Source organism: Dipodomys spectabilis, unplaced genomic scaffold, assembly GCF_019054845.1.
Source record: "Dipodomys spectabilis isolate Male_0828 unplaced genomic scaffold, ASM1905484v1 ptg000106l, whole genome shotgun sequence".
Taxonomy (NCBI): Eukaryota; Metazoa; Chordata; class Mammalia; order Rodentia; family Heteromyidae; genus Dipodomys; species Dipodomys spectabilis.
This window is the reverse complement of record NW_024870783.1, coordinates 334,214-456,109: the sequence shown is the minus strand read 5'-3', so window position 1 is coordinate 456,109 and position 121,896 is coordinate 334,214. Positions and strand designations below refer to the sequence as shown.

Sequence of the window (121,896 nt, the reverse complement as noted above, 5' to 3'; positions counted from 1 at the left end):
GATGGTCAGGCAGGGTTTGATGAACACACAGAGCAGAAGCTAGAAAAGGCACAACTGGGCTTCCAGGTTCTGAACAGAAAGCATGGCAAAAGTTATAGGCTAGCGTGTGCTGAAAGGAAGTATTATACATTTCATCACAGAGGACATTTGGTTTTTACATTACTGGTTGGCTATAGTATTACTGAAGAGAAAATTGCATGTTTCAATAAATACCTAATGGTTTATCTGTTCTTTATATTCAGGTAATTATTCTCCTGGTTGTTATAGATTACATTTTGTTGTATTGTCATATACTCTTCATCTCTACTCAGAGTCACTCTTATATTGAACTCAACATCTTCCTAGGCAGGCTCACACAATCTGCTGGGCGGCTCCCCCGACCAGCCAGCCATGAGGGCAGCTCACCCAGCCAGATGGGAGGTTTTTGTTCAAGGCTGTATCACTGTGGGAGGAAGATGTGTCCCTTGTAAACAGTAATAAACTCCAACATCCTCAGCTTCCACGCTGCTGATGGTCAGTGTGAAATCTGTGCCTGATCCACTGCCACTGAATCTGTCTGGGACCCCAGATGCTAGTTTAGAAATCAAGTAGATCAGTTGATGTGGAGACTGGCCTGGCTTCTGCAAGTACCAGTGCAAATAGGTGTTTCCATTGCTATGCAGAAGGCTCTGACTAGACCTGCAGGAGATGGAGGCTGGCTCTCCCAGGGTGACAGGCAGGGACCTTGGAGTCTGGGTCATCACAACATCTCCACTGGATCCTGAAATTAGAATAAGACAGAGTGCAAGTTTATATATAAACATAGAGAGCCATGCATGCATTACTTTTATTTAGATATGTTTCCTCTTTTCATTTTCATGATTTGATTTTTAATTTAAAATACTAAGTATCAAAAGAGATATTCTTTTTTTTTTTTTAATTTCAAGTGATCTTTAATATGGTAAATTATAGATTATCTTTTTTTTTTTTTTTTTTTTTGTTTTCCCCCTACCATCCCCTCCCTCCCTCCCTTCCCCGAGGTTCTTTTTTTTTTTGATTGTGATTAAATGATTACATAATTTCAAAGTCACAAGTTCATTCTAACTTCCCTGGAGCAAATTGTCTACCACAGTCTGTAATATATAACAGTGTTCACATGTTATATACCATATTTGTGATCAGCAGCATGAGGATATTTAGTAGTGGTTCAACCAGATGAGCGGGAGTTCTTTGTTTCTTAAGTCCTGTTAGTTTTGTCGTATCACCTAACCTTTTGGATTTAGCATCCACTTATGAGGGAGACCATGTACCGTTTGTCTCTTCGTTCTTGGCTTACCTCGCTCAACATGATTCCTTCTAGCTCCATCCATTTCCCTGCAAATGCCATTATTTTGTCATTTCTAATGGCTGCATAATATTCCATTGTGTATAGATACCACAATTTTTGGATCCATTCATCTGTGGTGGGGCACCTAGGTTGTTTCCATATCCTAGCTATTGCGAACAGTGCTGCAATAAACATGGAGGTGCATGTGTCCTTGTATATTGGTTCCTGTTGTTCAGGGTAGATGCCTAGAAGTGGTATGACTGGGTCGTAAGGGAGGTCAATCTTTAGCTTTCTAAGGACCCTCCAGACTGCTTTCCAAAGTGGTTGTATAAGTGTACATTCCCACCAGCAGTGTAATAGGGTTCCTCTTTCTCCACATCCCCTCCAGCATTTGTCGTTGGCTGATTTGTGGATGTGGGACATTCTGACTGGGGTAAGGTGGTATCTCAGGGTTGTCTTTATTTGCATTTCCTTCACCACCAGGGATGATGAACATTTCCTCATGTGTTTCTTTGCCACTTTTATTTCTTCATTTGAGAAGTCCCTCTTTAGCTCCCTTGCCCATTTAGTAATTGGTTTGTTAGGTTTGGGAGGGATTAGTTTCTTGAGTTCCCTGTATATACAGGATGTTAACCCCTTGTCTGATATATTGCTGGTAAATATTTTTTCCCAATTAGTTGGTTGTCTTTCTAGCTTAGTTGCGATAGATTTAGCTGTCCAGAAGCTTTTTATTTTAAGGTAGTCCCATTTGTCGAGTCTCTCTCCAACTTGTTGTGACCCTGGGACTCTGTTCAGGAAGTTCCTTCCTGTGCCTATTAGTTCAAGTGTCTCTCCTACTCTGTCCTGCAGTAGTTTCAGAGATTCAGGTTTAATGTTAAGGTCTTTAATCCATTTTGAGTTGATGTTGGTGCATGGTGATAGGCTGGGGTCCACTTTTAGTTTTCTGCATGTGGCTGCCCAGTTTTCCCAGCACCAGCGGTTGAAGAGGCTGTGTTTCTTCCATTGTATGTCTTTGGCTCCTTTGTCGAATATCAGCTGGCTGTAGGCCTGTGGATTTATATCTGGATCTTCTATTCTGTTCCATTGGTCTTCGGGTCTGTTTTTGTGCCAGTACCATGCTGTCTTTTTGATTATAGCTCTGTAGTAGAGTTTGAAGTTCGGCATGGATAGCCCTCCCATATTGTCTTCATCCCCTAGAATTGTTTTGGCTATTCTAGGTCTTTTGTTGTTCCATATAAATTTTTGGACTGTTTTCTGTATTTCAGTGATGTACGTCATTGGGATTTTAATAGGAATTGCATTGAATTTGTATATTAGTTTTGGAAGTATCACCATCTTTACTATATTAAGTCGGCCTATCCAGGAGCATGGGAGGTCTTTCCATTTCCTAGTGTCTTCTGCAATTTCTTTCTTTAACTTTTTATAGTTCTCATTAAATAGTTCTTTTACATCTTTGGTTAGGTTAATTCCTAAATATTTTATTTTTTGGGAGGTTATTGTGAATGGGGTTGCTCCCTTTATTTCCCTCTCTTCCTGTGTGTTATCAGTGTATAGGAAGGCAACTGGTACTATGCAAATAGCCAGATGGGTGCAACAGTGTAAGAAAAGAAAAAGAACAGTGTCTATTGGCCATCCTTCTTTCCTCTTCAGAGAACTTTCTATTTTATGTCTTTAGCCCACTTATTTATTGGGAAGTTGTTTCTTTGAGGATTTATTATTGGGGCATTTCATTTTTTGAGTTCTAAGTATATTTTAGATATGAGACCCTTGTCCGTTGTATGGCTAGTGAAGATCTTCTCCCAATCCGTGGGCTTTCTATTGATCTTGGCTAGCTATGTCCTTTGCTATGCAGAAACTCTGCAATTTCGTGCAGTCTTATTTGTCCAAACTTTCTTTGATTTCTTGTGTTTCTGGGTCTTCTCTTTTAAGAAAATTTCAGCCTGTACCCAGGAGACCAAGAGTTTCTTCTATTCCATCCTGTAATGTCTTCAGAGTGTCTGCTTTGACTCCAAGGTCTTTGATCCAATTGGAGATACTTTGGTTCAGAGTGATATACAAGGATCTAGCTTTAGTTTTCTACAAGTGATTAACCAATTTTGTCAGCACCATTTACTGAAGAGGCAAGAACTCTAATAACAACAGATGCTGGAGGGATTGTGGACAGAAGGTAACCTTAATGCACTGTTGGTGGGAGTCTAAACTTGTTTAATCACTTTGGAAAGTATTATGGAGGTTTCTCAAAAGACTCCACATAGAGCTCCCCTATGACCCAGCAACTCCACTTTTAGGCATTTACCCGAATGCTCACAAGCAAGACCTTACTAAAGCTACCAGCACAACTATGTATAAGCAGCATTATTTATCATAACTAAGATATGGAACCTTCCCAGATGCCCCTCAAAAGATGAATGGATCAAGAAAACTTGGTTATATACACAATGGAATTCTATGCCTCCATCAGAAAGAATGACATTGCCCCATTTGTTAGGAAATGGAAAGACTTGGAAAAAATTATTTTAAGTGAAGTATGCCAGGCCCAATGAAACATAGGTCCCATGGATTCCCTTATTTGCAATATCTAGTATATGTCTGAGACAAGCAGAAACGGTCAGATAAGTTGATGTTAGGTGAAATGAACCCCAAGATAGGATTCAAATGTTTTTTTTCTTTCTTGTGATTGTTTCTAACATACTTATAAGATGATTTCTTTGTTGCTTTGTATGTCCCTCCCCCATGGCATAACCCCTATTTTCACTGTATTTATGTTGATATAATTTGTAGAGGGGAAGGGAAAAAAAACAAATTGTTTAAGTAAGGATACAGGTGGACCCATTGCAAAAATGAAATGTACAAGACGTTATGGCAAAAAAAGAATATTACAACTTTGGCCAGGGGGGTGTGGCTGGGGAACTTCGGGGGGATGGGGAGCGGTGTGGGTAGATGGGAAGGGACCAGAAGGTGAAACAAAGGAGGAGGCAACAATGCTTGATAAGAAATGTACTCATTACCTTGCCCATGTGATTGTAACCCTCTGTACAATATTTTCACAAAAAAAGGCTCAATGGATGTATACATAGCATCATTTAAAATTATGGTTTATTTCTTTTGTGTTTTGCTTTTTATTTTTATCTCCTTTCTGGCTGTTTTTGTTTTCTGTACCCTTGTCTTGTATATAAATTTTGTTTTGTTTTATTTTGAAGAGAGTAAGGGGTGACATAGGATTTGTGGGACAAATGGTCAACAAATGCAGCAGTTACGCTCACTAGACACTGTTGAAAATGAACTACACAACTTTTGGGGCAAGGATCAGGAGGAAGAAAAGGTAGAAAATGGGGGAAGGGGTGACACTGTTAAAAAATTAATGTACTTATTACCTGTCTTATGTAACTGTAATCACTTTGCACATCACCTTTAAAATAACAATAAGAAATGAAAAATAATAAGAGAGTAGTTTATTTTGAGAAGATGAAGCAAAAAAAATGTTAGATCCAAACCTTCCAAAATGGAGGTACAAAATTTTTATTATTTTGTCTTTATGTTTTTTAAGTTAATAACAAATTCATGATTCCATTCAACTTCCAAAAGTGGTCTGATAGTATCATTGAGGAATAATAATAATTAATGTGATATGCAGCATGAAAAAGAGATTAATTTTCTGATAGTTAGATTGTAATGTTGGATGTATTGTTGAGACATGAGTAAAAATAAGTTGTTATAAAGATCTAATTTCCTGAAGAAAAAAGTTCACTATACAAAAAAAATATTTAAGTGGTGAACTAACTTGTTAATTAACTCCTTTAGATCATTGCACAATGTGTACAAATACAAAAATTATATTGTACTTCAAATTAGATTATACTGTGGTAATCAGTAATTGTTTTAAAATTTTTAATGACTTTATCATATAATATTATTTTTCCAAAATCTTTTTCACAAGGTATTTTGTATTAGCCTTGCATCTTCTATATACTCTTCTGTAATTCGGGTAGGGGAAAAAAATATTCTTAAATAGAGATACAGGTTGACCCATTGTAACAGTGAGATATACAAGACACTATGTTAAAAACAAAATTTACAACTTTTGTGGGGGGGCGGGAGAGTAGTTGTGGAGGTGGGAGGGAAGGGATGGTAGGGGAAAAACAAAGGAGGAGGCAACAATGCGCCATAGGAAATGTACTCATTACCTTGGTCCTGTAACTGTAACCCCTCTGTAAAGTATTTTTGCAAAAGAAAGTAGAAAAAATGTTAACATGTCACTTGAAATAACATTTTTCTAAAAGGTTTGATTAACTGAACAAGAAATTCTTTGACTACAAGAAATCAATGTTTAATGTAATGAACGAATGTGTTAATTATGCTGTTTTAGTCATTGTAAAATATGTGAACATGCCTAAACATCATATTGTACTTCAGAGAAAATTATATTTTGGCAATAAAACTTATCTTAAAATTTTAATGACTATTTTTTTCTTTACAAAATCTTTCCAGAAATCTTCAAAAGCTATATTAACTTTCTTTTTTTTTTAATTTAATTTTATTTTATTTTTGTGAACATATTTTAAAGAGGGGTTACAATTACATGGGCGGATAATGCATACATTTCTTATCAAGCATTGCAAAAATCTGCTATGGGCCAGGTGTTGGAGGTGCCATTGGAGCCAGTTTGGCTTGTAAGCCAGGGTAAGCAGCAGGAGAGGGATACATTTCAAAATGTTTAATGGAAGATAAAATAAAATATATGCAATAAAGTAAAATGCTCTGAGTTTTATGGACTGTCCACTGGTCTTTGCATTGGTGCCCTGGGCACTGTTTATGAATGGCTGCCCTCCTTCTATTCTGAAGGCTCTTAAACTTAAGCATTGCCTCCTTCAAGGATAGTTCACATGAGACATTTCCTGTTAATACTTAGGAAAAGACATGTCTCCTCATCTAGTTTTGTGTGCATCATGCATTTCTGTGCCAGATATTTACTAAGCTTTTTAGGTTATGTGTGTGTTCTTTCTTAATTACTGGAAACACTTCCTTCTGAGAAGCTGGAGTGTCCTCTGAACCAACATCCATATCTTTTAGGTCCTAAGTAAAGCAGTATTTTGTGTGCTCTGCCTGGCGCTTGAAATCAGTCCCTAAGCTTTTGCTCTCAAGGAACAGAAGCCACAGCTTCAATTCCAGGTTTTTGGTGTTTACCTGGAGATAAGTTTATCACAAGAAATGTACTTCCTACTTTACATATATAATTGTAACCCCAGTGTTCCTCATCTTGACAGTAAAATTTTTTAAAAGAGTCTCATAGATTCTTTATGTTTTTTTTTTTATTGTGAAAATACTGTACAGAGGGGTTACAATTACATGGGCAAGATAATGAGTACATTTCTTATCAAGCATTGTAGCCTCCTCCTTTGTTTCCCCTTCCTATCGCATCCTCTCCCCTCCCCCCCTCCCAACCCTCCTCCCCCCTAACAAAGTTGTAAAGTTCATTTTGGACATAATGAATTGTACGTCTATTGTTGCAATGGGTCCACCTGTATCCCTATTTAAACGATTTGTTTTACCAATGTTGGCATCAAATAACAATCCTCAGATCTCAGCCTCTTGTGTAACTAGCATTATAGATATGAGCTACCAGTGACCAACAGGAAAGCAGTATTTACTGTGTTTAGTCTGTGTGATCCAGATACAGAATGGATACAATGCAACAAGGCCAAAGTTGGGGACAGGAAGTAGATCCATACAGTGTGGAGAGAACATCTTCAACACAGAGAATCAAGGACAAGTGACCACAGACAGTGAAGCTAGAGTGACATGAAGGTATTTTCCCCACATGGAGATTAGCATGTGGACTGACTTCATCCCATTGTGCAGAATATCAGAACTGGAAATGATGAGCAGAGTACTCCCATGGAACTTAACAAACCCAAGAGAGTGATGCATAAAGATAACACTGCTCTGCTGCGGTAGCCCATGGGCAAATCATTGGCCACTCAGAGGCCTCTGCAAAACCATTCATTACAAGAATGCCACGAGAGTAGTTATTTCATCACCTCCACCTTCTTAAACATTAGCGCTCACTGCACTACATGCTAGCATAACTGTTTCAAGAAATTTTCTACACTGCTCTTCTTTCCTCTTTTGAAAATGATGTAAGCCGGGCGCTGGTGGCTCACGCCTGTAATCCTAGCTACTCAGGAGGCTGAGATCTGAGGATCTCGGTTCAAAGCCAGCCAGGGCAGGAGAGACCGTGAGACTCCTCTCTCCAATGAACCACCAGAAAACCGGAAGTGGCACTGTAGCTCAAGTGGTAGAGCGCTCGCCTTGAGCTGAAGAGCTGAGGGACAGCGCCCAGGCCCAGAGTTCAAGTCCCACGACCGACAAAAATTAAAAAAGAAAATGATGTATAATCCTGTCTACAGGTTTACACAACCCTGCCACTCCTCTGAAATTTTACTTCGAATCATATCATATGGTCACTGTGTATCTCCTACTGCCTTTGTCAGGGAGATTTGCTCTCTCAACTATGCACTTTGGGACAAAGCTGATACTAAAGAAAACAAGGAGAAGGCAACTAGCTATTTTGCAGATGTGAAGACTACCTAGTACATTATAGGGGACATATTAACTGGATGAGGAAGAGAGATCCTGAGAGGCTCTACTCTTTTATGGTTAGAAGAAACCAGGCTCTGAGGATAGCACTTTAAATTCCCATGATCCATGCTCCAGGACTCACTTAAGCAAGTGTGGACATGTGGACATGTGGCTTGTGAACTTCAAGTCCACACAGACTTCAGGTACTGGAATATATGGAAGAGTTCGAATATTAGCCTCAAATCAGAGTTGTGGGCAGGTGTACATGGCCATGGGTTATGACAGATGGAGCTATCTGCCTGGGAGATGAGGCTGAAGACCACGCTGGAGGGGAAAACCAGCAGACATTTTCATGAATCTTTCTGGAAGAAGAAAATACATCCAGGAAAAGAAAGTGCTTATAGTCTGGGCCATGAACCTGAATGATGTCTGGGACTAAGGTGAAATTCTGAGAGACTCAGCCTTCAGAGCAGGGCTGACCCTGTGAAAGGATGGTCCAGGGCTTTTATCACTGATTCTAAGGGGCTGGAATAATGTGGAAAGTCAGCAGGGTCCTCAGGACAGAGCCTTAAATCCACTGGAGTCCCTTCTTAGCAGAACATAGAGGAGCACATCACAAATGAATGCAGAAGTTATACATGTATTATTTATATGTGGTAAATTACCTGTTAAATTAGTACATTAATAAACATAATTTTAATTGTGTAAGTCATCATTTTGAATTATGACACTGAGAAAATTCTCTAATGAACAATGTGCATGTCACCATGTAGCCCTTGCTCACTCTAAGCCTGAGCATCATGAAGCTCAGGACTAAATCTGTGTCTTTTAAGAGTGACCTGCTCATTGCAGAGGATTCTGGGGACCTGCTGGGGACAGCACTGATACTGCAGCTCCCTCTCACTTCCCATATGGTATATGCATATGATCCCTTCAGGGCTGCATATCTGCAGGGTCTCCCCTCCTTCCCTCACCTTTCTGACCTGCACTTAATGACTTTATTGTAAGAAACCTAGATCAAGTGTTATCAATGACAGGTATGATTACACTTTAAAAAGTAATATAGGAAATGGTCAAGAAGTGGCGCTGTGGCTCAAAGTGGTAGATCTCTAGCCTTGACCTGAAAATCTCAGGGACAGTGCCCACCAGGCACAGAGTTCAAGCTCGCAGACTGACAAAAAATAAAGAAAGAAAAGAAATGGTCAAAAACTTTCATATGGACAGACATGACCCCCTCTAATATCATGATCCTAGATTCTATGTATGCCACAAAAGCCTGGCAGAGATCCTAGGATTCAAGCTCCTGTTTACAAAGGGAAACAAACAGGCAGCATCCCCTCTCTCCCAGAATGAGAAAACTTGGTTTCTGTGTAGGATGCTGTTAATCATCTTGCTGATCACCCACATCCTGGGAAGCAGGGCAGAAAGCTGGATATAAGAACCACAAAACTTGTTCACTGATATCTAAGTGTGAGAACAAAAATCAATACTGGTCAAGCAGGCTATTTAGTGAATGTCATCCTGTTCAGATAACCAAACAGGAAAATATCTTCATTCACAAGGTTACAGTCATGCTCAATGTAGACACACTGCATCTGGAGCTTCAATAGTCCTTTCTTACCAAGGTCAAAACTTCAGGATGGAGAATCACAAAGTTAGGGACTCTGTGTCCCAAAGTCAACTCCTAAGGCTGATCCTGCTCAGGCAGTGCTGCTTTTTGGTATATTAGTTTGCCTTGTGTGCAATAAGGAGCCAAAATACCTGGAGAAAGGTTTATTAATCAACTCGGATTAATTTTCTAGAAGTTGGGTAAATCCAAGATTCCTGACTGTCCTGATGATTCACATTCTTGTCATGTCCTTACAGGCTGTTGCCTGTGAAGAAGGCTAGAGAAAGAGTGTCTTGGAATGTTTTCTTCTAATGACATTGGTGATAGGGAAGTCACTCTTCACTATACTTCCTCTCTTTTTAAAATTACCTCTAAGTAGTTGTACAAGTGAGTTGCCATTCAATAATGTAGTTTATGAACACAATGCATCTTATTCAATATCACCCTTTTCATCATTCTTTCCCATCTTTCCCAAACAACCTCTTTCCTCAATTGTCTTAAGTTTTAGGACATGCATTGGATGTTATGACTGCATTCTTAACATTCATTTCCTCCTTGCAGGTCAATCTCCATAAGGACACACACGGGGGACACAACTCCTTCCTTTAGAGACAGCTTTGGTGTCATACAGAATGCAGGGATAGAGGCAATGCCAGGCTTCCAGTCTCAGAATCAGCAAGGGCAGAGACTTTCACTCCCAAATCCATCCTGCTAGGAGAAGCTACTTAACTGCGAGTTTAGGTTTGGGGCTGTTGCTCTGTTCAGCGTTCCAGTGGATGTCACTAGTGACAGCAGACATAGTAATATTTCCACCCTAGTATTTCTTATAGGGGGCTTTGTGTGAGCAGTGTCAGATGTGCCCTCTAATGGTCATACTGTGAAATTGCATCTTGTAAGATTAGAGAAACTAGATTTTATGAATCCTCATTCCCTCTTCGTCTCCCATTTCCTCTCATCTCCCTCTTATCTTCCTTTCCAAAGGAGTTCATTTTTAAACCTCCATACATACATGCATACAATTTATTTGCTCATACTTACCACTGGATATTTTTTCTCTGCTATTTACTTCTGATGTTTTATACTGATGACGTTCATATACTGTATTTCAGTTACAGTACCACTATTGCCATCTCCTGTCCTCTCCCTTCCTTCTGGCTTCCATACCTAAACACACAGTCCCTCTTTACATTCATTTCAGTGTCTCTTTCCATCCTCACCTTTCCCCATTGCCCCATGTCTCCCTTCACACCCGTATGCACACAAAAGTGCACACACATACATGCACACATACTAAAAGTCTCCAGTGTTGTTACAAGGTATATCTACCCAGAGAGTTGGAAAGATATGAATCTTTATCGGGAACACTGAAAGATCAAATTAATATTTCTAGGGATAGTGGAATATTTGTTTCTGCCAGGAAAAAAATGCATATTTTATGCAATTACATAGATATATTTGCCTGTTTTCATTTTCTTTTTTTTAGTTTTAACTATTTTTTATTGTGAAAATACCATACAGAGGGGTTATAATTACATGGGCAAGGTTATGAGTATATCCCTCCCCTACAGTATAACCCCTGTTTTCACTATATTTGTTTGTTTTTTATTGTCTTTAAGTAGTTATACAAAGGACTTGATATTTAACAAGCAGTTAATGAATACACTATATCTTTTTATAATATTTTATTGATATTGTTAAGTTGATATATAGAGGGGTTACAGTTACTCGAATCAGATAATGAATAATGAGTACAATTCTCTGTGAACCATGTTTCCTTTTCTGTCACCCTTTCCCAGTCTTTCTCTCCCATCCCCACCCATAATTTATCCAGTTCATTTTCCATATAGTGTCACCTCTTTTAACATTTCCCATTATTCTTTGTTCATACAAAATTTTCAGTCCACCTATGGGCTGTGAGTAGTGAAAAGACCCTACCAGAAGCATACATGTGTCAATTGTCACATATTAAATTGTGTTCTACTCCTATCATCCCTTAGGTGGACATTCTGTACCTCTGTAAATTAGGCCAATATTTTCTAAAAAATGTTCTACAATGACAATGCCTATATCTGATCTGTCTAGTACAGCTGTCATTAGTTACATATGGCTATTAAGCAGTTGAACTGTATTGAATGCAACTGAAATGTATAATTTATAATTAGAATAAAATTTAAATTTAAACACACATGTGCTGCTGGTATTGGTTATGTGAGACAGCACATTTTAATAATAATATTCATTTATATTATTATGACAATCAGTAAGATAATTATTAGCATAGGCTGTCCCACAGTCCCTGGATTTCCAGGCTGCTGCTGCTAAGAATGACATCATTGTTTAACCACTGTCACTCAGTTGTGAGGGGATCTGGGTAAATACAGTGTTCAGGTTGTCCATTTTTCTCTTTGAATCTCTTTAGGTGGTTTTCCCAACCTTGTCACTTGTTTTAATTTTTGTGCCAGCACTGGTGCTATTCTTTAGCTTTGTCCCTCAAGGTTGAGCCAGATCTTCACTATCAGCTTTTTGATTGTTTGTTGGAGATAAGAGCCTTACATTCCAGTGGGTCACTTGTAATCCTAGCTATTCAGAAGACTGAGATTTGAGGATTGTGGTTTGAAATTAGCTTGATCAGTAAAGTTCATGGAACTCAGAAGTGGACATGGAGCTGTGGTTTAGGTGGTAGTGTTCTAGCCTTGAGCAAAAAAGCTCAGGGACAGCACCCAGGCCTTCAGTTTAGGCCTCAGGGCAACAACCCCTTTCCCCCACCCCCCAACCCCCCATAAAAAGATTCTCATGCATTTTTTTCTGCCTGAAGTTGGGGTTGGCTTCGAAATGCCATCCTCAGATCTCAGCATCCAGAGTAGTTTAGGATTACAGGTGTAAACCATTTGCTCCCAGCTAATTTTTGAAACTTTTGTAGATATTGTAGGTGTTAATGATTCTTTCAGCATGAAACAAATCTCAGCTATTACAAAGGTGAGTTTGTTAAAGGTAATTTTCCAAATATAAATTTACTTTGAGAATTCTGTTATTAAGTATGCAGTCATGGTTATAAATTTTTACTCTTACCATGTTTTTGAAACTCATATGTTTTAATATTTTATTTTAGCAGTTGCATTTTTTGACATGATATTTTAATATGCTTTGATTTCTTCTTAGACCAACTTTATAAATCAGATACACAGGCACTGTATGAAAAAATGTAGTCTTTACTTGGATTATGTAACTGTAACCCCTCTATAAATCATTTTTACAATAACAGTAAAAAAAAATAAATGTAATGCTTTCCCCCCATTATATTTGTAAAAATTTCAGGTTTCTTTTTTCTATTGATTTGTGCTTTCATCCTTTTTCATCAATGAAAACAATTTGAGTCTTTGTTTTTAAATTTATTAACAATTTTTAGTAAATACACATAATTATTAATAACAATGAATTTTGCATAAGAAAAAAATATGTTGTTGGTGGTGTAACATATTTTATATCTTGAAGATATGATGTTTTTGTATTTGTAAAAAAGTAAAGATTGAATCTTTTTCATTAGTGATCTTCTATGTATAGTCTGTGTTATTGAAAGTAGCATAGTAGAATATGCTATTATTTTTGTAAATCTATTTCTCCCATTCAGTCACTGCTTATTTCCAGTATTCTGAAGTTCTAATGTTTGGTTCATCTATGGTCACAATTGATCTCCTTGTAGGAGAGTGACAGATACCCAGAACAGGCATGAGTTAGTGCCCTTAATGGACCAAATAGCAGCAGTGATGTCAGGTCCCCTCCGGAGGTCATGACAGATCTTCCCTGTTAGCGATGTTAGCGATGACATTTAAAGAGAACTTACAGCCACTTCCTACTAAAATGTATTCAAAATAGGCTCTTAATATAGAGGGAAGAAGAGGCTACCAGGTTATTTTGGCCAAGTATTGGTTCCTGTGTTTGCATGAGGGCTGCCCAGTGCTTGTGACAGGCTTCCCATGACTCTTTCTCAAGACTCTGAAGCCATTTGCCCCTGAGCCAAGTCTGTTTCCCTGTAGTCCTCTGAGCTTTGCAGCTGCTGCTGCTACACTGAGAATATTAGGATATCTTGGGAGTTTTTGTTTGGGGCTGTCACATTGTGCAGGGTTCCAGTGAGTGTCCAGCTCAGAGCTGTGTACGCAGAGGCATCACTCTTCATAGCATGTTTGTAGAAATATATATTCTATGACTCTTCTATTGTACTTGTCATGTCTTACAGATTTAATTAAACAGGAAATCACATATTTTAAAAGAAAATGTTCTTATATTTTGCATGTAGAGAAAATAATGATCTCCTACTTATAAATAAACACTTGATTTATTGGAGGATCATTAAAGCTGTGATCTTTTAATGCAAACTAGGAAGTTTCTACCATCATTTTACGTATTGATTTGCCTAAAAGCTAAATTAGAGGGTTCTTCTTTTTAAATTCTTTTAACATAAATCAAAACCCAATTTGTGTATTGCTTAATGAATAAGACATTAAATATAAAAAACAAAATATATATTCTATAGAGTTGTGTTGCCAAATCCTTACTGTATGTTTTTCTTTGTGTTCATTTTGTAAACAGGTATACAATGATACTGAAAAATAGAATCTATTTCCTTGGCATTAAAAAATCTGACTAAACAGATTATTTCCCTGATTATTTAAATATTCTTTTACTGTGAATGGCATGATATGTAATTGCAATGAAACTAACTAGTTGTAGAAATTTTGATTATTGTTTTTATCAGAAACTAATACACAATCTAAAAGTGGTTCTTGGAAGAATATAGAAATAAGATTAAGTTTTGGTTAATGGCAGTATCATGTCATACTTTGGCAAAGTAGCAGGGTAAAATTAACCCTCAAAAATCAATGGCTTTTCTGTATGCCAACAATGAGAAGAGCTTGTCTGAAATCAGGAAAGCAACTCCTTTTGTAATTACCCTACAAAAATTAAAATATCTAGGAGTTAACTAAAGAAGTGAGGGACCTCTACAATGAAAACTTTAAAAACCTGAAAAAGGAAATTAAAGCAGAACTAAGGAAGAAGAAATACCTTCCATGCTCCTGGATTGGGAAGATTAATGAATATGGCAATACTGCCAAAGGCTATGTACAAATTCAATACGATACCTATCAATATTCCAACCTCATTCTTCAATGAAATAGAAGAAGCAAAATAATTCTTAGAAAAAAGAACAGAGCTGGAGGAATATCAAGTCCAAATTCCAACATTTTTTTTAAAAGGTTTCATTTGCTTAGGTAAAAAGCTCCTAAAGGTTGGATTGCAAAACATTCCCTGGATACTTTGTACCTTGTTAAAATGCAGACTGTCATTCCTCGGACTAAGAAGTATCAGCTATTTTGCATTTGTACAAAGTGCTCAGTGATGATGAGTATATTTCTGATTTTGGGGAAAAATCAGTAGCAATGGTTATATATATTTAGGTAAATGAACATTCCACCATTATATTCGCTGTGTGGGTTTATCTGGTTTATGTGTTTTTCAAGAAAGATTTTTCACCATTTACCAAATGTTGACTGGAAATATTTAATGTAATTTCTTATTTTTCCATTAGTTTATCATGATGAAATTTTGTTGACAATGTCTGGAAATACTTCCAAGTGGGCTCCAGGTCCATCACCAGGTGGCCAAATTCTGAGATGGAATGTAATGATGGCAGTAGACTTCCAATCCCCAGCATCAGCACCACATGGGAGGCACAGTGAACATTTACTATTGCTTTCCTGTTGACCCACATATTTGCACAATGTGAAGCCATGGCAAAATTAGACATCAGATCAGTGCCACTCTGAACCCTTGTAAAATGGCTGGACAGAGATGAGAATAGAATCAACTCTGAGGTGATTCTGATTAGTATTCTACAAAATGTTACAAGTATAGATAAATGTTGGGTTAACTATGCCTGTTAGAATTTCCATCCATCATTTAAAGATATTCCATTTGTTCATATACATTCCAGACCTATATTTCTCCTATTAAGATATCTCAGTGAGCTCACAGCTTTCCACCTTCATCCTTTGGTTTCTCAGATGGAATTGAGAGCCTCATAGTAAAAGACTTTATGCCATGGGAGATAAATGCACACTGGACACTGATGGACACTAGAGAATCTTCCAAGACCTACACTGTGCAATGTCATAGTTCTAGGCCTCAGAAAGGCTCATTACAACAAAACAACCAAGACTAGATACAAGATACACTTAAGCATTAATGATGTTCTCTTGTGATTATTTCTCAAATAAAGTTACAGAGGTTGATCAGGTAGGGCTGTGAATGTTGTTGCACTTGAAAAAGGGCTCAGTCTCAGACTTTTGGGACCGATGAACACTATTACACGGTTTCACCACACTCCACTGTCTTTTTTTAGTTCCCCATGCTGGTGGACAATGAGGTGGAAATTGTTAAAGCTCTGAATCACCCTCACAGGTTCAGGGGTATACCAAGTGATCCAGGGAGAAGAATATGTCTACCTGGTGATGGAGACGGCGACTAAAGGAAACCTCCAAATGTGGATTGAAGCATCTGGCTCCTTTTTTTAGAATGAAGCCAGAAGGTTTATAAAGCAGATAGTAAGTACTATGCAGTACTTTCATCTGAATCAGATTGCACACCTTGACCTAAAACTTCACAGCATCCTACTGTATGGAAATGCAATGCCAAGGTCGGGCATTGAATAAAGCACAAGGATTGCCCAGGTCAGTAGCTCACAGATATTCGTGGCGCCTATGTGTACCATGTCCCTGAAATATACCTGCAACAAAATATAATGGCTTTAAGGTAGCTGTCTGGTGCCTGGGCACTAGCTTGTTGTTTATGGTTAGAGAAAATTTCCCATTTAAAGGGAACGCTTCCAATCAGCTATGTGCAGAAATTGTAGAGGGCAAGTATCATGTGCCATCTCACCTGACTACCAAAGGACGTAACATCCTTTGGCAGCTCAGAACAGTAGACCCACAACAGAGGCTGGATATACATCAAATTATGGTACACCCCTGGTTTGATCAAGTTGAGGAAGGCTGTCTGTATCCAGATTATCCACTGCCAGACCAGTTGGACCCAACAATTGTCACTAGAATGTGTGGTATGGGATACAACAAATTGCAGATAAAAAAAATTGGTACTGCAGAGAGCCTTTGATGATGTGATGGCCACTTGATGATTAAAGGTGGCTTAAAGCCAGCGAGGGTCAGTCAGGCAAAGGCTAACTCAGTGCACTTGGGTTTTCGAATACACACAAGTGTCACAAAGATTTCTGCCTTCCCTCTTGAAGGGAGAGTAAGTTAACCTTCCCTAATTCATTCTTTGCCATTACCATTTCAGTTTCTGCTGACTGTGATGAGAAAGAGTGGATAGGCAGAAGTTCCTATCAACTGTCTTAACTAGGCCAGAGCCCCAGGACACAGAAGGCCAGAGACCAGAGTGCAGAGTCCAATGCTGTATCTTCTTCAGGGTGATCCAGCTAAGAGACAGTACCAAACACTACTAAGAGCATACAGGAAAGCATACAGGAAAGAAAGGTGTTAATGTCTGAGCCATGAACCTGAGTGAGGACTGGGTCCAGGCAATGTTTGACGAACAAACAATAGAAGCTAGAAACACAAATGGATTTTCAGCTTCTGAACAGAACTAACAGTATGCTCTATAGTTCCATCTTGATGGAACTATTTTAACTTTCATTACAAATGAAAAATAAATCACACACAACATTTGATAGCTATAAACTGGATAGCTCTAAACAGCTATAAATATAATAAATAAATATATAAAATATATAAATTTATATATTTATAATTTATATGTTTATATGTAATATGTTATAATTGTAACATTACATTATAATTATTATAATTTACATTTAAATGTAAATAAATATAAATAAATAGCTTATGAAATAAAGTTATTTCATTAAATACCTAATGGTTTACCTGAAGTCTCTTGATATTTGTTCTTCTATGATTGTTCTACTAGTCTTTGTAGATTGTATGTAGTATAATTATCAAATTGTCTTCTTCTGGACTCAGTCACTTTCATCATAACAACACAATTTTCTTTCTTGGTAGACTTACACAATCTGCTCTGCTGATTTCCCAGAACAGCAACACATGAGCACAGCTATCTCACTCAGAAGGAAGGTTTTAGTTCAGGGGTGTATCAGTGTGGGATGACCAAATGTATGTTGAAAACAGTAATAAACTCCAACAGCCTCAGCTCCACCCTGCTGATAGCCAGTGTGAAATTTGTGCTTGATCCACTGTCACTGAACCTGTCTGAGACCCCAGGATATTGGTTGGAAATCCTATAGATCAAGAGTTGTAGAGACTCGCCGGCTTCTGCAAGAACCAATCCAAATAGGTGTTTACATTGCTATGTAGAAGAATGACTAGAACTACAGGAGATGGAGGTTGGCTCTCCCAAGGTGAGGGTCAGAAAAACTGAATTCTGAATCATTATAGCATCCCCACTTGACCCTAAAATAATGAGTGAAGTGAACACAGTTAATTACAAGCATCATAGGATATTTTCATAAGCATCTTTTCTTATTTAATGCAATATTTTAAAATTTTCATTTTATGCATCAAAATGTTCATAAAATACACAATGAACACACACACACACACATACACACACACACACACACACACACAAACACACACACAGAATATGATGCTTCTAAATCGTGCCTGTAAGGGATTTCTAATTTGCCAGCACCATCCCACTATCTAGTTGTAACCAGAGCACAGGTCCTTGCTGCTTCGGGAATCTTCCTCAGTCTCACAGATACATATGTCATATTTCCATCCAGGAGGACAAATCTGCACATCTCACATGTAGATACAGCCAACATGGAGAGCAATGGCAACAGAGCTCAGCCCCTCCCCATCCCTTTTCTCAGCTCTAGTGTGTTCTTACATGGGATCCAGAGCATGAGTAGCTCCAGGAGCTGAGCAGGGCACCTTATTTTGAGAGTAAGGAGTCCTGGTCAGTTCAGGAATCTTAGAGCTGAGCTTTTATGTTGGACTTGCAGGGAAGCTTTTTCCTGGGGAGCAATATGCAAATGTCCTGGTGGGGGCAGTGGTGCGAGACAATCTGTCAGGTGAGAAGGAAACAGGCACTAGGAGGGTGGGCCCTCTCCTGTGAGCAAATGACATTAACTGTGATCAAGGAAAGGTCAAAAGCTATATACACATGACCAGATAAGATGAAGTTAAGCGAAATGAAGCCCAAGACAAAGACACAAGTGTTTTTTTTTTTTCTTTCTCACTATTGAAAACCAGAAGTGGCGCTGTGGCTCAAGAGGTAAAGCACTCGCCTTGAGCTGAAGAGCACAGGGACAGCGCCCAAACCCAGAGTTCAAGCCCCAAGACAGACCAAAAAATAAAAAAAGATGCAGTGCACCAACATCAGATACAGTGAAAACAGGAGTTATAGCATGGGTGAGGAAGATACAGAGAAACAAAAAAAATCACATGGTACATTATAAATATGTTAGAAACAATAGCAAGAAAGCAAAAAACCACTTGGGTCCCTATCTTGGAGTTCATTTCACTTACCATCATCTTATCTGGTCATATGTACATAGCTTTTGACCTTGTCTGCTTGTCCTTGACATATACTAGTTATGGGTTCATTCTATAACCAAATGGGTAGAGGCATCCTGGAGATTTATTTTCCCTGTAGTTTCAGCGTTAGAAGGATACACTATACACTAGAAGGATATACATTTTCAATCATCTTCCATGGCTGTCATTCTTTATCAAGACATAGCATCCTGGGGTGTTTTTCAGGAATAATCTATGGGTAAACGAGATAGTGAGATATAGTCTTCCATTAGATGGTAGTAGCCTCTGAATTCGAATTCTACCACTATGTCTGGCATTAAAAGGCCTGAAAATCCTCGGTGCCAATGCTCCCTAGGTCTCACTGGAAAGACTTCAGTGTCACTGGACTTACAGCCTTAGAGATTCAATTAGTCTTTCTTGTGTTATACTTTCTGTTTAGTCATTGTTAATGAGTTATAATAAAAGCAAAATTGTCCTACATTTTAAAAGACAGAGGAAGAAGAAGGGAAAGGTAAGGGAAGTTAATCAATTAAAAGCTACAAGTCCAAAGGCTGAAAGTTTGACAAAAACCTTCCTGAAAGCTTGTTGAAATATTAAAACCTGAGTGGCAACCAACACATTACTTAGGAATATTAGTAACAACTAATTTCTGGACTGTTAACCCCAATCAATCCATAAACGAGTACATTTTTACGGACAGCCATATTTTACCTCTGTATATGAAATCTAACCTGTTTTATTTCTACTTAATATGGAATCATTTCAGGGAATGTTTGTAAAGCCTTACTGAAATGTTCTAGGTGTTTATATCATGTGAAACATTTTCCTACTGCTATTCAGCCTTGCAACAGGTGGATACAGGAACTTATCCTAGGACCTGATGCTTTTCTTTTGTGTATGTGTCATGAGTCAATGAACTATTCAATTTCACAGAAACTAAAGTCTCAAGATCTTTTGAGCAAGTATTTATAAAGAGCTTTTTTCCTCAAAAAGATTTCTTTATTGAGATTAAGTAACTTACATAAATTTCACAGTACTGTGGCATAGTTACACTTATCTAAAATCATAAAACATTTTACCCTTCATAATGATTATCATCATCATTTTAATCTATGAAATTTATGAGCTCTACAAACATTAATATTAAACTATTTCTTCCAGATCAGGTGATATGATAAAGAGCTTTAACAAGTAGTATATCTTCCTGGTTATTATTGGGAGCTATTGAGCAGAAAGAAATAATGTTCAAAGAGGAAACATCTTCAAATTCTCAGTTCCAGTTGGATCTAAACTTCTCTCCATTGTGAATCTCCTAGGTTCTGGGCTACACCTGGTTGATGGTCATAGAGGAAGGGGTGCCCTCTGACCTTTCCTAAATCATAGATTTCCTAAATCCTAGATCTTAAGAGCTTATTTGAATAAAGAGGTAAACATTTTTTCTGTAATGGGATGGGTATTCTGTAGGAAAAGAAGTGTGATGCTTGACATACTATTTTGCTTCCTGATTCCAAAGAAAGCAAAAAGTCAACGTGATTTAGGAATTCTTGAATGTTCTTAGGATATACCATTTAATGGCTCAGCTCTTTTTCTTCTTTCTCAGTGATTTTTCTGGTCCCATAGGTCTGGAGTCTTGTGGATGAAAACTGAATGAATGTTGCTTCTTTTAATTTATAATTTTAATTCATTATTTGAGAAGTGTTTCCTACCTTCAATAAATCAAATTATATTCACCTGGACTTTCCAGGATTACATTTTTATATTATTTTTAACAAATTACCTACTGGCCCGGCTGTATGGTTAGCTGATCATTCAGGAGAGTGGCTTCTTATTCATAAAGATTCTCTCCAACTTTTGCATTTTCCTTTTCCTGTTACAGTATCATAATTTCATCTTCCTTTATCCTTCTCATCATCCATTTGCTTTGAATATTTATAAGGTAGATATTGTACCTCCAGTGAGAATCAACAAAAGAATACATAAAAGAAAAATAACATCCCTAATTCTGCTGTCACATTGCTGGACACAGGCTCCTGGGTATAACACTCACTCTGTGTGCTTTTATTTTAGTTGAGTTTATTTCTTTCATATTGTAATGTGAAATAGTTTTTTCTTCATCTTTATATGAAATATAACATATTACAAATAATTCTCCATTTTTTTCTTTTGGTCGGTTATGAGGCTTGAACTCTGAGCCTGGGAGCTGTCCCTCAACTCTTCAGAGCAAGGCTAGTGCTCTACCACTTGAGCCACAGCATCACTTATGTTTTTCTGGTGGTTTATTGGAAATAAGAGTCTTAAGGACTTTCCTGCCTGGTCCAGCTTTGAACCATGATGCTCAACTCTTGACCTCTTGAGTAGCTAGGATTATAGACGTGAGCCAACAGGGCCTACCTTAGTAACAAGGTTCTTAAAAGCATTTTCATTGAAGGGTTGGAAATGGTAATTTATGCCTGCAATCCCAGCTAACCTGAAGGCATAGATATTTAAGATTGTGCTTCATAGCTGTCCTGGAAAGCAGTGAGACTCAACCACAAAAACAAGTTGTAGCGTGTGGTATACATTTCTGCAGCTATGCAGGAGGTGAAATTAGAAGGATTGTAATAGAAGACCAAGCCAGGTAAAATAACAACAACTCATCTGAAAAATAAACTAAAGTAAAAACTGATGGTGAAATGACTTACGTTTTAGAGCAGAATAAGCAGGAAACCCCAAGTTCAAACACCAATAGAACCAAATATATTGCTTTATATTTACTATATAATATATCATTTACTACTGAGCATATAATATATTCACTACAAATCATGTATTCAATTTCTTCTAATTCCTGTAAATTCAATATTTTTTTATTTCAGTTCTAAGACAGGGTCTTGAACTCAAGGCCTCCTGCTCACTCTTGTTTGGATTTTTCTCTCAAGGTTGGTGTTCTACCACTTGAGCGACATCTCCATGTCTGGCTTCTTGCTTATCAATCACAGAAATAAGAGTCACAGGATTTATACAAAGATGGTGGATATATATTAAAATGCAGCTTTCCGATGGCTACCATGATAAATCTCCTTTTTCTGCCCTTCACTATGTCTGTATTTGGCATTTGGGAGTGAGGAGCCAGACATAATATGGGGTTCTGCATTTTAAAATGTTAAAAATCTGGTATCAGAATGATCTGTGTCCAGCATGGGAGATGTGCCTTTGATTCTGTTAGACTGCAAAACAGGGAGACGCATGCCTAGTCCATAGTTTGGATAACTTTGCATTCAATGATTTGATATTTCAAATTGATATGTCAACATACTGTAAATTATCCTGATGGTATTTGCATAGAATCTTTCTTGTGTATCATTACAGTTTTTATTCTCTTTATCTTACAGTTCTTTTTGAGTGTACTACAGTTAGAACTCAGGAACTTAAGATTGCTAGGCCAGTACTCTATCTACTAAGCCACCCTCCCAACTGTTTTTGCTTTAATTCATTGTTCTGATATCATCTGGAATGTATTAAAAATGCTTGAGCTGGTCCTGGGCTGAGATCTTTCTACCTCTTTGTCCTTTATATCTGAAAATACAAGGCATGCATCACCATGCCTGGACTTCTTATATTCTTCTTATTTGTTTTCTTGTCATCTCATGATGTGTATTTGACATGTACAATGTTAAAAGCATACACTTACATGTGTCTCACCCAAAGTTATTGGCAGTGTATTTTTCTTGAACCTAACAGTAGAAAAACTCTGAAGAATATTCCAGGAACCAAGGTGAAAATCTTATCCAAAAGTTACTGTAGAGAACCCTAAGAAACAGAGACACTAAAACTATGTAGCCAACAAAACAGTTGCCCATTATGCAGCAAATTTTTTGTTTGTTTGTTTGTTTTTTGGTCGGTTGTGGGTCTTGAACTCTGGGCTTGGGGACTCTCCCTCAGCTCTTCAGCTCAAGGAAAGCACTCTACTGCTTGAGCGACAGTGCCACTTCTGCAGCAATTGTTATGAGCAAAACAATCACAGTAATCTCAGGCTCTCTGCTACTTAGCAGTCTGAAAATCTGGTCTACCTAAAATCCACATTGGGTTTTTCCTGCTCCTTCAAGTTGTGCTCATTGGATGGCTGGTCTTCAACCTTGCATGTCTTGAAAGACAGTGTGATCAGCTCTTTATTTTGGCTTAAGTTCTCTGGCTCTGAATGTCCTCCCTGTCTGTCTTCTATTTCCCCAATAAAAATTAAACTCTCCTTTTCCATCTGCAACATGCGTCTCAAGAAAGCATTTTCATCTGTGCCACTCTATTCCATGTATGTCTCTACAGACTCAGGGTAAAATGTACATCCATAGACACAATCCAGCTGCTATCCTGTGAGCTTGAGGTCAAACAATGTGCCCTGGTGGCCCCGCCCTTCCATGCCTTATGGAGTGTGGCAGCTGTTAAATTCCTTAATTCTCTGCTTCAGCATCCTCGTTTGTGTAACTGTAACAGTAGTGTTGATTACTTTGCTGTATCTTTCTCTGGGGTTTTACCTTCTTCCATCCATGGACCAATGTTTTCCTTGGCTATTTTCACTCATAGGATCCAATATCTCATAATCCTAAGTATTTTCTTCAATACCAACAAACCCCTGAAATCTTTAATCACACCACATCTCCACCTCCTCCATCTATTTTCTCCTAAATCCACAGTTAGAACATTGCCTATAAAAGAGAGATGCCCTATGTTTTTCATTTTACTTGCTCTTAATTCACCTTTTTGTATACCTTTTCCCTAATACTTAACTCGTGATATTTAGTAGTGGAATCTTCAATACCCACCATAGAAACTCTTTCAGAGTGACTTTTTTCCTCAAGTTATATATTTCCAGGTAAAGTTATAATCAGTAGCACAATATTTTGTAAAATGGAAAAGTTCACCTATACATTGGATAAAAAATTTGGTAAGTCTTAAGAAGATACATAAATGACATAACATATAATAACAAAACAATGTGACAATAATACTTGTTAGACAGTATACTGGAAATGAACTTTACAGCTTGGGCTGGGGGAGTAGTTGGCAGGGTAGACATTGGAGATAATGAAGGAGAGGGTGACACTATTCAAAAAGAAACCTACTCATTACCTTACTTTTGTAACTGTAATCCCTCTATGTATCACCTTTACAAAAAACGTGAAAAGAATAGGAAAATCAGAAAAATCATAGACTAATACCTAATAATACATCATACATACAAAATAACCCATAATAAACTTTATATAATTCATATTTATTATTACATAATGTACCTTATACATTCAGCCCAGTGCCAGTATCGCACATCTATAATTACACTTACTCCAAAGATTGAGACACAGAGACTCGCTGGTCCAGGATATCCTGACAAAGATTCCTGTCCTATGATTCTAGGAGAGCTCTTGCAAGAGGAAGCATGAGGAAAGCATCTGGGACAGCCCAGGCTCACACTTCTGCTTCTTGGAGGTTTATGTTATGGCTTGTATCACTGTGGGTAGGTTATCATAATACTGTTGACAGTAATAAGTGGCAATGTCTTCAGGCTGCAGGCTACTGATGGTGAGAGTGAACTCTGTCCCAGATCCACTGCCACTAAATCTGGAGGGGATCCCAGATTGTAAATTGTTTGCAAGATAGATCAGGAGCTTTGGAGCTCCCCCTGGTTTCTGCTGGTACCAGTTTAACCCATAGTAAATGTTCTGTCTGGCCCGGCAAGTGATGGTGACTCTGTCTCCAGGAGATGCAGACAAAGTGGATGGAGACTGGGTCATCTGGATGTCACATCTGGTACCTGCCATTGGAAAAGTAAGAAGTATACATAGAATCAAGCATGTTATAAGAAAGCTTCATAAACAGCCAAGCATCACTGATGACAGCTGACAGAGGAGATCCTCACCGTAGTCCTTCCTTACCTGTAATCCAGAGCAGCAGGAGCCCCAGGAACTGAGCAGGGACCTTCATGTCCATGCTGTGCGCTGACTAGGACTGACTCCTGTCCAGGATGTGAGCAGCTTTCAAGAACTGCTCAGGGCACTGGGCTGTGCTCTGGGCACATGCAAATCAGTAGGGGTTGGAAGGGGCCAGCACAGGTGCACCAACATGCCAGATTTCAGTATCTCAGCCCAGACATGATGACCCAGATACAAAAAAAATCATACCAGGGTAGCACTGTTGTGCCTGAAGATAATGTGTTTCTCTCTGGGGTTCAGGGGACAGAATGATTCTCTGGTTAAATACAATGAATTTTAATTTATACATGGGTCATGACATTCTTTTCATGATAGCATTTTACTTAAGTCATTTTTTCAAGAAAAAATGGTCCCAAAATGTAGAATTAATGATTGAGATTAGATTTTCTAAGTTTTCTAAGTCTTTGGTTTCCTTGAACCCATTTGTTAATCATAGACACAATCATTCAATTAGTCAACCTACATGGGTATGTAGGTTGATAGAGAGAGTGATAGTTAAATAAATAGATGATAGACAAGTATCAATTAAGACTTAATGAAAGACAATGAAAAGTATGAAATTAAAGTATGTGCAGTATTGTGCTATGGTGTACAATATACAGGCTAGCTATTGGGTTTTGCTATCAACTCCAGGTTGCTGTCCTCTGTTTCTGAATGCACTTTCCCACCACCATCATCCAGTAGACTTAACATCAGACATTGGCTCTCTGTATACTGAAATGACCTGGCTACAGGCATAGCCTTATTATCATTGTACTTTTCTGAGCTGCAAGTCTCCTAAAGTCTTGATGACATTCATGCCTTATTGTTCGTAATCCAAGTTATTCCTCCTCAGAACCTGAGCTATTCTCTAAACCGAGGCTGAACTAAACTTCAATTTACTCTGCCTCTTAAAACTGTAAATTCCTACAGCACCTCCCATTTAATGGAATTTGTAATTAAAGAAGTTTTCAGTGATTGAACTCATAGTTTATGATATAAACAAGCTCTGAAAGGATGACATGTAGCATAATTAAGTGTGAAGTGGGACACTGGAGATGCAAAGCCCAGAGAGGACAAGGGAAAATGCCACAGGTGATGAATCCAGAGTACGATGAGGAATGCTACCACCTGGAGTCCAGCAGGTGAGGGAGCTGTTCACACTAGTGCTGGATGTCACAACTGGAAAGACACGGACAGGACATTTGCTTGACAATGAATCCACCATCTTATTGTAAGTCTAAGCAGTTGCTACAGGTGCACAAAGATAACACTGCTCCCCAAAGGCCAGTAGCTCACAGACCAGGCATTGACAAAGTCAGAGTCCATCTGTACCAGGCCCTACATGACAGGTTCCTATAGCAACCCTGCTCAATGAACTATTTCACACACTACTGGAGCAAAGCAGAGTATAGAAATAAATTCATGTTTTCTTCTCCCCCCTCCACATAATGAGTAGAGCTTTGATGCTGGACCTGGCTTATGGTAAACATGCACTCCTGGTACAGACAAGTTCTCTAGATCATCATTCTCTGACATGGGTTTGAGAGAAGAACAATTAGAGGAATAGCTCTCAGTTGAATTTGGAAGAAGTGTGGATATGAGGATAGAGAGAGAATCACCCAACTAATTGTGAAATAAGACAGTCAGTCCTGGACTGGGAATGTGGCTTAGTGGTAGAGTGCTTGCCTAGTATGCACGAAGTCCTCCGTTCAATTCCTCAGTACCACATACAGATTAAAATCCAGAAGTGGTGCTGTAACTCAAGTGGTAGAGCACTAACCTTGAGCACAAGGAGGCTCAGACATAGCATCCAGGACCTAAGTTCAAGTACAGGACTGGCAAATAAGACAGTCAGTCCCAGAGACCTAAGGTGGAGTAAGCCAGATCAAAGGAAATATAGGTCCCACAGTTTCCCTCATTTACAATAATGAGTGTATTTATAGAACAATTTTATCAGATGTGCAGAAAAAGCTCAAAAGCTATGTACATATGACCATATAACATTTTGCTAAGTGAAATGAACCCCAAGATATGAACACAAGAGGTCTTTCTTTATTGTTGTTATTTTTAATGTACTATGTGATTATTTTGTTTCCTTTGTATGTTCTTCCCCCTATGGTATATCCCCTGTTGTTACTGTACCTGATTTTGATAACCTGCATCTTGTATATACATCTATCTAATTTGGGGAGGGGAAGAGGACTAACAAAATTGTGAAACAAAGACATAGGATGACACATTGCAACATATCCACAAGACAGTATATTGGAAATGAACTTTACAACTTCAGGGAAGGCAGTGGGAAGGGGAGGGTGAAGGGATGAGGGTGGTGGGGGAGGAAAGGGATAGAGGGAGAACAACTAGGGAAAGGGTAACAATGCTGAACAGGCAATGTACTCACTGCCTTCCTCATGTAAATGTAACCCCTCCGTACAGCATTTTTACAATAAAATAAAATTTACAAAAAATAATAGAAATGTTATTGGATCTAATATACTAATCAGAGTGATCATGCATGAAAAAATAGACACAGAGGAAAAAGCCCATTTCTTACAGTTAGTGAGCTCATAACATTTAAAAAAATAAATTGGATAACAGCAGAGATGTTTATACCTAAAAATGTGAATATAAAAGTCCATGGAACTATTTTTACAATTTAAGTAGTAAACCTACATTATTTCTTCATTATAATTGGGCATTTAATCACATATTTCTTTCTATTTCTCTGTGTACAATGGAACAGAATGACTAATTTCCTGATGAGCAAAATGTGATCCTGTCAAGGTGTATAGCTCTTAGTGAGAACCTTACTTCATCTCATCCCAGGCTGTATGTAGAGCACCCACAACAAGGAGTCCATAGTTGAAATGTAGATTTCCCAGATTGAAACACAAGAGTAGATCAACTGTTCATTTGTCTCAATGCAATGGCTGAAATTTCACTGGACCTTCATCAAAACCTGCTCAAGAACAGGCTACTTTGTTAGAGCTTCACAGATACATTATTTCCCCTTCCAGCAATCAAATATATGACAAAAGAATTCCTATCCGCTACTCTGAACACTAAAATTGTGAAATGTTGTTATGGTTGCCGCAACTATTAATACTGTAATTATCCAATATGGAAACTTGGACTAAGGCAAAATGAAGAAGCTGTACAATTCTGTGATGAGCTCATAGAATGAAAATATAATCATGAAAACACTTGTTAGATATCAGTTTCTCATGACAATATGCCTAAGCATACAGGAGTCTGGAGATCTCAAGGATCATGATCAAATCCAAACTAACATTTGAGAAGGTGGACTGGAGGTGTGGCTCATGTTATAGAGGACCAAACAAGCAAGGAAGCTGAACAAGCATGAGGATAAAAAATATAAATAATAAAAAATAGGAAGGGATAGTGGGAGAACAATAAGAGAAATGGTAACAATACTCGACAAGAAATGTACTCATTGATTTACTCATGTAACTGTAACTCTGCTATACAGCATCTTTATAATAAAATTAAATTAAAAAAGAAAAATAGAAAGTACCATTTTCACAATGTAGCCTCTGACATGCTTCAAATTCATAATCCTGTTTTTTATTTCCAAAAGCATGTGTCCCCAAGTACCTAGGATCTGGCCATCATTAAGGAAAAGACTGAGGCAGGGGCTGGAAAGGTGGCTCAGTGGTAGAGTGCTTGCCTTGCATGCACGAGGTCCTGGGTTCGATCCTCAGCACCACATAAGCAAAAAGAAAAAGCTGGAAGCAGTGCTATGGCTCAAGTGGTAGAGCACTAGCCTTGAGCTGAACAGCTGAGGGACAGCGCTCAGGCCCAGAGTTCAGGCCCCACGACTGCCCCCCCCCAACCCCCAAAAAAGTCTGAGGCAGGTGCACTGCCTTGTAATGTCTATTGTGTTGCCAAGTGCTATTGTTTGGGGCCACAACACTGTCTGCCTGCTGCGCCTCCTGTGCCTTGGAAAACTACTTGTTGAAGGAATTCTTTGCCATCCCCTGTTGGCAGATGTTGGTGAGTTGAGGAGCATGATTGGACCACAGGTTCTGCACACTGTCCTGTAGACTCTGTCATCACACACAGCCCCATCCCTCACTGTTTGAGGACAGGTTAATTCACACAGAAACAGGTTCCCTTCCAAGGCCGAAATGGATGTTCTTTCTGATCAAATGGGGAGTGTTTGCATAATATAGAAGTGATGTCTAGTCACAAAGCACAAAGCATTACTCCAAACTGTGGGTGGATGGAGTAGATCCTTGAATCTCAGGGCACACAAATTGAACCTGCCTGTTTTTTCCAAATAGCTTCTGAGTTTGAAGTATCTTATCCCCAAAGTAGACATTGCTTAACATTCTTCTCTGCATTTGAGTACAGTTTAAAGGTAGAATTTTGCTGTGTAGTTCTCTCCTGTGCTCCATGAATAGCCGGCAAGAAGGTCTATGCATCCTTTTCAGTGGTTGAAGACCTGCCTCTACTTTCAAGGAAAGAAGCAGCTAAAGACCACATCTTGGAGTCCCAGTAAGGTGGCAGCAAAAGGTGAATATGAGTTTAAAACAACACAATTGGAAATGAAATCCTCCAAATCTTACCAGCCCCCTTTCCATAGCTTAGGATAAAAGTTACACAGCACTGTGTCCAGCACTATCAGCTTAGAAGGGGTCTTGTGAACTTTTTGTCCAGGATGGCCTTCAAACCACATATTCTCAATCCTCAATTAGGTAGACTTATAAGTCGGAGCCATTGGTGCCTTTTAAATTTTTATTTTATTGCAAAGATACTGTGTAGATGGAGTTATAGTTACATGAGTAATGTAATGAGTACATTTCTTGTCGAGCATTATTAGTCTCTCCTTTGTTTTTCTCCTCCTATCCTTTGAATGGTCTGAAAAAATTAGTTGGGAAGTTGTAATGAGAAAAATGTCTGTACATATATGACTTGAATGACCCCTAGTGTTTTGCTGGTGTAAGGACCAGATGATAGTAAATACCATTGAAATCAGGAAGCTCTAATGTCAAATTCCAGTTCTTCTCAATTAGAATTAGTAGGAATTTCCATTATCTTTAGATATTTCTCTAAACTAATTTACTCTCTTTTATTTTCTTTTTGTCGGTCGTGGGGCTTGAACTCTGGGCTTGGGCGCTGTACCTCAGCTCTTCAGCTCAAGGCGAGTGCTCTAACACTTGAGCTACAGCGCCACTTCCGGTTTTTTGGTGGTTTATTGGAGATAGGAGTCTCACGGTCTCTCCTGCCCGGGCTGGCTTTGAACCGCGATCCTCAGATCTCAGCCTCCTGAGTAGCTAGGATTACAGGCGTGAGCCACCAGCGCCCGGCTCTTTTATTTTCATTATACCATGTAAATGTTTAAAACGGACATAACAAGCATTATTGAGAACTAGTCATGCAGCACTGTTTTAAAAGAAACCAATGGAAAGCACATATTTGCATAAGTTACTACCAAATAAACAAGTCATATTGATTTTCAAATTAGGATGGTTATATTGTCAAAATAATGTATTGATATATTTTTGATTACATTTTAATTTTTATGATGATCCTAAAAAATGCTATCAGTTTAAACCATTATTGTAAGGGATTTTTAACCCCATTACAATGCTTTTGTCATGGAAGTAGCGAATAAGTACTCTTCCTATACAAACTATTTAAAGAATAAAATAAAGGTATATATTCACGTCATCACAAGAAAGCAGAAGAATAAGGACCAGTGAGTATAAGATGTCACAGTAAACACCATTCTTCTATTTAGACTGATTGTCACTAACTTTTTATTTTCACCCATTATTTGATAAATTTATATTCGACACAAGGTTACATTTGGTGTGGAAACTTCTGGGGAGTAAAGGTAAAAGAAATGAGGCACATGGTAATCCAGTACATGCTCTGTTACAGAGTCAGTGTCTGCTTTTGGATATTAGCTAATGACTGGGTGTGCAAGAAGGCTACTGGTGATTATGGAGAAAGATAGAATCTTGCACAGGCTCAGTTGTCTTTGCTTCCTATGGTTACACAGATCATTCCTAATGCAGATCTGACTGATGAACATGGATTCCTACTGCCTCTGCTCCATGTTGGAGAAACCCTGATGGATCTTCGGTTATCATGTCACAGCATGTAACATGTTCCTAAACCCAGCTGTGCTAGTCTACCCCTTGAAGCAGAAAGCAGTCTGGAAGCTCTTTTTACCTGCAATGAGGGGAGTGACAGAGCATCAGGTTTCTTTGCATGGGATCAGCACAGGACATTGTTAGCTACAGACAATGCATTACACTCCTGTGAATCTTTCAGGTGTTCAGACACTATATGAAAGCCAGGCTACTACCTCTTCATCATTCATTGCTCACAAGAAATTCCCTAGACCTCTTTTTGCACTCATGTCATTGACAGCCATCACATTCCCACCAGAGCCCACTGAATGAAGGCATGAAATCAATGGTAGCTAACACCTCTCTATATCCTACATGCCACTCTCCAGCATTCTAGGGAAAATGAAAGTGGGAACTTTGCAAGACCAGTGCTGTTGGAGCCTCTCCCTCTTGATGTATATAATGTGGTGTGGACAGGGGTGGTTGCCTCAGGTTTATCAAGCACCTGGACGTAATGTCCATCCACACCTGTGCTGATAAAGGTGGTGTTCAACTGCTTCCTCCTCCTCTTCCCTCTGCCCCCCCAATGCTTCCTAGGACATGAAGTGTTGGCTTCTCATGCAGCCTGGGTATGAACCCCTTGGCTCCAGTGTGACTCTCCAGCTGCCTCACCAGTTGGAGCCCAGGTTGAGGGACATCACCTGTGTCTCAGCTTTTCCATGAATCATCTTTCACCTGGATATTCTTAAAAATATTTAACCCCTTTTTAATGTACAAGATTTTTCATAAAAATTTTAATTGTCACTATTTATTTGTTTGGCTCTGGTCCTGGGGCTTGAACTCAGGGCCTGGTTGCCCTTGTTGAGGTTTCCTTGCTCAAGGATAGTGTTCTATCACTTGAGCCAAGCTCCACTTCCAGCAATGATTTTGAGGGTCAATGGCTTTGGGGAAGAGTAGTTCAGTGGAGATGACAGCCTCCAGTACTTTCCTATCTGGTTTTTTTTGAATCATGGTCTTCTAATCTCAAGCTCCTGAGTACCTAGGATAGAAATCTTGATCAGAGGTCCTCCATCTTTTCCTCTCTTTGGAAAACATGTGATTTTTCCCTATCCAGAGACCCACTGAGTAGTCTGTGCTTTATTTGAGCCTGAGACACACAAACACACTGATTGTGTGTGTTTGTTGTGTACATGTGTGTGTGTCAATTCTTTGCTTTATTCAGATGTTCCCTGTGATTTGAAATCCCCCCCACAGTATTGCATGTATTCATTTATATATTGGTATAAAATTAATTTCACTGATATTGACCATGTTTGAGTGCTTTCCCTATCCACAGCTGATTTGCACAATGTGTTCACTATGTGGGTCTGTGTGTGGGCACATGCTGCATCTTCACACAGCTGCTCCCTATGAATTGGAGAAAAACCCCTCCCTCTCAAGAGTATTAAGGCATAGTAATGAATATATCTTCTAAGCCCTATCCACTGAGAGATACCTGTTCCTTAGGACATCTTCCTTCAATTGTATAAGAGTGGGAGTTAAGGAGGGAGGAGTAGCCATGAGGTACTCAGGTCCCAGGGTAAGGTAAGAGTGGACATATTGTGGGACTGTGACTCTGGCAGAGGCATGAGAAAACCAGTGGGCAGTGTCCTTTGGATATCTCCCCGTTATCCCAGGCTTCCCGAGGTCATTGCCAGGGGAACTTGCCATTGCCTTGGTTGTCCTCGCGAATGGTCTTGACCATAGCCCAGCAGTTCTTATATCAGTGGCCTTTCTGGTGTTGCCCATGGGCCTGGGGGCAGCCATGGTGATACCAGAAGGGACACAGGCTGTTGTCTGAGCTTGTGGATGAAACATCCTGCCTTCCAGACCACTCTCTCCTTCACCCTCACGAGCACTAGCAATACTACCATCACCACATCCTCCTTGTACAACTCCAGCTCCTTGCTGACCAGCACTGCCAGCAACACTTGCCAGGTGGTTGGCGATGTGTATACTCTCAGTGTGAGCCAGTTTGGGTATGACCTTGCCTCCTCGGGACATGGCTGGCCTTACAGTCTGGCCAAGAAGCTTGCACCAGGGCCAGGAGGCTTTTCTGGAGGTGGGTGTAGACGCTTCTGGACCCGTTTCACTCTGCTCTTCTTGGATTGGGCAGGCTAGACCCTAGCACTCACTGCTTGCAAACCCTGTGCGCCACGGGCCTGGGGTGAGTTTTACCTTGATGCAGGTGCGGAGAAGGGGTATAAGTCCTGGAAACCGGTGCGAGGAGAACGCAGCGCAGCCTGGGACTGGCTGGAACACTGTGTTGTGGAAGGCCCTGGACATCCTGGCTGCACCAGGGAGCGAGGGAGCCATGCTTTGTTCCGCAGTACAGAGGCATCTTCAGGGACATTCTGACAAAGGCAAGGCTGCCCCTTCCCCTCCCTCTTTCCTTCTCCCTCTCCCACTTCCCAGGGCACAGAGGCTCCGAGCCTGGGTGGAGGGAATGGGGACATCCACTGCAGGTCGGGCAGCCCACCCAAGTTGGCCTGTGACCCAGGGAAATTAGGGGTTTCAGTGCTGAGCGGCACCATTGACACCCTGGCTTCTTGTGTGGAATTGATAACTCTGGCTGTATAGTTGACTAGGGCTGGGGACAGTTGTCCTGTATTGAACCTCTAGCCATGTACCGAATCTGAGTGTCTACTGGGGCCATGGGAGCCAATCCCTTTCAGACCTCCTAGAGTCGAGACAGTGGCCCAAATCCTGCCCCTGCTCCTCTGTCTCCTCGGCAGCAGCTGGGTCTGGTTGAGGGCATCCTCAAAAGACTGTGGAGGTGCGAGGAATTCATGCTGTTGCTGGGATTCACTCTGGTGATTGCCCCTAAGCAGCTTCTCTGGGTTGCCAGAGGTCTGACCTTACAGGACCTAATCCTCCTTTCTCCTCCACAGAGGATCAGCATCCCTCTTTTGGTCTGGCCCTGCCCTGTCCCTGGGGTACCCAAGGGAGACCCTCTTGTAGGCAACTTGGTGAATCCTGGAACAATGGTTTGGGAGGGCACCTGATGCCAGCTCTGCCCCTCCCCCCCTACCAGTGGGCCCAGGGTCCTGAGAGCCTCTGGAGCTGTCCATGGACCAGTAATGAGGACTGATGCTGCGCCCAGAGGATGCTGGGGCCACTTGGGGATGCTTCTCCCACCTGCTACTGGGCCAAGCGCTGGCAGACCGCTTGACAGGTCCCTGGAGCTCACACAGCTTCCCAGCCCCTTGGGTCTCTGGCCCAGAGCTGGGGGTTCCCTTCCTGGGCACCATGGCTTTTCCCCCAGAGCCCCAAACTACACTTGACTCTTTCAACTTGTCCTCTTGCACCCGCCCTGACTCTGACAGCACAAGAGCCTCCCTCCTGGGCTCTTGAGTGCCATCCTGTTCATAGACCTGGTGTGGAATCGCCGAAAGAAGTGCTGGGTTGCAGCCCAGGAGAGCCAAGGTCTCCCAGCGTGTGTCCAGCTCCTTTGCCATACTGCCCACCAGCGGGTGCTTCCTAAAACCCTTCACCATCTCTCTGACACCCTTGGCACCAAGGATTTCTGCCGTGATGAGCAAGACTGAGAGCAGACTCAAGGTTTTGCAGAGCTCCTGTGAATGTGTGCTGGAGGCCAGGTGCTCTTGGAGCAGCCACAGGGCTCCTCACAACTACTAGGTGGTCTGTGTCCCCATGGCACCCCTGGCCACGTCTACAGAGATGCGAGAACCACACAGCTGGACTCCTTGATCCAGTGGTTCACTTGCCCTGCTCTGAGATCAACATTTGACACCTTCAACAGGTCCTCCTGCTCCCTCTCACCATCCTCCACCTCCCTCAGCCCCTCCCCCTGGCCAAGATTATACTTCCTGGGCTCTAGACCTCCATCCTGGTCAGGGACCTGGCTCAGAGTCTCTGATTTGTGGCTCAGCACAGCCAAGTTCTTCCAGTGTTTGTCCAGTTCTTTGGACAAACTGGTCACTTGTGGGTGCTTTCTAAAACTCTTCAGTATTCTTCTGACACCCGTGGTGGCAAGGATTTCTGCTGAGATGGGAATGATTGAGAATAGAGTCAAGGATTTGTGGAGCTCTTCGCCATCTGTGCTGGAGGCAGGGGAAAGCTGGAGGACCTCTGACTCAAGTTTGCCATACTAACTACTCAGAAGATTGGGATCTGAAGACCATGGTTGCAAAAAGACCATGGAGGAAAGTACAAGAGACAGTCCTACCCACTGAACTACTTTTCCCCAAAGCTTTCCCTCCTTCAAAATCATTTCTGGAAGTGGAGTGTTGGCTCAAGTGATAGAGCACTACCTTGAGGAAGGAAACCTCAGCAAAGGCAACTAGACCCAGAGTTCAAGCCCCAGGACCAGAGCCAAACACATAAATAGTGACAACAATTATGTGGGGTAGTTGTGGAGGTGGGAGGGAAGGGATGGTAGGGGCAAAACAAAGGAGTAGGCAATAATGCTCATTAGGAAATGTACTGATTACCTTGCTCATGTAACAGTAACCCCTCTGTAAAGTAAATAAAAAAGTATTTAAAATAATGTATTGCATAAGGTAACACAAGAACTAATACTTCAGTTATCTTTGTAATTTCCTATTCTGGTATCTCTCAATTCAGCTTCCACATTGTGTTTCTATTGAAAGAGTACAGTTGATACTTAAAGTAATTATCTACTGGAAATTCTTGAAAACAGTGCATTTAAATTATCTTAACCTATAGCAGGTCACAATTACAATTGCTGCAATGGCTCCATTTTTTAATTCCTTTCTAAAAGATTCCACATTTACTTTTTTCTTTCACACCATCTGATCAATTACATAGTATCCTTGGGACCAAACCTGGCTACTCAGAGTTCTGCTTACAATTAACTTCTTCAGGTGCAAGTATTTTCTGAAGAATGATAGTACCTTTGAGTCCAGATTAACCAGCTTTTGAAACCATTTTTGCCTACATCCCTTCACTTCTGAAACATGCTCAGGACAGCAAACAAATGCTGGAGGAAAGGGATTTACAGATTGTTGCTGGAAGCAAAGATCAAGCTTGTATGCCAAGCTACTTTGGAGGTTTAGATCTGGAGAATCTGGGTTGAAGATCAGTACATTGTCACAAAGGCTCACAATAACTACCATCAAAGAATGCTGGAGGAATTTCTCAGGGATAGAGGACTAGCCAAGCTGGTATAAGACTCCATGTTCAATCCAGCAGTTATAAATAAATAAATAGTAAGAAAATATAGTTTTATATAATTTAACCCAAAACCAAGTAATAAAATGCAATCTTGGGTAATAAGCCCAAATTAAACCCAGTACTTTATTTATGAAAACATCCATAAAACAAATCAATTTCTAGATTTGGTTCTGTAAGAAAGCTAAGTTTGAAATGTCTTCTGGAAAATTTAGCTATATATGATGCTTTAATCACTTTACAAGAGATAAGAGTAAAAGTTACATTGGCTTTGAATGTTGAATTCAATGGGATGATCTCTGTAAAGGACAACAAATGATGATGAAGGTGTCACATTGGAGTAAATATTTTATTTTTTCATAAAGATATTATTCTTTTTAGTATAGTTTGTAAGGGTTGTGGCATTTTTTTCACTTACGTCAACTAAGAAAAAACTGATTACCATTCTCTGAATGAATAAGTCTATGCATCAAACTATTCAAAATGACTTACTTTGTTACAGCAACTGGAAATGGACTGTGTATGTGAGTATATGTATGTACATGTGCATGTATATATGTGCACAGTCATGTGTGTATATGTACATGTGTGTTTTTAACATGTGGATTAACTAGATATGTTCTTAATAGGGGCTAATAGAGAAGTAAAGAGAATCTCTCAACCTTGATATTCATCCTCTAAACACAGCTGGTTTTCTTTTGTTTCTGTCTGTTTGCTTGTTTGTGCCAGTCTTCAGGCTGGAACTCAGGGTGTGGGCAGTGTCCTTAAACTCTGTTAGCTCAATGCTAGTGCTTTGCCACCTTCAATCACAGCTCTTCTTCCAGATTTTTGGTGGTTAATTGGAGATAAGTAGCTTAATATATTTCCCTACCTTGGCTGGTTTTGAACCATAATCCTCAGACCTCAGGCTCCTGAGTAGATAAAATGACAGTTGTGAGCCACCAGCTCCTGGGTTAAACATGGCTTCTTAAACCTAATAAAGATCACCTGCCAACATGCTGAAATGAAGATTCACATTTCATAGATCTCAAGTGGTTTCTAATTTTGTATTTGCAACATGTTTTCAGTGTTGTTGATGATATTGTCGAATTCTGGAAAACTGAATAAGAAAGGAAATATTATTTCCATATTTAGTTGAATTTTCTTTTTATTTTGTTAAGCGAGAATTTAGTTTGTAAAGAGACTCATATATATATAATATAAAAACCTTATTTCCATTGATGTGTGACTTTATGAAACTTTGTTGCTTTTATTGCAACCTTCTGATGACACTTAGATGCAATACGGAAATGTTCTTGGGCAATGCTCTCCTGATCAAATCCTGAGAGTTGGGCCATAGGACCACACTGGGTAGTCAGCTCTGAACTTCATTACACAATCTCTGCAGGAAGTGCATTTTCCAGAACTCCTTCCCTCTCGAGATCCCTATCCATATGGTGAATGAGAGCCTTATTTAGGATTTAAAGCTGTAGAATGACAGAGTCCTATCCATCTCTCAGAGAGTAGAGGACAAGGTTGAGGGCTGCAGGCAACTGAGCTCTTTATACAAGTTTATATGTACAAATATACAATTTGTTGTTAGTGTGTACATTGTTGTAAACTTCTTATCATTAGTACTTTCACATGTTATATCTAAGTCCTTTTATAATTCCTCTGATATTTATTGATGTTGGTGGATCTCTTGCAAATTAACTGCTCCTGATAGAAGGTTCGTTGTAAGATCTCTCTCTAATTCATTAATTCACATGATCATATTGTCCCTGTATTCTCTTTATAATTTTTCTAAATAGTTTAGTTATGTAGTCAGTGTTGATAAAAATTCATCTCTCTGTGTGCATATTTGACATGAAATCAGTCAGTGTTTCAAAAATTATCGTGTGTAAAAAAATCCAAACCCAGGGGATCCTAACACAAAACATGAATCTTTGGTCATAGAGAAGTTCGCCATTACAATGATTTGCCCAATGCAGGCTGGGCTCAACTGAAGAGTTCTGTTGCAGGTCACTGGACTTGTCTCCATTGTGTGGATTTGTTTGATCTGGAACAGACACCAAAGGGACATTGAACACTTAAGATCATGAACATTATCTTGAGGTCAAGATATAGAAACACATTTATGTCCATGTATCTCCAGAACAGAAATACACATTTGAAATTAGTATTTCTTAATAGTTCATCAAGTTCATGAGAACCAATCACACCATTAGACTTTCAAGGTATTGGATCTTGCAAATAAAAAATAATTATGAACTTAAACTTCAACAGACAAGAAGAAAAATTAGTTTTTATTACTTACACAAAATGTTGGTGTGTTGCCAACAACTTCTCATAAGAGATCTCATTTGCCAAGGTAAGTCCTTCTAAATCATGAATTTGAAATCATTTCAGGACAAGTGTTACTTTGATAAAATGCAGAGTAGATCAGCTATTCTGCATTTGTAACAAGTGCTAAGCAATGAAGAGCATATGTCTCATTTTAGGGAAAAAAGGAAGAAGAATGTATATTCATATACATTCAGGTAAATGAGTGTTATATGGTTATATTCAGTATGTGTGTTTGCCTGTGTATGTGCTTTTCAAGAGAGATTTTCCACTATTTGTCAAATGTTGAGAATGCTTAATGTAATGTCTTCTTTTTATTTACCAAATTACAATGAAGATTTGTTGCACTAATCTTAGTACCAATAAAAGTATCTGGAAATACTTCCAAGTAAGCTCCGCCCCTTCAATCAACTGTTTCTGAGCTGAGAGTAGTGATGACAGCTGACTATCAGTCACCCAGCGTCAGCACCACGCTGGAAGCTCAGGGATCATTTACTTTTTCTTTTCTGGTGACCCACAAACTTACACAGTGAGGAGACTCAGTGAGAATTAGAAATCAGAAGGGTGCCTTTCTGTATGTGGGTAAGATGCTTGCCAGGACAGAGGAGAGAACTGACAATACACTCTAAGGTAGTTCTGACTAGCATTCTACAGAATGCTACAAATGAGGATAAACTTTACAATAACTGTTCATAAGTGAAACAAAGGTATCCCTTTTGTTAATATACATTCTAGTCATATAATTTACCAATGAATGATAAATCTGGAGCTCAGAGCATCTCAAACTCCAATCGTTAGTTTCCCAGATGGATTTGAGAAAATCATGGTGAAACAGTTTACACCATTAGATGCAAATTCACACTAGATGCTGGCATAAGTCAGAGTATCACCCAAATGCTAGGGAGTACATTGTTTAAAATTAAGGATTATAGAGATGGATGTAAAATAAAATTAAGCTATTAATGATGGTGTCATGCCATGATTTTTCAAATCAATTCACTAATGCTGGCCAGATAGAGCTATGAATGCTGTGCCTGTTGAACAAGGCTTAGTCTTGCACTTTTGGGCCCTATGGACACCATTATAGGGCTTGATCACACTCGACAGTCTTAAATAGAGCCAGGGCCTAGGGCAAAGAAGGTGAGACACTAGTTTACAGAGTGCAGTACTGTAACTGGGGAAAGGTTAATCTAACCAAAGGACATTGACCAAACTCTGCTAAGGACTTGAAGGTAAAGTAGCATTTCGGGAACACATAGAGCAGAGGCAAGAAATGCACAACTATACTTCCAGCTGGTGAACAGAAAGCACAGCATTTGCTATAGTTGTGAGCCAGGACCATGTGCTTGATGGAAGTATTTCAAGTTTCATTATAAATGGAATAAAATCACAAAAGACATTTCATTCTCTTTTTTTTAGGGGGGGGTGTGTTCCGGTCGTAGGGCCTGAACTCTGGGCCTGGGTGCTGTCCCTCAGCTCTTTAGCTCAAGGCTAGTGCTCTACCACTTGAGCCACAATGCCACTTCCGGCTTTTTTCTTTTGTATATGTGGTCCTGAGGAATCAAATTTAGGGCCTCAGGAATGCAAGGCAAGTGCTCTACCACTGAGCCACCCTCCCAGCCCAGACATTTCATTCTTATATTACCTGTTAGCTATAATATTACTTAAGACACAAAGAATTTGTTCAATAAATACTTCATGGTTTATCTGAAGTCTCCTGGCCTCTGTGCTACTATGATTTTTCTACTGTTCCATGATTGTAGATTGAATGAAGTCATATTGTCACTCAAACCTCATTTGCACTCATAGTTACATTGATCAAAATATCTTCCTCTGGGGCTGGGAAGGTGACTCAGTTGTAGAGCGCTTGCCTTGCATGTATGAGGCCCTGGGTTGGATTCCTCAGCACCACATAAGCAAAAAGAAAAAAGCCGGAAGTGGCGCTGTGGCTCAAGTGATAGAGCGATAGCCTTGAGCTGAAGAGTTGAGGGACAGCGCCCAGGCCCAGAGTTCAGGCCCCATGACCGGACCCCCCCAAAAAAATATCTTCCTCCTAGACAGACTCAGATGGTCTGCTCTGCAGTTCCCCAGACCAGTAACCCCTAAGGATAGCTCACACAGCCTAAAAGGAAGTTTTAGTTCAGGAATGTATCACTGTGGGAGGCTTATGTGTATCTTGAAGCAGTGATAAACTCCAACATCCCCAGGCTCTACCTTGCTGATGTCAGTGTTAAATCTATGCTTGACCCACAGCCAGTGAATCTGTTGGGAACCACAGAAAATCAGTTAGAAACTGTGTATATCAGGAATTGTGGAGACCGGCCTGGCTTCTGCAGGTACCAATTCAGATAAGTGTCTCCATTGCTATGCAGGAGGCTCTGACTAGACCTGTTGGAGATGGAGGCTGGATCTCCCAGCGTGACAGGCAGGGAGACTGGAGTCTGGTTTATCACATCTCCACTTGATCCTGAAATTAGAATAAGACAGAAGTGCAAGGTTATTCACAAGCATAGACATGTTGATATTAGTTGAATTTTGATATATTGCCTGTTTTCGTATTTCATACTGATTACTAATCTAAAAATATAAAAGATTATAAAGATATTTCTAAAATATAAAGAGGTCTCTAGGAGTCACTGACTATATTTTCATCTAGCAATCTTCACCCAAGCACAGTTTTAGCTCTTTCTGGAATGTTCTTCACTCTCTCACACCTAACTATCACTTTCCCAACATGGATAACAGGATCTTCACAGATAGGGCACAACTGGACCCTTAGATATCACCTTTTCGCCCACTTTCATTCCTTATCTCCCTTTGCCCTTACCAGGGATCCAGAGCATTAACAGCCCCTGGAGTCGATAGAAGGACTTCATTTTTAAGAGTTAAATGAGGAGTGTTGACAGGTCAAGGCAAGTTCAGATCTTAGAAAGGAAGGTCCTCCTTAGGGAGCAATATGCAAATCTCCAGGTGGGTGCAACAGCATAGGAAGAGCCAAGGGGAAGGTAAGGCCTGCTCTTAGGAGAAAAGTGATACCAAATATGCTCTGTGTTTGGTGACAACCAATAAAATCCTTGATTCCTGCAGCACTGGGAAGAAAGACCCCACTGTGAAGGAAGATAGGGTGTACATGGCTCTGACACCCTAAAACATCATCAGAGACCAAAGGTATGCATGTTCATGTCAAGGAGAGTCTGTAGGAAAGGAATGAGCACAATTCCCGGCTCGCCTTAAACTCGAGCAGAAGGGCTAGAGAAAAACACTGTACTCACCAGCAGCAGCAAGGATCCTCAAGGGAGATGAATAGTTTAGCTATATAAAGTGGCATCTTATGCCCATAGTTACTAAGTTATATGTTCAGGAATCTGAGCTACAAGTGTTAGAACTTCTGTTTCCAAAGGAAATGTAACATAAAGAATTGATAAGAAGAACAAAAATTTCTGCTATTAGTAGTGATCTAAATGCATTTATTTATAAGATTAAAGGACAATGCCCTCTTTCTGACAGAAGCATATAATTCCAGTATAGATAGATAGATAGATAGATAGATAGATAGATAGATATAGATGTATACAGATGTATGTATATATATATATATATATATATATATCACATTTTCTTGATCAATTCATCTATTGAGGGGCATCAGTGTTGGTTCCATACCTTAGCTATGGTGAATAGTGTTGCAAGGAATACAGTTGTGCTGGTAACGTTAATGTGGCCTTGTTTGTGGTCACGTGAGTAAATACCCAGAAGTGGGATTGCTGGATTGTAGGGAGTTCTATTTTTAATCTTTTGAGGAACCTCCATACTGCTTTCCATAGTGGTTGAATCACGTTATGTTCCCACCATCAGAGTAGTATCTGGCCTCATCCCTGCCAACATCTATTATTATTTGTTTTCTTAATAATGGCCATTGTAACTGGGGTGAGGTGGAATCTCAATGTGGTAGTGAATTTCATCTCTCTTATGACCAGAGATGTTGAACATTTCTTCAGGTGTCTATTGGCCATTCTTATTTGCTCTCCAAAATAGACTCTTAATTCTTTAACCCAATAATTACTGGGCTGATTTTTCTTTGAGGATTTTTTTGGAGGGGTGTTTATTGAGCGTTAGGTATATTTTTTATATGAGGCCTTGTCTGTTGTATAGCTAGTGAATATCTTCTCCCAATCTGTGAGATTTCTATTTATCTTGCTGGCTATGGTGTTTGCCATGCAGAAGCTCTGCAGCTTAATATGATACCATTTATCCATCCATTTGATTCGCTGTGTTTCTGGATCTTTATTTAGAAAGTTTTCACCTGGATAAAGGAGCCCTAGAAATTCCTTTGCAAGAAAATGTAAAGACTTAGGATAAACTATATTAAGTGAAATAAGCAGCCCCAAAGAAACATAGGCTCCATAATTTCTTTCATTTGTAATAATTAGTATATGTCTGGTATTGTCCTTGCAGAGGATCACAATAGATCAATAGCTACATACATACCACCATATAAAATGATGCTAAACCAAATGAACTTCAAGATATAGAAACAAGAGGTCTTTTTTGTTGTCTTTATTGCGGTCTATATACTGTATCAAGTTCCTTCTTTTTATTATATATTTTTTAAATTTCCCTTTGGCTTATCCCCTGTAGTCACTGTTTATATTCTGGAACCATGCATCTTTTATACACGTTTAAATGACTTGAGAAGAGAAGGAGAATAACAAAATGGTGAAACAAGGACAAAGGGTGACCAATGCAACAGTGATACTCACAGGACACTATGCTGGAAATGAACTTTATAACTTCGGGGTGGGTGGGTTGGGTGGAGAGATAGTAGGAGATGAAAGAATGAATAACAATATTTGACAAGAAATGTTCTCATTACCCTACTTATGTAACTGTTTCCCTTCTGTACAGTACCTTTACAACAGAATGAAATTAAAAAGGATAAAAGAAAAATGTTATAAAGTTTTACTTCAAAGTGTGACTATATATTCAATGTAATGAGTTTTAACATCCATTATCTGTCCTGTTAATCTTCCACACTGTATTTGCACAACAAATTGCTCACAGAAATTCTTAAATCTTCCCTCTAGAGAGTAAAGGGAGAAAGTGATCAAGATATATTCCACTTCTATACTGTTAGGTTTTTTTAACCCTTTTTTAAACTATGTAAAGACAAATGTAGGTATATAATTCTGGTTATCTTAAATTAACATAAAATCTTTTAATGTCTCCATTCCCAATCTGAATTAACCAGTCTCTGCTTATTTGTCACAGAGAGTTCAGTCCCTACTTCTTGTCTCCAAGGATTCTACTCTGTCATGTGGCAAAATATCACATGTTAAGGAGGAACAGGTGGAGAAGGAAGTTGGTGCTGATGCTCCAGAAGACCCCACATGGTCATCTGAAGGACCTCCTTGTAGGAAGTGATTAGATCATTGGAGTTCCTGTTCTCAGAAGGGCTATATCTCCTCTCATGGAGTGAGTCAGTTTTCACAGAAGTTGCTTGTTATAAACCATATATTTGGACCCTTCTAACTGCAGCTTGTTTTTATTTTTATTTATTTATTTATTTTGTTTGGTCGTGGGGCTTGAACTCTGGGCCTGGGCACTGTCCCTTATCTCTTCAGCTCAAGGAGAATGCTTTACCATTTGAACTACAGTGCCACTTCCAGTTTTCATGTGGTTTATTGGAGGTAAGACTCTTAAGGTCTTTCCTGCCCGGGCTGGTTTGGAACCTTGATCCTCAGATCTCAGCTTCCTGAGTGGCTAGGATTACAGGCGTGAGCCACCAGTGCCCAGCTACTACTTGTTCTCTTTACATTAATACAGCATATTAGTTGACAAACAGAACAGGCCTCACCTGAGTAGAAGCAGATGAGACTATTTCATCTAGAATTTTCTATATTTAAAACCCAGTTAAAAACTGGAAGTGGCATTGTAGCTCAAGTGGTAGAGTGCTCGCCTTGAGCTGAAGAGCTGAGGGACAGCACCCAGGACCAGAGTTCAAGCCCCACGACCAACCAAAAACAAGACAAAACAAAACAAAAAATGCTTCTTAAGTAGAGCAAACAACAAAAGCCTGCAAGGGGAGAGTTTTGTGGGCTGTAGTCTCAGCTGAGTGGGGTCTCAGAAGATATGCTCTGCTCTGCATTCTGAGAGCCCATGGCAGCTGAATAAAATATGTTACAAATCAGACCATGGCTGTTACAGGGATTGCGTAAACTTGCTATTTTATGTATTGCTACTGGTTGTTTATATATATATGCATTTATACACACATAACACATATATATCTGTATATATAGATATAGATATAATAACTAATGGATGTGTCACTCAATGAACTAGAAATTTCCCATTTTAATCAAGAAATCTGCTTTATGTTTCAATACTTAATGATGATTTTTTTCATAATCTAAAAACAAAATCTTTTCTAAAGCTCTATTGCCTTGCTTTTAAAACCTGGTTTGATATACATAAAATAGCTCTTTCTTTTTGTGGCTGCAAATTGTTAGCACAATGTAAGTGAAACATGAGTATAGATAACTGATTTTTAAAGTCAGAAGAGTCGTTGTAAGGTGTGTGCTGCTTGGGATGAGCAGGAGGACAGAGAGTTAGAGTGTGCAAATGCCTCCATGACATCTCTCCCAATACTTTCCAGTAACTTTAAAGTTTGCATCTGTCTGAGAAGTTGTGTAGAGTAGAGGCAGTTGTGCAGGTAGAAGAGAAGCTGGGGCAGCCCAGCCTCTCACTTCTGCTTCTCTGGGAGGTTTTTGTTATGACTTGTGTCACTGTGGGAGGATAACTATCACTCTGTAGACAGAAATATGTTGCGGCATCTTCAGGCTGCAGGTTGCTGATGGCGAGAGTGAACTCTGTCCCAGATCCACTGCCACTGAACCTTGATGGAATTCCAGATTGCAAAGTAGTTGCATAACTGATCAGAAGCTTTGGAGCTTTCCCTGCTCTCTGCTGGTACCAATGTAAATAATTGCTAATGCCCTGACTGGCTTGGCAAGTAATCTTGACTCTGTCTCCCAGAGGTGATGACACTGATGTTGGCTGGGTCAACTGGATGTCACATCTGGCACCTGACATTGGAAACATAAAAGCCATTAGCAGTTTAATTAATTCTGCTGTCCAAGTACTTCCATGAACAGCCAAGTAGCTCCGCTGAACACTCAGTGAATAATCCCCAGTATCATCTTTCCTTACCTGCAACCCAGAGCAGCAGGAGCCCCAGGAGCTGAGCAAAGGCCCTCATGTCCATGCTGTATGCTGACTGGAACTTCTCCTGCACAGAGTGTGAGCAGCCTATGAAGAAGTTCCCAGTGTAGTGGGCTGTGCTCTAGGCACATGCAAATCAACATGGCTTGGGGAATGGGAGTCACAGCTTCAGCTGGCAGATCTCAGTGACAAAGCACACACCTGAAGAACCCAGATGTCCAATGCGCTTGTAGATAAGGTGTTTCTAGAGACAAGAAAACATTATGGTTCTGTTGGCCTGTGATAAGAATAGATTTTTTTCCCCCAGAGCTGAGGACTGAACTGAGGACCTTGCACTTTCCAGGTAAGCACTCTTCCACTGAGCTCAATTCCCAACCCCAAATAGAATTTTTAACATTTTCAACTTATCCATGACTTGCTATGATTTTCTTCATTTAAATCAGTCACTCAAAGACAAACATTTCCAAGGGAAATTAATTTTAGAATGTCCCTAACTCTGGTATCAGTGGAGTTTGTGATACAGAATTCTTAATTGTTTGCCTGAACCTTGTTAAATGGTTTAATAATAAACATTAGTACACAGACATGTGTTATAAAAGTGATAATACATGTGTAGGTAGAAAGACAGATAGATGCATTGATAGAAAGAGAGAAATGAACAGTTTTCAAAGTTTTTAATGGAAGGTAGCACTGAAATATGTGCAATAAAGTGTCATGATCAGAGGTATATGGACAATCCGTTGGTGCATTTATTGGTGTCCTGTGAACTCATATACATGACTGGATTGCTTCCCTTCTCAATGTTCTTCCCTATCGCCTCCCTCTAGAACAGTGCACCTCAGGTATTTCTTCTTTAGTTTTAGGAAAATACCTGGAATCATATCTAGCTTTGTGGGTATTATGCATGTATGTGCCAGATATTTCTGAACTTTTAGAGGACATTTGTTTCATCTGTTAATGGAAACTCTTCTTTCTCAGAAGCTGAGTTGTTCTGTAGACTGAGGACTCAACTCTACTTTAACTTCATTTTGCTCCTTAAGCTGCATAGTCCTTCAAGTTACATGTCTTTAAGTCCTAAGTCAAGCAGTTTTTTGTGTACTAGGCATAGTGCTTGACTTAGTCCCTGAGCTTTTGTGCTCAAGGGTGGTAGTGTGTCAAATGAGTCACAGCTTCACTTCCAACCTTTTGGTGTTTAACTGGTGACAGAGACGCATTGTCTTTATGTCCAATGTGACTTCCAACTCTAATCATCAGATCTCAGCCTCCTCTGTAGCTAGTATTATATGCATGACCACCAATAAAGCAGTTTTCACAAGTTGTATTTAGGAGATGTGATTCATATAGGTACAGAAATGACAAATTGCAATGAGGTCAAGGGTGGAGTTGAGAAACTGGAGCCACCCAGTTACCAAAGAACAGCTTTAACCTGGGGATTCACAGTGAAGCCAAAGTGTAGTGAAGAAGGTCTCCACATAGAGATTAGCATGTGGACATACTTCATCCCATTGTGTAGATTTGACAATCTAAACAATCATACCGGTGTTAGATGAACAGGGTGATCACATGGTATTTACCACTGGCAGTCCGAGAAGATGATGTGTAAAGATAACACTGCTCTTTCAAAACTAATAGACCATGAGTAACTCATTACCCAATCAGTGTTTACTTCAGTGCCATTTACTACCAGAACTTCATCTGAGTCTTGATTTGATGACCTACATCTTTTTAAATATTAATGTTCTCTGCACCACATGCTCACATAATTCTTCTACAATGCTCTTTTCCCCTAATTTTGATGATGATTTATAAGCTTCCCTAAAAGATATGCCAACCTCCTTTACTGTTCTGAAATATCACTTCTATCACATGGTCCCATGAATAACTCCTACTGCCCTTGCTGGGAGAGATCTGGTGTCTCTTACCTGCACTGCAGGACAAAGCTGGTACTAAAGAAAACCAGGAGAAGGCCTCTGACTGTGATAGTTGTGAAGGCAATCTGGTAAATTCAAGGAGCCATAATAATAGGATGAGGAAGACTGACCCGAAATGTATCTATTTGAGCGTGGTTAAAATCAGCCAGGCTCTGGGAATAACACATTACATTCTCCAGATCCACACTCCAGGGCTGCCTTCAGCATGTGTGGACATGTGGCATGGGACTTGTGAATTTGAAATCTGCACAGACTTCAGGTACTGAAATACATGGAAGACTTGGAATACTAGGCTCATATCAGAGCTGCCAGTAGGCATACACTGCCCTGAGGTGTGAGGAATGTAGCCACCAGGCTGAGAGATGAGGCTGAAAACCAAGGAAAGAGATGAAGACCAAGGAAGACATAAGAAAACATTTCTGAGGATCTTCCTGGAAGAAGAAAGAGCATACAGGAAAGAAAGGTGTTAATGGTCTGGGCCATGGACCTGAGTGAGGCCTGGGTCCAAAGAAAAAGTCTATTCTTCTCAGAATAGAGAGTAGCACTTCACAAATGAATGTAGAATTTATATATCTATTGTTCATATGTAGTAAATTACCTATAAAACTAAAGCATTAATTAATATGATTCTAATTGTCTACCTCAGCATTTTAAATTGTGACACTGAGAAAGAATGCTAGGACAATGAGCAGTTATATTTCTAGCCTGACATCATGAAGCTCAGGACACCATCTGTGCCTTTAAGGACAATCAGTAGCCTGTTCACTGCAGAGGACTCTTGGGAACTGCTGGGGACAGCACTGACACTGCAGCCCCCTCTCACCTCCCACAGCTGGACAGGGTGAGTTCACACGTTCCCTTCAGGGCTGTATATCTGCAGGGTCCACCCTCCTTCCCTCACCTTTCTGACCTGTCCTTAATGACTTCATTACAAGAAACCCTGTGCATCATCCTTGTCAGCTTTGATTACAGTTTACAAGATGGACATGGGGAGACACAATTCCCTCTGTAAACATGGTCCCACATGCCATGTGTGCCAAGAAAGCTTGAGATGAACTCCCTGGCTTCAAGCTCCTATGGACAAGGTTAAGTTTCAAGTTTTTCTTTGTGAGATTTGTTTGCCATCTAGTGGCCTTTTTATGACATAGCAGTAGACAAGATTTTCATTAGGAGATTTACGGTTCTTGGTTAATAGTTGTGCGGATTCCCAGGAGTTTTATATGTATAATCATGGAAATTCCATGATTATTTTATTGTTGGATAAATTGTAATTGTCATATCTTAACAACACGAGGTTAGTTTGTGATGAGAATCCCTACCTGAATGCAGCTTATTTTGAAAAAATCACCACCTCCTTTCTATTGCTATACTCTTCCTCTCCCACTCCCACCATTTTTCATACTGTGTAAAGGAACTTCATAACTCAAATGCACACGTGAGTATATATATATACATGTATATCTATTTATTTATATACCAATTCATCTTCTACACTTAGTGTGCTTTTGTCCCTTTCTTTCACCCTTACCTGTCTCCCTTCAGATATTTTCCATTTTGGCATTCATGTTTTATTATTATTATTATTATTATTATTATTATCAATGCCATCATCACCATCACCACCATCATCGCTACCATCATTTAAGTCTGGGTTCCACAAGTAAGTAGGACCGAACACTATTTTGCTTTTGCATCCTGACCTATGTCACTCAATATGAAGATCTAGTTCCTTCATTTCCTTGCAATTTACATGATTTCATTGTTCTTCTCCCTCTGTCCTTACCAGCAAGCCAGAGCATTAGCAGCCCAGGAGCTTACTAAAAGAATTCTTTTTTAAGAGTCCTGATAGGACAAGACAAGGGCAAGCTGAGCCTTCATCTCAGACTCAAAAAGGAAAGTCCTCCTTAGGGAGCACTATGCAAATTAGCAGGTGGGTGCAGCAGTGTAAAGGGAGCACAAGGCGGGCAAAGGCCTCTTGTGTGACAAACTGCAAATTATATCCACCTGGATGCCATATTTCAGAGGCTCAGAAGTAAAGATCTGTGTTTTTTATAAGACACCAGAAGCATTATCTGGTTGGTGCTCCTGAGCCTGATGGAAGACAGACAGACAATATTGAGATGGTTGTCAATGACCCCCTCTACCAAATCTCCCAGTGACCTTCAGAGCCTGGCTGTGGCTGAGATGCACTGTAAGCAGGCCGAGCCACCAGAAGGGGCAGCTGGCACAGCCCAGCCTCTCATATTTGCATCCCCCAGGGAGGTTTATATTTGGTCTTGTATCACCATGGGAGTTGAACTATTTATTACTCATTTGACAGTAGCAAGTTGCAATATCTTCAGACTGCAGGCTGCTGATAGTGAAAGTAGACTCTCTTCCCCATCCATTGCCACTGGATGTCACCCCAGTGTAAATTGGATGGCCAATAAATCAAGAGTTTCGGAGCATCGCCTTGTTTCTGGTGATGCCACTGTGAATCATCACTAATCCCTGATTGGATCTGCAAGTGATGGAGACTGTCTCCTACAGATGCACACAGAGAGGATGGACACTGGAAAATGGGGATGTCACATCTGGCCCCTAATATTGAAAACAGACACCAAATATCCACAGAATCAATTATGTTCTGGGAGTTTACATGAGGAGTGAGGCATCACTGTTAACCCTGGGCTCAATAAATTCCTAGTCTTGTCCTTCTTTATCTTTGAGTCAGAGCAGAAGGAAGCCTTGGTTGAACAGGGGTGCTCACTCATCTTATGTGCTGACTGGGACTGACTTATGCACAGAGTGTGAGCAGACCATGGAGAAGGGTCCAGGAAATTGGCTGTGCTGGAGCACATGTAAATCCTCAGGAGCTGGGCACAGCTGCAGGACCTGGGCACAATCCCTGAGCTTTCTTGCTTGAGGCCCATGACCTAGGCATTCTAATATTTGATTCAAAGGAGTGGAGAGTGTGGACATCCTTGTTTCATTCCTGAATTTAAAGGAAATGTCTTTAACTTTTTGCCATTTAGTATAATGCTGGCTGTATGTTTATCATATACAGCATTTATTGTATTGAGGAATGTTCCATAGATTCCTAATTTTTCCAGAGCTTTCATCATAAAGGGCTGTTGGATCTTGTCAAATACTTTCTCTGTATCTATTGAGATAATTGTGTGGTACTTATCCTTGCTCTTGTTGAGTTTTATTAATTGATTTGCATATATTGAACCAGCTTTCCATCCCTGAAATGAATCCTGTTGATCGTGGACTATGATTTTTTTGATGATTTGTTGAAGTCAATTGACCAAGATTTTGTTGAGAAGATTTGCGACCATATTCATCAAAGAAATGGCTCTATAGTTCTCTTTCTTTGCTGAGTCCCTATCTTGTTTTGGATGAGGGTTATGCTGCCTTCATAAAAAGAATGTGATAGTGAATTTTTGCTTTCAATATCATTGAAAAAAATACTGAGATTCCACCTCACCCCAGTTAGAATAGCTATAATCAAGAAATCTAGTAACAACAAATGCTGGAGGGGATGTAGACAGAAGGGAACCCTCCTGTTGGTAGGAGTGTAAACTTGTTCAACCACTTTGGAAAGCAGTATGGAGGTTCCTCAAAAGACTCCACATAGAGCTCCCATGTGACCCAGCAATCCCACTTTTGAGCATTTACCCAAACAATCACAAACAAGGTCATACCAAAGCTATCATAACAACCATGTTTATCGCAGCATTATTTACCATAGTTAGGATATGGAACCAATCCTGATGCCCCTGAATAGATGCATGAATCAAGAAAATGTGGTACTTGGGGGCTGGGAAGGTGGCTCAGTGGTAGAGTGCTTGCGTTGCATGCCTGAGGCCCTGGGTTCAATTCCCCAACACCACATAAGCAAAAAGAAAAAATCCAGAAGTGGCGCTGTGGCTCAAGTGGTAGAGCGCTAACCTTGGAAGAGCTGAGGGACAGTGCCCAGGCCCAGAGTTCAGGCTCCATGACCATAACCCCCAAAAAAGAAAATGTGGTACATATATACAATGAAATTCTATGCCTCCATCAGAAAGAATGTCATTGCCCCACTTGTTAGGAAATGGAAAGTCTTGGAAAAAATTATATTTAAGTGAAGTAATCCAGCCCCAAATAAACATAGGTGCCAGGGCATGTGGAGGGCTTAAGTGGTAAAGGAAAATCTATCACTATTCAGGCATGATATGGAACAAATGGGGAGAACCACTGGATCATGCTGAGTGAGTTGTTTTTTTTTAAATTGTGAAAAAATCAAACAGAGGGTTTACAATTACATGGGCAAGATAATGAGTACATTTCTTATCAAGCATTGTAGCCTCCTGCTTTGCTTACCCTACCATCCCTTCCCATCTCCCCTACCATCCCAATCCTCCCCGCTCCTCGCCCTGTGCCAAAGTTGTGAAGTTCATTTTTCAACATAAGGTCTTGTACATCTCATTGTTGCAATGTATCCACTGTATCCCTATTTAAACAATTGTTTTTTCCTTTCCCCTCCACAAATTATATCAACATCAAATAGAGTGAAAACAGGGGTTATAACATGAGGGAGGGACTACAAAGGAACAAAGAAAAATCTTATAAATATGTTAGAAACAATAGCAAGACAGAAAAATGAAACATTTGAGTCCTTATCTTGGGGTCCATTTTGCCTAACATCAACTTATCTGACCATTTCTGCTTGTCTCAGACATATACTAGTTATTTCAAATAAGGGAACCCATGGGACCGATGTTTCTTTGGGCCTGGCTTACTTCACTTAATATATTTTTTCCAAGACTTTCCATATCCTAACAAATGGAGCAAGGTCATTCTTTTTGATGGAGGCATAGAATTCCATTGTGTATATAGACCACATTTTCTTGATCCATTCATCTACTGAGGGGCATCTGTGTTGGTTCCATATCTTAGCTATGGTAAATAATGCTGCAATCAACATAGTTGTGCTGGTAGCTTTAGTGTGGTCTTGTTTGTAAACATTTGGGAAAAAGCCCAAAAGTGGGATTGCTGGGTCATAGGGGAGCTCTATGTGGAGTCTTTTGAGGGACGTCCATACTACTTTCCAAAGTGGTTGAACAAGTTTACACTCCCACCAACAATGAAGTAAGGTTCCCTTCTGTCCTCATCACCTCCAACATCTGTTGTTTTTAAAATTCTTGATTTTAGCCATTCTAACTGGAGTGAGGTGGTATCTTAATGTCGTTTTGATTTGCATTTCTTTTATGGCTAGGGAGGTTGAGCATTTCTTCATGTGTCTATTGGCCATCCTTCTTTCCTCTTCAGAGAAGTTTCTCTTTAAGTCTTTAGCCCACTTATTTATTGGGCAGTTGTTTCTTTGAGGATTTGTTGTTGGGGGACTTAATTTTTTGAGTTCCAGCTATATTTTAGATATGAGACCCTTGTCCATTGTATGGCTAGTAAAGATCTTCTCCCATTCTGTGGGCTCATATTAAGTGAAGTAAGCCAGCCCAAAGAAACATAGGTCCCATGGTTTCCCTTATTTGCAATATCTAGTATATGTCTGAGTCAAGCAGAAAAGGTCAGATAAGGTGATGTTAGGGAAATGAACCCTAAGATATGTATTCAAATGGTTTTTTTTTCTTTCATGCAATTGTTTCTAACACATTTATAAGATTATTTCTTTGTTGCTTTGTATGTCCCTCCCCCACAGTATAACCCCTGCTTTCACTGTGTTTAATGTCGGTATATTTTGTGGAGGGGAGGGGGGAAAAGCAAATCGTTTAAAAGGGGATACAGGTGGACCCATTGCAACAATGAGATTTGCAAGTCTTTCTCTCAAATAATGAACTTTACAACTTTGGTGGGGGGCACGGAGGAGGATGGGAAGGGGAAACAAAGGAGGAGGCTACAATGCTTGATAACAGATGTACTCATTATCTTGCCCATGTAATTGCAACCCCTCTGTACAGTATTTTCACCATAAAAAATAAAAAAACTTATTAGAAATAAAATACAACACGTAATTTGAAATATGAAAAAAAAAAAGAGTGGAGTTGTACATGGAGCCTGTAGGGGGAAACCTTGCTATATACACAGTTGCCTCCTGCAGAGAAGAGCTGCCACTCTCTTACTGCTCCAAGAATATGGCAACCAGATACCAGTGTTCTGAACCCACCTCCTGGCCTGCAGCGCTCCTGCCTTATTCACACCCACATTTCATCCTCCTGAGGCTAAATCGATGAGTTTGGGATATTATTCTACACATCATGCGTAGAAACTTAGTTTCCCTCACTTATACAACCTCTTTAAAGAAATCTACCTCACCATATTGTTATCTTACAAATTGCCAAAGTTTCTACTACAAATAATAGCTATCCCTCGCAACCCAGAGATGGTGATGCCAAATGCTCTCAGTACAGCATCCATCTTATATCATTGGTCAAAGTTAGTTAAAACATGTTATAAAGATGTGTACTTAACTTTAATTGCTGTGACAAGACCTTAATAAAAACAACCTGAAGGGAAGAATTCATTATTTCAATCTTAGATTAGAAATTTTACGCTGCCATGTGGGCAGAGTACAGTGGAGCTCACATCATGTCACCCAAGAAGCAGAGTGAATGTTCTCCTTCCTCCCCCTTGCTGTTTTATTGCACAAGAGACCACATCCTATTGAAAGGAGCTGTGGACTATGAGGTGGATTTTCCTCTCACAGTCAATTCCCTCTAGAGTGTTTCTCACAGACAGGTTCAGAATTTCACTTTCTTAATCTGCAAGCAATCCTACCCATTTGACAATGCAGAAAAACTACTATAAAGGGTCTTCCAAAGTATTTGTTTTCTTGAAACTTTCATGAAAGTGCTAAGTGTAGAAATAAGATTATTTAGCAATATATATGTTTCCTCAGAAGTCTCCATGCTCTACATTCTTACATTTCTGTCTTTAGGACAGGCTCTGGACAAACTAAGCTATGTTTCATCAGATGCCTCATAATTTGTGTTTGTGTATGTGTGTTTATGTGTGTGTATCTGCACATGATGCATCTTTCTCTTGATATTTATAAATATACACACATATATATGTATGTATGCAGCAATAAATAAATCTAGATGCATATTTTAAAACCTATAGTCCATAGGGATATATGCCACTCATTTTTTAACTGTAAACTTAATGATATTTGAAAAGTCTTTACTGTACATATAAAGTCACATTTCATCGCTCATTTATATATTACTATACATTACTCTATATTACATTATATAATTCTGTAATATTGGTAAAAGTACTAACTATACCTTGGATGTTACCATAAATGAACTAAAATGTATTCTATTCATTCATATATTTTGTAGATTTTTTTATTTCTCCTGTTTCTGATTGTTTTGTAAATATCTAAAGTGAAGCATTTGATTTTTAACGAAAATAGTGTGCAATGAACCACTCCAAAAATTTTTGGCATATAACCCAATTACTTATATTCATCAGCAATTCATACTTTTTTTGGTCACTCATGGAGCTTGAACTCAGGACTAGCACTCTCCACTTTAAGCCACATGTCCACTTCTGTTTTTTCAGTGATAATTGGAGGTAAGAGTCTCATGGACTTTCCTGCTGACATCCTCAGACGTCAGCCTTCTGAGTAGCTAAGATTTACAGGCATGAGCCACCGGCTCAAGAGTATTCACACTCTTAATGACTGTTGATCTGACTGGAGCTCTTGTATTGCAGGTCACTCAGCTTGCCTCTGACATGGATTTTGTTTGATCTTCCTCAGTGGCCAAAGAGTTACTTTTAAAGTCATAAGCAACATCTAGAGATCAAGGTACATAGAGAAATTCAGGTCACAAAATGCCCAACACAGAAACACATTTGAAAAGGGCTTGTAGTCCAAAGCCTTGAGCTTGCTAAGCAATTGCTTTATTTCAATTTTATTTCATTTTATTTTAAAGATGCTATACAGAGGTACAGTTATGAATAAGGTGATGAGTACATTACTTGTCCATCATTGTTACCCATTCCCTTGTGGTTGTCCTACAATCCCTTCCCTCCCCAACCTCCCACACTCCATGAGCCATACACCTAGCCTTTCTGTTTTAGTTTTGTCTATCAGATAGAGGTAAGACCATGTTCTATCTGTACCTCCCTTGTAGCCATAAGTATAAGGGGGTATAACACAATGCCTAGATTCCTTTCAGATTGCTTTGTGATAATGATTTGCCAGTCTAGCTTCAACTGCAGTCTACTTATTTCCTTCTGTGACTTTTATGCAAAATGCTTAGTAATTGTTTAATCTTCATATATACTCAAGTTTCTAAAACTATTATTATTTTGAGGCCTGAGATCATGGTATTGATAAGGAGTTGTGCGTATCTAAATAATTTTTTCCAAGATCTTCTTAGCCAAAATAAGCATGTGCTAAAGCCTAGTTTCTGAAGCTTTGTATGGATCCTTGTTACCTGATTAAAGTAGAGATTGCTAGTCAGAATATATAGGTGAATTCCTAATATTTGTATGTCTGAACCCAAGTACTTGACAGGAACAACCTAAGGGAAGAAAGACAGTATTCATTTGGGCTCATTGTGTCAGAGATTTCAGTTCACCATCCTTAGCTTCCTTGGCCTATGGAGAGGCAGAACATCATGATGTTGGACCATATAGTAGAGGCTACTCAACTCATGGCAAACACGAATTCAAAATTATATAGGAAGAGGTAAGGGCAAGATTTAGGCCCAAGGACAGTCCCACAAATGTATTTCCTCCAACTAGGTGCTTTTACCACCTCCCAGTAACTCCACCCCATTGTTAACCCATCAAATGATGAATAAACACAGAATCCAGGAGTGTGAAGAAAGCATAGAGGACAGACCTAACTGAGAGAGCCCAGTTCTTTGCTACTTTTCCACAGAATGTTGATCAATGTGAATGAGAGAAAGCATGAGTTTGGCTGAGGAAAGAAAAGCTGATTGGCTGAGGGAAAATTCCCTGTTTGCTCCTTTGTACCATCTGACTGTACAGGTGGAAGAATTAGTATCCCCCGTATTCTTGTTTCACTTCAGATTTGAAGACCCGGAAAATTGTTCTTATTTGCCTCCAATGATAAGATACATTGGATAAAAATTATAATTAGCAACAATAGCCTTGGAAAAAGTTGTACTAATTAAAGCAAGCCTGACACCTAGTAATATAGGATGTGCCTATAAATCTACAAGTAAACACAATGGATACTAAAAGACAAATCATTACATATAGACATAATTTAACAATAGTCTAAATATTCACACAATGAAAACAAAGGAGTATGTTCTTAGGAACAGAACACAAGGGTTCAATAGCTGTGTGCATATGACCATATAAATGATGCTTATCAAAATGAGCTTCAAGACATGTGCTGTTTCCAGTTCTCTCTCTTTTTTCTTCTCTTTTTTCTTTTTTAATTGTAAAAACACAATTGTAAAAATTGTAAAAATACAATTGTAAAAATATAGAGGGGTTGCAATTACATGAACAAGGTAATGAGTATATTTCTTATTGTCTCCTCCTTTGTTTCCCTTTACCATCCCTATGTAGGACAAAAATCAGCATCACATCACCTGGGTTATTATTCTGAGTTCAGAGACACAGAGAGGAAGAGAGTGAGGGCAGAGATAAAAAGTGCTCCCAGGAATCTAAGAACAAAAGAAAGCACCGAACTGATGGATCAAAAAGGACACTATATAAAGAGCAGTGTCTTGGTTCAAGTTTCCATCTTCTATTTCAATTAGGCCCTCAGAATGTAACAACAATAATCAGAGCTTCATGCCACACAGTCCCATTTTGACAACCCAGTAAGTATACGTTGCCACTTTGATATCTTCCTTTGATAACCAGAAATTAAATCTCTGTCATAGCTCTCCTTCAGACATTTTGACAGAAAGGACAATTCAAGCATCAATTTTGTCCTTTGTCTCATCATTTCGTTGTTCCCTTTTCCTTCCTTAATTCAGATAAATGTATATATAGTACACAGGGTACCAAAATAAAATAGAGCCAACAAGGGATAAACCATAAGTGAAAATAGAAAAAAAATGAGATGTACAAGTCGTTTTGTGGAAAAACGAACTTTACAACTTTGGTGGGGGGTGGGTGAGAATCGGGTGGGGGGGGAGAGCAGGGAGTATGGGAAGGGATGGGAAGGGGAAACAAAGATGAGGCAACAATGCTTGATAAGAAATGTACTTGTTATCTTGCCCATGTAATTGTAACTCCTCTGTATAATATTCTCACAATAAAAATTAATAAATAAAAGAAATAATGCAACAGTGATACTCACAAAACAATATGTTGGAAATGAACCTTTCAACTTGGTGGGGTGTGATGAGGGAGGGAAAGTGGGAGGAAATTGGGGGAGAGTGTAACAATATTCAACAAGAAATGTACTCACTACCTTACATATGTAACTGTATCCTCATTGTACCTAATCTTGACAATAAAATTGAATTTTGAAAAAGAATCAACTTTCCTTGGAGGGACAGGAGAGAATGATATTATTTTACTCAAATCTGACTTGTTGAATGGTAATTTCTTATCTTACTAGTTAAAGATAATAAAGATGTAATTAAAACGGAATCATCTTTTTCAATTTATATTACCCTCATGACCACAAAAGTTTTAAACTAAAATTCAATGCTTAAATTTTATAGGCTCTGTGGCTCTCTTCCTCAGATCTATCCTCTTGACCATCATTCCATGACAGGTTATCCATTCCCCAGATCCACAGGGGTCCAACCCTGCTGCTTTTAGGAAGGTGGATGGATTCTGAATATGTGAACAGACAGTCCACACAAGAGTTGTTTTGTGATTTGTGTGGAGAAATGTGAGATGAAGGGTCGAAGTGATCTGCTGACGATCAGTACAAGATCAGGACTAACTATTGCTAAATCAAGCAGAAGAATTGAAGGAGCCTAACTTCAAAAACAGAGCTCCCAGACAATTAAATTTGTGCCCTAAAAAATCTCAATATTGTTGAATTACATGGGTGTCTGGATTAACTAAAACACAAGACACTTGAGTGGAAAAATCAATACAAAACATTGCCTTTTAAAATGAAACAGCTGGGCACCAGTGACTCAGTCTTGTAATCCTAGCTACTCAGGAGGCTTAAATCTGAGGGTCACAGTTCAAAGCCAGCTGAAGCAGAAAAGTCCATGAGAGTCTTATCTCCAATTAACCACCAGAAAACCAGAAGTGGCACTGTGGCTCAAGTGGTGAGTGGTAGCCTTGACATGAAGATTTCAGGGACAGTTTCCAGTATCCAGTGTCCAGAATTCAAGCCCCATGAAATACACACACACACACACACACACACACACACACACACACACACACACACACACACACACACACACACACACACACACACATATATGTATACACAATATGCTTAAAGAATCAAGAAATCCTATAGTCTGCATCATGATGGATAGAAGTAGAAAACACCTTGTTAAACAAAGTAGTAAAAACAAAGAGCATCATCTATACTGCTTCTCACTCAAGCAGACTTCAAAAAAGTAAAATGCAATAGTGATACTATGGGGCTGACAAGGGCACAGGATCAGAGCGCAGGAGGTTGAACACAGAAGAAAGATGGAAGACTATGATCAATGCACATAATACACATATACTGAGAAACCCAGAATCCCATTAATTGTTACAGATATGTACATTAATAAAAAATAGGCTATCAGAAAATAAAGGAATAAAATCTGAAGCAATGAATCCATTCTTTGTATTAGAAGCAATTCCTGCTTAAATTACCGTTATTTATTTTATTATTGCATAAATATCAACTGATGCCACAATTCAGACTCTTGAAGTATTAACTGACTTTTTCTGACAACATTCTGAGCAGGTGGAGGCAGCAGGAGGAGCAGCTGGGGCAGCCCAGACTCACACTTCAGCTTCCCTGGGAGGTTTTTGTTATGCTTTGTATCACTGTGGGAGGCAAACTGCTATACTGTTGACAGTAATAAGTGGCAACATCTTCTGGTTCCAGGCCACTGATCCTGAGAGTGAACTCTGTCCCAGATTGACTCCCACTCCCACTGAACCTTGATGGAACTCCGCTCGCCAAACTATCTGCATCAAAGATCAAGGGTTTAGGAGCTTTTCCTGGTTGCTGCTGGTACCAGGCTAAAACATACCCAATGTCCTCACTGGCCCTGCAAGTGATGGTGGCAGTGTCTCCTAGAGACACAGATAGTGAAGATGGAGACTGGGTCATCTGGATGTCACACTTGACACCTGGAAGCAGAAATATGAAAATAAATATCAACATTAATTATCAAGTTATAAGAAGGCATCCCTGAAGAGTAAGCATCCTGGATCACACTGAGTTGTGTTAATCCCTAGCATTGTCCTTCTTTACCTGGGAGCCAGAGCAGCAGGATCCCCAGGAGCTGAGAAGGGGTCCTCATGTCCATGCTGTGTGCTGACTTGGACTGACTACTGCCTAATGTGAGCAGCCTATGAAGAATTCCTGAGCACACTGGGCTGTGCTGTTGGTGCATGCAAATCAGCAGCAGAGTTATACACAGCTGTCCAGCTGCCTCATCTCAGAAACTCTGCACATTCTGAGTCTCAAGGGAACTAGATCGGGCAACAGAATAAGTTTTAAACACAGAAGAGAATCTCCAAGTTGCTTTCCTGTGATGTGCTCACAACAATGGTAGCTTTGAGGATCAAAGCTTCTTTTCTTCTTATTTCTTTAACTGAGTCAAGACTTGTTCACTGGACTATTAGATCCAGGAATTCACAAACAAATTTTGCACAACACAAATTTGGCATTTCTTTATTATTATGCTGGACAGAAGGTTTTACAGTAGCTCTGATTCACTGATAATCTATATGTGTCAACTTATCAGCATGAATTCAATCCATGGAGGTGGAATAAGTGTAGCTGTTCTGTTGATAAGAAAATGCCTGGAGTTCTGTACTGTGCTGTTCAGCCTTATTATCTCCTCCATCTCTGAGTTTTTGTCCCAGGTGATCCATACAAGCATGTCCTTTCACAGCCTTTCTCCCTTCATATCTGAACAGCCTTTATAATTTTTACTGACCTAGAATTGTGTATCATTTTATATATCCATGCTGAAGGTTCTCATATTATTCCTTCTGGCTTTTAATCATCTTCACCACAACTACTATGTTCAGAAGCAGAGACAGATTATCTTGAAAGCTAGGATAAACTCAGGTTATCTTGAAGCCTATTTTGTGGCCTAAACCTACATATGTCTCCTCTGTTTGGTGGACTCTTCTAGTTCCTGAGAGAACACTGTGCTGCACACCTTGGTAAAGATATTGGTCCAAAGCAGGGTGAATATGTTGTAATCTCTGAACGGAGTCTTGAAATCAATAGAACATGGAAATGTCATCCATATTGGGAGGAGGCAACATGGGAGAGCTGATTTTCTCTGCAAGGGAGAAATAGCATTGTTGACTCCATTGTAGGTGCTGAGATGGAGTGACCCAAGAGGACATCCATATGTGTTGGATTTGCCTGTGCAGTTGTCAGGGCTCAGGAAGTCACTGTTGCATGGGATACAAAGTTAGCTCATCTTATCCATGTTATCACATTCTGAGGAATGTTTGAACAAATCTGGGGGTGGAGACAGGGGGTGTATTATATAATAATGTAAGTGACAGTAACACTAAGAGTTTCATATTACCCAGAAGAGTTGTTGATCATATGACTAAATTAATGAGGGAAAATTAGAGCCAATATTCATACTCTTGAGTTAAAAACTGTAAGCTAATTAAATGAAAATTTTGTCTATTGTTAGTGACATATTTCAAAGATTTTATACTGAATATTTTGTGGAAAGAAGAAAATCAGAAAATTTTTCCAATAATTCATTTAATAATAACATAATTTTGTGATGTGAGTGAAGTAATTACCATAAACATACATGTGTATGCATGTATACATATGTATATATGAATGTGTACATATAAATATATATACATATAGATGAATAGATGCACAGGTGGATAATTTTTTCTAATCTAGAAGTAATGATGATTTAGCTTTAATAATGGATAGCACCTTCATTAATTGACCTCATTTCTTCTCTCATAAATAAAGCCAGTGACCCTTGAAGAACAGTTTATTTCTTTATGAAAAGCAGGAAGAGAAGAAGATGAGTTTGGATCATTTGTTGTCACAAACTACAAATTCATAGTGGATGATGTAAAGGAAGAGTGGAGAGAAATCAGCTAATAAGTAATGCCCATTGGCCAATTTTGTGAGGTTTTGAATATTGAATAAATACCAAAGTATTCCATGAAATAAATTGTAAGTCCTTGGATTAGTAGTGATGTTTTCATTAGGGATGTGATATCCATAAACCACCATATATTTCTCCATAAATCTCCACAATTTCAAAGGAAAAAGAACAACTATATAGCAGAGAAATCCAACAGCCAACACCTTAATCTAGAATTGAAATAAAGATCATCAGTAATGATGTCCTTACAGAACTTAGCAGCACTTCAGGACTTTGCTCACAAATATCCATTACTGACAGAACACTGAGGGGGAAAAGGCACAAATCTAATCTAATCTGGTATGTGATCACCATGAGTGATAAGACCACAAAATTTAAGACCAAACTAAAAACCTGTTCCTTGGTGGGTTGATTATTGGGGATGTGGTCTGACTACTTTGTTCTGACTCAACTGGAACCACATTCCTACTGTTCTTTGCTTTCCTAGAGGTTGAATTATAGCTGTGAACCACTATGGCCATCATGACCATTAAAGTATTCTTTTATTTGGAATTTTTGTGTCTTGAGATCATTCATCTACTGCCATCTCTTCACAAGTTCATAAGCATGGTATGTACAGTGACTAAGATTAAAGTTTGAATTTACATGTCTGGTTAAGAGAACATCAGTGACTTCAAACTGAGATCTTTTTGAAAACATAATGTTATAGTGAGCTATATCTGTAAAAAAAAATATTCCTAAAATAAAAATTATAAGAGGAAAAAAAAGTTACTGGAAAACAATTATTTTTTCAAAAGAGGCAAAAATTAAAGATTAATAAAAGTTTTAGAAAAGGAAAAAAAAATTTTATATATATAAAATGTTCTTCATCATACCAATGGTCCCTTTGTTTCAAAGCTGTTTTTCTTTTGATTTCTTTTAACTGAGACAAGACCTGTCCACTGGAGTGTTAGTTCCAGAAATTTACAGACTTTTTTTTTTTTGGTCGGTAGTGGGGCTTGAACTCTGGGCCTGAGTGCTGTCCCTCAGCTCTTCAGCTCAAGGCGAGTGCTCTACCACTTGAGCTACAGCGCCACTTCTTTTACAGACATTTTTGACATATGTCTTTATTATCCAGAACAGAACATTTTGGAACTGATTTTGTTCACTGATAACCTTTATATGGCAACATATCAGCACTGCTGTCCTATAAAGCAATCCATAATGGTGAAATAAGAAATTAGACCTCATTGATAAGAAAATGCCTGGACATTGTGTAATGTACAATTCTACCTTGTTCCTCCTTCTTCTCTGAAGATTTTTTGTGCTGATCAGTTCATAAAAGCAAGTCTTTTCAGAGATTGACTCCCATCATACATGAATAATCTTTTCTACCAACCTAACCTTGTGTATAATTTCAAAAGCTTGTGCTTAAGTGCCTTCTGGGTTTTAAACATCTTCACCATAGCTACTGTGTTCAGAAGCAGATTATTCCTGATAAGGAGGATAAACTCAGGTTATCCTAGAATCTATTGTGTTGTGCAAACCTGCATCTGTCTTCTACACTCCATGGTGTCCTAGTTACTGAGACAATACTGTGCTCATCACCTCTGCTAAAGATATTGGGTCCAAGCAGAGTGAGTAGAACATCAGAAAGGAAGATGATGTTGGCATCTTTGAACAGATTTTTGGAACCATTAGTACCCAGAAATGTCATCCATATGGGGAGCAAGCTACAAGGGGCTTGGAAGCAAGAGTGAGGAGAGCTGATTGTCCATGCAAGGGAGAAATAGCATTGTTGACTCCATTGAAGGTGCTGAGATGGAGTGACACAAGAGGACATCCAGATGTTTGGGATTGGCCTGTGCAGGTGTCAGGACCCAAGGAGTCACTACTGTGTGGGATAGAAAGTTAGCTTGAGCTAAACTAATAAGAGAAAAGAAATGAGCTATCAAGTGCTATTCACTGATGAATTTGGATATCACATCCATTAAAGAAATTGTAAATCCTTGAATTCATAGCGATATTTCAAAAGGAAAACCTATTTGTAAGCTATCAACAAGGTCTCCATGCATTCTCACAAATTACCAAGGGGAAAGAATAACTGAGCAGAGCAATCTACCAGCTATCCCCTTAGTCTAAAACTGGAAGGAAGATTGCTAGTAATGGTAATTCAAAACATGAACCTCCTAACAGACACCACAAAAACAACACAGCAGCACTTCTGGACTTTGCTCACATATATGCACCACGGAATATAAACCTGTGAGAAAACAAGTACAAATCTAATCTGAGAAACATTCAGCACCATGGTTAGTTTTGGTCACCGATAGTGATAAAACCACAAAATTGGAGGCCAGACTAAAGAAACTGTTCTCTGGTGGCCTAATGAATGAGATGTGGCCTTCCTAATTTTCCCTGACTGACCTAGAAACACATTCCTACCATTGTCTTCTTCCTTAGGAGTCTGAACTACAGGTATCAGCCATCATGCCCAATATGGTATTAATTCATCAATTTTTCTGTGTGTTTTGAAATCATTCACTTTTTACAATCATTTCTTAACAAGTACATGATTATTGTATGTACTGTGACTAAGATTAAAAATTGAATTTACATGTCTGGGTAAGAGAATTTCCTTGACTTTGAACTGAGATATTTTTGACAGCATAAAGACAAAGTGACATTTTTCTGTAGAAAATAGCAACATATACAGTTTTTTGACCTCTGCTTTTGTACTGCTAGAAAATAAGAATGAATTTGCTTGTTTTTCAGCATATATAAGTTGCACAAAAAGGGTTTCATTGTGACTTTTTCACTCATGCATACAATGTAAATCATCAACTTCATGGCGTTGATCCCTATTCATTATTCCCACTTTTCCCATCTTAAAACCTTTCAACAGGATTCACGGTTCTATTTTACATATGACATTAAAGCACTTAAATCATGTTCACCTTCATTTCCTCTCCTCCCTTCTCTGTCCTTTCTTCCCAGAAATCCATAGAACCTATTTTATCTTCCTTTCATTCATTTATTTAGTATATCTTAAATACGTGATGGGCTTTCACCATGATATCTCACCTGTGCATGTCTCATATTTCTTGCCTTTTCATTTATCTTCTCTTTTGTTCACTTTTCTTATCTTTTCTTTTCTTTTTGCTGGTCCTGGTCATGAACTCTGGGCCTGGCCTATGTCTCTAAATTTTATGTTCAAGTCTATCCCTCTACTACTTGAGCTACAGCTCTGCTTCATTATTTTTTGTGATTAATTGGAGAAAGACATTCACTGAATTCCTTCCGAGGATAGCTTTTAAACACTATCCTGAGATAATGTTTAAGTAGCTAGATTTACCACCAGCACCTGGCTCTCACATCATATTATAATCTGAATAATCCATTCCTTAGTCTTTCTTTTAGAACCATCAAAGTTAATTTGAAGTAAGCCAGGCCCAAAGAATATAGGTTCCATGGTTTCCCTTATTTGCAATAATTAGTATATATCTAAGACAAACAAAGACTGTCAGACAAGTTGATGTTAGGTGAAATGAACCCCAAGATAAGGATTCAAATTTTTTTCTTTCTTGTGATTGTTTCCAACATATTTATAAGATGATTTCTTTGTTGCTTTGTATGCACCTCACCCATGCTTACACCTCCCTGCTTTCACTGTATTTGATGTTGATATAATTTGTGGAGGGGAAGGGAAAAAACAAATTGTTTAAATTGGGTTACAGTTGGACCCATTACAACAATGAGATGTACAAGAAGTTTTGTCAAAAAATGAACTTTACATCTTTGGTGGGGCAAGGGGTCCAGGGGGTGGGGGATGGCGAGTGGAAGGGATGGTATGGGGAAACAAAGGAGGAGGCTACAATGCTTGATAAGAAATTTACTCACTATCTTGCCCATGTAATTGTAACCCCTCTGTATGGTATTTCACAATAAAAAAGTAAGGATTCACAAGCTTCCTTTGCATTCTTCCCTTCTTAATATTTTAAAAATCAATTTAAATTGAAGTATAGTTATATATTTCTTTATACTTGCATAGTCGGATGTTAAGATAGAAATATTCTTCCATTACTGAAAAATATCCATTAGAATTCATAGATCATTTGACAAATTTTCAAGGAGAGTTGGCAAAGATTTCTGTTTACAATACAGTGAATAGAAGAATAGAGAAACAAAAGAAAATTCCAGAGAGGAAGCTCAAAGAAACCTGATCCAGAAGCTCATTTGTATACTAAGATATGATTTTTCCCTGCCTCTGTCCTCTGCCTTCCTGTGTGCTACTTATGTATCAGGAGAAGCATTTCACTTGTTGCTAATCAATCCTAGATCCTTGGCATGTACAAACTTCTTTCCTGACATACCACTAGGATCTCAGTTTCTTAATATGAAGTCAAGATAGGTAAGGCCAAGCCTTAAATAGCCAAGCACACGGCTTCTCAGAAAGCTCAATCTTCTTTTCTGTACATTGTCTTTGCAAAGGATTTTGATTCATAATCCTTAATAGCAAAGTCTTTACAAACAATAATAGCTATTTGGAGTAAGAACCCGATGTGTAATAGGTATATTGTAATAAATAGGTATAATAGATACATTAGAAGAGAAAACACCATTGTCCATTCTTCCATCTGTGAACAAGGCTGTGAGTTAAATATTAGAGAAGGAAAGGGTAGTAAGAGTTCCAAGGAACTGTCATTATGAATTCTAGGGACATAATACATAAAATTAATTTCTCTTCTTTTACCTGTGTATAAAATTACCTAAAACAAATTAAGATTGTTTTTACTGACAAAAATGTTGAAAATGGTCAATGATATTATAGTATACTACGTGTGTCTCCAAATATGACTACATAGAGGATCTGAGTATGTTCATGACATTAAACATTCTCTAGGGAGATTTCTAATTATAGGGACATGATGGAATGAATAACTAACATCTTTGATCAAAAGGTGATTTGGTTAATCAGTGATATTGCATCAGAGTTTAATTGTAACTTTTTCCCATTCCTCTCCCTCTAATGTTAAGAGATGAGGAGACAGTGTGGTCCAGGAGACCAACAGTCCACTTCTCTTTTATATTCAAATTTTAATTTTTATTGTCAAGGTGATGTACATAGGGGTTACAGTTAATTATATAGTTAGGCAGTGAGTACATTCCTTGTCAAACTTGTTACCCTCTCCCCCATTTTTCTCCCATTTTCCCTCTACAACAAACCACCCCAAGTTGTACAGAATATTTCCAACATATTGTCTTCTGAGAATCACTGTTGCATTCATTCTCCCTTTGTCTTTTGTCTCACCATTTTTGTTCCCCTTCTTTCCCCTAATTCAGACAAACATATATACAATACCCAGGGTACTAAAATCAAATCCAGTGAGCAGGGGATAAACTATATGGGGAACTAAAGACACAAAAGGAAAAAGAAATTACATAGTACATTAAAAACAACAACAAAGAGAAACCTTTTGTGTCCATGTGTTGGAGTTCATTTCACTTGCCATCATCTTGCTATTTGTTATTTGAATACTAATGTCATTGAATTTTTTCACTTTTTATTTCAATGTACTGTTTGAATTGTTAATGGCTGACCTCTATCTACATAGCATGAAAGTACCAGCGATGGGTCAGGTGTGTAAGAAACACACTGAAAGTTCATCCTAGTCCTCCCAGTTTTGAGACTGCATTCAAACTGCAGCCAGGTCACATCAAGTCCCTTTGCTCATGGCCTCTCTTGGGACTCTGTCACTCACACATGGAGTGAGGGTTCAGAGAACAACTCAGTGATTGAATGGTTTATCATTGACAAGAATCAGTGAACCCTGGCTGTTCTGCATTTTGCTCCCAAATTGCCAGCACTTAGCACTAGCAAAGCATCAAACATTTGCTTATAGATTTCTATAGAATCCTTCACAATTATTTGAAAATATGAAAGGATCTCACACTATGCCACACAGCAATTGTGAAGGTTTGTGATGTCACAAACTACGACACAATGGTCATGACACCTGGTAGTTTGATGTCACAGGGGTCATGAAGTCCCAGTGGATTCCGATATCACATTTCATATCTGAAATATCATAAGCCCAGAAAAAGAATATGATCCCAGAAAGGGCCTAATATATCACAATGGCAGCATGTCACAAAAGTTATGAGGACAGGACAGGTTCATGTTGTCACAGTGGATTAGTGATATCATAATGGCAATGTGATGTCACAAAGATATTGTGATATCACAATGGTTATGAGGTCACAATGCATTTCTGATATTAATCCACATGGCAAATTTGAAATAGAATGAAATCACAGAGTAGGCATTCAAAAATGTTTATGGTATCACAATGACCATATGATGTCATAATGCTATGATGTCATTGTAGGCTGGTGTCAAAATGAGCTCATGGTATCTTATTGACTATGTGATGTCACATTTATAATGATGTCACTATGATGTTACAATGGCATGTCTGACCTCAATTGTCCTTAGTTCACAATGAGGATATTGGTACACAAAGGGACTGCAATTTCACAAAGACCATGTGTTTTTAGAAAGGTTCTCAGAGATCATAATAGGTTTGGGATGTCACAATGTGATTGTGAAGTCACAATGGCAATGTAATTTCACAATGGTTTTGTGAAAGTGGTGATGAGGTCACAATAGGTTTGTGATGTCATGAGTTTGTAGTATCACAACCACATGTCCAATTTTAATTGCTGCTATTTCCCAATGAGGATGTCAGTTCACAGAAGGTGCTTGAAGTCCCAAAGGCCATGAATTTTCTTAAATGTTATGAGGTCATACTGGGTTTGTGAAAACACAATGGAACAGTAATATCACAATGGCAATGTGATGTCACAATATTATGTCATAATAATGTTTTGGTGTCACAATTATTAGGTGATGCTATATTGGTGATGGGATCACAATATGTTTGTGATGTCACAATGTAATGGAAATGTCACAATTGCCATTCATTCACAATGAGTATATGAGTTCACAAAGGGACTGTGATGTCTCCAAAAGTACATGTTTTCACAAATGTGATAAAGTCCTAACAGGTTTTGATTTCTCAGTGTGACACAATGCTCATGATATCTGCCAATATGACATCATAATTTTCATGATGTCACAGTAGATTTCTGATATCACATGTCAAACCTGAAATATTATGAGGTTGAATACAGATTATGAGCTCACAAAGGGCCTAAGATATCACAATGGTAGCACATCACTAAAGTTATGAGGACAGGAGGACAGGACAGGTTTGTGATGTCACAGTGAGTTAGTGATATCACCATGCAACATGATGTCACATTGGTTATGATGTCACAATGGGTTTCTGATACCAAACACATACCACATTTGAAATAGCATGAAATCACAGACTAGGCATTCATAATGTGTCTATGACATCCCAATAACAATGTGATGTCCTAATGGTATGATATTGTAGTTTTATAATGTTAAAATGAGCTGATTGTATCATACCAACAATGTGATGTCACACTGGTGATAATGTCAGAAAGGGTTTGTGATGTTACAATGGCATGTTTGATCTCAATGGTCATTAGTTCACAAAATTGGCATACAAATGGACTGTGATGTCACAAAGGACATATACTTTTTCAAAAGTGCTAAGATGTCATAAAAGATTTGGGATGTCATAATATAATTGTTATGTCACAATGGCAATGTGATGTCACAATGGGATGATACAATGTGATGATACAATGGCATGTCTGATCTCAATTGTCATTTTTTCACAATAAGGATAGGGGTACACAAAGGGACTGTGATGTCACAAAAGCCATGTTTTCTCAAAGAAGCTCAAAGGTCATAATATATTTGGGCTGTCACAATGTGACTGTGATTTCACAATGGGAATATGATGTCAGAATGGATTTGATGTCACAGCTGTGATGGGGTGAGGAGGGGTTTGGGGTGTCACAACAAGTTTCTAATATCACAGTGACATGTCCCATTTTCACTGCTACTAGTTACCAATGAGGATACAAGTTTACAGAAAGAACTTGAATTCCTAAAGGATATAAATTTTCTGAAATGTTATGAGGTCATAATAAGTTAGTGAAAACAAAAAGGGATGGATATCACAATGGCAATGTGATGTCACACTATCATGTCATAATAATGTTTTGATATCACAATGTGTTGCTTATGTCATACTGGTGTTGAGGTCACAATAGATTTGTGATATCACAATGGGTGGGTGAAGTCAAAATTACATGTCAGGTCTCGATTGTCATAAATTCACAGTAAGTATATGAGTTCAAAAAGGGACTATGATGTCTCAAAAGGTAGGTGTTGGCACATATGTTATGAAGTCTAACAGGTTTGTGATGTCACAATGTGACACAATGGTCATGGTATCTGACAGTGAGATGTCACAATGGTCATGATGTCCCAATGGATTCTTTATATCACATATCTTACCTGAAATAGGTCGAAAACAGACTGTGAGCCCACAACAGGCCTAAGAATATCACAATGTTATCATGTCAAACAGTTCTGAGATTAGAACAAGTTGGTGAAGTCACAGAGGGTTAGTGATATCACAATGGCAATGTGATTTCAAAAGATATTGCAATGTCACATTGTTCATGAGGTCAAAATAGGTTTCTGATATCAACACACATGCCACATTTGAATAGAATGAAATCACAATAGCCATTCAAATGTGTATATGACATCACTGTGACAATTTGATGTCATAATGCTATTATGTCATTTTTATTTTGTGAAGTCACAATGAGCTGTTAGTTTTACAATGACACTGTGATGTCACATTCCTGATGATGTCACAAAGGGTTTGTGATATTACAATGACATTTTTATCTCAATTGTCATTAGTTCACCATGGGGGATGGGTTCAAAAAGGGACTGTGATGTCACAAAGGCCAAGTATTTTTCAAATTTGATAAGAGGTCCTAATAGTTTTGTGATTTCACACTGTTTCTGAGGTCACAATGGATTTGTGCTGTACTAATGAGTTTGTAATATCACAATGGCATGTCCAATTTCAATTGCAACTATTTCACAATTAGGATATGAGTTCAAGGTAGGAGCTAGAAGTGCCAAAGAACAGGAATTTTCTAAAAGGTTATGAGTTCATAATAGGTTTGGGAAAAACCTAGTCCCTTTGTGTGCTAATATTGTAAACTAATAACAATTGAGATCAATCATGCCATTGTAACATCATAAAACCTTTGTGACATCATCACCACTGTGACATCACATTGTCATTATGACACCATCAGCTCACTGTGACTTCACCAAACTACAATGACATCATAGCATTATGAAATGACATCATCAACCCATCACAAACATCACAAACCTATTGTGACCTCATCACTGGTAATTGTGACCTCATCACCAACTAATTGTGACATCAAAATGTTTTGACATGATATTGTAACATCACATTGCCAATGTAATATCACTGTTCCATTGTGTTTTCACAAACCTATTATGCTCTCATAATATTTTAGAAAATTCACGGCCTTTCTGACTTCTAACTCCTCCCTTGAACTGGTATCTTCATTGTGACCTTGTAGCAATTGAAATTGGACATGTGATGGTGATATTACAAATTCATTGTGACATCACTATCCAATGGAGACCTCATCAGCACTGTGACAACACCAACCCTTTGTGAATCACATTGCCCTTTGTCACATCACAAATCACATTGTGACATCCTAAAGCTATTATGACCTCTTAGCACCTTTGAAATAACACATGGCCTTTGGGACATCACAGTCTCTGGATAACCATATCATCATTTTGAATTAAGGACAGTTGAGGTCAGACATGCCATTGTGCCATCATTATTGCTTTGTGACATCATCTCCACAGTGACATCACATTGTCCTTTTGTTTGCGGTAAGCACACTGATCTCCTCCTAGAGGTTCCCTACTACCATTTGCAAATGAAATTTACTGTTTTTGCCAAGGGTTTCTTGATCCCAATACTGGTGCTGCTACCAAAACTCAAACTCCCTTCTTAGACTATTTTTCTTCCAGGGTATCTCTGTTATCAAACACCCACTGAGCAACCATTACCAATACAGATAAGACCTTTCCCTCAAAATCTTCTAACTTTTGAAGCTTTCTTCAAATATCTGGGGCTGATTGGTTAACAAAGGCCATATTTGGGTCTCTTCAATTCTCCGGGGCCTCAGGATCTATAGCCGTATATGTCCTAGGGACCCCTAGAGCCATTCCAGAAAAGCATTAGGGGACTCCCTGGAGAGCTGTAGAGTCTCACTCAGTATAGTTAAATTAGTTGGTTTCCTAGCCACTGCCTGTATCCCTGCTAACATAGTGGTGATAATTGAAAAGCACCTGCTTACCTCGAACACTTTTGTAGTCCCAGCTTGGGCAAGTCTGAGGAAAGATTTGCTCCAAATGGACGGGTTCATCAGTGGGGAAACCATCTGGTACATGGACTGCCTTCAAGGCAATGTGCTGGATTCACTCTCTTTCCTCCCAGGTGAAAAGCACCTGTAAATGTTGCTGACAATCATCCCAGGTAGTTGATGTGTGAAGAATACTGTCTCTAATAAGGAGATGAGCCCCTGGGGTTTATCACAAAAGGACAAATTTTGCTGTTTCCAGTTATACAGGTCAATAGTTGTCAAGGGAACATACATTAAAAAGAAGGCCTGCCAACCATCTCCCCCATGCACCTGTCTCAAGGGTAATAAGGGGACTGTACCACCTTGTACCACCTCAGGATTGTACAAGGAACCACTTCTGGTATCTGGGGACTTAATGTCAGAGGTGCTGATAGCATATACCAGTGGGTCTTCCTCTGAGCGATCCTGCAACACCAGTGGAGAAGATTTTTCAGTTATGAGAAGTTTAGGACATTGTTATCCCATCCTGGAATAAAAGAAGTTAAACAGGACACAGAATTATCAGCAAACACACACAGAAAAATAACCACAGACACTTAACCCACATGTCACACATCTCTTAAAGATGACCCCTGGAGGAGGCCCCAGATGACTTCTCAAGGATGTCCCAAAAGGCTTCCCAAGCAAGCCCCAGATGACCTGCAGAGGAGGTCCCAGTTTGCCTCTTCAGGAAGCCCCAGATGACCTCCAGAGGAGCCCCCAGGTGACTCAGGAGGAGGTCCCATGTGGTCTCTTGAGTAGTCTCCAGATGACCTTACTAGGAGGTCGCAGATGGCCTTTCAAAGAAGCCCCAGATGACTGCTTGAGGAGTCCCAGATGGCTTCTCAGTGAATCCTCCAAATGACCTCTGGAGATGACAGATGTCCTCTCGAGGAAGCCCCAGATGACCTCTGGAAGAGGTCTAAAATGGTTTCTCAAGGAGGCCCCAGATAGCCACTCGAAGAAGCCCCAGATTACCTCCAGTGGAAGTCCAAGATGACCTATTGAGGAGGACCCAGATGACCTCCAGAGGAGGTCCCAGATAGCTTCTAAAGGTAGCCCCAGATAACCTCTCGAGGAGGTCCCAGATGGATTCTTGAGGAGGCTCCAGATGACTTCTGGAGGAGGTTCCACCTTCCTGGAGGCCCCAGATGACTCTCAACGAGGAAACAGATGACTTCTCAAGGAAACCCCAGATGACCTCCAGAGGGGGTCCCAAAAACAGTCTGGCAAGCGTGCCCATACTCACCCCTACAGGGTTCCTAAATGACTCTTGTCCACGTTGGTCTCGGGAATCAAACTCTTGAGGGAGGCTCTCACCCCTGAGGGCTGAGACACTTAACTATGAGGGGATTTTCCAGGGGCCAAGGCCCAAAGCTGTCCAGATGGATTATTTCACTGGGGCCTATAAAAACTATGACCTTTAAAGTATAAGAAAATCTATCTAGGCACATTAAGATAATAAACAGATTTATTTTACATTAGAAAGATGCCTGCGACTACCTTGTCCTGAGCTGGATACACAGAGCCAATAGCATCCTCGACCACAAACCCCAGACCTCCAATGAGCAGGCCTGCCCTTTGTTAATTGGTCTGCAAACCACCAACCCCCAAAATTATGATCTTCAAAGCTCCAAATTTCAAAGGGCAAGGCTTTTGTCCTTTTCCTTTTCCCCCTCCTTCTCTACAGACCTATCCTTCCTTCCAGGTCTTTCCATTTATCCCTTCCACCACTTCATTCTTCTCTTTAGGCCTCTCCACTCTCCACAGGCCTGTCCTGCTTTACCCTTGTGGCAAGTTGCCATCCACCCCCTCCTGCTCTCCCTCAACTTCCTCTCCTCCCAAGTCTTTCCCCTCTTGCTGTCTCAGCACTTCTTTCCTTCTAGGTCTTTCCTCTCCTTCTCTCCCCTTCAGTTGCTCTGAGCACACCATCTATATATAGGCTGTACTCCTCCCCCACTTCAACCGGTCACCTCCCTAACGGTTTTCAGCCATCACTTCCCAAACTGCCCACTGCCAAATCACTGCTTGACAGTTCACCATGTGGGGCTTGACACCCTACCCTCTCCAGTAGCATGCCCCACCATCTTAGGTGGCATGCCCCACCCTCTCTGGAGATCTAGACCATGAGGCCACAATAACTATCATTTCCCAGGGATTATAGGGGCTCCACTGGTAATTATACTATTCTCATTGTGAACTAATAGCAATTGAAATTGGATATGTCATTGTGATGTCACCAACTCTTTGTGATATCACTACAAACCCATTTTGACCTCATCACCACTGTGACATCCCAAACCAATTGTGGCATGGAATTTCATGGGACACCAGGATCATGTTGTGACATCCAAAATCTATAATGACCTCTTAGAATCTTTGATAAAACACATGGCCTTTGTGACATCACAGTCCCTTTATGTACTCAAATCCTCATTGTGAACTAATGACAATTGAGATCACACATGACATTGTAACATCAGTAACCCTTAGTGATATCAAAAGCATGATATCACATTGTCATTATGATAACATCACCTCATTGTGATATCACCTAACTACAATGACATCAAAGCATTATGATATTACCTTGTCTTTGTGATCTTGTAAACACATTGTGAATGCCTATTCTCTGAATTCATTCTAGTTCCAAGGTAGCATGTGGATTGACATAAGAAACACATTGTGACCTCATAACCATTGTGACATCATAATCCCTTTGTGACATCATATTGCATTGTAATATTACTAACACTGTGACATGACCAACCTCTCCTATCTTAATAACTTTTGTGACATACTTCCATTGTGCTATCTTAGGCTGTTGGTGAGCTCATAATCTGTTTTTGACATCATTATATTTCATGTAAGATATTTGATATCAGAAATTCCCTGTGACATCATGACCATTGGGACATCACACTGCCAGACATCATGAACATCGAGTCACATTGTGACATCACAAAAAAAACTAGGACTTCATCACATTTGTGACAACACATGCTTTGGAGATATCATAGTCCCTTTGTGAACTCATATACTCATTGAGAGTTAATGACAATTGATATGAGGGATGCCATTGTGAGGTCTCAAACACACTGAGACATCACAAACCTATTTTGAACTCATCAACATTATGGCATCAACAACTAATTTTGACATGAATACATTATGACATGATATTTGGACATCACATTGCCATTGTGATATCACTCACATTGTGTTTTCAGAAACCTGGTATGACCTCATAACATTTTAGAAAATTCATAGCCTTTGGGACTTCAAGCTCCTTCTGTGAATTGATATCATCATTGTGAACTAGTAGCAATTGAAATTGGACATGTCATTGTAATATCATGAACTCTGTAACATCACAAACCATTGTGACCTCATCACCACTGTGACATTACCAAATCATTGTGACATCTCATTGCCATTGTGAAATCATGAACAAATTGTGATATTCCCAAACTATTATGAACTCTTAGCTCCTTTGAAGAAGATATGTGGCCTTTGTGAGATCGCAGTTTCTTTGTGTATCCATATCCTTACTGTGAACTGACATTTTTGATCAGACATGCCATTTTAACATCAGAAACTCTTTGTGACATCATCACTTGTGTGACATCACATTGTCATTATGACACCATCAGCTCATTGTGACATCACAAATCCAAAATGGCATTATAGTTTAATGTCATCACATTTTCATTGTGATGTCATACATCCACTTTGAATGACTATTCTGTGATTTCATTCTATTTCAAATGGGGCATGTGGGTTGATATTAGAAACCCATTGTGATCTCATAACTGTTGTGACATCACTATCCCTTTGTGACATCACTTGCCATTATGATATCACTAACCCACTGTGACATCATAAACTTTTCCACTCCTCATAAATTTTGGTACATGCTGCCATTATGATATTTTAGGCCTTTTATGAGTTCATAGTCTGTTGTTGATATAATATTTCAAGTATCAAATGTGATATGAGAAATCCACTGTGACATCATGACCATTGTGACAGCATGACTGCCAGAAGTCATGAGCATTGTATCACATTGTGACATCACAAACATGTTAGGACTTCATCACGTTTGTGAAAACAAATGCCTTTAGAAACATGTTAGCTCCTGTGTGAACTCATATACTCATTGTAAGTTAAAGCCAATTGAGATCTGGCATAACATTTTGACTTCACCAACTCATTCTGACATCACAAACCTATTGTGAAGTCATCACTATTATAACATCATCAACTAATTGTGACACCAAAACCTTATGACATAATACTGTGACATCGCATTGCCCTTGTAATATCAGTATCTCATTGTGTTTTTATAAGCCTATTATGACCTCATATAACATTTCAGGAAATTCATGACATTGGAGATTCAAGCTCCTGTGAATTCCTGTCCTCATTGTGAACTAATAGTTATTGAAGAAAGACATGTTATTGTGTTATTACAAACTCATTGGGACATCAGTAAACCGTTGTGAATTCATCACCACTCTGATATCACAAACACATTGTGACCTCAAATTGCCATTGTGTCATCATAATCACATGTGACATCAAAAACCTATTATGACCTCATAGCAACATTGAAAAAAATTGCATGCTTTTGTGACATGACAGTCTCTGTGTATCCATACCTGATTGTGAACTAATTTCAATTGAGATCAGACATGATATTGTAATATCACAAACTCCATTACATCCTGTCAGCTCATTGTGACATCAATGAACTACAATTACATCATAGAATTATTACATAGAATTATTACATGATGTCATACACACATTTTGAATGCCTGTTCTGTGATATCATTTTATTTCAGATGTGAGCATGTTGGTTGACATCAGATACCCATTGTGATCTCATAACCTTTGTGACATCACAATCTTTTTGTGACATCACATGGCCATTGTGATATCACTACCCACTGTGACATCAAAAATCTTTCCTATCCTCATAAATGCTGCTATTGTGATATCTTAGGTCTTTGTGAGCTCATAATATGTATTCAAACTCATAATATTTCAGGTATGTCATGTGATATCAGAAATCCACTGTGACATCACCCACCTAGATGTTATGACCATTGTGTCAATTTGTAACATCATAAACCTGTTAGGGCTTCATCACATTTGTAACAACACATACCTTTGGAGACATCACAATCCCTTGGTGAACTCTGATACTCATTGTGAGTTAATGACAATTGTGATACGGCATGCCATTATGACATAACCAATGCATTGAGACATCACAAACCCATTGTGATCTCATCACCATTCTGGCATCACCAGCTAGTTTTGACATCAAAGCATTATTATGACATGGTATTTTGACATCACATTGCCATTGTGATATCACTGTACCATTGTGTTTCCACAAACCTAGGATGACCTCATAACTTTCAAGAAAATTCATGGCCTTTGGAACATAAAGCTCCTTCTGTGAACTTGGATCCTCACTGGGAAGTAACAGCAGTAGAAATTGGACATGTGATTGTGAAATTACAAACCCGTTGTGACCTCACTAACCCACTATGACCTTATTTCCACTGTGAAATCACAAACCCATTGTGAAATCACATTGCCATTGTGACATCATGATCACATTGTGGCATCCCCAAACTATTATGACCTCTTAGCACCTTTGAAAAAACACATGCCTTTCTGACATCACAGTCCCTTTTTATTCCCATCTCCTCATTGTGAAGTAATGACAATTGAGATCAGACATGCCATTGTAACATCACAAATCCTTAGTGTCATCACATTGCTGTTATGACCCAATCTGCTCATTGTGATATCACCAAACTGCAATGACATCATAGCATTATGAATCAAATTGTCATTGTGATGTCATAGACACATTGTGAATACCTATTGTGTGATTTCATTCTATTTCAAATGTGGCACATGGGTTGATATCACAAGCTCATTGTAATCTAATATCTATTGTGACATCACAAAGCCTTTATTATGTCACATTGCCATTGTGATACCACCAAACATCTGTCACATCACAAACATTTAGGACTTCAGAACATGTGTAACCACCCATGCCTTTGTGGAAATCAAAGTCCCTTTTTGAGCTCATAAACTTATTGTGAATTAATGACAATTGAGATACAGCATGCCATTGTGACATCCAAAACACATTGTGACATCACAAACCTATTGTGACCTCACCAACAGTATGGCATCACCAACTAACTGTGACATAAAAACATTGTTATGACTTCATATTGTGACATCACATTGCCATTGTGATATCACTGTCCCATTGTATTTTCACAACCCTATTATGAATTCATAACATTTTAGAAAATTCATGGGCTTTGGGACTTTGAGCACCTATGAACTTGAATTCTCATTGTGAACAAGTAGCAATTGCAATTGGACATGCTATTGTGGTATTACATACTCATTGTTACATCACAAATCCATTGGGATTTCATCACCTCTGCAACATCACATACACATTATGACATACTGAAATTTTATGACCACTTAGCTCCTTTGAAAAAAATACATGGCCTTTGTGTGACATCACAGTCAATTTGGGTAGGTATATACTCTTTGTGAACTAATGATAGTTGTGATTAGCTATGCCATTGTAACATTACAAACCTTTTGTGACATAATCAATGTGATAGCACATTGTCCTTTTGACTCCATCAGCTCATTGTAACTTGAGAACACTATGATGACACCATAGCATTTTGACATCACATTGTAATTGTGACATTATAGACACATTGTAAATGCCTATTCTCTGATTTCATTCTATTTCCATGGTGGCATGTGGGTTGATCAGAAACCCATTGTGACCTCTTAACCATTGTGACATCCTAAATCCATTGTGATATCATATTGCCATTATGATATCACTAACCCACTATGACATCACAAACCTGTACTGTGCTCATAACTTTTGTGACACGCTGCTATTGTGATATCTTAGCTCTTTGGGAGTTCATAATCTGTTTTCGACCTCATAGTATTTCAGGTAAGACATGTGATATAAGAAATACTGTGTGACATCATAACCACTGTGACATCACACTGCCAGATATGACCATTGTGTCACATTGTGACATCACAAACCTGTTAGAACTTCATTACATTTGTGACAACACATGAATTTGTAGACATCACAGTCCCTGTGTGAACTCATATACTCATTGGGAGGTAATAAAAATTGGGAAGTGGCATGCCAATGTGACATGACCAACCCATTGTGACATCAAAAACCTATTTTGACCTCATCACCAGTATGGCATCACCAACTAATCATGACATCAAAACATTATTATTATGTGAAAATGTGACATAATATCCTTCCCATTTGACAACCAGTGTTAGACTTGACTGACATCCACATGGTGGTAGCACAACTCTTATCAATGACCTGGGATGAATACAACACTCTTAACAGCTACACTCTTCCTGTTCTTCCTCAAGCTCTAGGACTACCTTAACAATAAGTACTTCTCAATATTTCTATGTTTCTGGAGATTTGGAAAACTGAAATCATTGTTTTACTATTTTAATTTGTAAATTAAACTTTTCTCCTTTGCTGCTTGCTAATACAAGAGGATGAGCAAGTTCTTTGAGATACCATAACTACAAGAATTCTCCAAAATAAATTGAAATGATAGCCACTCAGGAAGGGAGAGGATGCAGAGTAACACAGATAATTCCGAATAAGTTTTTGCTACAATCCTGACTACATCTGTTATATAATGATAAAGCTCAAAAGAAATATTGAAATATCATCCTTTGTTTTTTCCTCCTCAGGTATTTGCAACTACAAGAACTGGCATGTATGACTAAATGTTTCTGTGTTTCATAAACTCTGGGTGTGTGTGTGTATGTGTGTGTGTGAGTGTATTTGAGTGTGTCTTGGGGCTTGAACTCAGAGCCTGGGAAAAGTCCCTGAGTTTTTATACTCAAAGCCAACACTCCACCACTTGAGCCACAGCTCCATTTCTGGCCTTTTGTTAATTATTTGGAGAGAAGCGTCTAAGGACTTTTCTTTTCCTGTGTTGCTTTGAACTACAATCATCAGAACTCAGCCTTCTGAATAACTAGATTTACAGCCATAAGCCCCTGGTGCCAGATACTTGTAGATTCATAAGTCTTGCAGAACACCAGAATTTGAATCTGTACCTCTACACACAGGACAAAGTGTAGCTGCAGAAACCACTGTCCCTCCCCCACAGAGGCAGGCATGTAGGAGGTTTCATCCTCAAGACAGGAACATATTGGAGTTGCTGATCGGTTGGTACTACTTGGCAACTGCCTTCAACTGCACACCAGGTGATGGTCTTCTCCCCTCAGGTATGCTGCCATTGTAAAGGCTCAGTAGTAGTCATTCTTCCTATCAAATTGGATGTGGAGAAGCACCAGAAAATATAAAAAGATAATAAGTTTAAATGCTAGCATGGATGTGGAGAAAAGAGATTGATAAAACTCTAAAGGACTAAAATAGAAATACATTACTTCAACACAATAAAAGATATATGTGACACAAGTATTGCCAACACCATGCTAAATAATAACAATGTGTAAGCATAACCAAGGAGATGAAAGATCTCTACAATGAAATCTATATGAATGAATAAATAAATGCATAAATGTTCAAATAAACTCACAAATGCACATCTACATTCAGCTTGCTTCTTAGAGAAATGCTTCTCTTCTCTGGGTGAATCTACAGTAGTAGCATAAGCCAGACTCCCCAGAAGTAAGTAGATATGTCACTTGCAAGTCAGGAATAGTATTAACCAGTCTGTGCTTCTGGCCCAGATACAGAGAAGAGTGTTAGAATAAAAAGGATCTTCCCTAGTCTCTTCCATCAAAATAAAGCAGTGATGTTCAGATCTTGGAATCCTTTGAGAAGCATTGTTAGCAGGTGGAGGCAATAGGAGGAGCAGCTGGAGCAGCCCAGACTCACATATTTGCTTTCCTGAGGGTTTTGTTATGCATTACAGTAGGAGGGAAACCAGTAGCATGTTGATAGTAATAACTTGTGACATCTTCAGGTTTCAGGCTGCTGCTGGTCCAAGTGAACCCTGTCCAAAACCTACTGCCACAGAACATGAATAGGACCCCAAATTGTAAACTCATTGCATATTAGATTAGGATCTTAGGAGCTTTCCCTGGTTTCTGCTGATACCAGGTTGAATTGGTACCATTGCTCCTAGAGGTCCTACAATGATGGATACTATTTCCTGGAGATGCAGACAGGAAAGATGGAGACTGGGTCATGTGGATGTCACATCTTGCACCTGACATTGGAAACTTAGAAACAAACACTATTACTCTTATTTAAGTTCCCTGATACTGACCAGTACTGGCCACACTGGCCCAACATTTTTCTTCCTTACCTGCAAGTCACAGGAGCAGAAGCCCCAGGAATGAGTAGGGGACCTAGGTCCATGCTGTGTGCTGATTGGGAAATCCTATATATACACCATGGTTAAATATGCACAATATTTGGATACACTGAGAAAATATTTTCCTGTCTAATGTAATAGATAACTTTATATTTTGGTAACTTGCCTTGAAGACATAAAACCAACATTGACTGAGCATTCTCATGGTCTTCTCCACAGTCAAGACCTCCAAACATCAAGAAACTCCTCGTATAGACACCACTCCCAAATTACTCAAGCTGATTCAAAACTTTGGCAAAGTAGCAGGGTATAAAATTAACCCCCCAAAATCAATGGCTTTTCTGTATGCCAACAATGAGAAAAGTGTGGCTGAAATTAGGAAAGCAACTACATTTGTAATAGCCCCTCAAAAAATAAAATACCTAGGAATTAACTTAACCAAAGAAGTGAAGGACCTCTATGATGAAAACTTTAAAATCTTGAAAAAGAAAATCAAAACAGAACTTAGAAAATGGCAAAACTCCCATGTTCCTAGATTGGAAAGATTAACATCGTGAAAACGGCAATACTTCCCAAGGCTATCTACAAATTCAATGCGATATCTATCAAAATTCCAAACTCATTCTTCAAGGAAATAGAAGAGGCAATCCAAAAATTCATATGGAACAATAAAAGACCCCGAATAGCAAAAACGCTCCTCAACAGAAAGAACATTGCTGGTGGAATATCAATACCAAATTTCAAACTCTACTAAAAAGCCATAGTAATCAAAACAGCTTGGTACTGGCATAAGAACAGACCTCAGGACCAATGGAAGAGAATTGAAAACCCAGAAATGAACCTACAGACCTATAGCCATCTAATCTTCAATAAGGGAGCTAAAAAAATAGAATGGAAGAAAGACAGCCTCTTCAGTAAATGGTGCTGGCAAAATTGGTTAACTACATGTAGAAAACTAAAACTAGATCCTTATACATCACCCTGCACCAGAATCAACTCCAAATGGATCAAAGACCTCGAAGTCAAAGCAGACACTCTGAAAACATTACAGGATGGAATAGGAGAAACCCTAGGCCTCCTTGGCTCAGGCCGAAATTTTCTTAATAGAAACCCGGAGACACAACAAATCAAAGAAAGGTTGGACAAATGGGATTGCATGAAGTTGCAGAGCTTCTGCATGGCAAAGGATGTAGCTAGCAAGATCAATAGAAAGCCCACAGATTGGGAGAAGGTCTTCACTAGCCATACAACGGACAAGGGTCTCATATCTAAAATATACTTGGAATTCAAAAAAATAAATCCCCCAATGTTGGGTCTTCGTCCGTCCCACGAAAGACGGACGGGGTCCGAGGAAAGGTAAGTGCGGCGCTCGCCCGTTCCCTAGCCTCCCTCAGCCCAGGAGACAATCAGACACAGCGGGGAGCCAAATCCAGCAGGTAGAAAAAGTCGTTTATTAACAGAGAGCAGCCCCTTTTAAAGACAACAAGGGTGGGTGGTATGGTAAGGGAGGAAGAGGAACCAATCACTGTCAAGGTCACACCCTATCATTCACCTGAGCCTTCACGGGCTGGTTAGGCACTGATCAGAAGATCAATTGGGGTCTGCCCACTCAACCCCCTCCCAGAGCCATCTTGGCTGGCCATGTGCTCTACAGTAAATTAGGCTCTGCCCACTCAACCCCCTCCCATCGCCATCTTTGCTGCCCATGTGCTCCACCCCAACAACAAATCCTCAAAGAAACAACTGCCCAATAAATCAGTGGGCTAAAGACTTAAAGAGAAACTTCTCTGAAGAAGAAAGAAGGATGGCCAATAGACACATGAAGAAATGCTCAACCTGCCTAGCCATAAAAGAAATGCAAATCAAAACAACAGTGAGATACCACCTCACCCCAGTTAGAATGGCAAAAATCAAGAACTCTAACAACAACAGATACTGGAGGGGATATGGACAGAAGGGAACCTTACTTCATTGTTGGTGGGAGTGTAAACTTGTTCAACCACATTGGAAAGTAGTATGGAGGTTCCTCAAAAGACTTCACATAGAGCTCCCCTATGACCCACCAATCCCACTTTTGGGCATTAACCCAAATGTTTACAAACAAGACCACACTAAAGCTACCAGCACAACTATGTTTATTGCAGCATTATTTATCATAGCTAAGATATGGAACCAACCCAAATGCCCCTCAGTAGATGAATGGATCAAGAAAATGTGGTATATATACACAATGGAATTCTATGCCTCCATCAGAAAGAATGACATTTCCCCATTTGTTAGGAAATGGAAAAGCTTGGAAAAAATTATATTAAGTGAAGTAAGCCAAGCCCAAGGAAACATAGGTCCCATGGTTTCCCTTATTTGCAACATCTAGTATATATATGAGTTAAGCAGGAAAGGTCAGATAATGTGATGTTAGAAAAATGAACCCTTAGATATGTATTTAAATGTTATTTTCTTTCATGCATTTGTTTCTAACTCATTTATAAGATTATTTCTTTGTTGTTTTGTATGTCCCTCCCCCACAGTATAACCCCTGCTTTCACTATATTTGATATCTGTATAATTTGTGGAGGAGATGGGGAAAAACAAGTCGTTTAGGATACAGGTGGACCCAATGCAACTATGAGAAGTACAAGTTGTCATGTCAAAAACCAACTGTACAACTTTGGTGCGGGGTGGGGGGAGGGGATTGCAGGGGGAGGCTGGGAAGGGATGTGAAGGATAAACAAAGGAGGAGGCTGCAATGCTTGATAAGAAATGTACTCATTATCTTGCCCATGTAATTGTAACTCCTCTGTACTGTATGTTCACAAAAAATTAAAATCAAAATTAAAAAAAAAGAAACTCGTCCTGTATTTCTGCTAATGGAGAAATTTGTTTTGCATTTTTGAGAATGAAAGGTTATCTAAATGGGTCTAAGACACAGAAAACCACATGCTCTGGGAACCTCAGGATATCAAAGCTCCATTGCAGAGAAGCTATGGGTGAGGAATTTACAATGAATTTACTTCCCTTGGATTTCCCATCACTCAGTGCATATACCTTGGTAGGATCTATGTGGGCACTGAACAAAGAACCACACAGACCACCGTCAGCCTCCTCTCTGACCTGCAGCAATGAGGGTTTCTCTGCTCAGCTGGGAATCTATTTCTGAAGGGCTACAAGTTCTCCATATGTAATCCTCTGTCTCTGTCTATATAGCACTTCTTTGGAAGTTTGTCAATAACCACAATTAACCAAGGAAGATTCTTACAGTATAGTAGAGACACTAGTAAGCCAGAGTCCAAGATCTGGAGAAAGGAGAACTGAAACTCAACTCAAGAACAGCTACGTGAGAAGTAGGGAAGAATTGGCTTGTGAGCATAGTGTAAGAGGCAAGTGGGGTGAGGAAACTGAGAAGTCCTCATTCAGAAATGCAGAGCAGAATCATGGAGGTGTCTTTGTATGAGAAACAGAAGGATGTGGGATGGGGACTTCATGTTATTTCAGAGCTGAACCCTCATCCCTCAGCCTCCACTCCACTCCAACACCTGTTTTAAATTCCCAGGCTCCCAGCTGCCCCCTGCAGGGCAGCAGCTACTGTGAGATTGCCCCTTCTAGTGGTGACAGGAGGAAGTTCATGTGACTCAAAGGCAATGAGCTGCTGATGGCTAGAGTGACCTATGTCCAGACTCCCACCCTAACGCTGGTAGACTTGATGACCAGGCAGGGAATGAGCAGGAGTTCAGGATTTCAGGCTTGGTTTCTGCTGATTCCTGTCTGGGATGCTCTTTATATTCTTGCTAGGACACAGGAAGGAGTCTTGAGACCATGTTCCCATAAGGTGTTCACTGACATCTGAGCAGGAGAAAAAAATGGATCTGCATCTACGAAAAAAAAACCAATGAAACCCTGCATATAGTCAGTTTTTTTCTGAATCTGATCAGAAAACGAAGCAGGCTCGCACTTTTATTTCCAAGGAAATATTCTCGTTGAATGCAGGCATCCTCAGCATGAAGCCTCAGTCCTGATTCCTCCCCAAGGTCAGAGCAGAGAGAAGAAGAGAAGCAAGGCTGTGACTCCATGTCCAGAAGTCAACTCCTGATGTAGGCTGACCCACTCAGAGAGCACTGGTTTGGTGTCTTACTCTGCCTGCATTACCATGAAGAACATAAATATAGTCTGGGCAGATAAATCAACATATTTTTTAAAACGAAAATTCTGCAGGTTGCAAAGTCAGGAGCCATCATCTTTCTAACTGTTCAACTTCTGGCAACATCCTAAGACCCTGATACCTTTCACAGACACAGAGACAGAGACAGACAGAACAACCAATGCCTCATCTCCTAATGGTATTAGTACTACGGGGTTTGCTACAGCACCATTGACCTCACATGACCTCACACACTTCTTAAAGGCCTCTTTTCCAAGGACACATATCTCTGGGTAAAATGAATCAATCCTTAAAACATGGCCTGTGCTGAGAAAGAAAGCAGGAAATAGAGGCAGGCCCAGCTTCCAGTCTCCAAATACCAAAGACAGAAGACTTTTTCCCCACAATTCAGCCTGCTGACAGCTCCTCCTGAGTGTCCCTTATCATAGTCAAATGCCCAAGCTCAGAGCCTCTTCACTGATGATAAAACACTAATTCTATGGCTTCCTTATGATTACTAAACAGCATTTTTGTTTATTGTGCAGTTTCTCTCCCTTCTAGTGGTGTTTTTTAATATTACATATTACAAATCCAGGATTTTTTTTATTTTGAAAAATACTGTACAGTGGGGTTACAAATACATGGGCAAGATAATGAGTACATTTCTCATCAAGCATTGTAGCCTCCTCCTTTGTTTCCCCTTCCCATCCCTTCCCATCCTCCCCCCCGCCCCCCACCCAATCCTCCCCGGCCCCCTCTCCCCCGCACCAAAGTTGTGAAGTTCGTTTTCAACTTAATGACTTGTCCATCTGATTGTTGCAGTGGGTCCACCTGTATCCCTATTTAAACGATTTGTTTTTCCCCTTCCCCTCCACAAATTATACTGATATTAAATGCAGTGAAAGCAGGGGTTATACTGTGGGGAAGGGACATACAAAGCAACAAAGAAATAATCTTGTAAATGTGTTAGAAACAATCGCATGAAAGAAAAAAAAAACACTTGAATACATATCTTAGGGTTCATTTCCCTAACATCTCCTTATCTGACCTTTTCTCCTTGACTCAGACTTTACTGGATATTGCAAAAAACGGTTTTTTAAAGGAAGAATTAATTATGAATTACACTTTAAAATGTCTTTTTATCCTTTTCTATAGATTAAATTCAGATTGCTTGGTTGGGGTTTGTGTGTGGGGTGTATGTGTGTGTGTGTGTGTGTTCATCTGTTTATGGAAGTACTGGAAGTCAAGGACTAGGTGCTGCCCATAGCTCTTTTGCTCTAGGCTGTTGCTCTACCTCTTCGTAACTCCACTTAAACCTATTTTGCTGGTTAATCAGAGACAGGGTCTCATAGTCTTTCCTTCCCAAGTTTCTTCGAACTCTGATCTCAGATCTTATCCTCTCATCCTTAGATTTCAGTAGTACCTGGATTAGATTGCATATTTTTTGGGAAAAGTAATACAGAAAGAATACTGTCAGTATGCCACATCAGGAGTTACATAATTGTAACCTATCTTATTTTTTCTGGTAGTAATAATTAGGAAAATGAAGATGTTTTAGGCAAGATATATCTGGCATCATGGTGGCAGCTTTCATTATTTTTCCTATTTGGTTTGTTCACAGTTTATTAAGAATATTCTATTCCTATTGGAGTCTGTATCTTCTGTCTGTATTTTAGGTTATCCTCTTCTTCCTCAGTGATTCTATATGCAAAGTTTTAGCCCCTGGTATTGCATTATAGAGAGTTTTGGCTTCAAACTGAATGAATATTGCTTTGTTTAACCTGAGAAATGTTTAGTGAGATAAAATTCCACTTTTTCCAGTAGTATGTGTGTTTGAAAGAGAGAGAAGGGCAATGGAGAGAGAGACAGAGAGAAAGAAAGAGAGAAAGAGAGCATGTCCGTGGTTTGCTAGTAGGAAGTTGAAAAATAGAGCTAGGAAGTCCACAAAGTTGAAGACAGAAAAATGAGAGATAAAAGCTGCACAGAGATCCCAGAATCTCTTCAAGTCACCCCTGGGATTCTACCAAATATGAATCATTAACTGCATGTGGAGAGCTGAAGTGATAAAGGAAAATCTAACTCTCTTTGTTGCACAACAGGTGCATGTGTGGAGAACCAGTGGCTCTCCCTGTGCTTGTCTGACTTGAGTCATGATGTCTTACAGGGTTGTTTGTGTTGGCTTCCTGAAGTCAGTGTGCTGGGGAAGTATGATAATTCGACAAAAAAGAACCTGTTGCTCTTCATGTAGGTTGTTCACTGTTCTTAGTTATAGATATCAAGTGCCTTCAGCACCAATGGACTTATGAGGTATATTTTTGACACAAACTACTGAATTCTTAAATCAAAGGTTCTGGAAACCATGCTAAGAGTGTAGCTGTAGGGGGAACCCCAGCTGTCTGAGGCTCTATACTCACTTGCCTCCTGCAGAGAAAAACTGCCCGTCTCATCCTGCTCCAGAAATACTGTACCCAGACACCAGTTTTCACAACCCATCTGCTGTCCTGCAGCTGTCCTGTGAAGTTTATATCCACATCTCACCCTCCGCAGGTTAAATCTATCAATGCAAGAAGTTTTTCTACACATTCAGCTTATTTTTCTTCACTGATAGTTATTTTTGCCCATTTAAACAGTCTCTTAAAAATCTACCTCTACATATTGTTGCCTAATAAGTTACCAAAGTTTCTACTACAAATAAGAGCTGTCCTTTTCAACTGTGATAGTGAGTCCAAATGCTCTCAGTTCAGCATCCATCTTCTATCATAGTCAAAGTAAGCTAGAACATGTTATAAAGATAGGTTAACTTTCCATTGCTGTGACTAAGATCTTACTAAAAGCAACTTGAAGGGCAGAATTCTTTTTTTTACTGTTGATGGGAAATTAAACTTTTATTGTAAAAATACTGTACAGAGGAGTCACAATTACATGTGCAAGATAATGAGTATATTTCTTATCAAGCATTGTAGCCTCATCCTTTGTTTCCCCTTCCCATCCATTCCCATCCTCCCTCAGCCCCCCCTCCCAATCCTCCCTACCCCTCACCCCCCCGAACGAAAGTTGTAGAGTTTGTTTTCTTTTTCTTTTTCTTTTTTTAAAATATTTTTATTGTGAAAATATCATACAGAGGGCTTACAATTATATGAGCAAGGTAATGAGTACATTTCTTTTTTTTTTTATTGTGAACATACTGTACAGAGGGGTTACAATTACATGGGCAAGATAATGAGTACATTTCTTATCAATCATTGCAGCCTCCTCCTTTGTTTACCCTTCACATCCTTTCCTAGCTTTCCCCCCGTCCCCGCACCCAATCCTCCCCCCCCAACAAAGTTGTAAAGTTCGTTTTCGACATGATAGCTTGTACTTCTCATAGTTGCAACAGTACCACCTGTATCATTAAACGACTTGTTTTTCCCCTTCTCCTCCACAAATTATACCGACATCAAATATAGTGAAAGCAGGGGTTATACTGTGGGGGAGGGACATACAAAGCAACAAAGAAATCATCTTATAAATGTGTTAGAAACGATCGCATGAAAGAAAGAAAAAAAAACATTTGAATAAATATCTTAGGGTTCATTTCCCTAACAACACTTTATCTGACATTTTCTGCTTGACTCAGACATATACTAGATATTGCAAATAAAGGAAACAAGGGGACCTATCTTTCTTTGGGCCTGGCTTACTTCACTTAATATAATTTTTTCCAAGCCTTTCCATTTCCTAACAAATGCGGCAATGTCATTCTTTCTGAAGGAGGCATAGAATTCCATTGTGTATATATACCACATTTTCTTGATCCATTCATCTACTGAGGGGCATCTGGGTTGGTTCCATATCTTAGCTATGGTAAATAATGCTGCAATAAACATAGTCATGCTGGTAGCTTTATTGTGGTCTTGTTTGAAAACATTTGGGTAAATGCGCAAAAGTGAGATTGCTGGGTCATAGGGGAGCTCTATGTGGAGTCTTTTGAGGAAACTTCATTCTACTTTCCAAAGTGGTTGAACAAGTTTACACTCCCACCAACAATGCAGTAAGATTCCCTTCTGTCCACATCCCATCCAGAATCGGTTGTTATTAGATTTCTTGATTAAAGCCGTTCTAACTGGAGTGAGGTGGCATCTCAATGTTGTTTTGATTTGCATTTCTTTATGGCATTTCTTTTATGTATATTGGCCACACTTCTTTCCTCTTCAGAGAAGTTTCTTTTTAAGTCTTTAAGTCTTTAGCCCACTTAGTTATTGTGCAGTTGTTTCTTTGAGGATTTGTTGCTGGGGAATTTAATTTTTTGAGTTCCAGGTATATTTAGATATAAGAACCTTGTCTGTTGCATGGGTAGTGAAGATCTTCTCCCAATCCGTGGGCTTTTTATTGATCTTGATAGCTATGTCCTTTGCCATTCAGAAGCTCTGCAATTTCATGCAATCCCATTTGTCCAAACTTTGTTTGATTTGTTGTGTATCTGGGTCTCTATTCAGAAAATTTCGACCTGTGCCAAGGAGACCTAGGGTTATCCTCTTCCATCCTGTAATGTTTTCAGAGTGTCTGCTTTGGCTCTGAGGTCTTTGATCCATTTGGAATTGATTCTGGTGCAGGGTGATATATAAGGATCTAGCTTAATTTTCTACAAGTAGTTAAACAATTTTGCCAACACCATTTACTGAAGAGGCTGTCTTTCTTCCATTTTATTTTTTAACTCCCTTATCGAAGATTAGATGGCTATAGTTCTGTAGGTTCATTTCTGAGTTTTCAATTCTATTCCACTGGTCCTGAGATCTGTTCTTGTGCCCGTACCAAGCTGTTTTGGTTACTATGGCTTTATAGTAGAGTTTGAAATTTGGTATTGATATTCCCCCAGCAGAGTTCTTTCTGTTGAGGATCATTTCTGCTACTTGAGGTCTTTTATTGTTCCATATGAATTTTTTTATTGCTTCTTCAATTTCCTTGAAGAATGAGTTTGGAATTTTGATAGGTATCGCATTGAATTTGTAGATAGCTTTGGGAAGTATTGCCATTTTCACGATGTTGATCTTTCCAATCCAGGAGCATGGGAGTTTTTGCCACTTTCTAAGTTCTGTTTTGATTTCCTTTTTCAAGTTTTTAAAGTTTTCATCATAGAGGTCCTTCACTTCTTTGGCTAAAGGGCAGAATTATTTACTTCAATCTTATATTAGAAGTCGTAGTCTGCCATGTTAGCACAGTGTAGTGGACTTCACATCATGACCCCCAAGAATAGGAGTGGATATTCTACTTCCTTCTCCCTCCCCTTTTCTTGCAGAAGAGAGCGCAGCCTATTGGAAGGGGCTGTGGACAATGGTGTTCATCTTTCTCCCTTAGTCAATTGTCTCTCGAGAAACTTTCACAGACATGTGCAGAAGTGTACTTAACCTACAAGTAATCCAACCAATGTGACAATGCAGAAGAATCACCTGAGAAGTCACCAAACTTACTTCTGTTTTCTTAAACCTTTCATGAAAATGATAAGTTTAAGAAGATTATTTAGCAGTGTATATATGTTTACTCCAAAGTCTCCATGTTCTGCATTCTTACATATCTTTCTCTAGAAAAGGCTCTGGAAAAACTAGACTACCTTCATCAGATCCCTAATAATGTGTGTGTGTGTGTGTGTGTGTGTGTTTGTGTGTGTGTGTGTGTGTGTGAGAATGTGTATCTGCACATGATGTATTTTTCTCTGAATATTAATAACTATACATATATGTGCAGTAATAAATAAATATTTGTGCATGTTTTTAAAATACATGTTCCATAGAGAAACATACCCATATATGTATGAATATGTCATCTATTAACTGGGCAACACTGTGAGCCACCTGCTCCCTGCTATTCATTTAAAATCCTAGCTACTCAAGAACCTGAGATCTGAGGCTTTCAGTTTAAAACCAACTTAGGCAGGAAAGTCTATGAGACTCTATCTCCAGCTATAATCACTGGAATAACACAAGTGAAACTGTGATTCAAAGTGATAGAGACCTAGCCTTGAACAAAATAGCTCATGGGCAGTGGTCAGGCCCTGAGTTCAAGTCCTAAGACCAACAAAAATGCATGAATAGCTGATGAATATAAGTGCTTAGGGTTGTATGCCAAAAAGGTTTAGGGTAGCTGGGTGCCGGTGGCTCACATCTGTAATTTTAGCTACTAAGGGAGATGAAATCTGAGGATCACTATTCAAAGCTAGCCAGGGCAGGAAAGTCCATGAGATTCTTATCTCCAATAAACCACCACAAAACTGGAAGTGGCACCATGGCTCAAGTGTAGAGCACTAGCCTTGAGCTGAAGATCTGAGGGACAACACCCAGACCCAGTGTTCAATCCTAAAGAACGACCAAAAAAAAGTTTTGGGTGGTTCACTGCACTCTATTTTTGTTAAAAACCAGTTGATTAAATATGGATCTTTATAAAAACAATCAGGCAAGAATGAGAAAAACATCTATAAGATATATGAACAAATAGAACACATTTTAGTTCATTGATTGAAATATCTGAGGAACACAGCATTAATATTACCCATATTGCAGTTTTATATAATATACTATAATGTATGGTAATATATAAATAGAGCAACAAAAAGGAGACATTTCATCCACTGCCACAGAACCTGGATTGAGTCCCAGATTGCAATCTAGTTGCAAAATAAATCAGGAATTTAGGAATATTCCCTGGTTTCTGCTGGTACCAATGTAAATAATTGTCAATGCCCTGATTGGCCCTGCAAGTGATGGAGACTCTCTCTGCAAGAGATGCAGACATGGATGGCAACTGGGTCAACTGAACATCACATTTGGCACCTGACAATGAAAACATAAAATCCATTAGCCATTTAGTAAATTATGCATTCCAAGAAGAGCCAACTAATCCTTAGCGTTGTCCATCCTTACCCGGGAGCCAAAGCATCAGAAGCCCCAGGAGTTGAGCAGGGTTCCTCATGTTCATGCTGTGTGCTGACTGGAACATTCTACTGAACAGTGTGTAAACAGCTTATCAAGTACTTGGGCCTTGCTCTGGGGAAGATGCAAATCAGCAGGGGCTGGGCCAACTGCAGGGTGTCAGATCTCAGTTACCAAATAGAGAATTAAGGACACCATATGGCAAATTTGACTCTATATAGGTTCCTCTCTGATAATGGGAAAAAAGATTGATTCTTTTTCATTTAAATATAAGTAAATGATATCACATTAAAACTGGGAGAAGTAAACCAAAAACCAGTCCGTTACTTCACATGGCACTGAGTAGCTGTTACTTAAGTTGCAAACTCCACAGCTGGCTACATGACAGATGACTCTGATGTTTGTTCCTTTGTCAAAAGTTTAATTGTTATTAGGCTGGTCTCATATCCTTCTTTTTTGGACCCCCCAACTTAGCCCATGTGTGGCCAGCTCAAGGCTCCTCCTAGTGGCATAGCTGTTGTTGCTTGATGACTTACCCATTCTCTCTGAAGTACCATGGGTAGTTCAAATAGCAGCATTCTCTTAGGGCAGGGGAAGCTGCAAAGGGAGCATCTGGCTGGACATAGCCACCTGTGATTCTGGGGCTATGGGCTTAACTGAAACTTCACATTATTGCTTTGTTGCACGCTGGACACTGCCAGGCGCCTGCTGCTTGACCTCAGTTTAAATAAGGGGCTTCAAGACTAGAAAGGATGGTTGTTTTCAGTTTATTGCATGAAGGAGTTACACTAGTCCAAATTAAAAGCGGACCCTAAATGGTTACATTATGCAAGCTGTGAGGTTTTTAAACTTGTGACAAGGGAAAGGAGGAAATTCTACTCATTGCAAGGAAATCCTCACTTAAGCTTTAGGGAGCTATAACCAGGTAAAACCTATGAACCTTCAACTGATCATCCTTAGCCTGTCCAAGCTCTACCAGGAACTGGCATATGTTCTTGTGCTGGTCACCCTGTAGCTGAATTACTTCTCCATATTCTGGATGCTTAATTACAGCACTATTGCAGGCAAATTTCTTCTTAAACACCTTCAGTAGTTTCTTTTTATCATAATAGTCAGTGATCTCTTGGACAGTAGTAAGGGTCTTCCTGCCATTTCTCTATTGAATTCTTCATTTTTTTTAAATGTTTTTATTGTGAAAATAGTGTACATAGGGGTTACAGTTACATGAGCAATGTAATGAGTACATTTCTTATCAAGCACTGTTGCCTCCTCCTCTTTTTTCCCCCTCCCATCCCTTCCCTCAGATCTCCACAGCTACACTCCTCCCCCCAATAGCGTCTTGTATACCTCATTGTGAAATGTGTCCACCTATACCCCTACTTAAACAATTTTTTTTCTCTTCTGCTTCTCAAATTATACCAACATCAAATACAGTGAAAACAGGGGTTATACCGTGGAGGAGGAACATACAAAGCAAAAAAAAATGTGGTACTTTATATATACATTAGAAACAATAGCAAGCAGGAAAGAAAAAAAACTCTTAGATATAATCCTTGGAGAGAGCAGGAAGCAGGTCATCACCCTTACTTGCATCAGCAAAGGGATCGACAGGGTGAAGGTTCTGAATAGGAGACAAAGGATAAGATTCCATTTCCTAAATTATATTAAATGAAGTAAGCCAGGCCCAAAGAAAAATAAATACCATGGTTTCCCTTGTTTGCAATATATAGTATATGTCTGAGTCAAGCAGAAAAGTACAGATAAGGTGATGTTAGGGAAATGAACCCTAAGATATGTATTTAAATGGTTTTTTTCTTTCCTGCGATTGTTTCTAACACATTTATAAGATTATTCTTTTGTTACTTTGTATGTCCCTCCCCCACAGTATAACCCCTGCTTTCACTGTATTTGAGGTCAGTATTATTTGTGGAGGAGAAGGAAAAAAGCAAATAATTTAAATAAGGATACAGGTGGACCCATTGCAACAATGAGATGTACAAGTCATTTTGTCGAAAAATGAACTATATAACTTTGGCCCGGGAGTTGGGGGGTGAGGGGGGGAGGGAAATGGGAAAGAATAAGAAGGGGAAACAAAGGAGGAGGCAACAATGCTTGATAAGAAATGTACTCATTACCTTACCCATGTAATTGTAACCGCTCTATATGGTATTTTCAAAATAAAAAATAATAATAATAAAGAAAAGATTACTTACATGAACCTAAAAAAAAAAGCTAATGAGCCAGTTTGGAAAGAACTGTCCACCCAAGGGCATATTGGGGCATTTCAAAGAAAAGGATAAAATAAACTTTAAAGACAGATGATTTCACTGGTAATCAGGAAATTCAAACCCCAGAAGACTTGAAGACATACATAATCTGCCAGGACTCAGGGTTGGCAAGTCTGTGAAGTGATGGATATTTTCCTAGAGTTCTGGTGAGCACTGAAAATTGGCTTGAGGACCTTGGAAGAAACCAGGGCTGCCAGGTAAAGTGGGAGATGTACCTTTTGTACATGGGTTGCCACACAACAACTCCTCTCCTGGTTATACAAGCCTGAAACACCTTGCTCATCATCTCCAGAAGAGGGAAACAACAGCCATCATCCAGAAACAGAAGACACTGGAAACATCTCAGGGTCTAGCCCAGGAGAAATAAACTGTCCTGCATTCACAGAAATGGAATGCTCTATGTAACAAAAATGAACTACAGCCATATGCATTAATGCAGGTGATTCTGAGAAACATAATGTTGATGTTCAATAAACCACTGAAAAATCTAGGAAGTATAATCCCATTTTTATAAACTTACAAGATGCATTATTTGTATTTATGTCACCCTAAAGAAAAACAAAGAAGATACTAATACTATTATTCTGAACAAGCTTTCGTAAAGGGAGAAATCCAGACTTCAATGTTACTGAGAATGTTATTTCTTAGGCCAGGTAGTCAGTAAGTAATATTCATTTTATTATTTGTCAGTAAACAATATATCTATATCCAAGATTCTCATTTGTCTATAGTGTATAATCAATAAATATTTAAATAGCATTCTAATTTATTATGAAATGATGTTTTGGCTATCATTTACTGGTAAAGATGACCTATATTAAACGCTAAACTTATGTGTGACAACAAAGAATAAGGGTTCTGATAAATACAGAAATCCCTCAGACTTTTTGGTACATATTTAAATTAGCTTTGTGTTATGGAGCTGAAAGGTGTGCCAGAGAGTGAATCTTTTCTCTGCTGACTGCAGGAAGGTGTTCATTTTCTGTCTGGATTGAGATTGGCACCCTTTGGATGGGAAAGCATGGGAGGACCGCATTCCTTCTCCATTCCCTTAAGTGGTGTGTTCCCACGGGCTGCTTGAAATCCTCTTATTTACCTTCTGGGTGCAATCAAATTGTCCTTGTCGTAAGCAGGTTTGAAGAATTTTTGTGTATGTAAGAGGATGGGTTCATGGTTATTGGAAGAAAAGTTGAGATAGAGCATGTTAGGATTTTGTCCTTCAGACATCCTTTAGAATCTGTGGAGAATCCTATAAACACTGAAACATTAATCTAAGGAATACACCAGGTTAGGATGAATAGTAAGACTAATGTTCAAACTCTGAAGACAGAGAGACCTCTAGATCTTAAATTGTTGATAATGTTGACTACATTCTTCAGCAAACATAAGAAGTCTTACAGAAAGCCAAGTATGGTGGCCCATATATGTAACCTCAAGAAAATACTCCCAGGAGGAGGCAACAATGCTTGATAAGAAATGTACTCATTACCTTGCCCATGTAATTGCAACCCCTCTGTATGGTATTTTCACAATTAAAAAAAAGAAGTGAACAAAATGAAGAATTACCCCCCCCAAAAAAAAATAAAGAAAGAAAATATTCCAGAAAAGAGACTAGAAAAGAGAGAAAGAGAGACAATGAAATAGAAGAAGTGGTTAATTTGGAATATAATTTCTCTTGTTAGTAAGGATTTTGAACAAATAAACTATGGGGAATGATTATTTTCTAAGAAATTTTCTAACAATAGAAATGTGGAGGATGGAGAATGAGTAATTTCAGAGCAAGAGAGTTAAAAATAAGATCCTAAAGCCTTCCTATTAAATGTTGTTTGATAACATATTTCAAGTTTGGGATATAGATAGATAGATATCCACATATATATCTGCATATAGAGTGGTATATGTGTGTGTGTATACTCATATATATACATAGGTAAACATATAAATGTATATAAGGATAAATGTATAAATTATATATATATACATATGTATATGCACAAGACAAATGGCCACTAGCTTCAGTTAGATTGGTGCAGAAGTGATCAGCAGTTCCCTAAACAATTATCCAATCTGAGAAATGAAAACTCACCTCAGGTGATGAAAGACGTGGAGGAATCTCTGCCATCTACCGAAGCTGCTTCCTACTAAACCAGAAGGAAGAAGCTAAGATCAGAACACACCCTAACAGCAGGGAGGGTTAGGAGATCAGTGTTGATGGTCCACACCTGTGGGACAGTCTATAGGTGGCCAACTCACCGGGTTCCAAAGCTCAAGTTTAACCTGGTCTTCCCAGTGGGACCCTGTCACTGAAACCCAGCAAGCAAATAAAATGGTTCCCCCAAAGCCAGAAGTCTCACAAGCCTACAAAGAACCAAGAAAGAGGAAGGAAAAGCTGGGAAAAGACATTTAACTGTACACACACACATACACACACACACACACACACACATATATACATGCAATATATGTATATTTTATTGGTTTCTGCATATGTATATGTACATTTATGTGTATATATGTATGCATGTGCACATATTACATAAGGGAAAATATACTTACATATCCACTTATCTCTAGAAGACCAATAGCCACTGGCTTCAGTTAGATTAGTTCAAGTGTGAGCAGCAATTCCCTAAACAATTATCCAACCTGGGAACTGCCAACACACAGCAGGTGATGGAGGAGATCAAGGCACTCTCTCCCATCTACCCACCTGCTTCCTACCATAACAGAAGCAACAAGCTCAGATCAAAACACACCCTAACCACAGGGGGTAGGAGCTCAGTGTTGATGGTCCACACCTGTGATCAGCCTACAGGCAGCAGATTCACCAGGTTCCAAAGCGCCAGTCCAACTTGGTCTTCCCAGTGTGACCTTTTCTCTGAATCAAAGTAAGCAAACAAAACAGTTCCTTAGCAAGCCAGTAGCCCACAACCACAAAAGGAACAACAAAAGAGGAAGGAAAGACTGGGAAAAGACACTGGCCAGTACAGATTTGCATATAAATGTATATATATGTATGTAAAAACTATATATAATTATATATAACTATATATGCTTGTGTATATATACGTATGTATAAATGTTTGCACATATACATAGGTTAAAATACACACATACACACATAATATACATATTTATTCATTCATTTATATATTTATTAAACTTGACCAGGCAAATGGCCACTACCTTTAGTTGGATTGGTACAGGCGGGATCAGCGATTCCCTCAGCAAGTGTTCAATCCCGGAAGTGCCAACGCACATCAGGTGATGAAGGACATTGAGATCAAATCGGCGACAATGGCCCTGGAGTTTGTGGAGCAACTACAAAAGTATGTCTAAGGTTATCTGTTATCTTTAAAGGTGGAAAATACAGGACCAGATAGAGAGGATCCTGTAAACAGGATGGAGACAAAGGGAGTGTTAGTGGAAGTTGCCAGTTGCACCATCCCCTGGTCCCCCAGGTCAGAGGAATAGTGGGGGATCTCTTGATACAGGAGGTCCGGACAAGAAGGTCAGAGCCGACACTTGGCCTTGGGAGTTGTAGGGAGGGTACTTGTGGAAGGTCAGGCAAGGTGCTTCATGGGAGACCCCCTGCTAGGATGTAAGGGTGTGACAGGCTTGAGACAGGGAGGGGCTTACAGGAGGAACTGTGGGAAGAGGTGGGGCAGTAAGAGTTTATATAAGGCAGGCAGCTGGTGGGCAGGATCATTCTGGACTCGGTTGCAGAGAGGACCAGGAGGAAGCCTACGTGCCTCACAGCGATCGACCAGAACAAGAGTCCCAGAGCACTGTGAGTGACCCACGGCATTCAGGAAACCAGGTGAGTGTCCTGGGCATCTCTGTAGACATAGACAGGGTTGGCAGAAGGATGGAGGCAGCCCAGTGGGAGTGCAGAGCGGTGAGGCAGATTCAGGAGCGCCTGGCCTCCAGCACAGATGCCGACGAGCTATACAAATCCTTGAGGCTGCTCTCAGTCATGCCCATCACGGCAGAAATCCTTGCCACCACGGGTGTCAGAGAGACAGTGAAGGGTTTTAGGAAGTACCAGCAGGTGGGCAGTTTGGCCAAGGAGGTGGCCAAGCGCTGGAAGACCTTGGCTTTGCTGAGGCGCAAATCAGAGGCTCTGAGCCAGGTTCCTCAGCAGGATGGCAGTCAAGAGCCCAGGAAGGATGATCTGGGAGAGTTGGAGTGGAAGCGGATGAGGGAGCCGGAGCCAGAGGACATGTTGAAGTCCTCAAATGTGGATGCGTTCTCTCAGCGTAGGGCGAGTAACCCGCAGGATTCAGGAACCCAGGTGAGTGGGCCCAGCATCTCTGTAGACATGGTCGGGGGTGGCATCGGGATGCAGAATGCCGAGTCTGTGTGCGGAGTTGTGCGGCAGCTCCAGGAGCGCCTAGCCTCCAGCACAGACACGGACGAGCTTCTTCATTCCTTGAGGCTGCTCTCAGTCATTCCCATCACGGCAGAAATCCTTGCCACCACGGGTGTCAGAAGGGTAGTGAAGCGTTTTAGGAAGCACCCACAGGTGGCTGGTTTGGCCAAGGAACTGGACAAACACTGGAAGACCTTGGCTGTTCTGAGCCACAAATCAGAGGCTCTGAGCCAGGTCCCTGACCAGGATGGAGGTCTAGAGCCCAGGAAGTACTATCTTCGGCAGGGGAAGGGGCAGAGGGAGGGGGAGGATGGTGAGAGGGAGCAGGAAGACCTGTTGGAGGCGTCAAATGTGGATCTGTCCTCTCAGAGCAGGGCGAGTGAACCCCTGGATGGAGGAGTCCAGGCGTGTGGTTCCTGCGTCTCTGTAGACGTGGCCAGGGGTGGCATGGGGATGCAGACCACCCAGTGGTTGTGGGGAGCCGTGCGGCTGCTCCAAGAGCACCTGGCCTCCAGCACACATTCGGAGGAGCTCCGCAAATCCTTGAGTCTCCTCTCAGTCTTGCCCATCACGGCAGAAATCCTTGGCGCCACGGGTGTCAGAGAGATAGTGAGGGGTTTTAGGAAGCACCCGCTGGTGGGCAGCATGGCAAAGGAGCTGGACACACGCTGGGAGACCTTGGCTCTTCTGGGCTGCAACCCAGCACTTCTTTCGGCGATTCTACAGCAGGTCTCTGAACAAGATGATACTCAAGAGCCCAGGAAGGAGGCTCTTGGGCTGTCAGAGGCAGGGTGGGTGCAAGAGGACAAGTTGAAAGAGTCAAGTGTGGTTTGGGGCTCCGGGGGGAAAGAAACGGCAGGCAGGAGGGGAGGCCTAAACACTGGGCCAGAGCCCCCACGGCCCGGGGAGCTGTGTGAGTTCCAGGGACCTGGCAAGCGGTCTGCCAGCCCTTGTCCCAGTAGCAGGCAGGAGAAGCGTCCCCGAGTGGACCCAGTGTCCTCTGGGGACAGCAGCAGGTCTCATCTTTGGGCTGTGGACAGCTCTGGAGTCTCGCGGGACCCTGGGCCCACTGGTATCCCGGACATGCCTGGCAACGCGAGCCGTCTGGTCAAGCAGTCTCAGGATCCACCAGGGCTCCCACAAGAATTTCTCCCTTGGGAACCCCAGGGACAGGCTGGGACCAGACCAAAAAATGGGTGCCGATCCTCTGAAGAGGGGAAGAAAGGTTCAGGCCCCCTACCCTCTAAGGTCAAGCAGACCTCTGGCAAGCCAGAGACGCAGGCAGCGAAGCTGCGCGGGCGCAATCACCAGAGCGAATCCCAGCAACAGCATGAATTCCGCGCACCTCCACAGTCTTTCGAGGATGTCCTCAACCAGACCCAGCTGCTGCCGAGGAGACAGAGGACCAAGGGCAAGATTCGTGCTGCTGCCTTGGCTCAAGGAGACCTGAAAAGGAATGGCTCCAGCGCCCCCAAAAGACCCTCGGATTCCATGCACAGCTCAGTCCCAAGGGCAAGCAAGGTCCAGGAAAACCAGGCAGGACAGCTGGCGCCAACCTCAGCCGCCTATCCAGCCAGTCCCGTCAATTCCACAGAAGCAGTCAGGGTGCCAATGGTGCAGCTCAGCACTGAAACCTCTAATTTTCCTGGGCTGCAGGCCTATTCGGATCGGCTGCCTGACATGAAAAGGATGCCCTCCTTCTCTTCATCTAGGCCGGGAGCCTCTGTGCCCTGGGAAGTGGGAAAAAGGGAAAGGGAAGGAGAAGGGGAAGGAGGAGGTGTTGAGGAAGGGGTAAATGGAGATGAAAGGGAAGGGGGAAGGGGAGCAGAAGGCAAAGGGGCACAGGGAGAGGGAGGGGAAGAGATGGCCTTGCCTTTTGTCAGAAAGTCCCTGAAGATGCCACTGTACTCTGGACCAAAGCGCGACTCCCTGGCTCCCTGGTGTCCCCATTATGTCCGTGGGCTCCCGCAACACAGCACTCCAGCCACTGCCAGGCCGCCCTGCATTCTCCTAGCACCCATTTCCCAGACTTCTACCCCTTCTCCGCACCAGCCTCAAGGGAACACTCATTCAAGGACAGTGGCGCACAGTGGCACAGACAGGCTGTGGCAAATCCGCTGTTGCAAAGCATTCAAGGATGAAAAACCAGCAGAGGGCGAGTCCTGGCGAGAGCTGTACCTGCGGCTTCGCCAAGACCAAGAGCAACTTGTGCAAGCAGCGAGCGCCTGCCCAAGTCAAGAAGAGCCAAGGCCAACGGGCGCAAAGCTCTTAAACCTACCTCCAGAAAAGCCTCCTGGCCCTGGAAAAAGCTCCGGGGCCAGGACTGTGTTGGAAGGATGCTCAAGGGCCGTTCTCACTGCTTCTGAGGGACTGGGATAATGAGGAGAGTCAGCAGAGTCCTAAGAACAGAGTCTTAAATCCACTGGAGTCTGTTCTTATCAGAACATCGAGGAACACTTCATAAATGCATGAATGCAAAAGCTATATGTCTATTGTTTATACATAGTAAATTAGGTATTAATTGATTGGTAAACTAATATTTAATTGTATAACTTATCATTTTAAATTCTGAAATTGAGAAGGAAATCTAGGGAATAATGGACAGTCACTCTGCTGTCCTTCCCTCACTCTTAGCCTGGGCATGATGAAGCTTAGGACACAGTCTGTGCCCTTGAGCACAAGCAGTGTCCTGCTCACTGCAGAGGACTCTGGTGACCTGCTGGGGACAGCACTGATCCTCCAGTCCTCTCTCATCTCCCACAACTGGACATGCTGTGTGCACATGTTCCCTTTAGCTCTGGAAGTCACAATATAGCTTAAGCTAATACTGAGCTGGTAAATCCCACCACCACAGCCAAAGATGAGAATTATTTGAAAAGCACTAATTTCTAATATTAACTATCCAATTTGTAGTGTTCAAATCCAGTGGACAAATGATAGAGAAGAAAATGGAATCAGAATGAGTATTTATTAAACCATATGATGTATTATCATCCCATCAGCCAAAGGAGCCATATGGCTGCCTGTGCAATTCCATGGCTTTTGCTGCACTATCCTAAAGGGTATCAGAAATGCTTGGTTCAGAGAGCACAACAGTGTCTTAGTATCCTGACTTCTCTAGCTTCTTGCTCTCATATTCACTCAGAAAAGCTGTTGTGCTGCTCCTAACAAAGGCTACACGTGACAGTTCTGCTACACCAGGCAGGGTGGTTTTTGTTCAGGGCTCTATCAGTGTGGGAGGAACATGTGTATGTTGAAAGTAGTAATAAACGCCAACATCCTCAGCCTCCTGCTGATTTTCAATGTGAAATCTGTGCCTGACCCACTGCCACTGAAACTGTGTGGGACCCCAGAATATTGGTTGGAAACCAAGTAGATTAGGGCTTGTGGAGACTGGCCTGGTTTCTGTAGGAACCAGTACAAATAGGTGTTTCCATCACTATATAAGAGACTCTGACTCGACCTACAGGAGATGGAGACTGGCTCTCCCAGGGTGACAGGCAGAGAGAGTGGAGTCTGAGTCAATATAGCATCTCCACTGGATCCTAAAATAATTAGAAAAGTGGACAGGGTTAGTTACCAGCATCATGAGCCATTTTCACAATTATCTTATTGCAGGCTATATTTTTTTTATTTTTGTTTCATCTAACAAAATGTTCATTAAATACATGATGAACACACACACACACACACACACACACACACACACACATCAGAATTTGTAAAACAGCATGCGTCTTTGTTCCTTTTGGAATCTTCCTCACTCTCAAAGATACATATTCCACATTTCCATTCAAGAGAGCAAATATGCAGGAGTGGACATAACACACATGGAGAGCAGAGCTCAGCCCCTCCCATCTCCTTCCTCAGCTCTAGTGTGTTCTTACCTGATACCCAGAGCAAGAGCAGCCCCAGGAGCTGAACAGGGCACCTCATTTTGAGAGTAAGCGGTGCTGGTCAGTCCAAGCAAACTTAGAGCTGAGCTTTTATGTTGGTCTTTCAAGGGAGCTCCTCCCTAAGGAGCAATATGCAAATGTCCTGGTGGGTGCAATGGTGAGAGACAGACTGTCAGGTGAGATGGAAACACACACTGGGAGGGTGGGGCCTCTCTTGTGAGCAAATGACATTAACTGGGACCAAGTAAAGCAAGAGAAATCTAATGTGTGTTCCCTGGAAAGGGAATGCCTTCATGATTCCTCCTGCTTTTGTCTGCTCCCTAATTCTTCAACCATGTCTGGTATGTTTTACAGTTTTCTTGATAAGGATGCATTTCCATTAATATTGAGTCATTCTTATTTATTTTCTAGACATTTGTTTTAAAGTTTAGGTCTGGTCATTTTATTTTGCTTAGTATAAACTACATGTAATGTAGAGAGCAAAAAATAAATGTGCAATGTTTAGCACAGATACACAATTCAGACAAACCATGGAATTCAGTATCAAGTTACTCAAAGGCCCCTCCTCCAGTACATAGCAGAGGCTGTAGTATCCCTAGGTGACATTCCCAACATGTGGCATTATAGTTTGTTTCCTAGACTTGACCATCACATGAGTTGAAGAGAGAACTTTTATTTGGTTTCAGTTTCTTGTTTCTGAAATACTTTTGAGGTCTTTTCCCCTCATAGGTTCAGCGCCCTTCCTATCACTTCCTTTGGTTCTAAATGGCTTCTTGTTCTGCCAGAGTATGTCTACAGATACCAATTTCCCTTCATTTGCAGTTAGAAAAACAATGTTTTTTTTTTTTTGCCTTCAATTTTAAGGTATGGGATCATGAATACAGTATTCTTGGTTGGCTTTTCTTTTCTCTTGATTGTCACATATGCCATTCTACTATAGTCTAACCTCAAATGTTAATGATAAAATTAATCCAGGACTTTATTGAATTTTCCTGTGCAAATAGGCATAATTTTCTTCAAGATTCTCTTTTCCTGTATAACAGCTTTTTATATGTGTTTACCTGATTGTGATTAAGTACATCTCTTTAATGCAAAAGTAAATCTCATTTTGAGTTATTTTTCAAATATTTTTAGCTTATTTATATCTTTTCCTTTATAGATTTTTATACACAGTCTTACCATAGTAATCACTAAATTAACCTATAATTCCCTGAGGAATTATCTGTTCATTTGTTCATTGATTTTTTTTACTAAAAAACTTATATTGTAGTATATTCATTGATTCTTCTGCCATAATCAAGTCATAACATATCTATTTAGTGCATTGTTCCATTGGGTTCTAGAATTCCCAAAACTGATTTTTACACCAATGTAAATTTTTGCCTTACTTCTCCTCTACCTTTCCTCTCCCTTCTCCTTATTCTTCCTAGGCCAAATTTGTATGTTTAAAAATTCAAACTTGCATTTGTTTCCCCTTTCTCTCTTGCATGCCCAGGATGGGGAAAACAAGTTTAACTTACTTTCAACCCAAACGGACAATCACCTCTCATCTCTCCAACACAGGAAGTTATTAAATCTCTGTCAGACAAACACAGAACAAAAGAGATGTGACAACAGTAAACCAAGAGATAAGAACCAATTGTGCTACCATTTAGTCTTGGGATGGACATCTTTCATGTAGCCTGGAGCAGACACCTTGAGCAGCCTCTTAAAACTGGGTCCTTTTCTCTGATTAGTAGGATAATAGAGCTTTGATTTCAAATCTTCACTATTCTTCTCATTTGACATATGACAAATAATAAGCCTTATTTTATTTTCTTCAACATACTGCTGTCATTTTTTTGTGAATTAGCTTTGTGAATTCAGGGGACCAAACTTTGGAAACACAACAACATAGAAACTCTTTTGAGAGAAAGAAATAACTTAACAAAAAAATGAGTGATAGTTTAAACCACCAAAATCATTTTGATACATAAGCAAACATCCCAAACACATGAGCAATCCTTGGGAAAATGTGTCCATTCTTGTGGTCAAGTGGGAAGAAGTAACCTGAATACTTCCTTCCTCCTTGTAAGAGCATTGGAGGGACACAATATAGATTAGAGGGATATAATTTTTCAATCATCTTCTATGGATGTCATTCTTTTCTAGACATAAAATTCTTGAATGTTTTTATTTTGAATAATCTAGGACTATGGCTAAATGAGTTAATGAGATGTAGTCTTCAGTTAGATGTTAGTGACTCTGATCTGGAACTCCACCAGCATTTCTGTCATTCGAAGGCCTGGAAATCCTCCATGCCAATGCTCCCTAGGTTGCACTTCAATGTCACTGGACTTGGGGCTCCAGAGATTCAGTTAGTCTTTATTGTGCTAGACTTTCTGTTTACTCTTTGTTTCTGATGGATGATAAAAACAATCATCCTAAATTTTGAAAGCTGGAAGAAAGAGAAGGGAGAGATAAGGGAGGTTAATCACTTAAAAGTTAAAGGCCCAAAGAATTCAAGTTTGACAAGAGCTTTCTGAAAGTTAATTGAAATACTAAAACCTGAGTAGCCACCCACACATAAATTAGAAATCTTTAGTAACAATGAATTTATAGACTGCTAACCCCATTCAATCCCTAAACACCAAATACATTGTTTACAAACAGCCACACTTGACCTCCGTATATACAATGTAACTTGTCTCATTTCTAGCTAATATAGAATTATTGCAAGAACTTTTCGTGAAGGCTGACAAAAATGCTCTTGGTGTTTAGATCCCGAGAGAAATGGTCCTACTTCTATTCAATATTGTCACTGGTGGATATAGGAACTTATCCTAGGATGTGATGTTTTTCTTTTGTTATGTGTCATGACTCAATAATCCATTTGATTTCACAGAGACTGAATTCCAAAAGCTTTAACAGGCAGTATCTCTTTTTCTGGCTAATGTCTTCCCTGGTCATTGTTGGGATGTATTGGGTAGAAAGAAATGATATTCAAAGAGGAAAGCTTGTCTTCAAATTCTCAGTTCCAGTTGGATCTCATCTTCTTCAATTGTTAATTTCCTGGGATCTGGGAAACACCTGCTTCATGATCATAGAGGAAGGAGATGCCCTGTTATCTTCCCTAAACCATTGATTTCCTAAATCATGTACTTTCATGATCTTATTTGAATAAAAAGAAAATCCTTTCTATTGTCATGAGATGAGCACTACGTATGAAGATGACAATGGTGCTTGACATACTATGTTGCTTCCTGGTTCCAAAAAAATGAAAGAATACAAAATGTTTTAGGAATTCTTCAGTGTTCTTATGATGTACTATTTAATGTCTCAGCTCTTCTTCCTCAATTACATTTCTGGTCACAGAGATTTGGGGTCTTGTAAATGAAAACTTTATGATTGGTGCTTCTTTAATTTATAATTTTAATTCATTATTTGAGAAATAAAAGTCCAAACTTCAATATATCAAATTATGTTCACCTGGATATTCAAGAATTACAGTTGTATATTATTTTTAATAAATTACCTACTGACCTGACTATATGGCTAGCTAATCATTCAGGAGAGTGTATTCTTATTCAAAGATATTCTCTCTGACTTTCACATTTTCCTTTTACTCTTAAAGAATCATAATTTCACCTTCCTTTATTTTTCCTCATCATCTTTTCCTTTTGTATATGTGTAAGTTTGATATTGTACCCCAAGTGAGAATTAACCAAATGAAGGAAGTCCTGCTCAAAGAAAAATCACATCTCTAATCCATCTGTCACATTGCTGGGTATCACAGCTACTGGGTAGCACATTCTCTTCCTTTATACTTGTAGTTTAGGGTGTTTTTCCCACTTATATTAGAATACCAAATCGTTTTTCTTCTACTTTATATGAAATATATTCCAAATAATTATTCAATTTATTAACAATATATACTTGTATCATTTCATTTCCGTTCACAGAAACCATCCTTCTTTTACAGTGGAAAAAAATCCATTGTGTGTGTGTGTCTATGTATGTGTGTCTATGTGCATGTGTGTGTGTACAGGTGTGTGTGTATGTGATCAGAGAGAAAGAGAGAGCGAGAGTGAGATGATTGTTCAGTCACACCTTACGTACATGTATTTTATTTGTTGCCAATATTTTTCCTAGGGTCGAGAAGTTTATCTTCAAGGACATTTTTTTGCAATATATGGGGTATATGTTAAATGATAAAATCATGCTGCTTTGTAGATTTTGTCATGTTTTATTTATCATTTTTAGAATTGTCTCTTCAGATGTTCTCTCTATCGTTATTTCTATTCTTTGCATTAACTTTTGAAAAAGTTGTTACAGGTTAAGACGTAAACCAAAAGAGTCTGGAGAAGATGGCAGAGGAGAACATGGGGGCTAAATAAGCTCTCAGGTAGAAACAAGTTTTACTGTTCCAGAAGCAAATCTAAGGCTAGAGTCACACCAAGTATGCCATCATAGTACAAAGAGTTTGGCCAGAGAGGAAAACTTCAGGCAGCTTGGTTCCAGAGACAGATTCAAGCACTCTAGGGTCTATGGCAGTGACAGCAGCAGCTGCTACTGTGGCCACCATATCCACAGAAGGAGTCCAGGACAAAGGCACCAGAGGCAGTGTAAAAGCAGATTCTACTCACCACAAGTAAAAACTGACAAAGAGTGAAAATCTTCATCCTGCTGACCATAGATAGTCACATACCATAGATGGCTCAGAAACCAAGGGAAAGATGCTAGTATCCTCAAGACATCCTCACTCCTTCTCATAGAGCAGCTGTGGAATGGTAGCTCATCCCTCATCCCTGGAGAAGAACTCTATCTTTGATATTTTGAAAGACCAAGCCAGAGCAGCTAACATCTAACTAAGGCCTTAGAATAAGTCAGTAGGAGCCATTCAACAGGTCATAGGAGACTGACCTGTGGGGCTCAGCTCCACCCCTGGGAAAAGTTGTCCTTCCCAAGGAGAGGGAGCTCCACCTGGGCAGGGCAAACTCTCCTCAGTGAGTAAATAGACCCAGAGGCTAACCTACTCATGCAGCATAGGCAGCAACTCCAGCTGCTGGAGGGTAAAAGTAAAACAATTAGAAACTTGTTACACGTAAATCCTGAGAATAGCTCCAGGCTGGCCTGCTTGACTCTCTCAGCAGCTAGTCCATCCGGGAGAAAGCTACTGATTGCTGACTTTCCACAGTGCTGCCTACAGCCTAGCTCCTGTGCAGCAACTCTAAGGTGGGGAAAATAACCACATCCCTCTTTTGTGATAGTCAAAGAAGATTACCCTCCCACTGAACCAGCCTGAGAAGATTGTCATAAAGACTCGGGTAAGGCAGAGCTTCATTTTGCCTGCTCAAACAAGCTGATTTAAGATACTAAACAAACCACAGGAAAACCAAACACCACAAGCAAAGCAGAGACTCCACCAAGAGACTGTTTACAGACACAGGGGATACACAAGATTCCACCCCTCAAAAAAAATTGAAGAACTCTTTTTTCTGCCTAGTTTCGTTTAAAAATTTTTGGTTTAAAAAACTGTTGGTTGAATATTATACTTAATGGGGAAAAACTAAAACCAATTCTCCTAAAATCAGGAACAATGCAAGGATGCCCACTGTCTACACTCCTATTCAATATATTCCTGGAACCCTTTGCCAGCAATAAGGCAAGAAAAAGACATTAAAGGGATCCACATAGGGAAGGAAGAAGTTAAACTATTCCTTTTTGCAGATGAGATGATAATCTAACTTCAGGATCCCAAAAACTCCATCCCCAAACTCTTAGAAATTATAAACTACTTCAGCAAAGTAGCAGAATACAAAAACAACCCACAAAATCAGCCGCCTTCCTGTACACCAACAATGTACAAGCAGAGAGGGAAATAAAGGAAGCAATCACATTCACAATAACACCCCCAAAAATAAAATATTTAGGACTTAACCTAACCAAAGATGTAAAAGAACTGTTTAATGAGAACTATAAAAACGTAAAAAAATTATAGAAGACACTAAGAAATGGAAAGATCCCCCCCACACACTTCCTTTACAGCCATGCCTTCCACCATGCATGGCAGGGCATCAATTCAGGAAATAAACTTCTGCCTAAATAGCTTGTGGTGTTCTCTTCATTGGATATGTAATGAAACTTACCTATTTAATATACCTTACATATGGTGCCTTGACTCAGATGGGGTTTTTGAGTTGGAAATGTTACAATTTCCTAACCACCCCTTTTCTGCAAACCAAACTGCCTGGAGACATCACAGGAGACTTTTCACCAACAACATGGCTGGCCTTCACATCCACATCCACACCACTTTTCTACTCTGCTCTCTCTAGCACTGACCATGTGGTGGATGCACCATCTTGGCATCATGGGAGAAGTTTGTTCAGTTTGGATTTGTGTTTCAGTACTAGCCAATCTACCTGCAGTCCAGATCCTGTTCATCTCTTCCAGCCTGGAAGACAGGACTCACTCCTGCCTAGACCATCCTGACTACCTACTCCATGCCCCTCCTCCCTCATGAGATCCTCCAGACTTCATCCAAGAGATTTGCCTCCTCCAGACATCATCTAAGGACTCACATCTACCAAATGACAGCTGCTGCCTGCTGCCTTCTCCCAGAGGGGACCACATCTCATCCTAATACCCCTACTGCTGATGCCCCTTGCCAGCAGGAAGTAGCCAGAGAGAGTCTTTGCCCATTTTCATAATTCTGAAAGGCTGGAATGTAAGGTCTGAACAGGGACACCTCCCTCCCTCTTGACTAAGTCTCCACCCAGTATCTATTACCGACGTAACTGGCAGACCTGGAAGCAGTCACCTTCCTCTCCTGCTAGGACACATCCTGGGCCACCTCTGGTCACATGCCTCCCATCTGACCTTAGGAGGGTCCCAGACCCTGAGGTCACATCCAGATCCAGTGTGGCATACATTTCCCCCGTCCTGGCTACACCTCTTCCTCTCCCTGGCCCAGATAAGTCCTGGCCCAGAGGTGGGTTGCGCCCCCCCACCTTCTTTTTCAGCCATGCTTCTGCACCACGCATGGGGTTGGGGGTGGGGCAGCAGTTAGGTAAATAAACTTATTCTCCTGCCTGATAAAAAAAAAGAAATGGAAGGATCTTCCATGCTCTTAGATAGCAGAATTAACATAATGAAAATGGACATACTGCCAAAATTGATACACAAATTCAATGCAAATCCTGTTAGAAACCCAATGATGTACATTTCTGAAATACAGAAAACGGTCCAAAAATTCATATGTAACAACAAAAGACTTAGAATATCTAAAACAATTCTATTCAAAAAAGACAACATGGGAGGGATCTTGATACCAGACTTCAAACTCTACTATAGAGCCATACTAACAAAGACAGCATGGTACTGGCACAAAAACAGACCCAAAGACCAATGGAATAGAATAAAAGATCCAGAAATAACATCACATGCCTATAGTCAGTTGATATTTGACAAAGGAGCCGAAGACATACAGTGGAAGAAACAGCTTCTTCAACTACTGGTGCTGGGAAAACTGGGAGGCTACATGCAGAAAACTAAAAGTGGACACCAGCCTATCACCATGCACCAACATCAACTGAAAATGGATTAAAGACCTTAACACCAAACCTGAATCTCTGAAACTACTGCAGGACAGAGTATGAGAGACTCTTGAATTTATAGGCACAGGCAGGAAGTTCCTGAACAGAGTCCCAGGGTCACAACAAATTTGACAGAGACTGGACAAATGGAACTACCACAAACTAAGAAGTTTCTGCACATCTAAAGCTATAGCAACCAAGCTAGAAAGACAACCAACTAACTGAGAAAAAATATTTACCAGCAATATATAAGACATGGGGTTAATATCCAGTATATACAAGGGACACAAGAAATTAATCCCTCCCAAACCTAACAACCCAATTTCTAAATGGGTAAGGAAAGTAAAGAGAGACTTCTTAGAAGATGAGATTAAAAATGGCAAAGAAACACATGAGGAAATGTTCACCATCCCTGGTTGTAAAGGAAATGCAAATAAAGACACCCATGAGATATCACCTTTCCCCAATCAGAATGACCCACATCCTCAAGTCAGCCAACTACAAATGCTGGAGGGGATACAGAGAAAGAGGAACTGCTGGTGGGAATGTACACTTATACAACCACTTTAGAAATCAGTCTGGAGTGTCCTCAGAAAGCTAAATATTGACCTCTGCTATGGCCCAGCCATAGCACTTCTAGTCATCTATCCTGAACAACAGGCACCAGTATAAAAGGACACATGCACTTCCATGTATATTGCAGCACTGTTCCCAATAGCCAGGATATGGAAGCAACCCAGATGTCCCACCACAGATGAATGGATCCAAAAACTGTGGTATCTATTCACAATATAACATTATGCAGCCATTAGAAAGGACAAAATAATGATATTTGCAGGGAAATGGTTGGAGGTAGAAGAAATCATGTTGAGGGAGGTAAGCAAAGAGACAAATAGCACATGGACTCCCTGATAAGTGGATGTTAAATCCAAAACTTAAAGGTGATATGACAAAGTTGACAAGGCTTAAGAAACAAAGGACTCACAATTTTAAAAAAATTCAAAATAAATATCATATTAAGAAGAACAAAAAAAAGGAAACAAAGGAATTCCACTCATTTGGTCAAATCACTACTAAATAAAACTATGCTGCTGATCACACATATTGTATATATGTGCACACCAGAGGGAAACCAGGAGGAAGACATAGAACTAGAGGGAATCAGGGAAAAACATAAAACAACTGGACCCATCAGCTATACTGGTCATTGATCAAAATGAACTAAGCAACTCAATGGCAGCGATGAGAGGGAGGGAACAAGTGGGAAAGAGGGAACAGCTGACTCTATGCAAAACAAAAGAAAGGTACATATCACCCAATGTGTAAGAAATACTGTATTGTCAAAGCTCATAGAACTCATGAATGTTATTGACCACGACAGACAATTTGTCCCATGAAAGTTAGAATGTGTTTGTGACTTTAACTAGCATCACTATTTCACAATACTGTGAAATTAGGGAAATTATAATGTCTTAAAGAATTTGAAGGGAAGATGGTGGAGAAGAAGCTGGAGGCTAAACAAGCTCTCCCATAGAAAGCAGTTTTAGAGTTCCAGTGAACAATCCTAAGCCAGAGAATCACACCAAGAGTGCCTTCACAGGACAGAGAGTTAGGCCAGAGAGGGAAAATCCATGCAAGGAGACAGCTCTGAGCACTTGCTAGCAGCTGCCGTGGTGATGGCAGCGGTGGTGGCGGCTGCAGTCGCCATACCTGAATCACAGACAGTCCGGGACAAAGGAGCCAGATGCGGCAGGCGAGCGGATTCTACTCAACACCAGCAAGAACTGACAAGGAGCAGACATCTTCATCCTGCAGTTCCCAGACCAGAGACGACCCAGGAACCAAGACTCGGCATGAGTAGAAGCCTGATGTCCTCACTCCTTCTCAGGGAGCAGAGGAGGGAAGGCCACCCCTCCCCCCCCAGTACCGGAGATCTCCATCTTGGATACCAACAAAGCTCGGCTGAGCTGCTAGCTCCAACTCAGGCCCTGGAATAAATCTAGAGTCATCTAGCAGGTCAAAAGAGCCTTACCTGACCTGCCAGACTCAGCTCCACCCAGGGAAAAATCACCCAGCTGGGGCACCAGCCCTAGGAGTGGCTTTCTTCACCAGGTAATCAGAGCCAGAGGCTGCCCCTCCCTTTAGCAGCCTTGACAATCAATTGAAATTTAGTAAACATAAACCCTGAGAATGGCTCCAGGCTGGGCTCTATGAGTCTCTCACAAACCACTCCCCAGGAAAAGCTACTGTTTGCTGAAAGGCCTCAACTCTACCCAGAACCTAGCCTCACCACAGCATCTCCAAACTTGTGGAAAAAGCCATCTCCCTCTTTTGTGATACTCAAAGCATATCTGCCTCCCATTGAACTAACCTAGGAGGAGGATCGCAAAACCCTGGGTAAAGCAGAGCATTTTTCTGCCTGTTCAAACAAACTGACTTAAGAAACCAACCAAGCCACAGGAACACAAGCAGACCAGACGCTCCAACAAGAGGCTGGTTATGGTCACAAGGGAGATAAAGGATTTTTCCCACCCCAACCCTCCCAAAACAAAGAACTTTTTTTTTTGTACGTTTTATAAAAAAACAAAAAAGAATTTCTAAAAATTTTTTTTAAATCATTAACGATTACCTTTCTTTGAAAAAAACAATTGTTTTCTAGTAACTTTTTTTTTTCCTAGTAACTTTTTTTTTTCCTCTTAGATTTTTATTTTAGGAGTATATGTGTGTGTGCGTTTTTCTTTCTTTTTTTCTTTTTTCTTTTTGATTTATCTCTACTGAACTTCTGATCTTTTTTTCTTTCTTTCTTATCCTTTTCAACTTTTCTTCTCTTTCATTCTTCTTTATGTGACTTAATTGTTTTTCTGTGCATCATCAGATAAACCCATAGTCGATTATTAGACCTTATCCCTCATTGTGTACACACTTAATCCACAAATTTATTATTCAATCCAAAACGTCTTAGAATTAAATTCCTTAATAGCAGTACTACCTTTTTATACCTATATAATATTTTAAGTATTTTTATTTTTAAGTTTTTCACATCTCCTTTATATCCTTCCCCTTCTCTCACTATATTCATGTCCTTCTCTGAATAGTTTGTTTTTGCGTCTGTATAATATTTTTAATTATTACTTTTCTATTTTTTCTGGTCTCTTTTTGTTCCCTTTCTCATTCTTCTTTTTTCTCTCTCTCTACTTTTAACCTATCTAACCTATTTTCTGCTTTGAGATTAGGACTTAGTTAACTTAACTCTCCCTGTGCCTTCGCACATCACTCTATTCCTATTTTCTACTCACATCTCTTCCTAAACCTAATAATTTCTGGTTTACCAAATTCTTCTTTGCGGTTCGTAGCACATTAATATACAGTTGTTTGATGTTGAATAGATGTATCTGTTGAACTAGATTGTATCTGCAGACTATTGACTGTGCAAATAGAGACATTGGTTGATGCTTACCCTAAGTTAGTGTTCTAGCACAAAACTTGTGTTATTTTCATCCCAAATGGGCAGAGTAAGCTGGAAAAACACAAGAAAAATGGCAAGTCCGGGTATCTCAACTCCCACTCATGATAATCCGGGGACAGAACAGATAATGAATAATCCAGAGGAGAGTTCCCAAATAGCTCTACAAACACTGCTAGCAAACATGATAAATGAAAAGATTGAAAAAATACAAAGAACTCTCTAGGAGCATGATAGGGAGAGAGAGGAGGCAATCAAAAGGTTTATACAGGAATATCATAAGCGTGAGGAAGCTACTCAAAAACTGATACAGGATTTGTGTAAGCAGCTTGAGAATACTCAAAGAGAAAGGCAGGAATGGCAAGAGCAGGTTTAGAACACTCAAAGAGAACTACAGGAATCCCACGAATGGGAGGAAGCTAAGCAAAGAGTAATACAGGAATTGAGAGAGCAGGATGAGAATACACAAAGATCACTAAAGGCATTCATGGGATCCAATAACAAAGAGCTGAAGGAATTCAGGGAGACCATAAAGGGAATGCTTAATGGAACTCAACAGAAGGAATGGGAGTCCAAGGAAACCATAACCAATCAACTAAGTGATTTGAGAATAAATACTGAACACCAAATTAAAGAAGTAAAGAAGTTCATACAAGATCTAAAACAAAGCTTCAACAACGAATTTGAAGCCATCAAAGCTGACCAACTTGAAGGGAAAGAATTGAAAAACAAAGTAGAAAGTCTTGACACCAGGGGCTGGGAAGGTAGCTCAGTGGTAAAGCGCTTGCATTAGGCCCTGGGATTGATTCCTCAGCACCACATAAGCAAAAAGAAAAAAGCCGAAAGTGGCACGGTGTCTCAAGTGATAGCCTTGAGCTGAAGAGTTAGATTGCTAGCATTGAGCTGAAGAGCTGAGGGGCAGCGCCCAGGCCCAGAGTTCAGGCCCCAAGACCAAACCCCCCCACAAAAAAAAGAAAGTCTTGACAGCAGGTTAGACCATGCAGAGGATCAAATCTCGGGGATTGAAGACAGGCTAGATATTATAGAGAATGAACATACAACCATTCAAGACAAGTCCAAGAAATATGATAGATCTATCCAATACTTGGAAGACACCATCAGAAGGCCTAATCTAAGGATAATGGGTGTAGAGGAGCACCTAGAAAAAGAAATTAATGGTCTAGGAAATTAGTTTAACAGGATCCTAGCATAGAACGAACTTCCCAAACATGCAAAAAGATAGGCCTATTCAAATACAAGAAGCTTTTAGAACTACAAATAGACCAGACCAGAATAGGACATCCCACCATCACATTATAATCCACACAGGATCAATTCAGACCAAGGAAAAGATCCTTAAAGCTGTCAAGGAGAAAAGATTAATCACCTATAAAGGGAAACCAATTAGAATCACCTCAGATTTCTCAGCAGAGACAATCAAAGCAAGAAGAGCCTGGAATGATGTATGCCATGCCCTACAAACAAACAACTATCAACCAAGAATACTGTACCCAGCTAAACTCTCCTTAATAACTGAAGGCCAAATAAAAACCTTCCATATTAAAAATTGAAAAATTGAAACAGTACATCTCCACCAAACCTGCCCTACAAAAGATTCTTAAAGATTACCTACACATAGAAAACCAACAAGACCACAATAAAAGCCAAGAAACAGCACCGAAACTGAGAATCCAAGAACCATAGGAAGAACCCAGTTTTCACAGCACCCAAGAAGGTGGATAACATGGCAGGAACTCTCAAATACCTCTCAGTCCTATCTCTTAACATTAACGAACTTAACTCTCCAATTAAGTGACGTAGACTGTCTAGTTGGATTAAAAAACACCTTCCTTGTATCTGTTGTCTCCAGGAGTCACATCTTGCCCATAAAAACAAACACATGTTCAATGGAAAAGTCTGGAACAGAATCTACCAAGCAAACAGCCCCAATAAAGAGGCAAGAGTTGCAATCCTAATATCACACAAAATAGACTTCAAATTAAAACTCCTGAGAAGAGATAAAGAAGGTCGCTACATACTAATTAAGGGATCTCTCCTTCAGGAGGATATTACAATTCTAAATATCTATTCGCCAAACAACAGAGCTCCCAAATTTATCCAAGAAACACTACTTTCCCTCAAATCCCACAAAGATCCAAAGACATTAATTGTTGGGGATTTTAACACACCACTCTCCCCACTAGATAGATCAACTCAGCAAAAACTCAACAAAGAAAGTGCAGATCTAAACAACTGCATAGATCAACTAGATTTAACAGACATCTACCGAATATTTCACCCAGCAGCATCAGAATACACCCTTTTCTCAGCAGCACATGGAACATTTTCTAAAATAGACCACATTTTAGGCCACAAAGCAAACTTGTCCAAATTCAGAAACATTGAAGTTATTCCTTGCATTCTCTCAGACCAAAAGGGAATAAAATTAGAACTCAACACCAAAAGCCACCAAAGAAAGTCCGGTAACACATGGAGGCTGAACAACACACTGTTGAATCACGAGTGGGTCAAGGAAGAGATTAGAAAGGCAATTCAAATGTTCATGCTATTCAACAAAAATCAGCACACAAATTACCATCTCCTCTGGGACACAGCAAAGGCAGTACTCAGAGGCAAGTTTATAGCTCTGAGTTCCTACATCAACAAATTGGAGAGATCTGAAACCAACTATTTAATGAGACATCTGAACCTCCTTGAAAAAGAGCAGCAAGATAAAGTCCAATCCAGTAGATGGAAAGAAATAATTAAAATTAAATCAGAATTAAATGAATTAGAATCCAAATACACTATAGAAAGAATGAACAAAACAAAGAGTTGGTTCTGCGAAAAACTTAACAAAATTGACAGACCCTTAGCAAATCTTATCAGAAAAAGAAGAGAACACACCCAAATAAACTCAGAGAGGAGAATAGAAACATCACCAAGGAAACAACCAAGATTCAGAACATTATAAGGGAATACTTCTTAAAACTTTATGTTAATAAGTTTGAGAACTTGACAGAAATTGACCTTTTCCTAGCAAATATTGACATGCCAAAACTAAACCAAGATGAGTTAAACCATCTAAACAGACCCATATCAAGCATTGAAATAGAAATAGCAATAAGAGACCTCCCAGCTAAGAAAAGTCCAGGACCAGATGGTTTTACAGGGGAATTCTACAAGACCTTCAAAGCAGAGCTCACACCAATACTCCTCCAACTCTTCAATGAAATTGAAAGAGAAAGTTCACTACCGAACACATTCTATGAAGCCATCATAATCCTCATCCCAAAACCAGGCAAGGACTCATCAAAGAAAGAGAATTATAGACCCATCCCTTTGATGAATGTTGATGTAAAACTTCTCAACAAAATTTTGGCCAATCGCCTTCAACAATTCATCCAAAAAATCATACACCACGATCAGACAGGATTCATTTTAGGGATGCAAAGCTGGTTCAATATACGCATATCAATTAATATTATTCATCACATGAACAGGAGCAAGAGTAAGAACCACATGGTTATCTCAATAGATGCAGAAAAAGCATTCGACAAGATCCAACACCCCTTTATGATGAAGGTTTTGGAAAAATTAGGAATCCATGGAACATTCCTCAATACAATAAAGGCTGTATATGACAAACCTACAGCCAGCATTATACATAATGGTGAAAAACTAAAGCCATTTCCTTATAAATCAGGAACAAGACAAGGATGTCCACTCTCTCCACTTCTCTTCAATCTAGTATTAGAATGCCTATCTACAGCAATGAGACAAGATGCAGACATAAAGGGGATCCAAATAGGGAAAGAAGAAATAAAACTCTCCTTCTTTGCAGATGACATGATCTTATATTTAAAGAATCCCATAGACACCACTCCCAAATTACTCAAGCTGATTCAAAACTTTGGCAAAGTAGCAGGGTATAAAATTAACCCCCCAAATCAATGTCTTTTCTGTATGCCAACAATGAGAAAAGTGGAGCTGAAATTAGGAAAACAACTCCATTTGTAATAGTCCCACAAAAAATAAAATACCTAATAATTAATTTAACAACTATGTTTATTGCAGCATTACTTACCATAGCTAAGATAGGTACCCAACCCAAATGCCCCTCAATAGATGAATGGATCAATTAAATGCGGTATATATAGGCAATGGAATTCTATGCCTCCTTCAGAAAGAATGAAATTGCCCCATTTGTTAGGAAATGGAAAGACTTGGGCAAAATTCTATTAATTGAAGTAAGCCAGGCCCAAAGAAACATAGGTCCCATGGTTTCCCTTATTTGCAATAACTAGTGTATATCTGAGACAAGCAGAAAAGGTCAGATAAGATGATGTTAAGCGAAATGAACCCCAAGATTGGAACACAAGTGTTTTCTTTCTTTCTTGCAATTGTTTCTAATGTATTTATAAGGTACCACATAATTTTTTGTTGGTTTATATGTCCCTCTCCCACAGTATAACACCTTTTTTCACTGTATTTGATGTTGGTATAATTTGGGGAGTGTGGTGGGGGAGGGGAGAGGGAAATGTAGTTGTGGAAACGGGGAAGGCAGGGATGGTAGGGAAAAACAAAGGAGGAGGCAACAATGCTTGATAAGAAATGTACTCATTACCTTGCTCATGTGATTGAAACCCCTCTGCACAGTATTTTCACAATAAGAAAAATCTTATTTAAAAAGAAAAGATCTGTTGTGTGCATAGAGTGAGAAACTGATATGCACACAGGGATCTCAGGGTCACTGTGTCACTGATGTCTCACAGGCTAGCTGCCATGTAAACCAGAGCAAAATGATTTGTGTTCATTTGTGTTCCTAAAATGCCTTCAAAGATCTGTTTAAAAGTAGTATTCTTATTTAAGATGCAAGGTATAAGATAGATAGATGGTGACATTCTGTGAAATACGAACATAAGCTATTTGAGATGAAAGGACTGTTTCTACCACAGACACTGCCTAGGTGTAATCCTAATCACTCAGGGGGACACAGGAAGGACTATGGAGAGTTTCAGGTCAATCAGGACACACATGGATAAGCCCTGTCTCACCTGACATAACCTTGCTTCATGGAGTGGTGTTGGCAGGAGCAGAAAGGGAACATTGGCAGAAATAGCATTTGTTCAATAGATTTGTCTGCCCCTGGCACTAAAACCAACTCTCTGTGTGGTTTGTGGTTCTTTTAGATATTCAAATGCTTCCCTACTAAAGCTCATGATATAGTCAGTGGATAATCTTATATATGTTTTCTGTCTGTTTAGGAATCAGTAAGTATAGAACTTCTCCCAGCATAGCTGTGGCTATGAGGCTATTTCCTGTTTTACCACCAGGGGAAGTTGAGATATTTTAGATCTATCAGTGACAGAGGGATTAGGAGAACTTAAATGTAATAGAGAAACTGGTAAGGATGGTCCTTTCCTAAGATGATGGTTGTGCTGAGGGAAATAGCAAGGGTCTGCTTTGGATGTCTGAGTGGACTGTGCATTTTCTGAGAGAAAATCCAATACACACTCAAGTCTCAGTGGAAGCCTTTGCTCATTGTGAGGCTTGTTTGCCATCTAATGGTAGGTTTTTCGGAGGGGAGAACATATTGTTCTAAGCTGTAAGAGGATGGTGAGAAAGAGCCAACATTAGAGGAAGACTGGAGGAAACGGCCATGGAACAAAGTATTATTCAGAGTCATACTTCAATTTGTACCTTGTTTAAAAAAAATGGACCTGTGCCAAGGAAGCCTCTGTTTTCACTATTAGATGTCGGTATAAATTGGGAAGGGGAAGAGAAAAAAGAAATTGTATAAATAGGGAAATAGGGGGACCCATTACAACAATGAGATGTACAAGACGTTATGTGGAACAATGAACTTTATAACTATGGTCTGGGGTGAAAATGGGATGGCAGGGAAGGGAAGGGAAAACAAGGGATGAGGCAACAATGCTTGATAAGAAATGCACTCATTACCTTGCTCATATAATTGTAACCCCTCTGTATGGTATTTTCACAATTAAAAAGTAATACTAATGGGACTTTCAGAATCGTGGGTTGATTAAGCAACAAGGTTTTAACATCTGAGTCATATAATTAATTTGCTTTATATTTAACAAACATATTCTATTTATTTGGTGATATTCAGTAACATTCCTATTTTTAAAAATCCGTCTCATTTTAAGCCTACCTTTGTGACTCATTCTTCAATTGCTAGCTACTACTGCTTCTTGAGTCATTCTGCATGGGATTAGACTCTGTAATTCTCTCCAAACTATAGAAATGGCATGCTGCTTGTAGATGTTTTTGTCTTTGTCTTTCACATTTGGGAATAAGTGATAAATTGACTTCTGCAGTAACATTATAAATTCTGGTTTTGAGAGTCCCTGGAAGCTGAAGTAATCCAAGGTCCCACTTGGACAAGGTCTCTGGTATGACATCTTCTGTCAAGTCCTCCAAACTTAGACTACTGCTTTGGTTCAGAGAATTTGCTATGCTGCTCCCCAGACAAGCTTTGAAATAGGACAGCTGGGCCAAGCCCTACAGAGATGTTTTTGTTAAGGACTGTATCACTGTGGGAGGAGTATCTATATCTTGCATGCAGTAATAAACCCCAATATCTTCAGCCTCAACCCTGCTGATTTGCAGTGTGAAATCTGTGCCTGACCCACTGCCACTGAATCTGTCTGGGACCCCAGATGCTTGGATGGAAGCCTCATAGATCAGCAGTTTTGGACAATGGCCAGGCTTATGCAAGTACCAAGATAAAAGGCTATCTCCATCACTATCTATGAGGCTCTCACTAGACCTGCAGGAGAGGGAGACCGTCTCTCCCAGGGTGACAGCCAGGGAGAGTGGAGTCTGAGTCATTACAATATCGCCACTGGACCCTGAAATTAAAATAAATGAAAAGTACAAGGTTATATGTGGTATATAATTTTTTCTGTGATTATATATTAATTCCCAATCCTTTTCATGGTTTTTCCTTCTATCCTAAAACCATTCAATATTTCAAAATATATACAAATATTAAAAAGCAAAAATGAGTTTCTAGATCTCATGTATTCTACCCTCTACACACTTGTCATAGTTGTCAACAAAGCTCAGGAACTGGTTCCATCTAGAATGTTCAAACTTCACCTGCCCCATTCTAGAGGACAAGTTCTACTCATCTAATCCATGAACAGAATACAAACAAGAAGCAGTGGAACTGAGGGCTTACCCTCAACCCCCTTTTCCATCCTCATCTCCCTCTGCCCTTACCAGTCATCCAGAGCATTAGGAGACCCAGAACACAAGAACAGAGACTCATTTTAGCTGGCAATCCAGGAGATTTGATCAGTGAAGTCAAGGTCATGATGAGCCTTTATGTCAAACTAGGACTGGAAAGACCTCCTTGGGGAGCACTATGC

The 121,896-nt window shown here is 39.7% G+C and overlaps 2 pseudogenes and 5 gene segments (V, D, J or C); all 7 read right to left on the bottom strand.

Annotated features, from left to right (window-relative positions):
• Positions 1-413: 413 nt before the first annotated feature.
• Positions 414-41,490, bottom strand: LOC122114147. The segment is given in 2 exon segments: positions 414-760; positions 41,473-41,490. Coding segments are annotated over 2 exon segments (348 nt in total).
• LOC122114130 lies at positions 24,360-25,081 on the bottom strand. The segment is given in 2 exon segments: positions 24,360-24,869; positions 24,991-25,081. Coding segments are annotated over 2 exon segments (378 nt in total).
• Positions 41,491-45,305: 3,815 nt separating the features above from the next.
• On the bottom strand, positions 45,306-45,958 carry LOC122114178. The segment is given in 2 exon segments: positions 45,306-45,730; positions 45,855-45,958. Coding segments are annotated over 2 exon segments (480 nt in total).
• A 13,708-nt stretch (positions 45,959-59,666) lies between these two features.
• LOC122114104 lies at positions 59,667-60,255 on the bottom strand. The segment is given in 2 exon segments: positions 59,667-60,049; positions 60,174-60,255. Coding segments are annotated over 2 exon segments (402 nt in total).
• Positions 60,256-93,807: 33,552 nt separating this feature from the next.
• On the bottom strand, positions 93,808-94,551 carry LOC122114177 (annotated as a pseudogene).
• An 8,185-nt stretch (positions 94,552-102,736) lies between these two features.
• On the bottom strand, positions 102,737-103,506 carry LOC122114137 (annotated as a pseudogene).
• Positions 103,507-121,024: 17,518 nt separating this feature from the next.
• On the bottom strand, positions 121,025-121,807 carry LOC122114176. The segment is given in 2 exon segments: positions 121,025-121,374; positions 121,748-121,807. Coding segments are annotated over 2 exon segments (399 nt in total).
• Between the last annotated feature and the right edge of the window lie 89 nt (positions 121,808-121,896).